The 144,179-nt window shown below is 39.6% G+C and overlaps 1 protein-coding gene across 10 annotated transcripts; it reads right to left on the bottom strand.

Moving 5' to 3' along the window:
- Window positions 1-65,733: 65,733 nt before the first annotated feature.
- Window positions 65,734-122,817, bottom strand: pbx3b (pre-B-cell leukemia homeobox 3b). 10 transcript variants are annotated; one of them, XM_063896310.1, is made up of 11 exons: window positions 121,419-122,817; window positions 120,746-120,825; window positions 78,521-78,762; window positions 77,286-77,476; window positions 75,928-76,063; window positions 75,105-75,134; window positions 71,029-71,194; window positions 70,356-70,433; window positions 69,819-69,931; window positions 68,945-69,034; window positions 65,734-67,368 (listed from the first exon to the last, which is right to left on the bottom strand). In XM_063896310.1, the coding sequence occupies exons 1-11, from the start codon at window positions 121,664-121,666 to the stop codon at window positions 67,276-67,278; spliced, it is 1,467 nt and encodes a 488-aa protein (XP_063752380.1). In that variant the 5' UTR covers window positions 121,667-122,817; the 3' UTR covers window positions 65,734-67,275. The 10 variants fall into 10 exon arrangements, with proteins under 10 accessions (XP_063752380.1, XP_063752381.1, XP_063752384.1 ...); XM_063896311.1 differs by having other exon boundaries at window positions 120,746-120,819; XM_063896314.1 differs by lacking the exon at window positions 69,819-69,931.
- Between the last annotated feature and the right edge of the window lie 21,362 nt (window positions 122,818-144,179).

Here is a 144,179-nt window from a genome sequence, read left to right as displayed (position 1 = left end):
AACAGTCCAGGATCATTTACTTCATCAACTCGCTGACTGCTATCCAAATAAGAAAGTTTCGCACTTCATTTGGACTCTGAGTTATCAAGTGCTGCTTTATTCTTCTCACACATTGTTCTGTACTTCAATAACACAGAGTCCAGAGTTTTCACGTCACCAAGACTCTTTCTGTTAAAGAGTAAAAGCACTGGCATGAAAACAATGCACTTCACAGTCAAGGCCTGGCGTAGAATCAAATGCTTCTCCTTTGTGCATTTTTCTCTTCCTTGGCTTTCTACCATGGCGAAAACCCCTTTCTATTATTTCAATAAGCTCTTGGTTTTAATACATTATTGATCTTAAGGTTGAACTACGGGCCACTGCATTACCAGGATTCCAAAGCCCATCATGGCATGACACTCATGTACTTGTGAAAAATTATACCAATTATGAAATCAACCAACAACTACCTCAAAAACCAATCAATTGTCACATTGGAAAGCATTTTGTCCCACAATGCTATTGGCTTTGTGGTTACACAGAAGGAGTGGGCGCTGGATGTTTAATGACTTCCAAATACTGATTCCTCTCTTTTTTTTCCAAACACTTATTACTATTCACTCTGAGATGGTTTTGCTCTACAGCAAGCTTTCGATTACGTTAGATGCTCTATGTTGAGCGACTGTGTGCCAATAAGACAATAGCATTTGCCATTGATTCGCCTTAATGAGCACCGAAGGCTCAACACCACCAAGTGCACTTAAAAGCCTGCATTAAGGCTATGAATTATGATAAGTATACTATATACCAGTGCATTAGAAAGTATATATTCATTCTAATTCTGCAAATGCCACAAAGCAAGCTGAGAAGAGAAAGCCATTTCTAGAGCCGCTAAAAGTGGGTGGGGGCCAGTAGCTGAGTGCTTGCGGGGTCAAGTGCAAGCCGTGTCTTTGACAGTGGCTGCCTGCCTGTGTTTCCATATCACAACGTTCAATCATGCAGTGCCCTCATGCAGAAACCTTTAACACAATGCTCATAAATGCAGGGGAGCAAAGCTTACTGTCAGCTCTAGCACCAGCAACCTATGTGGAAGCATTTGTTGTGGTCAGTGGGTATTTGTCATTGTTTTGTTTTTGTGCTTAACGCGATTAAAGTTGCAGATCGCAAAAAAAAACAAAAAACAGACAAGCAATGCTATCCACAGAGCTCTTCATGGAGTATGAGAAACTACAATTAAGGTCACCTTTATTGTTTCCAATCCGGAAATCGCCGGTGTGACATCTAAATGACATTTTAATGAAAATTTTAGACAGGTTATTTTGAATAGTTTCCTAAAAGATGCAGAAGGTTGAGCAGTGGTGAATTGCAAGTGTCTTCAGGGGGACGGGGTGGCTTGACGGGCGTACGAAATCTGAGGCAAATAAATGAAGTGGAGATGGTAACACAGTGTGTTATAGTGGAGAGTGACAAGCCCGTTCCTCCCATGAAGCAGCTGAGCTGGCATTAAACAGACAAGACATCCCGTTCAGTCAGTTATCAACCCAGGAATAATGAAGGAACAGGCCGGCAGACCAGGACGAGTCACCCTAGTCAGCCAAGTGGAGAATTTAATTTCGTGCAGGTTTCTCTGCAGCCAAGCATTTCCCCATCGGAGGTCCAATGGTGCTTGGGTGAGCGTGGACAACTCAGTGCACCCGACTCAGAGTCTCTCCGGCACTGACAGAGATGTGTGGTGATGGATTTTAGAGTTGCTGAGGGAAGAGGGTGGACTTGAGTTTTGGCTGTTAAAGAGGGGAGAGGGCAATGACACGCTCACTTCAGAGAAAAGTAAAACAGTGATAAGTCGTGTTCCTCATTTTCCAGAGTATGGGTGCATTATTAAATCAAAGACAGTGGAATGAGAAATGTGTCCTGTCTGACCCTTAGATATGTAGGAAGGAAATAATATTGACTGTGCTCAACCTCCCCCTGCTCTACCAACCGTGAGTCAGCCAATATGACCACTTGGCCACTAGATTTAAATATAATGACGGATCTCTTCCTTTAATATCTGAACATTACAGGGTTTTTTTTGTTGCTTAAAACGTGTTCTTTATTTACTTATTTTTTCATTAAGAAATATTCGTAGAAGTTTGCTTTGGAGGGGGTTGCACTATTCAAAAGCATTGCGCTAACCAACCCAATGACACATTACAATGAATTATATATGTGTTTTAACTTACACACATATACACATCCATCGTAAAAATTCTTAACAAAATTAATAGAATTAAACCATGGAATCACATGCAGTCCATTTCCTTACATATGCTAACAATCACAATGTTTTCCCTTACCTCCCTTAGTAATGTTTGTCTTTCAATAAAAATGTCCTTTGAAATCTAACTTTGTTGAATTGTTTAAATAAAATTACATTATTTAAGGCATTTATCCTTTACACTTAATTGTTTCACCGCGTTAACATCTTATTGAGCATTAATTCTTTCCAGTGAACGTAATGAATGGGTTTTGTTGACTTTATTTCTGAGTCTCTCTTGACATCATAACCCCCCAAGGTCTTATTCTTGCGCTGCTTGTGGTCACATGATCCCGTGTTGACTGTAAAGCAAATCAGATGAATGGTTTAAAAGCTGACAACTTATGCCCTATAGCCTCTGCCCACCACCCCTAGATTCCTGGGCCCTGCAGCCATGGCAATGTGTTTCATATTATTTGTGTTTTCTTGCAGATGTGTAATGTCCTGCAGGCATGTGGAAAACACTGGCAATATCCCAATAAAGATGTTTATAAGTTGTGATACATCAATTGCATCAATTTTGTTCTTAGAAAGGGATTCTACTGCTGAACAACAAAAGTGACATTATGATATAAGAAGTGTGTGACACATGTACATTGTAAATATGTTTTGCTTAGTTGTATACATGAAGTCAGTTAAAGGAAGTATTTATCTCTGTAGAGAGCATTGTTTTTTGCTAGGCAGATCTGTGGAATGTGAAGCCCATTCATTCTCCTTGTAGACCTGTGTTTCTCTTTTGTTTTAAACTGGCAACACTTGGTGGTTGTCTGGTGTAAACACTTTAAAAGAAAGTGAGATATGACCTCTTTGGCTGTGCTAAACATAACAGTTGGCATTTTTAAGTGTACAGGCTGTCTCCTGGCAAAACCTACATTAAATAAATTGTAATCTGTGAGACAGTCATTGTGTGTATATGAAGACTATTCAGTGAATGTCTCTTAACAGAGATGTTTGCCAAACAAACAGCCAGAGTCTGGTCCAAGACTGTGCAACCAAAGGCAGTAGTATAGCCCACAAATCAACCAGAAGGAAAAAAGGATTACTGTATCACTGCATTCAATAAAAAAGAAATGAATAAGACTTGAATCTTGAATTGAGTATCTTGACATCTAAGTGGAGCTTTATAAAAACTAAATGAAATTCAGTCTGTTGCAACATGGAATTAACATTATTGAACTAAGGAAACTTCATAGCTAAATATGTGCTGTACCAAACCAAGTGAAACTAAGGATTATAACCTGTTTTCACTCGCAATGATAATTAGTCTTACAACTGGGAGTAATGTTAAACTATGACTCATGCTATGCTATGTGTTCGATGCTGTGGAGTTCTATAAACTCATCATGACACATGAAGGATAAACATCATAAACACTTTGTTGTCTCCTTAGTTTCTTTAATGTTTTTAAGATACAAGGAAAAGTCAGTCTAAATATTTGATAATATTTCATTTTTAACGTTAATAATGGAAGTTGCCAATAATTGTATTCTTTGTTACCTGTGAAAATTCTAACGCTTTAATAAAACCACATGTTGCAATTATTTGTCAGGAATTTAATAATTATAGTGCAAATTAAATAGAGCCAACATTAAAACTTCAAAGCATGTAAGTTGCACGGGTAAGTTGATTTGAGTCACTTTGGTGTTCTGCTGTGCCTCTTTCTTTAAATGTGTTGTTTAACTAAAGTTGTCTTCCCAAAGTTGCCAGCCAAATGCAAAGACTTCTCACGGGACGTGAATTTCCCCTAAGAGTGGTTTGAAAAAGCAGAATTTGAGACCATTTTTTAATACGGCACTATTATAAACTTCCCTTATTTTGAAAAGCCCACTTTGATATGTGTTGAATTACACTTCTGACAGCTTGTTCTCAAGCCAAGCACTGGACACAAATCTTGTCATTCACTTCTGTCCAAGTTTTTTTTTGTTAGTTAGACCATTAGGGTATTGGCAGCCATTAATACCACAAATAAAAAGCTGTGAATAATCTTAACAATGTTGACCATTTATAGATGAAAGTCTGACATCCCTATCATTTATGACCTTTGCAAACAAACATAAAATCTGTCTCATTGTGTTGTACCTATGGAAACAGGATGTGAGCCATGTCGCCCTTACAATAAACTAGATTTAAAATGTGTTCACTTTCATTAGCTATCGATCAGGAGCTTGTGGAAAGATATGATTTTGCTCATTCTGCTGAACGAGGCTTTCTTTCTGTTTGATCATATGGGCTGTGCATCTCTCTGATGCCAGGGAATTATCACCTCAGACAACAGCAGAATCGTTCATAAATGATCCCATAATCTGGGATCGTGCTTGGCTTTAGAAAAGACTGTGGCTAATGATATCGCCTTTTTCATTCATTCAATATTTCATCATGCTGCGTAGATAAGGAGGACCTTTCTGGCAAATATTGATCCTATCAGGGGGAATATCACAGGATTAAGGAAGTTGCTCATATTTGTTCTATTAGTAGTTATCAGACTTCTTTTTTTATACTTGTAAAAAAGAGAAATAACACTTGAAAGCCTTCTGTGCTGTGAATCTGTTCAGTGGTGTTGTTGCCAGGCCCAAGTGACAGCCAAGCTTTTGTAGACAAACTGTGTTGTTAAAATGTGGTATGCAGTATACATAAATCTTTGTATAAATGAATGTACTTATTAGTCTGGTTGGCTTTTGCAGATTGAAAGGCTGACTTCACACCAACAGTGACCACTCATTTGGAAGCAAACCAAACGCCTGTGGCTGTAAAGACCTGCCCAGGGTTCAGCTTCTTAAAGCGGAAATAATTGCAGAGGTGCACGCTCCATTAAAAGCAACTATTTAATACAATAATCATTCAATTAAAAATCCCTTGTAGCAGCTGCCATAGTTGATTTGGATCAAATGAATGTTATTTGTGGTATGAGGCCAACTGTTTAACCAAGGGCCACAATATGGTCTTTCTGCAGAGAGAATTGTACCTGCAAACTGCATCATTTGACCCATGACTAAATCCTAAATAAGTTTCTGTACTTTTGTATTTAGGCCAACAATTGCTTTAAATACTTTGTAGAATGGAGTACTGTATATATCATAGAGCTTTTTTGGAGACAGAAAGTCTCTCAATTGTTGAAATAATGATATAATGATGTACTGAATCTACTGTAACATAGACTTAAACTGCACGTAGGTTGGTCATTATTAGCATTTTTTTTTTTGAAGGAAGACAAAATCCAGAATAGCCATATAATAGATATTTGTGTATGTGAACAATGCAGCAAAAAAAAAAAGTGAAATGTCCTTCAGTAACTTTTGCAAACCAAATACCCTTAATTCAGGCATCCAACCAAAACAATTTGAGATGGAATCAGAGGGGAAACAAATCTGACTTATTTCCGTGTTTAACGATTAATTCCTTCAGAACTTTATTGAATAGTAAGATGTTTCCAGAGTCCTTAGTGAGCTGGAATGTGTTCAACACAATGGGAAGAGAGAGCAATGTGTGAACAAAAGGAAAACCTGAAAGTGAAACTTATTTATTCTAAAACATCTCTATGATGTATGTTGGATTATTATCTATGCATGATGCAGTATTTTACATTTGGTTAAATTGTGGCAAAGGATATGAATTATTTTGAACAGGTAGACAAATACGAACTACAATTTCAGAACCAAAATAACGCTGTACCCATTTTACAGTATTAACCAACTGGCCTTTTAAATTGGAGACGTCAGACATTTAGCTGCTGGTTTGCATGCCAGCACATTCTTCATTACAGCGATGGCTTTGTGTTTTTATCTTGTTGGGTGCCTTTTGAGCAAAGGAGCACATTACATTGAGTCTTTGTTTTATTGTGTTCAGCAAATTAATAAATGGGAGGCACAGTGGGAAAAATAGATATGAAAATGTGTACTTTGCATTATTGAAAAGCCCATCCACTAAAGGTTACCAGCAGCTATTGTGGTACAATCTGTGAAATGTAATTAGAGTGTGTGTGAGAGAGCAGCACAGAAAAAACTGCATCTGCCATTATGGACTCCCTCATAACATTTTGCCTCCCCGTGAAACTTATTCTCTCTGAACTAATTTTGCATGACATATTGCATTTCTGCTTCAGCTATCATGAGGCTACCTGTGAATTAAACTGGGTTTGCAATACAGCACATTTCCAGATTACATTTTGGACATGCAGATATCTCATATTTACATCACGTACAACTGTTATTGCTGCTCTCTTCGTGTTGATATGTAAGATATGAGATGGATAGAGAAGTGGAAGTGTTGTAATGGAGATACAGAGATTGCTTCATATGGGAATTTAGAAACAATGAAAATAAATGTGATTTTCTTAAAAACGTATTGTTTGAACCTGAATCTTACATGTGTGTTAGATTGACAAGCCTATATAAGGTAAGTATGATACTCGAAATAATGTAGTTGAATACATTAATGTTAATGTACAAGTGAAGAGGCAAACATTCAAATGTGTACTAAATGTGATGTACTAAAAGAATATGAGGCAGTACTGTAGCATCAGTCTATCTTATACCAAGTAACTAATATTGGCTCCACATTGGCAAACTACAACAGTAGAAAGCTCTTACATGGGTTTGTGAGTGATAACATCTGAATAATGTTGTACACAGTATGGCACAGCACAACGTTAAGGATATGCACTCATAATAAGTATGTTTATTTTGATACTTTATCAAAGTACATATTAGTACATAATAATACTTCTGCACATTTACTTTATAACATTTTCAATCCCGGAATAGTCTAAGTAGAACATTTAGACGATGATATTACTAATTACATGATAAGTAATTCTGCCGATGCAAAGTATTAGTATATAAATATCGTTTTGAAAAGGGGTTGTCAGTGCTGCGTCCATGCAATGCATCTGCAGTTAAAATGGGTGTGCTTCATTGGAGATTTCTTAGTTTCCTTATCATGGTTGAAAAGCCTTAATAGGTCATTAATAGACATTTTGTTTGGCTAAAAACTGCTTCAAACTGGGTTTACGCCACATTTGACCCATGTTTGTTGAGTATTTAGTGGTCATTTATATTGTTATCTGTATTAATGTCCTTTAAGTGGATGGACATTTTCTAACCAGACCATATGTGAGGAGACAAAGACACATTAAGATTTGCAGCTGTTTGTTTAGAGGTAAAAACACACGTTATTGTTTTTGATTGAAAAATAACTGGTTTCTAGTTGAGAATTTAACAAATAATATTGAGAAGTCATTCACGTGTGTTTGTGATAGGTAGGTAACGGGAGGTCGTCTATCACATAACGACCCAATGAATTTATTTTCCATGCTTCCTGTTCTTAGATTAGTCAGCTCTTCCTATAATGGTGCCTCTCCATAGAAAGAGTGATAATAGAAGCCAACCAGGCCAAAAGTTGAGCAAAAAGGAGAAATGATTAAGGAACCTTATTAAAAGCAACCTTGTAGATTCAGACGCGTGATGGAGAGCACATTATGAGGCCTGATCCTTTTCAAATGACACCACGGTTTCCCGAACACGCCGAAAAACCTGATTAGGGTGACAAGCACTGAGTGATACTGCAAACCTGTTAATAACATGAAAATTAGAAGGGGCTCATGCAAAGAAAGGAGATTAATTTAGCTGGAGTCCATCTTGCGCAAATTGCGAAGTTGTGAATATGTTTTCAGATAATGAGCCTTCCTGCTTGTCAGCTCACTTGTCATTTTCTGTAATTAATGTTAAGGAAGACTCCTTCCTGATGGTTCATATTACTCATGTACCAGGAAAATTTCTCCCCAGAAATAATTTACATTTATTATCATCAGTCTGTTTGTGTGGTTTATTTCACAGTGGAGTAATTTATTGCAGCACCATTTCGCTCGCCTTGATTAGTCACTCGTCAGACTGAGATGTAATTTTTTTTCTTCATATGTGTGCTCCATGGAAATTGAAAGTGTTTTTGGCTCAGCGTGGTACCTTCACAGCGCACACCTTTTACTCATTTTTATTTGTGTGTGTATGTTTACCTCTTCAGTCTTTGGAAAGCCAGCTTTTGCTTTTTATATACACATATATCAATATTTTCCTCTATTACTGTAAACCTCAAATACCCAAGATACAAATACACCAGATGTAAAAGTTTATTAAACACTAACAACTGCAGTGGATGGATTTTGAAGGGAATTCTACATTTAATACTATACTTGGCCGAGCATATCAAGATATAGATGATGCCTAATCATATTTTTGTCAAACTCTGTGCATTTCCACAGAGTTACAGAAGCTATATCCAACAGAACATTTGCAAATAATATTTTAATTCATCATACAGCACTGAATGTATACACAGCTTTAGGAATAATGAAATTACACATTTGATTTCTTTACACAGGGAAATGTATTCCCCTGAGCCCCCACAGATAGCAACAAACAGATTTACCCCACTGTGATGTGACCGTAACTCAAAGAAATATTCATTTAAGACAGATATTTAAATCAGCCTTTCTTAGCTACTAAGCTTTTCTTTCTTTGTGCCAGTAAATTTATAAGCCCACTTCTTAAATGTATTATTCATCCAAGCATGTAAATAATGCATGCCTGCTTCCACAGTAAATTAACCCTTTACCTTACCAGGGATACAGGAGTCATTGTTTTGAAAGGCAATTATGTCATTTAATTAATGTTGTAATTAATACTGTAATTAGCTTAAACACCCTGCAACCGGGTGCCACTACTAAGCTGTCTTAATTAAATAGATTGAACGGTTTCATATCTTTTTGCACTGTCACGTTGCAGGGTGCAGGGAAATATGTCATTTTATTTATACGTTTCAGTACTACTTTTTGAAGACAAACAAGCAGAGAGAATTCATTCGCATATAGTGTGCGTGATAAAAGGTAAGGAAATGTTATATGCTTTCTGTCTTTAAAGCTTCTCCTCAAAAAGAAAAGCCCCTACTTTTGGCCAATAATTTCTAAACTACCATTGTAAATCCTCTCTGTGTCGGGGTAACCTGCTTGATCGCAACGTGATACTCTATCACTGTGGGAGTCATTGTCTGCTAAAATTATGAAACAAAATAAATCCAATTCCCAATTCAGCTTTCAAGCTAAAGGTAAGGGAGCTGTGCAAGCCTGTGCTTTATTGCTGGGGTGCAGCGGCGAGGGCAGGCAGACAGCTAATCCGCTAGTAGAGAGTTTTTATCCTTGCCCAACCTGACATTGATAGAAAGTGTTTTCCCCAAACTAGAAAAATAGTTGAGAGAGGATGAAAAAGCAAAGAGGTCAGTGAATACTGAAGGATTTCCACTCTACTCAACTCCACCGGCTGCAGGTCCGGCTTTGTATTCATGGGCTGTGAGCATCCGTACAGCTCATCTATTGTGCATGTGTGTGTCAGGATCATTTTTGAAGCCAGACGCCTCGGCACTACCAGGAAGCAATAAGGAGGAACTCCCTGCTTGTAAAATTAATTCCCCTTAGTATGTCAGAGTGTGGCTGCAGATCCTGGGAGCAAGTGGGGGGAATATAAGCTGCTTTTAATGCACAGTGTTCCTCTTTGTGGGGGATGCATTTCATCATCTCTCAAGACGTACATATTGTATCAAAAAATTTGGGAAGCATGAATAATTGTAAACATTTTAAGTGAATTTGCTCCCCGTATCATGCATGCATCAGTGGGTTACACTGGCTTTCTGTTTGGTTGCAAGTGATTTTATCAATGTCATTAGACCATTCATTGAACTAAGTGAGGAATCCATCAAAAGCTGACAGGAAGCTGTAGACTAATGGCTGTTAGGCTGTAATATTCTTTAATATGATTTTTATTTGCCTTAATTTCATCTTCTTTTACACAGGTCCCACATCGAGCTGATGAGCACCTGAGCATATTTCTACAGCTTACAGAGATACACAAAGCTTTTGACTCCATCTATTCTGGAACAAATCTACAGCTCTCAGTAAACCGCAGTGAAAAGCACATTGTGTGACAATTGTGTTTCACTGCGGGGACACATGAAACAAATTAGCACAAGTATATATTATGACTACGGTGGCAAGCGGGACAGCAATTTGTGCACACGTGGAGCCTCTGCACCATGTTTTTCATTTCTTCATACCCCTCTGCATTTGGAGCCACCTTCATCATACACTCCAACACTCCAAATTAAAAATAGCTCAGCGGGTTTCTATTTTGTGCTGACACAAACCTAATTTTATACCTCCTTTCAGTAGTTTCCCCTGTTCTTTCACTTCATATCCTCCAAAACAATCCACCGCGGCCATTAAATTGCCTGAAACATAACAAAACAAATGAAATGGAAATTAATTTTTTGCAACAGGATTATCTAACCGTGTGACTATTATCTTTCCCTGCTGTTTATCTGGAGCAAAAGGAGGAGATCATTTTACAATTAATGGCAGAGGATTCAGAACCCTACTGTAATCATTAGATGACACATCTTGAAGAAATAGCCCTTCATATTGCCTTACCCCGGGCTTCAATAATCTTGACCCTGGGTATTAATGGATGAGTTAATGGCCTGCAGAAATCCTTTAATTTATGCCAGGGTGAATTAAGAATAAGTAATGGATTCTGCTTTTCAAAATGTCCAGACAAGGCATTTCCGTTCAGCCTATCTGAGAAATCAAATTATCATATTATCTCTTTGAATGGGTCTTCTGAACCCATATTTCACCATATCTGATGGAAATAGTTTTGACATTCATTACATGACTCTTGCTTTATTGTGGCTTGCTAGTACATGCTGTGACAAAAGGGGATAATGATTTTCGTGCCAGTGATGAAGAGAATGGACATGGGAGGGAAAAAAAAGTGGATCACAAATGACAAATCAACTTTCCACGTCCTAATGTAAATACAAATGTAATTATGGAAGTGAAAATTGGTTTGACTCTCTGGAGAGAGGCCTCTAGCCTTTGCCCTGCTCTTAGCTAAAAGTGGCGCTTTTCTATTATCATTTTCTAAAATTAAATGTTTTGTTAAGTTTGTGATTAAAAATGTTCACATTCTTTAGCAACTTTTTCATTAAACCTTTAAGTTTGGATAATTATAGCATTTATAATTCCCAGTATTTTACTTCTTTTTAATGTTTCAGTGTCTCATTGTTGTTCCCTTTAGTTTTGATAGTGTATCGACAGTGAAAGAAATTCCTAATAATTAGTTTACCTTACACATATTTGAAACAAAACACGACTGATGTGTCTTAATTTCTACTGTTACTAAGGAGTAAAACTCTTTTCTGTTGACACTAAACTAATTGTTTTAATGCTAGATGTCTAAACACTGTATTAGTTTGTTTGCAAGTTTCCTTAGTATATAGTGTATAGTGATTCAAATGTTTTATGCCATCAAGTATGTGCAGCTCCACACATTTGTAAATGTCCTATGTATATTTAGTAAATAAAAAAATACATGAGCCATTTAAACTTTGGAGAACAAACGGTTTATTAACATTTCAAAACAAGTGTACAAACTAAAGGTGTTAAATACTCATATTCTGCTTCCTTATGTAAATGTTGCTGAACAAAGACCAGTGCCAGGCAGTCTAGAATATACAGTTGAATCACTGATGCAGTATCAACAAAAAACACCGTAATCCTCACAAAGGTACAGTAAGATTTATTTCATGTATAGCGTTTTATTGTACAGGTGGTCCTAATAAACTGATGTCTCCGTGAACATTAATATACTTTAACTTTTACAGACACAGAAGCCCTTCTCCTCCATTACCCCCTGCCTGCTGGGCCCTGTGGATTGAAGACACTCTGGGGGGCTTCATGCAGACTTTGCTTACGGCCAGGCCTGCCTTTTTATTGGATGATGTCATGTATGTGTCACAGCTAGAGGAGAAGTTTGATGCGTGCCGTAACACTGTCAGGGAGTTGTCTTGCGATGATGAAGTCGTCCATACACTTAAGTAAGACGCCCATTTTTTCCTTAACATGTCTCTTGGCTCTTCAGGTTGTACAACATCCTGTAAGTGAACCTTAGCCACCCCGACCCCCAAATCCTCCACCCACACACTTATGTTCCAAACTCACACATACTCTGCTGTCAAACAGCAACACAACACTGGCAGTTATTTGGGGTTTGTTTGTAATCTTTTCGGGCGCTTTGTCAGGCAGGCGCAGTGATATTAGTGTGAGTGCACAAAAGCCCCCGAGTGGTGTCACGCACAATTAATGTCCCCAGGTAGCAACTCCATTAGTCTTATGAACTCAAGTCGCAGTGGGGAATGCTAATGGTGGAGGTGCCGTAGGGCATTAGGAAGGAGTGCAGCCAAAGCTACCACTTTACCCTTCGATTTGACCAGTGTGCACCTCCATCTCACTTTAGAGCCCTACAACCAACACCCCCCAACCTCGACACTTTAGTGAGACACACTGTCAAGTAGCAAGCAGCCTCTGAAGAGTCCATTGGCAATGTGTGCCACTCACTCACACAGCTGTGCGCCGTTCCTTTTTAATGATCATTTATATGTCCCAGGCATCTTATCCAAATGTCTCCAATTACATAACAGCGCCATGTATTGTGTCACTCCAATGGACCCTTTGAAAGTCCATATTTTCACTTCTATAGTGACAATACCCCTGCATGGTTAATCATTGTCAGCTTTCATAAATGTTGACTTCCATCTCGGCAGCCTCAAATCCCACACGGTCACGTGACCTCCTCCACTACAGATCCCCAGCCTGACCTTGCTGGTGTAGAAGCATGGAGCGCTTCATTTGATCTAACAAGCCTACAGCTGAGCTTAGCCCAGCGGTGTCGGTCTGCCTGCCCGCTCCCCTGCTCCATGCCCGCTCTAGCATGGATGTATTTAGGAAGCCTGGTAGCTACCTTTACATCACAGCTCAATAGCATCATGTTGCCTCCGAACATACATGTCAATTTCATGTCACACAGGCCATGGAGCGAAAAAAGAGGTAGAGGTGGTCTGTGATAAAGAGCGGGCTGACAGAAAGGAGAGCAATAGAGAGAGAAGCGCTGGTAATTTTGGTAGAATGAACCCACATAGCCAAGCAACCCCCATCCAGGCATGAAAAACACAAAACCGCCATGACAGTGACTGGGAACGAGAAGTCACTCTGAGCCTATTCACAGCCTTTATTACATTATCAATTACAGATTATAAATGTACTCCACATGGTCTGGTTCTCTGTGCCTTACTCCATCATGTTGTGCCGTCATCACTCAAAGTGAGGCCCACACGGGAAGGCCGGCAGAGCGCTCAGGTTCCTAGGCGCCCTCTCACCGTTGCTATGGAATGCAGTGGCTGTTTTATTGCTTGTGGCAGTAATTGCACTTACATTTGACGGTCTTTTGTTGAGATAAACCCCACAGCTGGCTCTCTGTTAGTCCCTGCTACAAGCCAATATAGTCACAATGCTCTTTAAACATGTGTCAACATACTAACCTACTCCCAAACGCACATCTTTTAGCCAATGTGTGTATGTTGTAAAGATAATAGTTTGCTAACGTGTGTTCAGTCAATGATTCCTCTGCATCTGCTGCAGTCATTTACTGGAAGAATCAAAACGCAGCTGTTTGAAGTCCACATCTTTGATTTTACGGCCTTCCCATGAATGAGCCGAGCAAGTGTTCTTATTGATTTGCACATTAAATATATTAGTAATAAAACAACATCCTGCTCGAAACCAATTGTAAAATCAATAGTAATTGGAACCAAAATATTATGAGTTCTTGGTCTGCAGTCTTATTGTCTCAGTTACTGACCAGTGAAATCCTGTATGTTTGTGTGATAAATGCGATAAATATTGATAGCAATGTCAAATGAATGTATGGGTGTAATTCTGAGAGCCTAACTATAAATTGAATAAACTCGGGAAAGATGGTCTGTGATGGAAAACCAGTAGGTTAACCAGAGTTGAACTTGATGAACTTGTACAGCAAACTCCTATCGATCAAAAAGAAATTAGAAAAATTAGGGCAATGTACAGTTTGGAAATCATATCTATACTTTATACTCTTAGCACCTGAACATATCTTTGTGAAATTTGCCGTTATTGATTCACCAGCATAGGTCTAACTTGAGTCATTAGTTTGTATCGAAGAGCAAATTATATCAAAATACATGGGAAACACTTTCTAGGTGAGGAAAGGCGAAAAGAAATTGAACAAAATGAATCCTTAATGCTCAAAAATGTTTATGAGGTAGTCGCTAATCATGTCTGTCTTCCGACATACCACAAAAACGTTGCCTTTAAAAATTGTCGTTGCCATTTTGTGAGCTATACTGATTTAGTTTCTTCCTATGAATTAAAAGGAGAAGATTGAGCTCTTACATCTCAAGACAAAATACGTACAAGCCTGTGAATAGCATACTGTATGTGCAGTTTTAGCTAAGATTAGCTTAGCTTTGCAAAGCGGACACAAGAACTGATTTCAAAACATCAGAAAAACACAATATTAAAAAATAAAAAAAAGTTAATCCAACAAGTGATTAAATTAAATATTCGAATAACTTTTAAGCTGGGCCAAGCTTACTGTTTTACCCTGTTTCTGTTCTATCTTTATGCTATGCTAGGCTAACTGCTATTGAAGATAGCTTCCTATCTTACATTATATTGACTCAACAATGTTGAAGTCTTATTTTATAAAAAAAAAAAGAACACAAATTGTGTGATTCAAACTGCACTACCTGAGTTTGTTGGATCTGTCAAGACCAATCTAGAGAGCAGTCACCAGTAATTATATTCCATGTTTTAATACTAAATACTTAATTGCTAGTAAAATACTTTACTTTTAATATGTAATATTTACAAATCAAAAACAATACACGAAAATAAAAAACAAATATCTTTACCTGAGAGAATGTGTAATCTGAGGTATAGTTTAACAGAAAGAACAGACACACTGCTCCTTTTATTATCTGGCGCTCCTCTGGTAAGGGATCCCGTGGAGCAGGAAAACAAAGCATGAGGTGTGTCTTATTCTCCATAGAGTGCCCTGGGGCCAAGGAGTGAGCTTTCTGCCATCCTGGAGGCTTTGAGTGCTTTATAACAGTGTACACAAAGGACCAGCTTCACACAGCCCAGTCATTAACAAGTGGGCAGCAGTGAAGGCAAAGCCGGAGAGGGGCCTTCCACTGTCCTGCCACCACACCTGCTTCCACATTCACAGAGCCAGACTGGCCCAGCATGAAGGATGACTTGTAGTGCGCTGAACTCCAGGGAAGGCAAGCCGCCTCTCCTGTCTTGTTTGTTTGATAATTCAAGAGTTTCTGACAACAGTCTACAGCTCAGCAACACAAAGAGATGAATCCTGCAGCTTTGTCATCGTCAGTCCAATCAGTGTCACGTACATAGGACTTAGACTTGGAGGTTTTTTTCATCCAACAGTGATAACAATGTAGTTTACAGTTTACTGTAGCTTATATCACTGGTGGAAACTAATGATTCCAAGTGTGTTTTGGTTAACTCTGTTCGGGGTATTGTGATATACTGCACATCTTTAAATTATGCACAACACTTTCTAAAACAATTGTCAACTATTTCTATAATCGAACCTAAATGTACATAATGTCAACATTTAGCTTTCATTTTCTAAGCTAGAAAAACATTTCCCAATATGTATTATAGTCTAGAGAAAGTTAAAAGATGGTAACTGGTTTTGCCAGCCACTAAAATAAGTGAAAACTAATGGATAGGCGTTTTATTATATAGAGTGACGTTTGGGTATGGTCTTACATTTAAAAGCAATGCCACAAAAGATAAACCATGTAATTCTCTTTCTCCCCTTCTGTAGCCAGAATACATTATTTTTCAGAATGACAGAGGAGAATATCAGAGGCAATATTTACTTTTCAACCAGTTTGGATCAAATACCAAACCTGCTATTTACTCAATGAACGATGCCAGCGGACACAGACACATCACAGACTGGACCGGACTCAATTTTGATGGATGTCAGATGTCAGTTGGGACTGCTAGACTTCAAGTGAAGCCGATATGTGACATTTACTTACACAGACTGCTCGCCAGACAGTCACAGTGTTATGTAAATAGCACACCTGTCCACTTGCTGACGTGCCTGGCTTATGGAAAGTCTGTCTTTTATAGTCTGTCAAAATATTGTATAAATAGAGTATTTTGTACCATCTGTGATAATGTTTGGGAAAAGACTGTATAAATATTGATTGATTGTGACAGAGAGGAAGGCTTAACCTCCCCACAATATTTAAAGAAAGACATTATCATCACAATTCATTTGAAATGTAATCCTTAGAAGAAGGCAAAGTTGACTTAAAACCCTAATATGTAAATACGTTGATACATTTGCTTGAAATGCGTGAAACAAACAAAACAATGTAAAATATAGCCGTCAATTGAGTTTAAAACAAACAAGTTAAGATTGCTGACTGACCCTCCCCTGATCTCCCGATAAAGTTGTACAATACTTCCTTAAGCAAAAAATAAATTATTCAATATCAATAATAATATATTACCTAAATAAATATCGCTCCTTTAATTTTGCTCGTTTTCATATGGTCTCTAATTCATGTGATATAAAGGAGATTGTATAAATGTCTTTCTTTGGCAATAACTGCAGTGAAAAATAAGTATATTTCTTGATTTATTATCTTGCAGTTGACAGTATTTGCTCTATAACACACCATCAGTTAGTCACCCCTCAGACTACCTATGATAGCACTTGTGATTGACACGTAATGACCTACAACGTCTAGTGGCACGGCTCGATTTTTATCCGCGCTCTGTATAGCTGTAATAATATCTATTAGCATTCCAATATGGCGTTAACAAAGACAAATGCTGTCATTCTCCATCACAGTCAAGTTTTGATACTGAAGTACAATCACTCTCACTTCCATCTCCAGGTTCATGCTCTCTTTGAGGAACAGTGAAATATGAAAAAAGCTGACAAGATGGTGATAGATCACAAGACCATCAATTTCACGATGAATCCCATCACAAGCCAGACAGAAAGAGGAATTTACATTGTTAATATTGTGTAATAACCTACAGCACAGGCATGGGATAGAAGATAAACAAGAATGGACTTTATACTTTTCCAGCCAGTGAAGCTGTATTGGCTTTACTCCATAAACAATGAGCTCTCTCGCTGCTGTAATGACTGTTAGGTGCCCCACTTGTGTCTCTCTAATTACTTTGGTTTCATCAGCTCCTACAGAAATCTAGAGAAGAGGAAAATCCATACTCGATAACAATGAAAAATTCATATTGTTGTTTTTTTCCCATCCCTCTCTGTCTCTCTATCTCTCTCCCTCGCCTCCACTCACTCACTCACACCCCACTCTCTCTTATTCTGTGATATATTTAAATGTTAATAACCATTCATTCCTGACACCCTATCTACCAAGCCCCAAGTTTAACAGGAAATCTATTTAATCTGAAGAATCTCATTACACGATCATGGCAGCAGCTAAAGCCCTGACTATTGTCGATAGATGGGAGGTAGGAGGGGGGGAGGAGAGAGAGAAAGGAAGGGCTCGCAGAGAAAGAAGACGATGCGCAGAGGAAAAAAAATGAATTTGGGAATGGATATTTAATTTAATCATTGTGCATGAAGCAACATAAAGGAGGCATAAAGACTCTTGCTTCTTCCTTCATTTGAGAAGATAATGATTAAATGTTTTCTATTGTGCTGTACAGCTGAAAGGTTTAATCATTCCCAGAGCCATAGAGAAGAGGCAGAAAAAGAAAAGCATCACACCCTTTAGTGCATTTGACAGCATTCTAAATATGAACTTCTTTTTTAAAGCCATTAAAAGATTATCACTGATTTAACAAAATGCCTGTTCAGAGCATTAGCCACAGACGGTTCACCAAACCCCTCCGAACACCATTCTCTGAGCTTCTATTATCTCATCCACCCAGCACTATTTAATTTCATTTCCATGAATATGCAATGAATTTAATTTTGAACACTATTTTCATCTGCTCCTGTAATCACAAAAAATGCCAGTGTAATTAGTTTCTAATTACTTGGTGTAATTGTTGTAGTAATCATTTTAATTACCCAAATGCAGAGACATTAGATGCTAAAAGGAAAATAATCTGCTTGTACCTCCTACTGTGTCTCCCATTCTCCAGAGTTTGATATCTAGATTTTTGACATGGGCTGCTTCACAGTCATAGACAGAAGCAATAGAGGGCTGCTGTGTGTGGATGTTTTATAGTGCGTGATAGGGAAAGCATGTACTGTATAGGAGGGGGATGTGAGGGAGAGAGGGAGGGAGAGACAGAGGCAGACAGACGGGAACAGACTTACATTGTAGCATCTCTGCAATCTGCTCTGTGGAAATTTGCATGCCCCGAAAAGCCATTAAGTTAAAATATACAGTTATTGTACCTTTCTGGGACCGGCGCCATACAAATGCTTATTGCATGTGCTTATAGCTCAGTCTACCAGATGGTAAATCATGAAATTTTATGAAATTATTGCACCAGTGAGGTGTTTTGAAAAGGAGCAGCTGTGAGGGAGATGGGACATTATAAACACTCACAGGTGTTCTGTCTTTCCCCACCGCCAGCCACAACATAAAAAATTAAATTATAAACAAACCAGCAAATGTTGTAATCTCCTTCACGGAAACACTACTTACAGGAAGAATTGCTCAAACTAAGCAAAGAATTTAATTTTAATTTGCATAAAATATTTATTGTGGCTTTGGAAAATTTCATAGCAAGGCCCGTTCATCTGCCAAGTCTGGAAATTACGGAAATGTACATTCTACCAGCATCTCAGTGCCACGGATGAAGATCCATTAGGGAAGGCTCTAATGGGCACTTCACCCAAGCACATATGGGCAAGTACACCTAATAAGAGGGAGCTGGTCAGTGCCAAACACCAAAACAAGCTTGTGTTTCTCATTAAGATTTTATTCCTTCCTTAGTATTTAATTAGCTGGTCTTGCACAGGGACCAAGGAGAATAACTTCACATCTACTATGTTGCCACCTTCCAAGTCTCCAAGATGTAAACTGGAGGTCTCCTGCTCCCTGGTTTACAAGCAGTGTATCGTGTGAGTACTTGTTGCTTGGAATGGAGTGTCATTCTCTGCTGAAACGCTGTGACTCTGAGGTACAATGTGCAAACTTGGCTTCCCTCAAATCCATTCATTGCTAACATGCAAATGCCTCTACGCCTAGTGTTCAAGTGGGATTTGAGGCAATAGCCACAATAACATTTATTCGGGCATGGCTTCATGAACAAGAGATGATCGTAGCACAAAACATACAATGAGGGCCAAAATCTTGGCGGAGGGTGAATATTTTGTGATTATCTCTTATGTTTTAAGCACGAGAAAATGAATAACACCCATATGTTTATGAGGTAAAAATGTAGCTCAAAGCAAAGCTAGCTAAGTTTAGCTTAGCTAAGCATCATGACTGGAATCAGGGAAACAGCAAGCAAGCGGATGGTAACAAAAGCAGTCTCCAAGCTCCTCTCAATTATTAACGCATTAACTTGTTTGCTTAAGAGTGAAAACAAAAGTTTACCCTTCAAACAGCATTATGTGCCTGCAAAGAATTTGAAATCTTTTAAGAATTAGGTAAGGAAATATATTATTTTAATCTAAAAACTCAATTGTATTTTTTGGCAATCATCCATGTCTGTGCTTTAAAAATGTAGTGTCACTACTAATTGTTTTTCACCATTTACCCAATAAAACATTTTGATGGTCATGTATTTATTGCTGATGACAGGTTCTGTAACATATTCAAATGTGATGCATGTGTATTCTTTCCCTGAAAAGGCTGGTGCCTGGACTCAGAGCTGTGCTGCAAGGGTAGCTAGAATAGTCATGCATATTCAAATCCACTGCTGGACATGGCTGCCCTAAATAGGCAAAGAGCGTGCAGCACTCAAGGGTGGTTTATTTTCCATGTGTTTTTCTTCTTGTTCTTCTTGTTCTTCTATCTATCTATCTATCTATCTATCTATCTATCTATCTATCTATCTATCTATCTATCTATCTATCTATCTATCTATCTATCTATCTATCTATCTATCTATCTATCTATCTATCTATCTATCTATCTATCTATCTATCTATCTATCTATCTATCTATCTATCTATCTATCTATCTATCTATCTATCTATCTGTTCTGGGGGGTTTTCACCAAGATTTCTCTCATCCACAGTTGATTTGATGATTGAATTTGGGGATGAAAACCAAAACCAAAACACAAATTAAAACTGTCGTCTTGAGTTAAACCAGAAGTTTAACAAGGTCTAAAATCCAATGATTACTCTGTGCGTAATCCGAACCAACTCTAGAGTTATTGTTAATTTAATTGCAGCAGCATTATTTTACTCCTGAGAGGATAAACAAGGACACAATTATTCTCTGAATAAACAAGTTGAAGTGATGTATAGAATAAAAGAGTGTGCTGCTGATCCTTAAGGAAGAGAAAAGCACATTGTGGCATTTTGTTTACGAGGTTTTAAAACGGAGCTGCTTCTCACACCACCAAACAGAGCCTCTCCAGGAGAATCTCATTATGACTTGTAATGACAAATTCACCCTTTGCAATTATTTGCTGCCATTTCAAAGCTCTATCTTGTGGGGAGAGGGATCAGTGTGTGCTTGGTTGGCCATAAACCTGGTGAGGTAGTGCACAGGACAGTGATATACTTTCTATTGGCAACATTGCCGACAAATGAAATGGTGTACTCGGGACGTCAGTGCTGTCCTTGTTTCTTCTGTAGAAAACACACTCTAAAGTGCTTTTGAAGTAGCAGAACTTATTCAACTCATGTACCTTTCAAATATGTAGTAGAAGTTCTCTCACAAATAAAAATCTTAACAATACCCGTGGAACATGCTAATGGGAATGCAGAATATGGTAATCAAATGTACTTGCAAATTACCTCAAACTCATCATCAAGGGCTTTTAATGAAATAACATCCTTATATGAACACTGGGAGAGAGTGAAAAGTGAGCAATGGCTTTTCAGGCTAGTTTGAATTTTTAATTGCCTGTCGGGAGAATATTAGATGAAGCTTGATTAGAAATAAATTGAAAATCTCTCCTGAATGCATCTACTGATAGACATACTAAAGGAGACAGGCAAGGAAGGCTGGACATCCATAAAAAAAGCCTAGGAAGGGTTTGGAAGTTGATTGATTTACTACCTATTAGGGTTTTTTACTTTCTTAATATCTTAATAACCAGCTTCCACACATGCACACCACAATTACACAGTATATATATGGTCTATATGAAGTGAAGGCTCGGTAATCAGGTATCTATGTTTTTTATACAGTCAGATCCAAAGGCAATCTATCTCCATAGCATCTAAATGCTGTTGTAACCAGATACATGTAACCACACATTGATGGCAGCTTCACTCTTCTCTTTTCTTTCTGTACATATGTCTCTCTTATGCAGGTTTCTGACCTTTGACTTCCTTATCAGATTCACCCTGCACAACTGCACTCATCATTCGTTCCTTGGCACTAGTAATACTCAATTAAACCCAAAGGTCTACCTGATGAATGAGACCGGGGGGGAAATATTTGAACTCTAGTTGTGTAACTCCCATCTCTGCTTCCCATGAATCTAATGGCCTATATCAATACTTAAATAATGTATATATTAATATAACCTCTGATTAAGTCACACTTAATTCCTCACTATTGACTCCACTGAGGATAACAAGAATTTAGCATAATCCATAAAACTATTTGGTCTATTGATTGTTGTGCTCATTTGAAACTATAAACAATACAATTATTGTGACCTTTTGATTAAGTTCACATTTTTAGCAAATTAATGTGACAGTAACTTTTAAAATGCATTCATTTCAATAAAACCATGGAAGTCTTCAGGTAACCTTCATTTTAAAAATATAGATGAAAAAACTGTATTTCGAATTCCTAAAATAGTCTTATTTTAAACACCCATTTTAAGTGTATATTGCCTAACATAACTGAGACGTTTGTTGTATAGTCTTTAGTGTATGGATTACCTTTTTTTTTAATGTATCAGCTATCAAATTTGTAATTTGCTGATGACTATCTAGTATTTCTTTAAGATCCGAAGGAAAAAAAGGCAAATTAGCTTTGATATGTAAATGATGTCCTTAACCAGGATTTATTTTCTTCATTCAATACAATAAGGCAAATTAAGCATTACTCCTAAAGTATTTCACTAAATGCATTTTTGAAATTTTGAACAGGGGCAAATCGGAATAAGGATCTCTATGACCGGACATATTCTTGACTCACCTTCTGACTGTTAATAAATGAATAATGGTGCATAGACAATAAAAGTGTTCTATATTGAGTACAATATTGCTTTTAAGTCCATTGCTCAAACTGCTCCTGGGGTTATGTTTTCTAATTATTATTTTCAATAAAGAAGGAGCAGTGAGGGAGACCATCTATATGAAATAACTACTTCCAGATAGCAGAGGCCATCACAGTGACAGGCAGGTCAAGAGGTCGGCAGACTGCAGAGCATGTGCAGTGGGCTGTGTGAAATAAAGGACACAGGGGACACTGGGCCGGGCTCATCTGACCAGCCTCAGAATATATGCTGTTCTTTACTCACATCACAGAAAATGGTATAAACAATCCTGAGATGAAAAAATCGACACACTATTTTACTGGTTACAACACGGTGCATACACTGTTGTGTTTTAGGGCCATTAAACTATAAGCATATGCAATACTGAAACACTTATTTTACAACACAGGATTAGCTGACACAGTGCAGAAGAAGGCACCAGTGTCACTGTTAGAGGTAATTGTTTTCATGTATTTGGATTAATGTTGGTACACTGTTTTCTGCTTGTTATCTTTCCTCAGTCAGAGAAAAAGCCGGAAAAAATGTAAACGCCTTATTTAATCCTGAACATCACAGCAGATGCATGAACAGAAATCACAGCAAGCACTGGTATGAGTGGAGAGAAAAAAGATCTATTGTTGATATGTGTCTGCGTTGTTTCATATATCATTGATTAGACAAAATAAAAAAGCCATAACATTGGGTCAGGAGAACACAGGGCATGGGTGCTGACATTCTATCACGGCAGACACATATTGACTGGTGCTCTGAAAGTAGTCACTCACTCATCAGTGTGAGGCAGGCTGATTGAGTTGCCAGCAGCCACTAAATGAGGCCTCCATCCACTCCGGGTCGAAATGAACTGCAATCTTTTCAGACCTTGTTGCAGCCAAGAGACCAAGTGAGTGTGTGTGAGAGAAGGAGAGGGGGGAGGAAAGAGAGAGGTTTCAAACCCAGGGGGATTTCAAATAAGTTTGCGGGGGAAAAAAAGAAGAAACCCATGAAAAGAAAGCAGGCAGACTCCTGAGTCAAGATGCTCTGTGTGTATTATTTCCACCATTTTGTGCGTTCTTTATAGATTATTGTTGACCTGCATCATTTTTTCATTAAACCATGCAAAGACTGAAGAGGACAATTGGTCAGAATAAAAGGGGCATCTCAGTGCACTTGGCTTGTTCCAGTCCACATCCTTACCCTCAGTCTCAACTTGAACTCTCTTGGTATTGCAAAGACAGAAAGCATGCAGTTAATTATGGCTAATGAAAGCTTGTTTGAGCAGAAGAGGAGGGGTGTACATTAGGGGGGAGAGAGTCAAGCGGCTTGAACCAGAGGGTTCCACGCACAATTTGTTTGAACCTGGGTCCTCCTCACTCTCTGCATGCTAATTTACCTTGGGGCTGCACCGCCTGTTTTTAAATATCGTTAATTGACTTAAGAGCTCATCAACGTGCTTCGTCTTCATTAGGTTAATGAAAAGGCCCAGTGTTTATTTTTCGTAACAGATTGTGGCAATGACATAATCTAATCGGTTACTTCCACTTCCTGAAGGATTGAGTCCTTCTGATCTGAGCTGTTGGAGCCATTCAGATGTTCTGTGTTTGTGAGTGTCTGTCTCTGACAAAGCAGAGACGAGGGAGGAATTAGAATAAACACATTTAGCCCTTGGCATGAATCTATGTTGCCCCTCTCTAATCGACAGTGTGAACTAACAAGAACGTAATGGTAGTTTTGATGTGTGGGGTGTCGGGAAGGCCGGGTGAAAAACAGGGGACAGCCTCTGAAATGGGAGAATAGCAGATTTGTCTCTGTAATTCTAATGGGTTAAAATAAATCAGCCATGGTGGAATGCTCATGACCCATGTCATGAACCTAAGGGGCCTTGTAAGATTATGAGCAGAAAAAGATAATATTTCCTGCACTTCTAGGGGCAAATACACACTCTAGTACTGTAGGCTGCAATGAAATGAGAATGCAAAGTTGTAAATATTTGTTTTGATATTGTACACAACTTAGATGAAGGAACAAATACATCAAGTAGTTCCTGTTTTATTGAACTTGTGACTCCTTTTATCACTTTTTACCACATTTCCGACCAAATCTACTAGGACTGAAATGGAAGAAAACTTTTAACGTTTGGTTTTTAGGTAATCCCAAGAACAATTTAAGGTTAATGATCGGGATTAAACAACTAAAACGCCTCAGTAAAGGAAAAATTGGCTGTGGTGACCGATGACATAGTTTGACATAGATCAGTGACATTATTCAACCTCTGGTAAGCTGCATGAACAATAGATATGCTTCTAAAATGAAATGTTTCTTCCTTTGTTAGCCTTGTACATTAGCCTTGGACATGATGTAAATCATGAGTTGCGAAATCGTCCTAAATGAACCCAATTGTCCGATTATTTGCATTTATCTACATCTGCCAATCCTTTTTAATTAACAAAAGATTTCCAGATTCGGATGTGATGCTGTTCTTTAACATTTGACTCCCTTCATGCATCACAGTGATACACATTGTGTCAGCTGCCCTTGTTGAAGTGTGGTTGATGTGAACATACAAAGCCAGGAGGAGCACACATTAGGTGAGTAAGTCTGTCTGAGCTGCTGTAACACTTAGGCAAAGCACGCTGATCTTCCTCCTGAGGACAGTAACATTTGAGGCCATCTCTAGTGGTGTGGCCCATAAAGTGTGACATGGTGGTAAAATAAATCACTCCCTCGACCCCTACTCCCCCTACTCCCCCCCCCACCCCCCCCCACACACACACCCCCCCCACCCCCTGTGCTTCTTACTGTCTGGACCGTGTGGCCATCAGGGGGCTGCAAAAGCTCATCATTGAGAACTCCAGAATCCTCCCAGGAGCTGTTCTGGGGTCAGTCCGGACCTCTCCACACCATAAACAGCTCCCATCTCAGTCAGGTTCATCACTAACTGTTTCCACCCACACTTTTGCTCACTGTCCATCCTTGCACTCCCTTTCCATGGCACCCAAAAGCAGACGTTTCCAATAAATCATTTGACCCCTCCTCTTTCTTCTTGTCTAGAAGCCCCTGTCTGTCCCCGACTTGGCCCGAGATGATGCGTTCTGCTGAAGTCACTTAAATAAAAAGATCGCAGTGGGAGACATAATGTGTTAAAGTAATAAGATGGTCTCGGGCAGGTCACGGCCCCTTTCCCTGCTCCAGTGCTCCTGTGGAGGCTCTTTGAGTTAATGGGCTGTGGTCAGTGCACTGGTGGGCCATAAAGGCTGCCCTCAAAACTACAGCCCTATTCAGAACAGGGGATCCTCCAAAAGCCACTAACTGGCCCATCTAGATAAGAGCACACTCAGCAATATTTCCACAGTGTATCTGACACTCCCAGGAACTGTAAATCTCTTGTATTTATCATCTCCTCTTGTACCTCTCCCCCCTGACTGCCATCCTTACAAAACTGTCCTTCAGTGTCAGCCGTTAGCTGGATTTCACTGTTTGTCCGCTGAAATACAGAGTTCCTTTCACTGCACTTTTCCAACTTATCTGAATTTACTTGTTCTGATTTGACCTGGATCCAAGCCATGCATAAAACCCTTTTCGATTTAAATCTTACCATAATGAATAAAGTAACAGTGTGTACTAATTAATTAAAATTGAAATATTAAGATTGGAAAGCTATAACAAATTATCCTATTGCATTTCTTCAGCAGGTTATTTTTGTGATGGCTAGTGTGACTTCACTGGGGTGTGCAGGCTCGCCGAGCGGAGGGAGTGACCGTTAATGAATGTAGCTTAGGGGATTAATGAGAAGAAGCAGGGGACGTGTCATGGAGAAGTGTTCTGGCATCATGACGACGACACCGCAGCCCCCATCCCCGTCTCCACTTACAGTGATTACATGTGAGCCCCTGTCATGTGCTATAAGTGGTTTTACGAAATTGTATTAAATGCCATTGTTTATGCCTCACTTTCCACTTCCTCATTGGTCTTTCACTGTTTTCTTGTTGCATGGCCTTAACACGCTTCATTTGAGTCTCACTTTAGGTTTCATCATCAAGGCGTTAGCATGTTAAGTCAAATTAACCAATTTTTCCTCATGCCAGATTTGTAGGACCTTGCGTTTCTTTAGCCCAGTGAATCCTTTTGCTTAGGAATGATTAATTTCTGTGGTTCTCTATCTGTAACAACAGAAGAGAAAACTAGTTTCAGTAACCTATTTGCTGAAGCAGGTGGATTAACCAAAGCAAAAAGTTTTCTCTTCATTTAAGCCTGCAGAACAATCCAATTGTTGGCTCGCTGGTGACAAGCTTAAGAGCTGAGAAAAATGAGGACTTACTCCAATATATTTTTAATGCATGGCTCAATATGGCCTCACTGGTGAGCTGATTAAGTTAAGTCAAATGCATACAAGACCCAAATCAAACACACATTTATAGCTTCACTTCATCACAGTTCTGAGCAAATACTGTTTAGTTTTGAATCAGAAAATGCTTGATCAAAAATGCAGGTTTTATGTTTAATGTCTAAATGCAAGCTATGAATAGCTAAGTTCTGGAAAAATACTTTAGAAAATAAATCATCCATCTTTTACATCTTACAAAGATTTATAAAACTTGATGAAAGACATACATGTAATCTGACTAAACCCAAGGCTCACAAGAAATTGCAGAAAATGTGTAATAAACAAGGCTAATTATTGTCTAACCAATGCGGATTCCTTTAGCATCATTGAGCGTAATAGTGTCTTAAAGTTAATTAGTATGGTTTGCAGGCCTCAAACAATGCTTGTATTTTTTCACATCAACAAAAACTGACTTTATGTTTCCGGGCCAGCAGGATTGGCTAACAGCTTGAGTTAGCAACTAGCTGTTGACTGGAGCATTAAGCATCAACATGGTTGACGATTTTAATGTTGTCCTGCTAGGTAAAATTTGACTTACACTAGTATAAAAATATAATAACAAATTCAACATGACAATGAAAGAGTTGGTGGAGAACAAAACAGAGCTTACAGGAGAGTGAATATTGGACTTACTTTTTAAGAGGCCCTATTATGCTATGTCCTATAGTGTGTTATATACTGTAGGTTTTTGTGCATGTAAATCTGCAAAGGCTGATATCACAGTTCCCTCACGAGGGAGTTTATCTACCAGACACTCCCCCCATGCCTGAAACGGCTCGATTGGACTCCTTACACTCGTAACATAGTGACATCCCTACGTAACACTTGCGCTTCTATTGGCTAGCACCCCAACACATTGTACATTATAGGCTAAGGGCCAGGACATCACTCAGCGGTTAACTAATCACAACAAAGCCGGCCAGCTTACCAATCAGAGCAGATTGGACTCTGGTTTCAGACAGAGGGTTAAAACAGGTTCAGCAGCACAGGCAGTATGAGAAAAATAAAAATCTTTCTAAACATTAAAGCATGTTAACATGTCACAGTAGAGGCACACTACAAACATATGAACATGAAAATGAGCATAATAGGGCTCCTTTAAACAAATGTCTATGCTGGTTGAATCTGTCCAGAAGTGTTAACAGGATAGCTACATCATCGTAATTGGGGAAAGTAGTCATGTGTTTACAACTTTTCAGACAAAGACAAAAATCAGGTATTCTAGCTCTACCGAGGTCTTCAATATGTTTATCTGCAGCCACACATCAGAATGATTGTATGCAACAGCTAAAGAAATTATATCAGATTTTTATTTAACTCAATTATGTTCTTTCAACAGAAGTGCAGCAGTGTTTGCATTTTCACTCACTATCTCCTATGTGTAACAAATAGACACACTAGGAGAGAAAGAGAGCGAGAGCGAGAGAGAGAGAGAAAGAGAGAGAGAGAGAGAGAGAGAGAGAGAGAGAGAGAGACTTGCTCCCTCCCCCCAGCATGGCTATAATAACCTCCTGGTGTTGAAGCAGACTCTCTGAGAGATATCCTTGAGCCTCACCTCCATCTCTCTAACAGGTCACGCCGAGATCCAGGAGATAGTGAGCTATAGTTAAGGTCCAGATCTGCTATCTGGACTTGAATGATGGAGGAAACCATGTGGCGACATGTTTATTGTCACCCAGATGGTCCACAATGCAGTGGTTTGGCGAGCCACATCCGTCCCTAATATAATTCATGGGGTGGCACCATTGTGGGGTGACTGATAAGGCCTTCACTTTGCCCTGCACTGGTCACTTGTCTCAAGGAGACTCCAAAGAAACTTCACTCTGTACAAATGACGGCCAAAATATCTAATCCCACCAAGGCTTGTGCTTTAGTGCTAAAACTCGTGGTGAGGTTACAGGGCTGAGAAAGGCCATTTATAATAGGAGAATTCCTTCTTTACCATTTGGCTCCTTGGAAAAATTCTTATTCACAGATAAAAAGCTATTCCTTGTGAGAAAACAGTGCAGGAAATGTAGAGTGAGTGAGGAGCTCGGGACCTAAGATTTTCATTGCCATTAACTACACTGTAGCTATTGTGCGTCTGACATTAAAAACCCTTGAACCCTTGAACCTTGAGACTAGAATAAGTCAAGCCCACCCACAGTGGGACTCATAGGCAATCGTGACTGTCCACACAAAATTAGGCCTCCAGAGTCTTTTGCCTTGGCATGTCAAAACACTTTGGCACGGTCAACTTAAAGAATTTCACTCTACAGAAAAAGCTGAAATAATGTTTTTCTAACAAATTATAAAATTGTGGTGTTTTGACAGCGAAGGACACCTTCAAACACACATTTCAGCAGTGAAGGTTATATGGAACCAAATGCACAGGAGAGTACGATGTGGTCACTGATGGGTAAGATCAGAGGGGATCGCCTCGGTGCTGCGATGACTCTTTAAATCTGTTTCCCATCAAACCATGGCAGTTCAAATTCTCCAGAGAAATTTTCTCTGACAAGGAAAATGTGTATAAGTGCATAAAGATATTTAGAAATCTGGTTGCCATTAGCATAGTGTGATATCATTAGGTGACCTGACTCGCAAATGTGTTATTATCTGTTGTTGATGTAAGCTCATACAGTCTATGGCTCACACCTACACTAAAAACACAAGTATCAATTGTACCATTAATTCTTCTGCAAACAAATTGTGATCAAATTAACATGTCTTTTATGGAAAAACATTCAGTGCTAATTACATGCTATTAATAGAGTGTTATTGAACAATAAAACTCAAAAAATCTGAGACAGGAAATTTGACATTATATGCACCTGTAAAGCATCTTTTGTGTAATTTTCTGAAAATCAGCTTGAATTTTTTGAAAACCAGGTCAAAATATTTATTTATGTGACTGTTATGGTGTCATGTGTAGGTTGAGCTATCTTGAGCTTGTTATGCTGTGTGTATGGCTTAAGTAACAGTCATTGTGAGTCTGTATCCATGAAGCCCTTCATACCCGTCCCACATATTTTACCTGATAAATATTAATATTCTCCTCGTCTTCCGTTATCACCTTTTCTCCCCTTCAGCATCACCTTTTGATGGTTTTCAAGCTATTGCTGTGTTGACAAAACACACTAACACAACAGGACACACTGAGCGACCTGAAAAATAGAAACACCTCATGATGCAATGCAGTGCAATACTTAAAGCATGCTATGAATACTTTCCTACTTCAAATGTTTGTGTACGAAATTCACTCAATTAGTCAACTAAACTTTTATGTATCCAAGTATCTAAAGGATGTCTAAATGTTGTAACTAATTTAGGCATTTGAGGAACAAAATGATTTAGTACTAATGGGCCTTCAGAGGTCAACATAGGTCAACCTTGCCAATGTTACTGGTGTATAAATAGCAAACAATGAGAAATAACAGCAATGATTCACTTCTGAATCCATAGAAGTATACTTAACTATATATTAAGTAATTGAGTTGGTGAAATAATATGGTGTTAATAGGATCTTACACCCCCTTGTTTTCCTTTTTGTCTGAAGTGCAAAAGTGGTATTTAGAACTGAACCATTTTAATTACATTGTCAGATTGTATGCAGAGTATATAACAAACTATAACATATTTTGTTAAAGGTCACTGTCACCACAGGTGAAGGACACACACAACAAGAACTGCTTAAGATGCTATACACCTCTGTATGAAATACTAATGTTAATACCAAGAACCTTAGGATGATAAAAAATTAATTTACAAAAACAATACAGTGCCCATGAATAACATTTCAAAAGGCATTCATAAGTGGATGTCCAACTTCCATCATCAGCTGGGGTTTATTTTTCAGTAAGACCAATAGTTGGAGTTCTGCCTATCGAAGCAGCATCTTTATTCGGATGGAAAATGAATCCTCAAGGAACATGGCCAGGCGCTTTATTGTGTATGCAGTGTGTGGCCAGGTTCAAATTGGCAATCAATTATCCAATTAAGACTGACAGAAATGCACATCAGGAATTCCAGCCCATCAGTCCAAGCTTCTGATTGGAACACGATTAGAGGGACTTAATTAAACCCTAGGTGCTGGGTGTTTAAACATCATTTGTGCGGCGTCGGAGGGCTCGGAAAATATTCTGGATTCTCCACACTTATCCCAGACAGATAACGGAAAATACATGTCCCTTTGACTCAATCCTATATGTAACCATGTTCTTTATTCAAAGGGGTGCAAGAGCATGGGATTGTACAATTTAAATACATGCCCTTGGGAAGATCAGAAGAAAGAGGTAAATATTTCTGAAAATTGCACAGTGCGATGCAATAACAATAGCGACCATGATATTGTGCCACATTAGTCTTAAAACCATTCCCACGGTTTAGCGGGCTCTGAATAATTCAAAGACATACCATACCACGGAGAGCCGTATACGTGCGATGTGTAGAATGAAATGCAGCTTGCTTCTGAGACTCTCCGGGTGTTTTCTCACTTGCCCAACCTCTCCTTCTCCTGTGTGGTTGTTTAGTGCCTGTATTGATTTCGGAGCTGTTTCTTCCTCCTATGTCAGACATTGTGAAATGGAAGGCACTGCATTTTAGTATTGGGTTGTGAATTAATCATTTTTCCTGATAGCAAAGCTCAACTCTGTCCCTGTAGGAGAACACCTTATCACAGCAAATAGGATTCAAAGGGAGAGGAGCAGTATAATCCACAGCTAATTGGATGAAATGGCTGTGCTCGCTCCCTCCTTCCAGGGGCTAGCGTCCATGCAGCCCCCTCCACAGGGATCTTGGAGCCACCGAAGAGGTTATTACAGTTTGTCCTAAGGGAGCATTAATACCTTAGCCCTTGTTCAGACATGCAAATAATCTAATTCAAGGTCTAGCTAATTAACAACTTAGCTACAGTAAAGATAAAGAGGCTCAATAATAAGCCCACGCTTTTTTTGTAGGAGGGCATTATACCACCTACCTCTTATATACCAATGTCACAAAAACAAGAGGCGCATTTGGAAATTAGCAAACAACCTTGTATTGTAATGAAAAACAGGACTTTAAGCAAAATGGAGAACAATTACCATGAAAGGCTGATGTGAAACTGGTCCTTCAAGGGATATTTTTGCATTTTTTTCGGAAAGTGGGGGAGGCTTTGTAGTTATCTCTCCAGAGAGGACGTCATTTGTCATCATCTTTGATTATCTTTCACCTTTAATTAATTCTGTGTCTTTACACAAAGCAAAGTGAAATGTGTCGAAATGTAGATATGGATGATATAAAGCCTATAGTTTGTTTTCGTTGCCATCATTTTACCAATTGCTAGATTCATTTCTTTTGCATTTGTTTTCCTCCCATTGACATGCATACACTAATTATTAAGTACGCAATCAACTTCCATGCATTTTTTGAAATTCAATGGTAAAATAAATTAAAGCAATCAATAGTGTTTTAGAGCTAAGGGTATTGCTTTCTGAAAAGGAGAACATAATGGTTAACTCTTGACCCAATCATTTTGTGTAGTAACAACAATGAACATTTGCTTTCATTATAAGGTCTGAAAATTAAATATTGTTTACTTTTTGTACAAATTCATGTATAAGCTGTTTTATTATCATGGCTGTTAACCCCTGGGATCTATGTGCTCACAATATGTAAAGTGTGATGTTTTCAGTGACTGGTCAGATGGATATGTCAACATTTTTTTGACACTTAGCATGCTTAAGTCTAATAAGACTTTCTCCTTGAGTGCTCATGCAGCATCGTACGGGCACTTATTTGAATAGCCTCTGTAGGCTGTTGTCTCATAATAAGCAGCAGGAAAATGGAACATGTTTTAAGGCATCTCTGGCTTTTCCAGGGTAAAATGTTAATCCAGCTTTAGCAAGGTTACATGGTCAAGGTTGCCAAATTACCAACGAGCACTAATCACCCCTGCCTCGGAGCGAGTCTGGCTCAGAAGCAAACGCTGTGGAACGTTGCTCCCAGCCCCCGCTGAAATGCCTCACCACACTCACTGCCACACTGCCTTCCCTGTGTGTGAAATTGTGATTTACAACATCAATTTACATCTGCCAATACCAAATACCTTTTCCTTAAATACATGACGTTTCTGCTCCAAAGGGTCTGTGAGCTCCCTTTGAGGTTGTTCAAACCATACTGTAAGTGTATTCTATATATCAGACTTTAACCAACATAAAGATCGCTGACCTTTATAAATGACATGGCCATCAAGAGAGGATCAGCATCAATTAAGACTGAACGATTTCAGACTGGGAAATTTGCACATTTCCCTTTGTTTAGATTGTTTTAAATTGACCATGAAAACCAGAATAAAAGGATTGACATTTGAGAAAGGAAAAGTATTCCATCTGGTTTTTTTCCACATACATATGCATATGTGCATGTTTTATATACATTCATCTAGTGTATGTGGAAGTGTGATTGTGTGTGTTTGTGTAACATTAAGTTGTTCTCTTCTCATCCGTGGGACAACCATAGGGAGGTATTATAATGGCCACTTACGTTCACCCTCTAGCAATGTTCCTAACGACTGATGAGCTCTGTAATTTGTTCAATATGCTGTTAAGTAGCAAAAAAAAGGGCAAAACTTGACTTACCTACCTAACTCATCGTTTATGTCAACAAATCTCGTGAAAAACCAACAATGAATTTCTAATTCATTATGTAATCATCATAAAAAAGGCTTAGCATTGCCTGTGTAGACAAAGCTCACTAGTGTCTGTTTCCTTAGCCTAATTTAAGTCCAGAAAGTAAAGACACATCAACAAGTCAATGAAGGAACTATACAGTATATATTATATATATTATTTAGTAAATTCTGCTCTATTCCAAATATGTATTTATCTGCGGCTGAAAATATTCGACAACAAATGGATAATTTACTATCCATTTGTGCAATGGATGCAAAAAACTACAGTGCTTTGTGATCTATTAAGACATTAAAAAATACATTTCTAAAAAGAATCTAGATACAGAATTTGGGACCCGTCTTTAAAGATTTACGTCTTCATTATAGCAACCGATGGGCTTGGTGCTGAGCTGCTGACTGTGACATTATGGTATGGAAGGTAGGGAAGTTAAAAAGCATTGAGAGATGGACTCAGGAATTGTCGGTTTTGGTTTTTCCTTGAAGTTTGGTGACAACAAGAAAAATAAAAAAACAACTGAACATTCCACTTAAAGAACTCTCATTTAACACGAATAACTGGTCAGCTGGTACAGCTTTAATAATGCTTAATGTTGAGATGAAACACAGTGAGGTTATACATTTTAAAGTTAAAACTGTTCCCCGGACACAAGCAGTGGCCGACTTCAAAGATCTTATCTTAAAAGTTGTTATCATCCTTTAAAGACAAAGCAATACTCATAATCATAATATGCATACTAGGCCTTTTTTGTGCTTATAGTGTGTCTTTTAGTGCCTCCTATTAAGAAACTATTATTAGAAAGGGTTAATAAAAGTATAGCATAAAATATAGTATACCAAGTGTTAAGAGTCCAATCACTCTTTTTAATGGCTTTGTAGCGGCCACAAAATCAAGTATTCATGAAGATTGAGGAAGATGATCCAGTGAACTTCAATTTAATTGGTGCAAATTAAAACAATCCATCTTTTGCAGCTGTCTATCTATCTGCTATCACCACTTCATTGCTCGTCTTGCACCTTGATTACAATTATCTTTTAATAGCAAAACTTGTCAGCAATTTCTCTCCCTTCTGATTTACGTCCGGGCCCAACACAGCGTTGTTCCACTCATATTATTCATGTTTTAGTGTAATGCGGAGTAAGCCTCCACTGGGCAGACGCAAGATGTATTGACACCATCACCTCATATCTGCTGGGTGCTTTGACATATGGCAAACTGTCTCTCTGCAGTACAGGCTGCAATCGTTCCCCCATTCATAAGAAAAGAGCATGTTAGCATGTCTGGGGTTGGGTCCCTTTAGACTACACTCAGAGAGAAGTACATCAATGGATTACAAAATAAATGCATATGCAGACACTATTTTTTGCAGTGTCCAATAATGGTTCCAGGCAATTAGACAGAAAGATGACACTCTGACTTTTAATTTGGGACAAAGTGATCTCTCCCGCTCCTGTTTTATCGTCCCCTGCCTCTCACCTGATATGCTGAGCTAAGGTTATTCTAGAGATACATAGCTTAGTCTTATTTTATCATAAAATGGGATCTTGCCATTTCATCGCAATGACTGGAAGACGTCTTAAGTGACTTAAGATTTCATAGACGACACCGGTAGTGGTGCTTTGGCATTGGACGGCATCAATAGCTGTTGAGCTAAGCAGAACATAAGATATTTGCAAGACACAAGCAAAACATTAAAACATGATTAAATATTGTGAGTACAAAAGCTCTTTTGATTGTATACTCACTGAAGCCAAACTCTGTTCTACATTTTGGAAATCAAACTTAAGTATTCCTCTGCAATAGTTTGTAATTTCAGAGCGAGGCCAGAGCAGGTGTCAGAACAACTTTCATTAGAAAAATATATATATTTTGTCTAAATCATCCTGCCAGAGTATCAGCAGCAGACTCATTGTTTCAACAATAAAATGTATCCAAGTCAAGAGTTTTAGGATTTATAATTGCTGGGCATAACAGCAAATGAGCCATGCATGGGCAATAATCAGCAAGGAGATGCAAGAAAAAAACTGAGAAAATATTCATACATCATAAAACTTAATATCAAGTTATGTGATCATTGGGAGAAAAACATTTGCTCTCTATTATTTTATTGCTCATAATTATTCACTTACCCGGCATTATAAATCCATTACCTTCTCACAATTCATGTAAATCCTACAATAAAAAAGGTACTTTAGGAAGTTAAAATAGGGGATAAATTAGAATACAGACGTACAATTGAGCGGGAATTTCTTGGGAAATCTCTTTTGTTGAATGTTAGGTGTTCTCCTCGTGCAACAAAAAGGGACAGAAAAAAATCTGTTGGTGCTTAAAGGAATTGTTCAGCCATTTCCACTGTGCCCCAAATAAACTTGGATGTTCTCCATCCATCAGGTGACTACATGGAGAGCTGACCTGTCATAAATTCACTCTGTGGGGATGATGACAGGGCCGGAGCCAATCTTCATGAAAGAATAAAAAAAATGGCGCCAGGTTCCCATCCCCCACTCCCTGAGCCCCCCTTCCAACCCCAACTCACCCTTACCCTCAGTACTGGAGCACCCTGGCTCCCAATCTTCCTTCCTATCTCTCTCTCTCTCTGCACTTACCAGGCTTTCTCTCTCTACCTTCCTTTCTCTCTCTCACCCCCTTTTCTCTCCATGGGTAAGCAGGTAATCATGAGCTGTCACAGAAAGGTGACCCATTAATGTGATGGATACGGTGTGAAAAACAAATGGTGTGAAACGTGTGGATTGCTGTCCTTACTGCACCTTGGCCTTTTGTTCTGTCATATCAATATCCACACAGGGCCTCATTACACCGCTGCACTACACAATGAGTGGAGCGCCAGGGTCAAGACTGCGCCACGCTCCCTTTGACTGCCTCCGACCGGGCTTTTCAGCTCAACCTCACCCCAAAGGATTCGCAGGTAAACAGTAAGAGGGGCAGCCTTAGGAGCCACAGACAGCACACATCATCCCAGGCTAAATAAGCAACCACCCACCAGCCCTGAATCCATCAGGGGCTTTGACTCCACTGCCTCTATACTGTATGTCTGCAGACAATGCTGACTATAATTGTGTGTGAAAATCATTGAGATGAAAAAAAAATGTAACCCAATCAATCTAATTATCACAATATAAAGTAATGTAACCTGATTACTTTCATTTACTTTTGGATTACCTCAATTATAAATGCAATTGCAATAAATACAATCTAGCAGTACATCTGCCTGTACTTTATTGATCTCTATTGTAAAATCTGTTGTAACATTGTAATCCTGCTAGTAATCACCCTTTTAGGGGGAAAATGTAGCAGGTATCTGATCACATGTTCTGTTACCCTCTTTTGTAATCTGATGACGTGAATCCGCTACATGTCCATTACACCCAAAACCTAATTTAGACATAGATGAATCATGATGTTGTCTTTTTGGTTGGTCTAGGTTTACTCTGAATATCAGCTTTTGTCAAGACATAATATTATGTACGTCTAAAATGTTACTAGTTGTCTTTGCGTTATGTCTACGAGGGCAAAATATGTATTTATTGGTTGTGTCGGTGTTTCACACATTTTCTTTGATATTTTTTTCTTGCAAACGTTCAGGTTCGCTGGCTATAGATCACACTCTTTCCCCAGACAATGGCAGGTCACATAGTGATAATTGAAACTCTACATTGCCAGACTGTGTGTGAACAGCAGCAAAAGGATCAATAAGTTGGACTTATATGAATGTGTATGGACTCCTAAATTGCTTCAGGCATACTGTAAGATGGGCACTTAGGTTTTCAAAGAGCAATACTGCCAGTCAAGGTCAGGAGAGGAGCTACTGTATCACAGTCCTGGCCTCACCTTGCACTGTCCATTACACCTGACCACTGGATGGTCAAACACTTATTAAAGACCTAGGCTCATTCCACTGCCAGGACCTGTGATCCTCAAAGTTACATCTAATCACCAATTAAGAAACGTCATGGATTACAATCAATTGATTTTATGAGCAGGATATAGATTTATAGGCTTTAGATAATTGTTTCTGAAGCTCCAGAGTTTTTCTGTGGGTTGGAAATGTTCCCCACATATATCAGTTTTGATGATTGATAGTCCATGCAGTCTCAAAAAGAGGAAAATATATTTGACTTGTTTTGGTTCCTTGTCTTCCATTATACAGTAGAGGTGAAATACAGAGCAGCTGTCTCGGCATGTAAGGCAGTACAAGAGATGTCGATACAGCCTTGGTGTTCCCCCTGGGGTCTACAGTGGTGGTCTGGTGGACACCTCAGATGAAACGCTAGAGACTCTATTAAGGACAGTGGTTACGGGCCACAGACTAATCTACTATGACAAACTGGAAGTGTCCTGTTATTTCCAGACCCGGTGATGAATCGAGGCCTGTAGTCCCCCATGCTGTCATGTCAGAGCGGAGCTGAAACAGATTGAGAGGGAGCCGACATCAGATTGATGTTGCAGGCCTCTTCCCTCTCCTCTAAAACACACAGAATCAGTCCATTAGCCCTCCTCCCATTTGCCTATCATTTTACAAAGCCAGTTGCCCCCCCCCCAAATTCTGAGACTCTGGGGCCCAACCACAGACAGCAGTCCAGTGAGGACCTTATAATAAGTTGGTCAATACTGTTTGAGTCCTTTTACATTTAACAAATTATTCTTATTTGATATCTATAATATTGTAAATAAACACAAATCATATCTACTGTATTCAGTATCTTTTGTTAGCTAGGTTTTTTGGGAGATGCGTTCTTTAATTATTACATTTATTAAAATGAAACAAAAATAATTCAGTGGTTTTCCAGTAACCAAGATGTTGCCATGCGAGGTTAAAGAAGACCACATTTCAAAGAAATAGTTTGATTTTGATGAGACTTGGATGTCTTTAAAATATGAATCTACCAACATTGCAATGGACCTAGCCTGTAAATTGTGATGGTTTTACACAATTCCCTGTAAAACTATACCAATATTTCAAAAAAACAACCAGCTTTAACACAGGAGACAATTTGGTGTCCCATGTGAAACCAGAATTGAATTATTTGGTCTTAGCTATTTAAACTAAAATGTTGACTTATCGACTGTTGAAATCATGTAACTCTTAAACAACACCTCAAAAAGTTGCTCAGACACGCAGACAGACACATGTTGCTGGATAATCGTTGGAAAAATGAAGAAAAAAGTTGAAGTGTCCTACAAACCGTTTTATCAGGATACTTTGCACTTTCTTATCTAACTCTTAGCCAAGAAGCTAAATCAACACTTTTCCTTAAATGCCAATATTCCTTTAACAGAAAAAGACCAGACAGTGTCAGCCATAGCCTTATAATAAACGTTTCCTTGCCACTATAATGTTCCCCACAGTCAAACTAACCATCAAAGCCATACCATTCAATATTTCCTAAATGCTATTGCTTTACAATGTCATAAGATTTCAAATAATTCAATTTAAATGGTGCATGCATGCTAAATTCAGAATACGTTTCATGTAGCTAACTGTACAACCATTGAGCACCCAACTTCTAAATGTTAAGAGGCTATAATGCTGAACTATTAACAGTGGTAATAGGGAATCTCTAGACTGGAGTTAGCTGTGGTTATCGTTAATGGAGGAATGAAGACAATGACACTGCTCTATAGTGGGTGGTTGTATGTCTATCTTTACTCCTCTCCTTTTCACCCCCCTCTCCCCACGATGACCGCATCCCCACTGTAATGTACCTGTGTGTGTGAAGGACATCCCGACCGGCAGGGCTATCACAGACACAATCTCACAGCACTTTAATAACTTTGAGAGCGGTCAGCACCCTGCGCTTTAATAACACTCCCTGTCAGCTCACCCCACACTGCGCAAAATTGTCTCGTTGGAATTCTTTATGGTGGAGGCCAAAGAACTCTGGTGATGGGGAGGGAATATAGCCACGATCCAGCCGCTTCTACCTCTAAATGGCTTTCCGAGAGTATGTTTTTATCTTTGCCTCAAAACAAACAGGAGAAAAGACAGGCACTTGCTTTATGACGCAGCAATAAGCTTTTAAAATCAGCACTGTCATCTGTGAAAGAAAATAAAATAAGTGTTTTGGTTGAGCTCATCCAAAGTTCACTTACTCATATGATAAAAATGCCATAGCTGGCATAGCTGTTAAATGCATGCAGACTTACATTGAATTTTACGTACATAAAACTGAAATATCACTTATTGAAAGATAAACAACCTTCCATAAGACACTTTAACAGATGCTTCTTATCCAAACTATAATGTGGATGTTACCCTTCTGATCTGCAATATGTGCTCACCAAAAATCTACGTACATAAATTGACAGATATAAATGTATGAGCTAATCTTGTTGTTGTGTATTTGGCATAATTTCACATCAAGCGTCTCTGGTAAGCTGGATAGTTTGAGTTTAAGTCACATTACATGATTTCCAGATATCAAAGTTTCACATTTTCTATTTCCTCTCGCTGCCATTTGGAGCTGCCAACATGCAGAGTTGCCTGGTGTAGCTTCAGTGTTCTTATCATTATGCAAATATTTGATTATCTGTTAAGGGAGATCACAGCTAGTAGCTTCCAAAAATGCAGCATTTTTATCTCCAGTATACATATTAAAGCAAAATTCAAGCTGAGCATGTGAAGTGTAAATCACCCTGTGCTGCACACAGTGTGCAGTGTCTGTGTTTCAGAGCTAATGATGGGCTCGGGCTGTGTTTTTGGGATGCGTCTGAGATTATAGCTCCCTCCTGCAGCAGTGGTGCTGTGCTCCTGGTCATCACTGCCTGGTACTACTGATTAACATAATCAGCCAACATTAGTTATTCATGTGATGTGCAGAAGCGCTCGGGGGTCAAATCTTTGCCCTGTCTAATAACCTATGTTAAATATTAAAGAAGTACATGGGCTGCCTGATTTACATGCCTCTCATCCTGCCTTTAGATGCAGGAGAAGTAAGAAAGAAAATCACTCCAGGCCTGTGGTCCATTACTTGGACCAAGAATGAATATCTAGAGTGCTTAAAATGCATCGCTTTGAAGATCTGAGGATGTGCTGTTGTAATATTGCAATACACAACAACTGCATCTAATGCTATATCAAGAGCAGGAGCTCATGTTCATGTAAACTGAATATGTATGTGTGTGTGTGAGTGTGAGTGTGAGTGTGAGTGTGAGTGTGAGTGTGAGTGTGAGTGTGTGTGTGTGTGTGTAACATAAAAGGTTCTTTCCACTCGGCTTCATCTGACTGTCTGACAAAGAGGACCCCACTGGGCATGCATGAACTGACTTTCTGCATCTTTATGCCTCACATTTCTTGATTAAGAACAATGAGCAGAGAGGCTAGCCAAGCGTTGAGCTGCCCATGTTGGGTGAGCGGCGCCGGGTGGAGGGGGGAGACCCTATGGGCTGCAGAGAAGGAGGCCGGCTTTGAACCCCGAGGAAGTCATTAGGAGACCAGTGACCTCGCTGGTGCAGAGCACAAAAAAAGCTGCCCACTGGCATGATGTCATACTTCACATGTCAGCCTTCATCACAGCAACGCAGTGAAGAGTCCAAAAGTATAAGAACTACATCATGTACCCGGCAGCTTTACCTCCATTTGATATACAGCGGTGGCCTCACTTATGAATCAAGCAGAAGAGTACCACCTGTGGTACTGTCCCAACAACAATGGGCAACACTTCACTCATCCAGAATCAGTGGAATACAAAGTATATTCAAATCCTTTTTCAGGTACAAATACATTATTAATTTATCCGTAAATATGGGTTATAGAAATCCACGAGTTACACTTTGATAAACAACATTACCAAAAACAATTTCACACGGTTCATAAACTTTGCCAAAGCTAAATCATCCTGGTTTCAAAATACATTTAAGGGCTCTAACATACCTGGTGGTATTTATTTCAGCCCCTCTCTCTGGCAGTTATAAAAGCCCCCAGCCCTTCAAAATAAATACAAACCCACCACTGCAGCAGGTGGTTCTCAAAGGTGGCACTATATTCCAATTCCAGATTGGGCCTTTAATGACAACTTGGCTCTGTGGAAGTGTATGGATGCACAATTTATCACCCATATTCCCCTCACCCTGTAGGACCAACAGGACCAAGTGTGTAGACTAATGAACTGCAAACTCTCCTCTAGGCTTGCCTTTGTGATCATGGAACTACTCAGGATTTCCTTTTTTCTTTCTCTTTCTTTTTTTAATTTGGTCCTTAAGAAAATAACAATCCTCCTCTGCCCTGCTCATTACTGCTTGACTGTGGTGACCATTAGGAAATGAAAATAACTTTGTTCATTTTGTGCAAAGCAAAGGCCTGTAGGGCTGAGCGTCTGAGTAAAGAATTGGATTTCTAAATATAACTTCCGTGCTTCTAGGCTGATGTGCTCTCACATAGAGGAATGGTGTGATGGGCCAGTTTACAAGGCCACTAAATTGGAAATAGAATCATTGTTTGGTGCGGAGCAATGAATAAGAGATTTAAATCAAAGCATTAAAAAAATTCATTGTGCATTTTCTCATTACCCCTTTTGTGGGAACCCAAGCTGCTGTGTGTGTGACTATGCTAGTGAGATACGCTGGGTTGATTTCAGTTGTGTTCAGCCCATTGGATGTTACTTTTGTTTGTATGAATTTAACTTCATCCTGGTGCAGAGCAGTCAGTAAGTCATCCAGTTAAACATCAGCACAGAACCTACGGTCACTTTCTACAAAGAAAAGGTCTCGGTTAACTGAGCGGCATTAAATTACACTTTTCTAAGAATTACAATTCCAATATTTTAATTATTTCTTTAAATATATATTAAAAAGCTCTTTCTTTATTTACATCCAAACTGTCCTCTGAGGATCCACGGAAATTGGTCAAGCTGAGCTGTTTTATTCTAAACCCTGAAAAAATAAGTTTGAATGTTATACAACGCTGCCAACTAAACAATACTAACAAGTAAGACCTCCTTCATGTACCAAGCAAACACATAAATTGTCCATATCTTTACAACCCTGATCTATATTTTGTCATCATAAACAATACACAGCAGCCACCACACTTTTGATGATATTGAAGCAACCCCATTTGAAATAAAGACAGAATGTGAGTTATTGCTTCTTAATAGCCCTGCATAGTTGCAAAATAATAGTTAAGTAGCAGGTAGTCAGAGAAAATAAAATAAGGTTTCGGTTGATTGGATTTAAATCTGTGACACTGTACTGAATCTGCTCTTGTCAATACATGTGTTGACATGTGTTCCTGCAGTGTTAAGGGAATGTGGCACACAATCATGAAGTCTCACGGCGCTCGTACACCATCGATTCTCTCACTCCAAACACAAATGTGGTGGCAAACCCGACATACTTGGCAGAGACCAATGTCCAGTGGTTACTGGATGAATGGGCCACAATATTGCACTGAGTGAGCGCACTCCCACATCGAGGCTGGACTGCTGTTTAAATCAAGCGGGCGGTCACACTCGATGTGTACATCATCACTGAGGCATGGTGAGCAATGAGACGCCTGTACAAGGCCCCTGCTGGCCTATTGCAGGGCAGCACTGCTGAGGCCCCTGGGCTGCCTAATCAAATCTGAAAACATCACATTCACTAGGCTCTCAGGCAAGGATGCATGCAAAAAACAACAAAAAAAAGACTACATCACCAATCATCCCCCTCCCCCACTGCTCTTAAATACAGCCATTAGGAAGGCATTACAAAGGAATATGTAAGTAATGGAAGTATAGCATTTCATTTATTCTACTGGTTTCCCATCAGGAAGTAGCTTGGTGGTTTTAAGAAAAAATGACAGAAATTTGCTGGTCAATCCACTCCAAGCAAAAACAATTGGGATGCACAGTACAGGATCTGTATCATCAACCATATGCAGCCGATAACTACAACCACTAACTTTCCAGACCTATGAAATTGATGTGTTTATTTAGCGTGTCCATGCCAAAGCAGAGCAGTAATAGCCTTGTCTGGGGGGTGAAGATGGAATCCCGTCGCTTTACCATCGATGTAGGATAATGGCTTCCTTTGATGGAGATTTGGGCCAGCTCAACATAATTAGGCAAGCGTGAACAATGATCTCCATAAAGTGCAGAGTACTAATTAAAACAGTTCAGCTTTACAGCATTTCAAACATGACAATAAAAATAACAAGAGGACCCAAATGGATTGCACACTGTGCCAATAGTTCCAAGGAAAACATTGTATCAGATATCCAAAGGGCAATTCACTCTAATGGAAATATGGCTGAGCAGAAAACACTGATTATTATAGAAAAATATGTGTATTAAATTAATCACTTCTTAGTGTATTTCTTCATCTCTGTAAAATGGAAACAAATTGTAAGATTTAATCTTTGAATAAAAAGGACAAAAAGTGAATACGTTAATCGCTTGAAACGTAGGAGTTGTGGATAGATATTTTAAGTTATATAAGTCTGTTTTGTATAACAATTATTACTTACACAATATGAATGCAGAATTTATATTAGAGGTGGGGGAAGTACTCAGAGCTTGTACTTGAGTAAAAGCATTAGTACCAGAGTGTAGGAATACTCTGTTACAAGGAAACGTCCTGCTATCAAAATGTTACTCAAGTAAAAGTACAAAAGTATTAGCATCAAAATATACCTAAAGTACCAAAAGTAAAAGTACTCATTAAGCAGATTGGCCAATTTAAAAATAATATATTTGAAATGTTGATTATAGTTATTGATGCATGAATGTGTTTATCAAAGCTGGTAAAGGTCAACTTATTTAAAGTAATTGTGAATTAAATCCAGGTTTAACTTAAGTATTTTTTAAGTGTTGGTCATGTTGTTTATCATTAATCTATACCTGAAAAGTATAAAAGATCGCGGATACAAGCGGCCGAAATGGGATTTCTCCGCAGGGTGGCTGGCATCTCCCTCAGGGATAAGGTGAGAAATTCAGTCATCCGGGAGGGACTCGGAGTAGAACCGCTGCTCCTTCGCGTTGAAAGGAGCCAGTTGAGGTGGTTCGGGCACCTAGTGAGGATGCCACCTGGGCGCCTCCCTAGGGAGGTGTTCCAGGCACGTCCAGCTGGGAAGAGACCGAGGGGTAGACCTAGGACCAGGTGGAGGGATTATATCTCTTCACTGGACTGGGAGCGCCTTGGAATCCCCCAGTCAGAGCTGGTTGATGTGGCCAGGGAAAGGAAAGTTTCGGGCTCTCTGCTGGAGCTGTTACCTCCGCGACCCTGACGGAAAAGCGGGAGAAGACGGATGGATGGATATACCTGAAAAGTAACTAAAGGTAGTAGATAAATGAAGTGGAACAAAAGTACACGATTTACCTCTGAATTGTGGGATCGAAGTAGCCTGGCTATACCAGCCTACGTACTTCCGCCCAATTTCATTTGGCTCCTGTAAGTGAGACTGGGCAAGAACCATTGACTGTAAAAATAAGGCAAGAACTCATTACGTACGATTACTGGAACTCAAAATTCTATCGGTCCAATCAGGGAACAGGGGGAGGGGTTGAGAGCGAAAATGTCGAAGTTGGTGCCGAGTTTGAATTGCAGTCTAGTCTGTAGTTCAACAATGGCAACGGAGGAAGAGACGCTACTAGCTATCCGCTCGGTTGTTTCAACTCTTGAAGGAATTCGTCTTTTTTTTTCAAATAATTGTTTCGCGTGACGAATTGTCCCCTGAATCCTTAGGTTACATTGACAACATCGACACAATGTCGTTGACAGCCATTTTGACAGGCACGCTCGCAGAGAGCGATTTGTTTACTACTGTGAAGGCGGAAGTAGGAAGTGTCAGGTCAGAGCCTGCCCTTCGGCGCTTAACATACGTCATTACCAAACGTTAGTGATTGGTTAAGGGAACTCCAATGATTTTAAACTTCAGACAACTTTCCACCCATTACAGTAATCCAAATCCAATGACTCTGTTCCAGACTGTATGCCGGAGAGAATCGAAGTCAAACAGGCTGGTATTTGTCAGTGCCCGATCCGTTCCCCCCCCGGCTGCACATGCGCGTAATGACGTACGCGGAAACTCAACGTTTTCCTGCCCGATTTGTACCACGCATGTCTGCATTTTACGGTACTTGACGGCAGCCAGTTAGTTTACCTAACCGGAAACAGCTGGCAGTTCACATTATACTGTCTGTATATAGAGTTTATTGCTTGATATCGGCGATCGGAAACAGTTTGTTATTGTGCAGCCGGAGGGGAACGGATCGGGCACTGACAGTATTACCAGGCTAGGATCAAAGTACAGAGGAGCATAAAATGGAAATAGTAAAGTACCTCAAGTATAGGACTTAAGACAATGTACTTAGTTACTTTACACCACTGCTGTATTTATTATGTTTGAATAGTGTTTTCTTTACTGCTTTGACCTTATTTCCTCTCCCAGTTATATGTTTCATAAGTGTTAAGTTAAGCGCCATTACACGGTAGCCTCTTAGGTATCTGCAGTCCATTAATGCTTGCCGTCTGAAATCATTTAAAGCTCAGAAGATCAGAATAATAACAAAAAGGTTTCCAATTGTGTGTGTGTGTGTGTGTGTGTGTGTGTGTGTGTGTGTGTGTGTGTGTGTGTGTGTGTGTGTGTGTGTGTGTGTGTGTGTGTGTGTGAGATACAAAAAGTATATCTCTTGAGAGTCTCATTGATTCCTAAATGAATGCAAGGCTAAAGAAAAATGGATTTCTTCCTTAAGATGTGACTATATCTCTTCTTTAAATCCCTGCAGCACTGTGTGCATTTGATTACACACTGAGATGGAGGAAATCTTTGCATCTTTATAAAATATTCATTGGAGTGGATGGGTGAGGCAAGGCTCTGTAGATGGTTGCTTGGTGATGGAAAATCTTTAAGAAGTTTAAGTGGATAGAAACAGAATTTGGTGTCTGCTGTGTAAATCCCATAAGTAGGTCAGACATTTTAATGCCAAAACGGCAAAAAAAAAAAAAAAAGCTGTTAGAATTTTGTACTCCCATTAAAGTATTTAATGAAGTGCTCTTTTTTTAGGTCCTTTAATAAATGCTATGCATCTCGTAAATGAGCTGATCGAGTGATTTACTGTTGTGAGATTGCTTTTGTTAGAGCATCTTTCATCCATTTTACGCTGACAAAAGATTGATTTAAGATATGATCGTGATTAAATTACAGCTGGATCCTTTACCCACTTGGCAGTCTATGGGCTTTGTTACCAATGAAAATTTCTTTATATTCCCTGCAATAATCACACACATTAAAGTAACAACTACTATGTTATGTGTCTTACAACCACGTACCACTCTTTGCTTCTTTCACCAGCTTTCTTTGAGCTTCTGTCCATCCTGTCTTATGGGCAAAAATGAACCCAACTGGACTCAATACAGACGTTGATCAGATAATCGTCTGACAAAATGAGTGCTGAGTAATGAAGTCTTAAAGCACAAATGCAAAGGCAATTAGCTACTATCCTCTCAGGAGTGCATGCTGTTAATCTAAGGTATTATTGCATGGATATTTTGCAGTTTATAAAAGAAACTCAAAGATATATGCTAAAAGTTAAACTGAATATGTTCCTGACATGTCGGCCTTGCTTATAAACAAAAGCAAAGCAACGAGCATTTTTCAGATACATATTTATAAATTATGAAATATGTTCTTAGTCCCTACAATGTCTTCATGTGAATTTGTTCATATGTTTCACATTTTGGAGATAAGTTATTAAAATGTGACTGATTTAATCACCTACACACACAGGCCAACTTCCCCTGTCTCTAAGTACTTAGATTAAGTAATTAATCATGAATGTGTTGCTATTTTTCTAAGTTGTCCTTAGTTGAACTTAAGGAAGTGCTTTCACATGCAACAATCAAATACTGCATAAAGAAAAACTGAAATATGTAAATAGCTGGTTGGATTGTGTCCCTCAGAAGATACAACATTTTGTGCTAATTGGTACTTTGTAGTGCTAATGCAAATTCTGCCTGTGTGATTACTGTCTGTTTCCAAGGTGAAACGGGCAGTGAGGGACATTTTAAATCCATTCATTTTTTGGCCCTTTTCAGAATGCCAGAAGGTGTCACTGTTCATGCAACACATCCACACTTAATCCTGGAAAGTTACAAGCCCCCTCCCGATGCAGTTTGTGAAAATGTTTCATGATTGACATTTGAAACTATTGTTTAGGAGATAATATGATGTGCTATTTATGATAACATTCATCAATGCCTTCTCTAAAGTGTTTAATCACAATTATAGTTGGATATTGTCATTTTCAAAATGAATAATATTTGTGTTAATCAAGCCATGTACTTATTGGCTATATTGTTAAAGGTACTCATAAGATTTTTAGTATACATATTTCTATTTCTCAATCACTTTAAGAAATGAAGTATCATTAAAGGAACAAACAAAGAGCTCATGCGAAAGAGTCGCTTCAAGTAAAAAGCCAAGGAAAGAGTAGATTGAGCAGAAAAGACAGCATCACACACACACACACACACGCACACACACACACACACACACACAGATTGAGTGGAGGGACTTGTCAAAGGACTAATACCCCTTGCTTGGTATCTTCAAAACTGACTGGATGACAAACATGTCTGTCAGCGCTGTGCCAATATAGTTTAGGGCCTCTCGTGATGGGGCACACACCCAATGACAGAAGCAGGTCATTTCCACTCGCTGGCATCATAAATCCACCGTCTGGCCCCTGTCCGGCTGCTGATGCTGCAGAACACCACACACGGTGGACCTGTCGGAGTACCATGAGCTACTGCGCTGTCCCCATGGCACACACACACACACACACACACAAACACACACACACTGCAAACACTCTTTACGTAGGGCTTGTTGTGGCCATTACATGTCCAATCTACTCGTATGGCATCTCAGGTGAGTGAAAAAAGAATCATCTATCCATCTATCTATCCATCTATCTATCTATCTATCTATCTATCTATCTATCTATCTATCTATCTATCTATCTATCTATCTATCTATCTATCTATCTATCTATCTATCTATCTATCTATCTATCTATCTATCTATCTATCTATCTATCTATCTATCTATCTATCTATCTATTTATCTATCTATCTATCTATCTATCTAGCAAACAGAACATCTTTTAGGATTTACTCTTCTCTTGTCAAGAACAAAAGCAAAGATGCCATATTGTGGTTCACATGTCCTTTGTGCAGAACCTGACACCTCATATTCCTTTTTGCAGTAAAAACTGCACTTAATATACAGTAGCATAGCAAAATTACAGTGTGAGCATGTCAGCTGGGGGATGAGGGATACTACACATAATATATTCATGTTTGCTTAAATCAGGCTCAAGGTTAAAACAACACCTATTTCTCTTGGCGTCACATCTCTTTGGCAGAATGCAGAGTCTCGATGTGCCAAACATGACACCTCCACTCACTAATACAAGAGAAATAAAGGTTGAATGATAAATAAATCTGCATTTTCACAATCTTCCACTACACTTATAACTCACCCTGGTGTTCTCTGTTCTCTCCTAGACAGAAATGCAAATAGGTCATTGAGCTTCATCCCCCTATGCCCTAACATGCAATGACAGTCTTTAAATTCCAGTTTGAAGCTGCTCCCCTAAGAAAAAAAGAAAAAACACCTATTTAGCATGAAAAGGTATTAATGTTCCTCTACGCAAGGCTAGGGATCAAAATATGTGCTTTAGGGAAGCCGTGACCGCTCTCAGGAAGCCATGGTCGGGGTTGAGCGGAATGCTAAATGCCATACATCCTCAAGGTTATCTCTGAAGACAGAGCCCTTTTGGAATCTGCCTCTGCTTTATTTTCTTGAATGCATGCATCAAGCCAGCAGAATGGAAAAGATGAAGGTGACTCCTGGACCGAGTGAAAACGCTTTCTCTGTGTGCACGCTGCCTGGTGGTTGTAGAGTGTACACCTTGCTGTGTCCGCAATGAATGGTTGTAATTTTGGCGGGTCCACACCAGCCAGAACACTCTCTCTGTGCAGCGTTTTGTTCTGCCTGTGAAGTGGGACTAGGCCGAGGTACAGTAAGCCAGGGGCTAATACAGAGCACTTAAATGTGAAAAGTGTCATTTCCATCCCCAAGTCCCTGAATATTGAAATTAGGTCATCAGTGCAGTAGAGGCCAATTTTCACCCTCATATATCATGGCTGCCCCTGCACCCAAGGTCTCATTACACCATACATGGTCAATAAGCCATTAACATGTAGCAGACAATGTGTAGTGTTCACACAAAGACAATGTGTCTTCTGTACAGTAACTGGAGTGAGTCAGTGTTTGGGCCATACAATAATCCAAGGTAGAATTTAAAAACTAAATGCAACATGGAGAAAGAGAAGAAACGGCTGTCACTTGGAGTATTTTGGATTGTTTTGATGCTAGCAGTAGTTTGGAAAGGGAGGGAGATGCTTTTGTATGCAGACTCCTTTTTTCCAACATCAGTTTGCCAGTGTGATATTCATTTGTTGGAAGCTGTGCTGCATAAACAAACAACGCCCAAGGCTACCACTGGCTGGTTAAACAACCACAGGCTGTTTTCTCTTTTCTCCACCATAGCGCATTGTGAATTCCTTGTTGGACCACAACGGGCTCTGCTATGTTTATTTATTTATGTACATGTACATGTACGGACAATTTCACATTATAATATTTACACCTTGCACCTTTGAAGGATATTGTCTATGTTCTATGTTAAGGTTTTGATTAATTGATACTGAAATTGTGAAAATAATCTATGTATGATAGGATTTCTTCAGTTATGATTAAATGCTTAACATCCGCTCTGTAAGTTGTAATGATATAGACATCCCCTTTGTTTGTCGGTATCCTACATTTCCTCTAGCCATTACCCTGCAATAAACTGAAGGCATCAACATTCTTCTAACAAACCAAAGGCAGATTGAGGCCCCTGCCACTTCTGTAACAAATGGGGCAAATCATTGTCACAACCCATGTTTCTTTCTGCTTTAACGTGGTTACACGACTGCGCGGGGACATTTATGGACTGCCTGATCCAGTGCTGGCAGATTAAAACAAAATCAAGCCAAACCGGTTTAAACCTCTTCTGTGACAAGTCTCACAGCATATTGTGCACCAGAAAAACAAACATTTTATTAACAATAAAACATTGTTTTATTTTATTTTCGGGCTCTGATTCAATCTATTTTCCTCAACATTTTTTTCCCCGAGTACCTTCTTCCTGCTTGTGAAAATGGGGTTTGTATTGATGAGCTGGGCCTAATATTGATTTCCCATCATTCCTGGTGTGGACATTTTCTGGTCTATTATACTACAGTCGCAGCATATTCCCCTAGCAGCCGTAAAGTGGATATATGGACAACCTGACCTTGGCAATATGGAGATAATGAAATATCCTTAATGACCCTTCCTGAAAGATTTTACAGGCTGGACTATAGACTGCCAACCCATGTACAATAATAGTTAGTGGAGGAGGGTTTTAGAGGCCAAACTAAATCTACAGCTCACTACACGTATAGGGAGGACTGTTAACTGTCTATTTTACTAGGTTAATGTAACCATTAGGGGCAAACAGTTATATGATGGCAGCTTATATCAAAGACTGGTTTATATTTAAGGGCAGTGACAGCCATTGCTCTTTGACTCATACCATTATCAAACAGCAGAGACAATCATGGGAAAAATACAGAGGCACTGTATCTGCAAGTGACATGATTTAAAAGTGGCTGCAAATATGTAATGGGGATATTCATTGATAATAGATATGTTTGTATAGTATTATAAAAGTAATCATTTTATTCCAATAAAGTATACTTTTTTGGAACATATGCAATTTAACAGCTATAGGCAAGTAAACCCTTAAGACATGACAGAATGTTGTATTTGCATATATGACTCTTTGTGGCCATCATTAACATCGATTATTCAATTACATATACTGTAGGTTCATTTAAGCAAATTTGAGCATTTTCTAATATATAAATGGTTGACAATTGTGCTAATACCTCATTAATAATATAAAAGACTGTAATGTAATTCACATTTTCACAGCATGTTTTATTACAAATAAAGCATATCGCATGTAAACGACCAGCGCCCGTTTTATGGGTACAAAGTTTACAATTATTTTAATGCCACATCACCAAATCAAGAGTACAGTTTATTGATTTGGATATCTAAGTCACTTGTTTTACTCACCATATTCTGATCATTTACAACAATCTTAATACTGCCATACAACAGTATATGAGCATTTATTAGGTGATTTTGCATAAGGGGCTGCATATTAACTTATACCACAACTTTACAGTATATTGATTAAAATGCTTAAAACTCCTGTAAATCTATGATTATATATAACTACTAGTTATGCTGAAATCAAGCAAACATTGCATTTTATGCAGCAGTTATAAATGCTTTATAAGCATTATAGTTATGATTATAGGCTTAAAAATACACTCTAAAATGTCCTTACTAAATATCCTACAACAGCATTTGTATCAGTTTAATTGTGTTAGTAAACCATGTATTAATTGTTATTAATAAAGTGCTTATAAGTGCAAAATTGAAAATAAAATGTTGCCGTAATTTCTATCATTTCTATGAATTGTCTAAATCTGCAGCCAAGGAGAGACAGAAGGAAGCAATGTCTGAACTGGAGTAGTTCTGTAGGTATTTAGGTGTCAGCGTCGGTTAGGCGTCAGCATGTGAAAAAGGGAGATCATTATTCACATGTCATGCTGACAGTTGTTTCAGAGATTCGCGCCGATAGCAGCTGATAATCATCCCCAGAGCGAAGCAACAATGAACTTGCCCTACCACTTCACTGTCTTCAGAACACTTCAAACATGCTACACTTCAAACACAAAAGCAGCCATCTCCTTTGATGTCATTGTCAGAAAATGAGTTTTGTTCCATCGCATTTAAACTCCACCCCCTCTGCTGAAACCTAGCCGGAGACGTGCGAGAAACAGATTTTTAACATGAAAAGAGTAGCTGGGGAGAAGTGTGTGCTGCTATACTTCTCCCCTTGCCTCACCAGAATAGTGAACACATACAGAGTTGAGCATTTCTATAGCACATAATGGATTTTAAACATGGTGCCACTTCATTTAAATAATGTTTAGGGAATACATACAAATACATACTTATAAGTAATTCAAGTGTGTTTGCAAAAAAATCCTCTCCAGCTCTTTCAGTCCTTTACTAAAGAGGTCCTGGTTGCAGAGGCAGCTGGCTGAGCATGTCTGCCCCTGATGAAATCTCACTGCAGACACGGCTGCTTCATAATGACTATAATCACAGCAGATAAGCAACTAGTGCATGGGAAGGAGGGTGGAGATCAGAGGGTGAAAGAAATAGAAGGAGAGAAAAAGTAATTGAATCTTTTGGAGCCACATTCAGATGAAAGCCATTGGCTGTGTGGGAGATGCTTTTCAGTGAATGACATTTAGATTACAGAGGTGCCCTGTTCACCATCACAGTCAATACCTCCTTCTCCACAATAGCACTCGTAAGTCTCACAAACGCTGCACTCAAAATAAAGAAGGTGTTTCAGCAGTGATGTGGATTTTGCTGTCTATTATCATTTGAACTGTATGTTATCTGTGTTGATTGCAATCTATTATGTGAGATTATTGCTATCATCACTGTCCACACGTAAGGATTTTCAGTTCCAGCTGTGTATGGTCATTTTCAAATATTCATTGAACCGCCTTATCAAAATGTAACCCAAGGCAACTTTTTCCCCAGCACCCCCACCCGCTTTATCCTTTCTATCTCCTGTATTGACACAGACCAGCATATTCTTAATATTAGAGGGATCACATATTGCCCCGGTGACACACTTCAAATGTATCTCAGATTAATGATATATCACGGCGAGGGATCTACAAAAACCATTAGTGAGCCTGACACTTTGACATCAGATTTTAAAAAATTTCCAAGTAATCTTTTTGATTTATGAAAGTGTGTCCAGGTTCATCGGGAGTGATTCCAGATTTATCACATCCTGGTTAGAATTATTAATGATTTTCAATTTGTAAATCTGATGCTGCCATGTTCGGAGGAGCTCCGTGGAATCACCAAAGGCTGATATCAGAGTCCAAGCTTTGCTCCTGAAGCATGATTACTTTATCAAAATATTGCTGCCTATGACTTACATTTCACTTATTTTCCACTCCTGCAGAGCCTTTCCCGTTGCCTTCATTTCTCTCTCCTCACGTACGACTGCCACACACATTTTTCAAAAACGGCTTCTAAACACCAGAGCAGCCACAGCTTATGCCGCTGCTTGGCTAATCTTCTGAAGTTAGACATTGCACTATTAGTTCCGAGTTCCTGACACATGCACTTTTAAGGACCTACTGTGTCAACATGTCAAATGGATGTGGCACGCAGACAGCTGTACATGGCAATCTTTCTCACTGTTGATGAGAAGCACAGCTAGGATCATCATCACTTTCCAAAGATAGCCAGATATGTGTTGATGTCGAGGTTTACTGTGATGTCATGTCAATGCATCAGTCCAACTTTACTTCTACTTATGCTGAGACTACAATCAATTCTGTGTGAGGTGCCCTTTGTGTGGCATATGCCCACTCGGACATGAATAGGACTGGCACTTTGCAAGTAAGCACTATGACCACATAACAAGATGTATTGGTGTGACAACTTTTGCTGAAATGAGCTTTTTCCATTTATAGCCATTCAGAACAAACCAGTTGACGTAGACAATAAAAATAAAAGGACTTCAAAGCCTGGCTTGTTTTGTTGCAACACCTCAGTAATTACTTTAAATGCTTTACTCCATAAACAATTACAGGATCATGACTTTCTTCATTCGCCTACATGGCGAGGCTCAGTTTTTACCCTGTTCTCAGATAAATACAGCTCCTATTTATATGCCGCATACACCGACAATATCAATACAAACTACATAGCCTAAAATAAATGTAAAGGTTAAAAGATATATGTTGTAAATATGCTCATTCCTTGTTATCATATGTCAGCCTAACATACATAAGGTTACAGTTAGCTTAACTTATTTTAGCGTAGCAAAAAGAGTAAAGGGGGAATCAGCTAGTGTCACTCCATCCAGTCCAAGTCCATCTCCCCTTAAAAAACCCATATATACATTTTTGTTTTTGTATGGGTAGGCTTTTGTTAACTTTTGACAGGGTAAAGCTAACTATATTCATGCTAGTCTTTGCACTATGCTAACTGACTGCTAGCTCCAATTTGATGTCTTATCAAATTGGTATTATCCAGGATTGCGTTTAATAGGCTAGTAAAATGTTTCCAGATTTTGAACAGTTTTGTAGTCAGGTTCCTTCTGAAAAAAATGACATTGAAACCTTCAACATCTCAGGGAGTTTAAACACGAGTTCATTTTCTAAGCGATGCAATGTCATTTGATGAGATTTTCCTTAAATTTGCCAAAAAAACAAAAAATGAAAACAAAACCCTAAAATAACCTTCAATGTGACAAGTTCATGGTAGCGCTCACTCTTAAAATCAAACAATCAACATTTCAGCAAACCTTTTAAGATTTATTTTGTTATTAGTGTTTAAGAAATGATTCATAATGTAATTTAAAATAACTTTCGCTCTTATTTTCTCACAAACTGATTTAATATCTTTGTTATTGGACATTTTCATAAACAGGTTTATTCTAAAGACTACTGAACAGAGTACAATGAGTAGCACGTTGAAATGACCAAATTCATACCAAAGTAAACAATATTCTCTGTATTAGTCCTGCTGGTTGGTTTTTGAAAAGAAAGAAAACAATGAAGAAAATCTGCCACTTACTCAATGCGTTTGTGCTCTCAGTTAACATAGCTGCTTTCCAGACATAATCTTGTCAAGATTAAATAAACCATGCATTTTTGCAGGTGTTGTAAACAATTAGAAAATGAGAAACTATTTTCTAATAACATAAAACAATATTTCACTAAATGAAGGCAGATTCATGCAACACTGAATTTGTTTTATTGCTCCAGAAGCAATTTTCCCCATAATGTAATAAATGCTCCGTGAGATTTTGCACATTGCAGTAGAGTCAGAGTGCCAACATGTGTAGTGCTCTGTAAAATATGAATCTCATGTTTTCTGTATTAAATTACCTCAATTTAAGACGAAACAGCGACCATGAAATGTGAAGAAAACTAAAACTATTGAAGGAAAACATGAAAATTGACACTTACCGAGTTTAGATTTGGTTACATGCATAATAAGTTCTTCAGATTGCTAATATGTTGCAAAAGAAACAAAACAGCAATCATCACAAGGAGAGAAAAAGCTGTCTACCCATAATAATAAAGTCAATACAGCCAATAGGGTTTTCACACTGCCAGTATCACACATACAAAATACATATGTTGTGTACATATTAAGAAGAAGCTGCTAGAACATGGCATTATCTGTAGGTAAAACTTTGAATAAGCCCTTTTATTGCGCTCAATTGTGTGTTATGAGCTGTTAGAAATGCAACAACAGGACATTACAATCATGTAACAATCAAAAGTAAACAGGTATTGAGTTTAAAAGCTGTAGTGCAGATCACTTTTTACTTATTGTATTATGTGAAAAGCTATTTTAATTGCCATTGGACTTGTATGATAACATTATCATATGTTTAATGTTGACAGTGTTAGTTCTTTGATCAGAATGCAGGGGGTGATTTTGTCAACCCTCTCATCCCATTTCCATTATGTGTGCTTGACTGAGGACATATGGCTGTTAACCCTCAAGAGCTTCCCACAAAGGAGGCCATAATATGTGTTTGTCTGTTTCACTGTGTTAAAGCTAAAGATAGTCTAGACCCAGTTAACACAATTTAGATGCAGCTCATTATGACCCAGGCAAAAGGGAAATCATAAGTCACCTACATTTTTGCAACTAAAACCTTTGCAAATTACAATTTCTACAGCATCATCAGGCATTTTCACCCCATATTCATTTTTACTCTGTAACCATCAAAGTTGTATTTAATTTTAATTTGCGTTGTAAAAGCCAGATGCTCAGAGAAGAAACAGAGACAGGTTGATCCCTCCCGAGGGGGTGAAGAATAGAGACAGGAAACATGTTCTCCCCATCAATAAAATCCTGTTTTGAAACAGGGTTTTGAAGCAAAACAGCATCATCTTACATATTTTGTACGGTGTAAAATTTCGTCTTTAGAGGTATCATATATAGGATTCCCCCTATGACTTCATACTTCCTGAAACATGGATACAATAGAAAAGGGAAACAGTACAACACACATTTGCATGGACTATATTTTACATTGTGGTTAAGAGGAAAAAAGGGATTTTGTGGGCACTGTAGGTGGAATCAGAGTGTGAAAATCATCTCTCTTTCCCCGCCAGTCTGTGCAGTCCTGACAGGCTTTGACAAAGAGAGCTGCAAGCTAACAGACTTGACAACAAGTGCCTGCGACAACCATACAAATTAAGGATGACTTATGATGAAGTATTGTGGTCGGGGAGGCAAGACAGAAAGTACCAGGACTTAATTTGTGTCAGACTAGCAATGATGGTAATGAATTCCTGCGGTTGGCTTAGACTCTGTGCCAAGTTCCTGAAATTCATGCAGTGAAGATCCTGCATGTAGATGCCAAACACAAAGAGCAAGCATTTATTGCATTAAATAAATTCCTCTTGATCTTTTATGTGAATCATTTCTTCGATTTTATGTCCTTTTCAATTTTTAAAATATCGTACAATATTTGGTCAAAGCTCTGACCCTGATTTTCAAGTTCATTTTACGCTACAAGGTTCTCAGGCTTATAGAGGCTGATCATTTTATCCATAAAGTAAATGACCTTTTATTGAGAATGTCAATAGGAGGATCTGGTTACCTATGTTGAGGGAGAGGGAGTAACCTAATTGCTCCCAGTGAGTGCAGTCTGAGGACTTGATTAGACCTTCAACCACTTCTCATGTTTTTCATTTGTGTGGTGACGACCTTCCTCCTGACTGAAATCAGCCCAGGCTCATTCCATGTCCACTGCTCTCTGGAGATTCATGCCCCAGTGAGTCCAACTGGCTGCTGAATTCAGTCTGGTAAAAAAAATCTGTTAACTCTTTTAAAAGCACAGAGTTTATTATAACCATTCTGGAAAAAAAAGTACATTTTATTATTTATCTCAAGGACAGTATTTGGTTTTGTGTTGCATCTACACAATGTTAGTGCTTAAATTACCCTAAATCCTACCTTCATTTGACACACCTTGACATTTTCTAATTCAGTTTAGTATAGAAGTCTTTATCCAAACAACAAGCAAAACCCAATATGTATGGCATTTGAATATACGTAACTTTGAATCTTGACGATTTGTCGTTTATTTGCTTTTAACTAAAAAAACAATTGAATTTTCATATCTTCCTAATGATATGGCAAAACATGTTGATGGCAGATAGGGCTGTCTGCCTTTAAAGTTTGTGCTGGCTTTTTTTCCTGCTATTTTTTTGATCAAGGAAGTACAGCCACAAAAAGAGAGAGACAGAAAGAGAGGGGGAAAAAAAGCGGAAATCACAATTATAGCGCTCAACTGACCCACCTGCCATTAGCAAGATGAATTAGCTGGGTCCATGCTAGTGACAACAGCTACAGAGGGAAAATGATCCTGGTGCCTCAAAGACCTGGGCTCCCAGACACCACCAGGAAGCAGACAGGGGCAGCTCGGACCCCAGAGACCCAAAGAGGGAGAGAAGGTGGGGGGAATAAACAAGATAAACACATTTACTAAGGCTGCGATTGTGGGGAAGAGTGATAGGGGTTTACTTCTTGTGCAATGAAATAAATTATGCAGCACAGTGGTGCAGATGGTAGCACAGATCAACAAAGTAGCCAGACTGGTTACGTTGCTTTCTGAGGTGATTCTTGAAGCACAATGAAGCTTAATACAGAGAAATGTGAAAAGTCCCAAGGGATTTTTTATGAATGCAAATGAACACAGTGTTGTTTGAATGGCACTACCTTTTTTATCAGTTAACCTACAGTTTTTCTTTATCTAGTTTTATAATGATATCATGATGTCAGTGTGTAAAAGGGCTGCATTGTTGCTATATTCTGCTGTTTACAACATACAGTGCAGTTGTGTTCTGTTGTTATGAATGATGTTTAATCTGAGATGTTTACTGACCCATGCCCTTGCTTTGCTCTAAGGGCTAATGCACAGGGAATTGCTATTTTAATCATAATAAAATAAAATAAAAATAGAATTGATAATAAATGTGTATTTATTCATGTTTATGATATGATATACAAAACATGTCCAAGAGTTAAGTCTCTTCATAGTTGCTAAAACTTACATTTCCCATGGTTTCTCCGGTAAATGCCAGGCAGGGATTGTGTTGTGTTGGGAAATGTAGGGACATTCAGATATATACTGTGTACAAGGTAATGTTTAAATCATACACTTTGTATTCCCAAAGCAAACTCATGGACCCGGTCAAAGGTCACGTAAAGGGAGTTTGTCTCAGGAAATTTAACATCTCAAATTGATAGGATATTGCCCAAATGTCAATTTTTGAACATCACTGGATGAAAGTGACAAAAAGGCCAAATGTCAGAAATCTGTTGATACACACACAATATGTCCACATAAATGCAAGCTCATTTTATGTCATTTCATCTTCACAATCTCAAATGGTCAATATCTTTGTGCTCATCAGGTTTGATGGCCAGGGGTGATAGAATGACTGATGGCATGTTAAATATGACATCATGCCAGTGGGCATCTTCTTTGAGCGCTGCACCAGTGAGGTCACTGGTCTCCTAATGACTTCCTCAGGGTTAAGAGCCGCCTCCATCCCTCTTCTCCTTATCCACTCAATGCATGGCGCTCAACACCACTGCACATTATTCTTCATCAATAGTTGAGAATAAACAAAGAAGACCGATTTATGAAGTTATAAAATATTACATTTCACAATTCACACCAGATTCACTGAATTTGACTATGCTTGCTTTTTTATGATAAATTTCAATCACCATTTAATGGTGATTTGTAAAGAATTACAGCACATGTCCCATTCAAAGGACTGTGAAAGACAACTACATGATGGTGTTTGCTAGCCAAAACTGTGGTTGCTGGACAAATATGTCCTCAGTATAACCGCCTCACATCTGTATTTGTTCTGCTCTGAATCATAGGTGGCCCAAAGCTGTCTTGATAAATAGCTACTCCAGGCAAGTATGGTGTATGCTCTCTGACACTATAGGTCACATAACCTTGTTGTCGGGACTAAGACTAATGCAATGTGAAGTGTCAAGTTATTATACTGAAACTAGACTGTGGAGCGGAACCTGAGCCACTGTGGTGATAGCAAGTAGGTGAAACAAGGCAAGGTGAATGTAAAAAGGTCATAAAAGGAGGAGATACTGAGCAAATGAGGGGGTATGGAGGGGGAAATATTCGACACTAAGTGGGTCTTGCTGGTAGTGAAGAGGGGCACTGAGGTTCTTGGTAGTCAACGTAAATCATAATTGGCTGCTCCGAGCCGGAGCGATGCAAAACACAATGCTGACTAGCTACTCGCACATGATGCCAGGAAGGGAATATGTTTGTTTATTTCAGGAGAACTAAATAATGCAGTAATAATCCTCCTCTCCATGTCTCCCGAGCAAATGCCTCAGCACCTGTCAAGAATTTGCAGTATGTTGTCTATTGAGAGAGTTGCAAGAAGAAAACATGTTATTATTACAAAGCCAAGTAAACTAAAGTAATTGTCTGCAGATGGCAAAAACAAGCCACAGCTGTTAATACAGTGTGAAACATAAAATATGAAATATAAATGTAGCGGCGAGGGACTGAGAACAAACTGCATCAGACCAAAAGCTAATGACTTCCCATTACACAATGTAGCCTATAGCCAAACTGCACTAGATAGGGCATGGAGGAGTGAACATTTGTTGTAAAAATGTGTTTTTATTTCAAGTAATTACCCGGATCAAAGCAGCTGGGTGGTGGATTTCAGGTTTGGATTGATTTCTGTAAAATGATAATTTGGTTACCACTTTCATCTCTGTCCTCTAAACAACCAGCAGCAGGCTAGTTAAGCTAAGCATAAATACTTCAAACATGGGGAAACTTCTAGCCCGGCTCTGTCCAACGGTGAATAATACCCTACTATAAAGCTCATTCATTGCCATGTAATAGTATGTTTGTTTACAATATACAGACTGGGTACAAGCAGTCATTTGCTAGTTTAGTGGGATTTAGTGCAGGAGCAGTAACTTACTGTGTACGCTGGTTTCTTGTCAACATAAACACAACATTTGTTAGTCCCTGCACCTAGCAAAAGACTCAGTGCTAGCTTTGGCCTCATGTTAAGCTAACTAACTTGTATCAATCATCACACGGCAGTACATTGAACAGTACACACAGTGCATTGCCTACACAGACAAAGATACACAAGAGAAAAGATACAGAAGCATACTGCATTGCAATGATCTCTGCTGCTGGAAATAATCAATGAGAGGATAGGTTCAACACAACTACATCTCATTTCAGAATCCAGATGCACTAAAAAGAAATGACTGCTCCCTGCAGACTCTGCAAGTTGCTGGAACATCTAATGTGTTGCTGCAGTTAACAATGATGAGGGTGAACAATAAGGTTCACACTGGTTATAATATTCAAATATAAGTATGTCTGTACAGGAGCTCAAAACTACGCTGAATAAACGTAGAAGCTTTTGATAATCTTTCTCAACGTGTTGTCATCCTTCTTTGAATTATGCCACCTCAAGTACGAGGAAATGTAGCAAGGATATTAAACTGTCCATTTTATGTTTTGGATAAAAAGAACATCAGAAGCATCCAGTCACAAACATGTTGTCACATTCCGTAGAGTTGTCACAAGCTTTTACATGAATTTAGTCTATTGTCTGGTATGCTTATGCAATGACCTACTTGCTACATCTCAGATAACAAACAGGTTCAGCTGCTTCATCTGTTTTCCAGAAGTTGACAACAGGATCATTTGTGTTTGGATGTCAGGATGTATGTACATGCAAAGACAGGGAGACAGAGAAAGGACACACTGGGAGAGAGGGAAGGGAAACATGAGACAAAATCCAGGGGAGTACAGGATATTCATTGAACTTATTATACTTAGACTTAAGATAGATTTAAATTCAAACCACAGATTGCTGTCTGTCCCATTCTTTTGATGTCACCTGATCATGCTTCAAACAACAGGATTATTTTTCCATGCCTCAGCCACTGCCCAGGCAAAAATGTAGGATGCACTCTTGACTCTGCAGCCACTACACCTTCTGCCAACCTAATTAATTTAACAAATTGTTTTGTACAATTAATATGCCTCACAACTTGTTTTTTTCTTCACGTCACTGTGCAAGTGTAACAGGCACATTAAGGAATGTTTTCGGGCTGCTAGGCGCTTTGTTAGCATAGTGACAGAAGACATAGGATATCCCTGTTTAACACATTTTCTATTTGTTAAATTACTTACACTTCTTTAAACATGAGACATTTGTTTCTTAAATAACATTTAATATAAAATGATGAATGAAAGATTTTAATTAAAACCTGTTTCATCTAAATTAATTTTAGAGCTGTCAGCCCAATTAGGTTAAATGTATTACTTGCTTCAGTGGCTTTATATGAACTATATGTGCTCCACACTGTAAGTTACATCTATCATCTGACACGTTGACGTAATGTAGTCCTTATGAAGACAACTTACAGCAGAACTTTGAATAAATGCAGCCATTGATTTAACATAGTAACATGATATAATTATCTAATTTTGATTGAATTCTATTGTAATTTGTTTGAGAGGGATAGACACGAAGAAAGAGAGAAAGACAGATCCATGCTTTTTTTTTTTTGTGACTTGGTGTCAGTGTATTTGAGCAGCACAAAGGCAGCCCTTGCTTGCTGACACGCGTCTGCTAAGAGGTAAGGCAAACATCTGTCTCCTGTCACAAGCCTTCACATGCTTGCTTTTGCCCAACAAGCTATGATAAGCCACCATCGGTTCAGAGATGAGGCTGCGTGTGATCGTAAAGCAATCTTCGAACGAGAAAATGGGCGAATGGGCTGAAATGAAATTGAAAATGAACTTCTTAAGATGTAAGAAGAGGTGGGATCAAATGTTAATTAACTCTACTGTTTTAAGCTCAAAGGCCACTCAGGACTCATCTAGTAATAGAAGTCGGTGCTGCTGAAGAGATCAGTGCAGGTCCATTATACCCCTGCTAAGTAAATCAAATGTACACTACTCTCAAGCTCATGGCTTTATGAGCATCTCATGAAGCAAGCTCTAAAAAAAGCTAAAATCATTATGTAAAGGGCTCTCCAGAAGACATGAAGTGCGATGTTAACCATATCTGTTAAATTAAGGGGAAACATGGATTTTTTAATATATACAGTATATCTCTCAAAGAAAGTGAACAAATGTATCCATTTAAGTCTTGAAAAAGTTCATAAATGCATACGTTTTTGATTCACAGTAATCAGCATCCCTATTTGATAGTAGCATACTCTGCCTTACTCTTGTTTGGATGCAATATTGTCTGACAAATAAATGCCAAATCCAATCTGTGGGTTTATTTCACACCAAGGCATTTTATTCAATTTTGTGTTCATTATACAGCTCCGGAAAAACATGAAGAGACCATCCCAAATGTTTCTTAAATCTTTATCTCTACATGTGTGGCAAGAATTCTAGTGTCTGTTTAATTCCAACACAGAGAAAAATTGTAAGTAATTTAGAGAATAAAATAAAACAAAATAATTTAACTCAAAGACATACCTATAAATAATAAAACAAAAGAACATGGTAATGCTGAATTGGTCTCTTAAGTTTTTCCGCGGCTGTATATGCTTCCCTGTGACTGTCTCTTTAAACAAAGCCTTATTCTTTGGGAATTGGTGTGATTTGTGATGGGAATGTCAGCCATATCTCAGATAAAACTCTTCAGTATGTGTGTTAACATCAGGCACAATTATTAAATTAGCATGATGATGTTAGCTATTTTGTTTAAGAAACTAGAACAAATGTATCAGCTGTCATACAAAACAATTCACAATAATCTGCTATTTGGAATATTATGTATAATGAGCTTTGATCTGTGTCTGTGTTTCTTATTCTTTAAATTTTCCAATCTCTGATCAGGATCAAAGCTAAAACACATTGTATATCGTAATTTCCAAATGTTTTTTGAGTTTTTCAGAAAGCAGTAATACGTCCAGCATAGTTGCATAAACTAACCATGTTTTTAGGGTTTGTGTGTGTATAAAGAGTCCTATTTAAAAGATGAATAATAGATATGTGCCAGCTTATGAATTTCAGTTTGAACCTCGTAGCAATTCAATTAAGCGATCGTGATGCAATTACAGCTTTTTACATTTTAATATAAACAATCTCTCCTTAAAAATACAGAATAACATGGGTCTGTGAACAACGCAGTTCAAGCTATAAATCAAACCACGAAAGAATTACATGTTATATGTAATCTAATAGGAACTGTACCTTAATAATATAAATGATATCTTTCTCTAATTTAATTGGCAGCAGCTATGTGCATATTGCTAATATAATTCTAGATTACCATATTTAATGATGCATGCTCTTCATGGTGAATTTTACTTAGAAAATGTCATCTTTAATGAACCTTACAAAAATCTTTAATAGGCATAATCTCAGAAAATGTAACTTCTTTATTTAAAAGGTTCTGGGGCCAATTTAGCTGAGTGCTGTACTTACAATTCAATAGTTGAAGTCTTTGGGAAGCAAATGTATTTATTTAAAAGAAGAATGAGCAAATAGATTGTAATTCAAATTGCAGGATACAGCAGTATGGACTTCAAATGGTTTCATAATTCCTGTGAGGGGAAATATGCATGCATTTAAACAGCATAACAATGTAGTAAACCAGCTTGTACTGAGGCACTAAATGTTAAATAAAAAACTGCTGCAAAACCTCCCTCAAGCAGAATGCAATCATTTTTAATAACCGTGACAAAAAAACGGTGGTATGCAAAGCAGTTTCCATAAAGTTGATTTTTGTTGATTTACCTCAAAGGCACTACTCCTTTATTGTAGATCGCTATGATGCATTTGAACATGTGTGGCATGGGTGTGTGATATCAGGATAAAGATATGATTTCAAGAGAAAGGTGTTCATTGAAGTTCTGCACTGGTTGAGTGGACAAATGTGCTCTCCTGGGAAACCGTCTGTGCTCTGCGCTTGAATTAAACTCATGTGAGGCTGTTACATCTCTTTCTCCTTTTCCTGTGTATCTACACTCGTATGTTGAGCTCAAAACAAACAATAAATGTGCACACACACACATACGTTATAAATTAGCTGCACATTGTGAGCAGGAATGTTCTATTTTTGCAGTAGTGTACAAAAACACTTGTTTACACAATTCAAAGTTTTAGGAGTGTTAATGGCTGATATATATTAAACACTGGACAACAAGCACAAAAGGAAGACAGGAATGAAGAACTCTGCCTCGAGAAAATGAGAATAAATGGATGTCAATCTCCATGTGGAATGGTTAACCAATGTTCCATTTAAGGCTGTCTTTGCACAACAGACAAAATAGCCTGAATTAGAAGTGCCTGACATTTCAGTTAATTGCGCTAACCATATCAGCTCCACAGTAGCTGCAAAGCAGGTTGAGTCCTACTCTTCACTATAATAAACAGGAGTAAAGGCCTTGTGCTGCGTTTATGTTTGCAGGAACAATTGCATGCAAAGGATGAATAAATTACTAGAAAGTTTAGAGCAGATTTATATTTGATAAATGGGGATGTGGCTCAGTGAGTTAGTGTGCAGATCTTCGGATCAGCATGTTGTTGTGTCCCTGGGCAAGACACTTCGCCCCAAGTTGCTCCCTGGGGGATTGGCCACAGTATTGAGTATGTAAATCGCTTTGGATTAAAGTGTTTAACAAGCGAAGTGTAATGTAATGTAATGAATGAGTAAAGCACATGTAAATAAGCATTATAATATTGTTTGAAAACAAACGTTTATCAAAGGAACTAGCAAAAGCAGAGGCTTTGTTTTCAATTGAAAATGTTGAAGAGAAGTGTAAGGCTTCTCTCACTCTAACAAAAGGGAGCACCACTTGCTGTCATGAAAGCAAAAGGTTTATTCATGTTTGAAATTACACAACTACCACAAGGAAGACTTTTCAGTCCAGGGTGTAGTCTGGTTAGAAAGTAACACTAAACATCTTTAATACATTAGAATCACTGCCACAAATCATTTGTCATGACTTTTTCAGTTTCAGAATCACATACAATAGAAAAAAGAGAGAAAAGAAGTTTTGCACCCTGTTGAACAGAGCTGGAAATGTACAGTTCTGAATACTGAAACCTCTATGCATTACATTTTTATAGTGATTTTTTTTCCTCTTTTTTTCCGCATGATTTAGTAACAAGATGAGCAACATTCAAAATGTTTTTTTTCCTTCAATATTTACAACAGTTTCACTGTTCGGTGTTAATTTATCAACAATGTTCATCGCACTCCCTCGTAAAAGCCACAGAGCAACATCTTCTCCCCCCCCCCTCCCCAACTCTTTTTCAACGTATTAATATGTTATCATTTTCATTTTTTATTTTTGTCATTTTAGGTTGCGGTACAGCAACGGCATTTTATTAAAAGATTAAAATATACATTAGATTACATAGAGGATGAAGAGTTTACAGTGTTACAGGATGTCATCAAAGTAACTAAAAAAAACATTAAATAAGGGTGAAAAAATAATATATGGTGGTGATATTGTTTAGAGGTAGTAAGTGAGCACTCTAAGCTACAGAAATGTTGGAAATTATTGTCTTATTATGAATTTCAATGAGGTAATAAAGCTGTGTATTGATTGGTGGGATGTATAATTACTCTTATACTATATTATGTACAACTATTCCTGTGTAAGGGGGGCCTGCGTCTGTGTGTCAGGAAGGAATGATATACTGTTGGGGATATGTTGATAAGGAGTACAAAAAAAATGTTTACATATGTACATACTAAACATCAAATTATAAAATATGGAACGATGTCATGTTATAGTCAAGCAATCAATTATACTTCTTTATGTTCCCGAGTTTGAATAACCATTTCCTTCTACTAATGTATACGGCTGTAAGGCAAAAATAAATCTTGAAAGTAACAACAAAGCTGCCATTGAGCTGTCAACAGAAGCATTGTTGAGTTGCTGGACAAGATTGCGAGCACATTACAGTCAAAGAAACAGCTGCTTTAATCTATGTATTGTAAGAACTGAATGAGAACCCAATTATCAAAATGGGAGTGGTAATTAAATCAAGAAACAAACACATGGCTGTTTAAAATGTCACATGAAATGCACAACTGTCATCCGGTAGTTTAAGTTGAGCGGAGCTAATTATCCTAAAGGTTTACAGAGTGTAATCTGAGTGTTGTTTTCTGTTTGTTTATGTGTGTGCTTACCCCTACCACAAACAAATAAGAGCATGGTGATGACATCTGATTCATGGAGACATAAAGAAAACGCTGAACGATCAGGAAACACTTGTTGTTAATGATGGACGATGTCATTTTAAGGTACAGGAAAAACTGAACTGTTGTGAAAAGTGTTTTTTGTATAATCCTCTGCAGTTGGTCTAGCCAGTGAAAAGAGTCCATGCCCAGCTTGAGGCGAAGATGCAATAAAAGTGGATCAATTCGAGGTATCAGAGTGCACACTTCCGGGTCCTTCTGTGGGAGATATTACAGAAGACGGAGTCGTTGCATCTTGCCACCCCCCATTAGCCTAGGACACAAATGGGAAATCTTGAGATTAAAATCACGTTCTCTGCAATATGAGCTTGGTACATTTTCATCCCCAAAATGTAACACAACACGGGGAAAATGAGACTTCTGAGAGTGTGGTTGCACTGACATGTTAGCTGATATCAAAATGTTCACTTCACAACGATGTGGTGTGATTAGTCTGTGCATCAGCATCTTGGAAACAAATTTGTCTCGTGTTCCGACCAATGGGAGTAGTCCCTGAAATCAGTGTCTAAGCAGATTTCAGCAGCGGCCGACAGCTTGTCGCTACATATTCTCCTGTCAGTCAAGAAGAGGGAGGGCTCGGGCCGGTTTGAGGTGGGGGGAGCTGAGTGAAAGTGACAGGGCTGGGCCTCTCCAAGAGAGCCAGTCTTAGCCAGCCTGACTTTGCTTTGCTCCAGGCATGACCTAGCCTTTACTGGATCCTTCTACGTCACCACCAAGAAACCTAAAGGTTAGTCTATGCTAATAAATCTATGTGGAACTTCAGGGTTTGCTGCAAAAAAAGAAGCTTTTTCAACCATTTCACTTATTTAAAATATTACATTACTTTATGTTTTGTCATTCACTCCCTTCATGGTTTCTTAGTGCTGTCATGTTGCTGTTTTAGTAGGGATCATGCTGAGCTCTTATGAGCCAGTAGGCAGAGGTCTACACTGCGCATGGAAGTGAGAAACCTTGTGAGAAAGTGAAAAACGCTTGATCCTGGTAGGAGTTGACATATCTAAAGAGCTTATAGCAATAAAGCTTCAGCAAAGCCGAAATGACACCAAAAGCATTGAATCCTGGCAACAGCCCCTACCATTTGTTTACATAAAATGAGTTGATTCTTTTTCACATAAATATATATATTTTTATTTCAAGCGACATTGCTGTTCATGCAATACCTGATTTTTGATCCCTACAATTTAAATAATATTAGATTGTGAATATGCGTGCATTTCACCCAACAGGCATGACAATATAAAGAGAGCAAATACAGATCTGATATAGTGCAGAGAGAGAGAGAGAGAGAGAGAGAGAGAGAGAGAGAGAGAGAGAGAGAGAGAGAGAGAGAGAGAGCTGTCTGATACTATTTCTCTCTCTCTCTTCATCCTCCCTCATCAACAAAATTAATCTTTACTCTGATAGCTTCAGATTGTGCACTGCTTTACAAAAAGGAGCCATATCAAACCTCATCAAGGAAGATGGAATCCGTGGGAATCCGTGTCTGGAAGGGCTGCGGGCGATCGCATGTTCATATTTTATCAGGAAGATAAGGCTATGGAAATTTCTGCAAAGCATTTCCAAACAGCTAAATGCAACAGTGTCGCAAAAAGCCTTTTTTATTTTCCCAATCTAATTTTTGGTTTTATTAAAACTAAATATTAAAATATATTTATTAAATGATGTATTCCACTGCTGTGTAATTTGTTTTATTGAATTCATGGAGTCATGAAATTTGACAAACGTTTTGTCTCTCTGTATCTGAGTGTAATACATAATGTACCATAGTGAAATATGGTTAATATAAAACCTGTGCAACCTGCAATGAAACCAATGAAAGCTCTACTTACATGTAAGCCATGTGAACTATACATGGTGTTCCTCCCGAGAGCATCATTGTATCCTGCCGTCTGACTGATAACATGGCGCAGGGTATCCACCTGAGGGGACAGACAAGGTGGACAATCTGGTCAACGCAGTGTCTCAAAGCAGGTCATCACTTACTGTAAACATGCTCAGTGAAGCAACAGATACTGACTAGTGTGAAATCACAGAGGGAGTCCTGAGACAGCACATTTGTAACACTGCTAATTTCCTAATGAAAAGCACACTGACATGACTAGCATGCTGAAATCCATTACGTGGTCTATTGAGGCTATGCAAAAGATAAATAAAATATGTGATTTGAATTAGCTTTTATTTTTACTTAAATCATGAATAATCATATATGTGTGTGCATGGTGATTGTGTGTCAGTTGTGCTTAAAATTTACAAAATGGAAGACATCAACAACAAACAATAACACGATGAGACAGGAGGATAGCAATATAGGAGACAGAAAAAGGAGAATACCAAAAACCCAATACCAACCCAAGAGTTCAAGTCAAAGCCAAATACATTCACAAAATGCTTTTCTTGTGAGATTGGAAAAGTAACCAGGACATTGATTTGCAGCATGATAGCAGTGGGGTGGGATTATATTTTGGCTGCCAAAATATTCCATCCAAAGCGAAATTAGTCAGTAACACTTAAATCAATTGGATTTTTATAGTAGTCCTCGCTGTGGTAATTTGAACTGCCCGTCACATGTGCAGCATTTTTTCTCATTTTCAATTTTGGTTTCAATGTGCTTCAGACTGCACTGTGGATGGCTCAGTACACAGGCAAGACAAGGACAGCTCTCTGCACTGGTAGTCAGGAACTGTCCCTGATTGTAGATCCTACCTGTGACTGTACATTGGCTCCGACTTGTGCCCCTTGGTAAGAATCCCCATTCAGACTCTGCATGCTCAAGAACATGTCCCCAGAGTTTGGGAGGTTAAAAGAACCTGAAGAACCTGGAAAGGGAGGATGTAAGTAGCTGAATACATGAGAAGGCTATAAAGGGAAGGCACAAACAACGCACACACGCACCACGCACGTGTCTGCATACACAGACCCAAATCAAGCAGACAAATACACTGAAGAAAGACTCCCATAAAGCAGGCAACTACAAGAATGAAGAAGGGAAAGGAAGGGCTGCAAAGAAACAAACAGAAGAGGACAATATGCAGAGGGACTGAGGAAGATCTTTTTACAAATGCAGTAGACACAAATGAAATGAAAATCACACGACAAAGAGGGGAGGGGGCAATTTCTATATGTGGTTGGTTGCCTAAGCTTCCAATTGTTCCACATCACCTACTTCCAATCTAATGTTGGCAGGGAGGTATCACATGGTAAATGACAAGGACAATAAGAAGCTTATGAAAAGACCAGTACCAGTAAACATGTTGGTTAAAAGAGTGTTTTTGCTCTCTGCAGAATCCAGCTGAAACTCTTCATCTTTCATCTGGAATCCTGGGTGCAAGAAAAAGGGACCACTTCATAAGCTTACCACATCCGGACGCAGCTCAACCTTGTCCAAACTCAGATTTACATTTCTCATTAAACCGGACTACACATACCCTACTCTTAGGCTTTGTGTTTCTATATGTCTCTAATTCAATATGAACTGTGTATAATGCCATGTTGATATAACAGTATTACTGTAGGTGAAATGCTCCCAGCAATTATGTGTCATTGTATTTAGCATAAAAAGTACTGCCAGTGACTGGAACTACATACCATTACATCACAAATGACAGGAAGTTGACAGAAAGTCAAGGGAAAACAAATCCCACTGGCATTATTCTGAATTTCTCATTTTCTATTTTTTGCCAAAAATACATGTGTTCTCGGTTCACAAGTCAGGAACGCTCTCTTTATGCATGAGTTTGCTTGGCATCAACTGTCTTATAGACAGGAGACACTGTGATCCCCAAGCTGGGAGCAGAGCCTGTCACTCTTGTCTGTGTGAATGGTGCATGAGAGAGTGAGGCAGGTATGCAGCAGGTTAAGGGCTGAGGTGGAGGGCAGATCTTTTTATTGTTTGTCTATATGCAGGAATGCCTACCGGAGTTAGGTGTGGTAGGGGAGTTGGCCTGGCTGTTCTGAACTGCAGCGGCTGCAGCGTGTGCTGCATTTACAGCAGTCTTGGCAGCATACAGGTTGGCTTCTTCCTGAAACTTGCCGATATTTTTCTTGTACCGGATCCTTTTGTTGCCAAACCAGTTGGATACCTGTGTGGTAGAGCAGAAGGAGGAGGAGCAGAGGAGTCAGACGTCAAGCAGCCACAGCACCGTGCACTGAGCAGTGTGATTGTTTCAAGATGTCACGTTTGGGTCCATCAAGTACCCAATTCCCAGCCCCTGCAGTAATGTCCGCCGGGTACACAAGCTAATTAAGCCATAATCAGGAGCCACTTGTGTCTTCTCATGGATGGGAGCCTGACATGCTCTCGGTTCTGTCTCCTGACAAAACTAAAACACAAGGGGCTCCTTTTGCACAGACACTTAAGTCGATATATTATATACATTTATCATACGAGTGCTTATATGACACAAATCTTAGCAATTCCCTTGGTGAAATATGAAATGTTAATATTTCACCCTCTTAAGGATGCTCACTGATTCAAGGTCAGTGTCTGGCTGATTGACACATTATGTAAATACAATTAAATATAGTTAATTTATTTGATCTCACTACATTTCAAACTTCACATAAACAGAAAAATTGAACACATTTAAGTCTGTGTTAAATATTTTACGAGAACTATTATTAAAACATACCTACCACCATCAAATCTCATAGAAAGTCAGCCATTATTAATGACTGGCCTTGGTAACTGTATGAGTGCTTTAATGCAGGAATGAAACACTTTTGTGTCTGTTTTTTTGTGTGCGTGTGTGTTTTTTGTGTGCGTGTGTGTTTTTTGTGTGTGTGTGTGTGTGTCTGCATGCTAAATGACATTTGTTTGTGATTATCAAAAACAAGAGTTGGAGGGTAAACACCTGCAGACGTGTGAAGCAGAAAATACCAACTATCAGTTTTAAAACTGATAGTTGGTAAAAAAAAAAGAAAGAAAAGGAAATCATTATTTTACCAAAGTGAAATGAAACTCATAAGGAGCATCAATTAATTCAGTATTGAGTTATATTGAGATTTAGAGAAGTTGGGAATTTTGATGACTCCCAAAATCAGACAGACGCTGAAAAGTTGTCTGAACCTTATGTGTGAAGGCCGGCTCTGCAATAACAGTGGAATAATAATGAGATGATGCTTGTTTTTAATGGTTCTATAAATTAGAGTGTCTTGTCGCTGCGCTGCTGCCCCCTCTCAGGGCCTGCAGCCCACGGCTGGACCAGCCAAAGAGCAGCTGCCCCTAATGACGCTTTATTTAATTTCCACCCATGCGCTTAAATTTTAATATCCCCAGCAGCCCGCCAATGCTGTGGCGTTAAAACTGACTGGATTTGCAGGACATCAGATCATTTCTATCCTGCACGTCTCTGTGCTCTAAATCTTTAATATCTAGGCAATTAAAATTAATGACCATTCAGGCGAGGCCGACTGTTGGCAGGGTTTCCTTGACATCAATTGTTTGATGGGTTTACCTAGAGGTTAAACTAACAAGCAAGGTTTAATTGGAAGCAATGAAAGCCCTGGCCATCATCCTTTTTACTTAACCTGCTTATAGTGGATTGTAGAGCCAAAGACGATGCAATACTCTCGCTCTTTTAGACAGCTCACAAAGTGCCCACAAACCCCTCGAAATCATAGAAAATGTTTTCCAAAGCTCATCAGTCTATTTAATTTCACTAAATGTTCATGCAAACAGTGTATTACACAGAACTACATTTATTAAAATGTCATTTGGGGTGTTTGCACAAGAAGACATATTTGTGTCATTAAGTCTGAACATTGAAAGTGGTGGATAGACTTTGGATTGCTTTTTTTTTTTTAAATCAAATACAGCAGTGATGCATGCTAATTCTACCCTTTTATATTAAACTGTGATCATTTCATAAGGTAGGAAACGTTGAAACATAAACTCTGATTACTTCAATCTGTCTTTTATGATATAGTGTGTTATGACTGTGTTCCACGCTATATGGTGTTACAAGCCCGGACAGGCTCGGCAGTGTTGGAATAAAATCCTGTGGACATTACACCACCTTTCTCCGCTCTACACGCAGATTTCTCTCCTGCCCACTGAACTCTGGCTTTAGTGATTCTCGGGTTCAGCTAAATATTGAACAAATGCACGACACTGTAAGGTGTGGAGCACAACCCAATCTACAGAACTAATTCCCTTTTATCTTGTGGCAGGCCATGCATTCAATTGACTCCTATGTGTGGTGAGAGCCAGGTTGTGAGATTGAATAACCTGACATCAGCAGCCTCAAAGGCAGCGATTGTATAATGACCATGCAGACTCCTTGCAAGAACACGATACCGTTGCCTTCACTGCTGCCCACTGGAGAGGCCGTGGAGCTGTGGTTAATAATTCAAAGTATTTCCCCCTATTTCAGGTCAATACTGCCTGCTAGTGAATGTAAGGCAACACATGATGTGTCCATGATCTCAATATATATCTGAGATTACAATGCCCTAAGCCTTACATACAAATACAAAGGTGGTCTCACTAGCTGTGATACCATCAATTATACAGTCCACATTAATAATAAATAGGAGCTCAAGTCTTGGCTTCTTTAAATTCACTGTGATTTGAAATATTGAAAAGTGTCACTCAGAAGAAAAATGTGAGCAATGAGTCTCTGCACAGGAAACTGCCTTAAATGTTGAACCATTCGCGCACATTATATCAAATATGACCTCAATAAACCCTGACACGAACCCGAAACATCCAATCAGATGCCTTTACGCAGGAGCCCAGCACAGTGCACGCAGAGTGACAGAGGGAATAAGACTGCATCCTGCATTTAAAGAGCCACTTGAGTAATATTGATAATGTCAATAACTCATTGTACATCAGTGTTCAGGATTAATCAAATCAGACACATTGAAATGTTTTTTTTTAAGCTCAAAGTTATTACCTCAGCATTTTGATATAACTTGAACACTGGATTTGAACTGCAGGGATCTCCTGAGGTAAAGAGGCTTTGCTCCTTAAGGAAAGATGCAACACTTTCATTTTAAATGATCCCTTCTGAAATGAGGCAGGGTGTTTCGTAAGCAATGATGTATCGAGCATAGCTGCGGACTAATATTGGCATACCATTAAGGATGCATAATGAACTGCTTGTGCAATCAACAAAGCCTACAAAAAAAAAAGAAAAGGTTTTTGTGGGTGTTTGAAAAATTACTTAGCAGTGCCCTCAAGAGTGGCCACAGCGAGCGGTTTGCTCCTCTGAAAGACCGGGGCACGGTGAGGGATAACACACTTACGGCGTACTCGGCATCATGTCGAGCCTCCGACTTTGTTACTCACTTAAAATGAGCCAAAGCACTAAGAATAAGTCAATAAGAATGTCTGCCGTGGCCTCCACCGGTCGAGGAGTATGCTGCTAATGGGGCCTGAGATGAGTTCAAGTGAATTTTTAAAAGCCCTCTAATTTCTGCATAGACTGATTTGTTCTCATGGGAACTGGAACGGTGGCATGTTTTTCGCGAGGCACTCAGGAAACAGAGTGGAGCTCCATTTGTGAGGGTCGGTGGCCATTTCTTTAACTGCTATAAAGCACACAGCGATCACGGAGCAGGCTGGGGGTTAATAACCTCAGAGCGCAGTTTGAAGATGCAAACGACCACACAATTAATCGACTCTCTACAACAAACAAAGTAAATAAATCATGTGGTAAACAATAGCCAAAAAGTAAGATTTCATGTGAGACATTTGTACACATATAATATGGTGATAACATGGGTGTAGCTTAAAAAATATGACTCAGTCAAAAATAGTCTGTGTTCTTGTGTGACTTAAAAGGTGGGATGTAAATGCTGAACATCCACTCTTTTAAAGAAATGTATATTTACACTTGGATTACTGTAATTCATGATAGCATTAGCATGATCCAGTAGTGTGAGGGAGGGAGGTTCTGTGCAGTGGAAAACTGTGAGGCTATTACATACAGAAACAAAGGAAGTACAAAAAATGAAAACAGTGGATCAGGAGAAGTTATGACATACCTGTGATACTGTGATGGTGCTTCCCACCCCCTGAAGGCAAAAAAGAATGGGCTTTTACAGTATCTGACTCTTCATGACTACACTCAATAAACACCCCCTCCCAACACAGAAAAAACACTGCAGATTATTTTATAGATTCATGTTTCTGTGATATGTCTCATGAGGACGACATAGAACAATAGAGTATAAAAAAATCTAGATAATATTCACAATCATAGCAGAAAAAGAGAGCACAGGATAATAATACTCTAGATGTTGGGGGGGGGGGGGGGGGTGGGTGTGAGAGATATTGCCTTCAGGTTTACCCTATAGGTGGCTCTGTTATATATATATATATAAAGAGAAAGTGGGAAAGTCTTCAATATAACTGTGAATTAGCAGAGTCCTGCAAGGTCACAAACATACACATAAAAAGCCAGGATCATCTAGTGTTTTGAAGCACCAGACTTTAACTGCTTTTCCTAAAGTAATGGATGGTGCCATTTTTTCTTCCTGGCTTATGACCTGAGTGACTGACCAGGCAACAGAGAGCGAGCACACATGGTGGATGGGAATGAGAGGGAAAAATGGCAGGGGACCCAGCGTAAGGAAGGACAGCATAGTGCTTTGATTGAGGCCAAGATGATATAGGCCTCCCCTCCCTGTGGCCCTGCTCTGACTGACTGGGACCAGCCTTGACTGAAGCATCATTAGGCAGCCACAATGTCAAGGTTAGCTAAGGACATTGTGTCTTGGTGGTGTGACCTACGGTAACTATCCCTCTAGGCTCTAGCCTTTCCCACCGTGATTACCCAGCAGCTACTGTTAGATGAGAACTACCCACCTGGGAAACTGTGATGCTGCACTTCTTGGCCAGCTCTTCTTTAGCCTCCTCGCTCGGGTATGGGTTGCTGAGGTGCGAGTAGAAATATTCATTCAAAATTTCCGTTGCTTGCTTGCTGAAGTTTCGCCTTTTCCGCCTGAGTGGGGAGCAGAACAGAGAAAGGCCGAGGATGCCTATTAGCGGGACCAGCATTAACTCATCCATTTGGATCGCACAAATTGCACAATCAATCTCACACATAAATGGTGAAAATAATGAGGAATCGGCTCCAAGGGCCCTCAGGAGCAGAATATCGTGTCCTGCTCCAAGAGTCTCGTCAACACACAGAAGACCCAACTCTAACCAATAAAGTGACAAGTACACACACACACACACACACACACACACACACACACACACACACACACACACACACACACACACACACACACACACACACACACACACACACACACACACACACACACACACACACACACACACACACACACACACACACACACACACACACACACACATATACACAGACACAGACACAGACACACGCAGTCACAAAACACATACAATGTTTAATTTGGTCTGTTGGTCTCCAATCTCCAGTCCAAGCGTGTAATGTGTAGAGTTTAGTGCAGCGGATGGGTGGGCTTTGTGATGGAGCGCAAAGCCCAGTCGGAGTGCATCTCGGTACATTATATAAATCACGGCATGCACAGTTGAGCATTGTTCCTGAAGTGCCACAGCCCCGGGGATCTCCAGTAGAAACAAGCAAACTCTAACTAGATCTGGGTCCCCTTCCCTCCCAAGGGCACTACTTATCATGTTGTTGAGCATTTGCTTATTTTGCCTTGTTTACTGCGCTTCTCACAGGCAGTGGGCAAGCGAAATGTGCTTCCACTTGGCTTGTTTGGCCAGGACTTGTGCTGCTCCTCGCAGAGCGCCCACAATGCACCACACTGTTAGTGATTAGAGTAATCCTCAACACCTGCTGATGACCTCCCCTCCATCCATTACACATGACTCGGCCCCCATTTCATTTGGGCTTAACTGTTCTCAGGTGCTGGGCCATGATTTTCTTGAAAATGGATAATGCATGGACCATGGACATAATTAAAATCATGCATCTTTGTAGGGCTCCTACTGTGTGCTGTGCCAGAAAAGTGGGAAGAAAAACAAACTTCTGTGTTTGCCAAAAAGTGACCTCCTCCACTTGATTTGCCTATTTGGGTCATACGGACACAATAAAAGTTTCTAGATATAAATACTCACTCAGACACACACACACACACACATACACACACACACACACACACACACACACACACATATAGATGTATTTAAACACTACACAATCTACTGACCTGGCATCAAGGAATCTGGAGCGCAGGATCATGACAGCCTCACAGGTGCTCTGCTTCAGCTGCATCTGGATGGAGCTGAATTTACGGTGGATGATTCCCACCATGCGCTCAATCTCTTTGGGAGAGATGGGCCGCGTGCGAGACTGTTCCCTCAGCAGGTTCATCACATGGGTAGTAAATTCGTTACACGCCTGCCAGGTGACAGAGACACAAAGTGCAGCCAACATGAGTTCTGTAAACGTCCCAGAAGTTAACCTATAAGAGCTCTTTGACTGATTTTGTAAAATCGTGTACATTTTTCATAGACGAATATATTTCACACAAGCTTTTGTTCAAAGCTTCAACATGGTGTGTCTGCTTCACTTTGATGACATAGGTGAAGTCATCTTTGAATATAAACGCAGATTTGCAATTTGGCTTGGCCCTTATGCTAGGCGAATTTAAACAGCTTTTCGTTAAACCGGTAGTTCATACATGATTAATTAGAATAACTCATTTACGTAGTGCACACTTTAGCTCATTACTCTGAGTAAAATTCGTTAAGTATTTACATTTAGATAATTAAAACCTGGAAACACCCTTAAGAAAGATGCATTTACTCCAGGCGGAGTGTTGTGTGCCCCCACGTACCCACCTCCTCTCTCAGAGAGCACGGAGTAAATTAGCCTAATTTACCTCACTGGCTTGCTGAGGCATCACTGTTACACCTTCTCTCTCTCTCTCTCTCTCTCTCTCTCTCTCTCTCTCCCCTCCCCCCCCCCCTCTCTTCCCCCCCACACCCATAATGCTTGTGTTTAATAGTATGCTCAAAGTGCTAGGTGAAGGAGCTGATCATACTTTCTTTTAACACAGATGACTCAGGCTCTCCTTTGGATCTCTATAAGCAGCTACAACACAGTGAATAATACTGCAATTTGTTTCTATACAGATAACATTGAACCCCATCAAGCATATTCTCTGCAGTGTTCCAGCTAATGCCAGGGATAGGCTTTTCTGAAGTGATGTGAAGTATAAAGTACAACTCAATACTGTAGGTCCACTTGAACGAAAAACAACATTTCTAATAACTTGGCACATAGTTATTTTACCTATTATTGATGAAAAAGGAACAAATGTGCTATTCTCCCTATTCTTTGAAGCAGTACATGAAGCAGTGCGGTATTTCAAGGAAGAAAACTAAATCCTGAAAAGGCTATGGGTAACATTTTAACCTTAGAATTGCATATCCTCCTCACCTGTTCGTATTTCTCCAGCTCCGTGTGGTATATCTGTCTGATCTGGGTGAGTTTGGCTCTGTAGTCGGAATGTTCGATGGAGTTGTCGGCCGCCCCACCGGAGGCTGCGGCTGCTGCTGCGGCGGCAGCGGATCCGCCGCCTTTCTCTGGTCCCGCCACGCCCTCAGCCAGCAGCATGTTGTCTAAACGCATGAGCTGGGGGTCTGGGGGGTCTTCCTCCTGGGCACCACGGATGCTTAGACCTGTAGCAACACACAAAACAGAGACAGAAGGTCAACCAGTGCAATTCAGGGACAATGAGATGTGCAAAAATGAAACAAATATTGTAAATGACACAATTAAATGGGGTCAAAATGTTTAAAGCAATTAGGAGCGTAGTAGTCGCGCAGTCTGTTATAGTGTGATGGTTCCCCTGCAGGTATGAACTGGTGCCTCCTGTGTATGTGCTGTATTCCTGTCGCCCATGTCTTTGCCTGTTCTCTTTTATTTACACACTGCGCTGCACACTGTGTGTACGGGAAGGCTGACATGACAGCAACATCCATAAACTGACAAATGCTCAATGGTGAAGTGGCACTTCTACTCTGCGAAAGGATGCTAAACAGAAACTATACCTCTAGTGAGTGTCTCTGTCTTTGACACAGGGAATGCTGGGATCTCAAAAAAAGAACCTCATTTCTATTTGCTTATAAGGTTTGAATTGGTATTATTTTACCATCCAGATTTCGACATATTCTAACGAGTAATACAAATGTGAGGTTGAAGTAAAAATCTTACAGCAACATGAGTGGGTATTCAATTTTGTGTTAACTGCTCATTCATAAATGCTGCTCCCTCTCTCAGACCCTGCTGTATATTTCCTCTGGTTTTCTGTATGCCGGTCTGTCAGCAAGTCGTAATCACCCAGCAGATAGCATACATGCACACTTTGAATCACTGGCAATGCAACCGCAAAGACACGCTTTACAGAGAATAAACAAACAAAAGAGCACTGCGGGTCAGAATTACAACAAAAACAAGCTCGAGCAATCCACTCTAATAAGTGGATATAAATGTGGCTCAATGGGCAGTAAATACTGAGTGGCTACTCGAAACGTTATGATTACCAGAGTTGTTTCAATTCAATAATCCCTCCCGCAATTCAGGGATTTTCAACAGCTCATTACAGCTTCATTAAGATATGGCCAGCCATTGGATTCTAAATAAGAAGATTAGTGGCTCTATTGTGTCAGCCAGTAGGCATGCAATCAGAGAAGCCCTCTTACCACGCTTTGACCGACTGACCCTGCAAACCATCCACAGGAGGAAATACTAGAGAGAGAAAAAATCCTTTTCTTGTTTTCTGTCATTCTTATAAACACATTCCTGAATAAAAACTTAATTAGGAAACACATCATATTGTAGCCACTCTTCAGATGTGTTGGTGTTCATTCGACTGCAGTGCCTCAAAAAAACAAATTTGCCTCTATTTATGGATCGGCTTGCTTTGAGTCTTTTCGGTGTAATGGTGTGAGAGGAGTGGATGAATGTGGCTATTTGTGTTGGAGACATTGAGAGGCTGGACAAGGCTCCATCAGGCTTGCAGAGCCAAGCCATCCATGTGGACAATATGCCGCTGCTCCACTAACCCTCATCCACATCACACTGCATCTGCGCTACTCCACCCAAAGCTCTCGTTCTGGACAGGCTTGACTGTTTCTATTCCAGTTTGTGCAGAAGGAAAACCAAATGGCACATGACTCAAATGTTGACTGACCAGATGCCTGGCTACATATCTCAAGTCGGCTCTAATAACTGGTGGTTTGTCTGCCACAATAGTTCATATTTTCCTAATTCAGTATTTACTCCCACTCTCTGATTCAACTCAAGCACAGCGGGCTGCACTTTCTTTTGTGCTGAGGGTGGTGGTAAGTAGGTAGGCATGTTTTTCATGTCAGGTATATTAAATATAACTCTGGGAAGCGGCGTACATATCCACACCAAACCCAGTTGTCACTTTCACTCCACTCACTCTATATCCAGGGGAAATGCAGCTGAGGGAATTTACAGGGCTTTTCAGCTAAATGGGCATAAATCACCGGTTTCATTCAAACTAAATAATCACAGGCCATAAAGAGCTACTAGTCTCTTACCATATATTACCTCAAAGTTCCTGTGTGCAATAATGTGGCCATTCACGGCAAAGGAAAACAGAGCGAGACATTAGAAAGTGACATGTAATCCTGTTAGTCCGCTGACATGCGGAGTGGCCGTGACATTTTTATCATACATGTCCATTTCTATTTGGGAAATCAGCAGGATAAAAATGATTACTGTGCTGCCCTGAGAAGCAGACGGCCCTGCAGGAGTCCACTAGGGTGTATTTGTTCCACAGCGGCTAAGGCTGGCCATTCATAACACAGGGATGGCACGTCTGTCTCAAGCACACAAAAACTTAAAATTAGAAAAATAAAAACATATAGCCTCCAGAAAAAAAACCTATTTTAAAAACAGGTGCAATGCATCTGACTGTGAGCCTTTGTTGTTGCAGCTGAAGATTGGGGATTCAATGTCTAAGCTTGGCATCATCACACGACTTCCACAAAATAGGCTTGAGCGAGATAATATCTTTAATTTGCTGTGTGGTTGACAAATCTGTATAGTAACTTGCAAAGCCACAGTCACATCCTAGCACTGCCATGCCGCTTGCCTGCTCAAATCTTTATCCTGTTTTTGTCTGATGATATGGGTATTAAAACAAGTTTGGGCACCGAGTTTAGCTTTAATCCACCTCCACAGTCAAAGTGGGATTAATCTCAGTGCAAAGGGAAAGTGCGAGAGTCGTGTCACCTTGGTAAAGCCTGCGAGCAATTGGAACTTAAGAATGAAAAATCTATATATGGTCTGGTTATTTCACATAACTCTAATGATGCCGGCTCACTTAATTACCAGAACGAATTTAATGATGTAAAAGAAAGGGAAAAAATCCTGAAATTGTTATAATAATGTAACATGTCCTTAATCTGCCTCATTTGTCATTCAACAATACAGGTGGAGTAGCTGGGGAAAAAGCACTTGCCTATATGATTGTTCCTCATTTCTCCTCTGTGGCTGAGACAAAAGAAGACACTGTGATTAATCCATCCCTATCAGTCAGGGGTGGCTCTTTTCATCTTTTACAGGTTTCACGATCCGTATCAGATCCGAGGAAGTAAGAAATTTGACAGATAAAGACAATGCAGCCCTTTTCTCTCATATACTCTCCCCTGTTCTCTGTTTATAATATAATAATCATTTCCGGTTCTGGGCTGTTGTCTCGTACATCATTCCCTGCTTGAAGACCTGACAGTGATCTGAGCACTGCCTCGGGCCGCTCTCCTTTCCTCCCACCTCTTTTCCCCACTGTGCCCTCTTTTATTCTGTGGGCTTAGCTGACCTTTGGCCCGCTGCTTGTTTACTCTCATCACTGAAGTGTGAGCAGGAGAGCCATAAAGGCAGAGCCCTGCTGGGTTAATGTGGCCTGCTGAAGAGGGAAGGGCTGGCTCTGGGCTTCTGCACCTCATTCTGCTGCACTGAATGCACTGTCAGATGCCAGACAATGCACTGGAAGAGCAGTTCTTTTCTGCAGCTAAATCCAGAGATTTCTTTTTTTTGTTGCAATTTCTCAATGCTTTTGTGAGGTGCTAAAAGGTTCCTTCTTGCACAATGTGCATTGCGGTAAATTGTGTGTTTAACAGCGTTTGACAAACACACACTATGTCTCTGTTACTTCCACTATTGTTTCCAAAACATCCTGTTTATTACAAGTAACCCTGTCCTCCTGCAGGGCGGCCCCTATCCGGTGCCTCCTTTGCACAGCTCCGGCCACATATCGACACTCTGTTCATCTAATTGCATTGATCTGCAAAAGTCTCCCAAAGCTAACTAATCGAAACAGAATTTATTTTCTGTCAATATTTGCAAAGGTCATCTCTCTTAAAGCTATGAAGACGACAGTGTGAATAGAAAGGCATCACAGAGGAGGAGGAGGAGGAGGAGGAGGAGGAGGAGGAGGAGGAGGAGGAGGAGGACCGTGGCATCTAGCCTGTAACTGAGGATCGTCCAAGGTGAGCTTTAACTCTGGCTTGGCACTCAGGATCCAAGGCTTCTAATCCACCGTGTTATTAAAACCCGCTGCCAAAGCAACACACTAGAGACTACAGAGGGCTTAGAGTATCCATTTCACAAAGAGGCCAGTGTCACTACTGCCGCGCTCCACGTCTCCTTTGACTTCATATCATCTCCTTTGTCGTGGCGCCTGGATCAGTGACTTTCAGCTCTAGAAGCAGGGAGCTGGATCAAATTACCATTGAAAATCTTTTGTTCTGACAAATGAAACATAAGGATCCTCTTTCATCGACGTTCTTAAAGGCTTTTTTAAGCTTGGCCTACATCCACATGGCACAAAGAATCTGAGAGAATGCCTGCGGGCTCGCTCTAACATGTACAGTAATTAACATGCCATTAACACATTAATACACATTAACTATTCCCAATGTTAATGGCAGAGTAATTACCATACCTGATACCGCACTGTGGGGAAGCCAAAGCACATTTGCCACTTTGTGCTCCACTTTCTTTGTTGAGTGAGCTGAAAAGAATCATTTTGGAAGATGGCTCATTTTTCATTTCTTGCACCCAGAAAACATCAGTATTCCTGCAGGAAAGAGCCTCAAGCCTATCCTATTTTAGCGAAAAAGCGCTTTTACAAACATAATGTAGCTGTTCTGATTTTTAGTTTAAACCTGAAAGGAAGAAAGTTCTCTGAAAGCCACTAAGGTGAGGCTGAAATACTGGAGGGGACAGAGCGTCTGGTGATTAAATGCAGAGTAAAAGGAGGCAGGGAATGGGCCCTAAACTGGGGAATCCCTGTCTAGAATGATGATGTATTTCCTCCCAGTGCGGTGAGTGATAAGCTAATCAGCCGCGTTGACAGTGAAGTGTTACAGCCCCTCAGTGCTAGGTCAAGACTTCTCCCATCATACACCACCAGCACACACTAAACAGACAGCAGCATGGAGGTGGTGGAGGGGAGTGGCTCTGGTCAGAAAAGAAGATCTCTGTCACTTCAGGTAGCCTTTGTCTCTGGATGATGATGGACCCCCCCTCCATAAAAGGCGGCTGTGACAGTGAGGGCGAGGGGGGAAGGTGGAGGTGGGGTTGCCACTCTCGACCCACGACTCCAAGACAAGCGGGGGTGTGCGAAGGGGGTGGGAAAAGACAACCCAAACAAACATCTTGAAGACATTTTGCCAAGCACACCAAAATTAATCACTGTCCCAGGGTGGCAGTGACATTTGTGGGAAGTGACACACAACATGACAGACTAGAGGGGAGAGGATGAAAGGAGAGTGAGGGAGGGTAAGAGGGCTGGGTAAACAAGAGCCACTGTCACTCGCTGTGATCATGCGTGCATGGGTGTGCAATGTGTGTTTATATGTGGATTGCCCGCTTTGTTTCCTGCCCTTTAAGACTCAATGGGCAAACGGCCAAGTGGTGTAGTGATGGCTGACCAGGCCTGGCGGTAGCGGCCGCACGCAGCGGTTGGGGAGACTGGCCAAATGAGTGGACAGGACCTCCGCTACAGATCAGCACACTGACTGACCCTACAGGACATATACAGCATGGGGCTCCAACATGGGGCTCACATGGTTCACATGGTCTACTAGTCACAGAATGAGCCGCAATAACTGAGACGCTTGTGTGTTATACAGCCAGGCCTCCCAAATCTAAGATGAACATATAGGAAAACTCAATAGAGGAATCAGAGCATATATTAATACCCGTACTGTAGGTAAACTTGGACCGTTAGAGACAGTTATTGTGTCTGAATATTTCATTTTACCCCCTGTATTGTGTTAGCATGTTTTGATTATTTATTTTCTTCACTTTCATTTTATATTTCATGTACTGATGGTCTTTAGCTGCTAGCCTCAATTTGCTGCAAAGGTAGGCTGATTTGTTATTCAGACCCCAAGCAAATAATGCAAATGTGGCACTGAAAGCCACTTATGAAATACCCAAAGGCAACTAATCACTCCTCCTCTCGTTCCAGCCTTTCTGCAGCCGCCTAATTAGAAGATGGAGATTGCATGAAACCAGGTCACACAGCAGGTCTTGTACACACCGATAACCAGGCAAATACACAGGCAAAACTTCATCCAGACAGCAAGCCAAGCATGCATTATTTTAAAGGCTAGAGGTGAAAAAATAATGCTATTCACGTTATTAATCCCATATATTTTGCTGTATGCTCCCAAAGAAAGGATTCAGGCTTGAAGCAGTTTGTGTATGTGTTCTGTATTCGTGTGTTTCTCTCAGCCTGCGTGATATGTGGGCATGAGTATACGCTCACGTCTACATGTGTGCGTGTGAAGGCTTCATGCACGCATAAACAAAGAAACGGCATTGGTAGCATACCGCCAACCATGATCCACTGCCAGAGAGATTATTCTTTGCAGTGGCATTTCTGCAAGAGAGTTGACAGTCCATCATTTAGATTTTGCAGTGTATCTACGAAAAGGCTGCATTGCCTGAAGCCGAAGGAGCTGCTCTTTCCTTCAGTGTCTTTTATAGAAGAGAATTCAGCTCCAAACTGTAAAGCCACAATCCTTTGCTAGCTGTGCTAGCGTATAAGGACTGAGGTTATACGGGAGTAAGACTGCGCTTGACGTGCTGATTCTCCGAGCATCTCACGGTGAGGACGGCTTAAGCCTACAAAAACACTCCAGCGTCTAAGGTTGCAAGCGCCTGAACAAGAGCACTGTTTCTGCAAGCATCCTGAACCTGATGTTGCAAGTTATGCTAGGTCTACACAGTGCAGTGCAAGGAGTGGCTGTGCAGATCAGGTCCGGGCCCAACAACAGCTTGTGACAGAAGCAGGCCAAAGAGGATGTTGAGACACGCAGTGACTTAACAGGCAGCCGGCCTGCCATCCACTCTTTTTCAGCTCTCCTTATACTCAACACATCACTTCGGATCCATCGCAAGTGTCTCTCAAAGAAACATGGCCAGAATATAGTCTTGCATTACCATAAGAATGGGAGGAAATAACCGTGGCGTTTTCAAAGCAAGTGAATGATCACAGGGAGAATATCGTCTCCCTCATTTCATTTGACCGGCTCAATCATTACATTGTACACCTGCCGATGATACTCCACCTTTTTTTGTTGCTGTGTGATACCCCAAGAACAATGTAGCAAAAAAAGGTTATTTGGTGCTAATTATTCCCAGCATGTACTTTACACACCATTTAATGAGTTAGACTGGAGGCGTGGCCAACGGCTGTGACTTGCTCACCCAGTTATCCAAGATGAACCATGCAATCTCCCTCACGTCACCCCTGTCATGTGTACCGAGTCCCCCTCCGCATCCAATTCCCTGCCAGGGCTTCACTGGAGCAGAGACAAGGCGCTACTGAAGCAACACAACAGCTCCCGTAGCGTCTCCGCACACCGACAAGGGAGGGGTTGGTAGAGGTGGGGGGCTGGGGTGGTAAAGCTCGGAGCTCACTCTCATAATTACAATAATTAACAGTTGCAGATTTAATTGGAAGGGAAAGCATTAACAGGAGGAACATTGTGGCGGCGCGTGCAGAGGGAACCTTTGCTGCAAGAAGCTTCTGTCTTCTCTGTACCTAATGGTGCCTTGGCTGCGGTTGGCAAGTGCTGACACAACACAACACAACACAACTGAGCGGAGGGTTCAGATGGTGGGGCTTGTCAGGACTCAGACTGGAGGCAGATAATTAGGTGCCAGGTTAATGAGAGCACAGGCTCTTGATGGCATTTGGTTACTGTATGTGGGCAATTAATGACTTTGTTTTTGTGTTTTTATTGCCCACTTGAGTGGAAAACATAATACATTCACCTCAGGCCAGCGTGTGTGGCATTTGATGGAGTAGCAGTGACTTTGGCTCAAGAATCAGGGATCATTCAGAGTGGCCATTCAAAACAATGCAGTGTAGAATATGGAGTACGTAAAATGAAATCTCAGTTTCTGTCATGGCTGCTGCACTGTATGACCTTTTCAGAGTGCATTGCCTCATGTCAAGCAAACATTGAAGTTGCAGGTCAGGCATGGGACAATGCAGCCACAAAACATGGCAGAACAAAGAAACCAAACCCTGTGGCCATAAGTGTTCAGTTAATTCAGCGTATCACATTTCATAATGTATTTGCGAAATTCCATACCCCCCAGAAAAGCCCTGCTTTCATTCCAGGGGATTTATTGGCAATGAATCCACTGAGAGGTCTTTAGACATCCTCTTCTTTAGCCCGACCACTCGACGCATCCTATTTTGGAGTTAGTTGTTCTCTTGCCTGTGGTGGCCAATTAGAGTGCTATAAGATAAATGGGCACCCACAACTTTGATGTCCATCTTTTTAATAAGCTTTGGTTAAGATGACATCTGTGTGAACGAGTTCAATATCTTCACAGTGGGAGAGAAAAGAGGTTTATTCTAAAATGAAATATCATCTAAATACTGCTGGAGGTTTAGGCTGTGTGGGGGTTGGGGGGGTATCATAGTGTTGGCTGTGACTCTTGTGCTGGCATTCATTATCTTCCGCTGCAGTTGTGCAGATTAGTCAGCGAAAGATGATTTTTAGAGCCTCCTGAAATATATGCTTTAATACAACTGGATCAGCTTTGGCATATACGGGAAAATATGTTTTTTTAATGCAGTATTCAAACATTTTTTGATGTGAAATACAGAAAGCCATTTAAGTAACATGAATACAAACACTTACACAACCAAGAAATATTCCATGTTGGGAATATGAAGCTGTAATAGAAGTAAAGTAGAGTGTAACAATATCTAAAATGGAGGGGTAATAAAATGGTGCATGAGTGTGTATGAATGTAAGAGAGAAAGAGAGGTGGAAAAGGGAGCATATATCTAACCTAGCCTGCGGACGTGCGCCTTTATACGTGTGTGTAACTCAGTCAGGAATAATGTAAATGTCTGGAGAGTCTTAAGACTGAGCAGGCCCGTATAAAAGCACCCTGTTTCAGGCTAGTAAAACAAGTCAATAAATACAGCAGAGAAGCCGGTGCTGTCTGCTGCACTCTCCTGAATGAAAACAGAGGTGAACTGCTTATTTTCAGTCTGGCACCAGAGGTTGACAGCGGCATAATGGGCGCTCATACATTCTGACTATCACTCGTCACAAGCTATATCTGTCAACATTACACTCAAGTGCATTTTTGATGTAAAACAAGCGTTCCCCGGGAGGAGTATTTATGACTTGATGTGGTCAGCTGCTAAACGAACCCAACGTTTCCTGCAGCAGTGACTGACCACGTTATGATGTTTTTAAAAAGACTCCTTTCTCTCAATCGCTTCATCTGTTTGTCTCTTTGTTGATTCCCAACGACAGAACAAACACTAAGCCTCGCAGGGCCGGCACTTACTTTATGAGAAGGCAGATCCTTTCTTGCCTGAGCTCCAAATGGGAAGCCGATGACACAGACTAACACAAAATGGAAACACCATTAGGTAGGCAAACACTTCGCTGCGATAACTGCTGCCTGATTACAGCGGGAAAGCACAGCCGTGGTTCTCCTTTTTTCATACTGTGTCAACACTTTGGGAAAGCAAATATTTCAGTGACTACTCTCCCTGCGCTTTAATCCATATGGTGCATTCTGTTTGTCACAGCTAATGTTACATTCGGGGGATGGGTTTTTCAGGATAGGAAGAACTACTAATATGCAAGCGGTGGCTCACCTGCTCCGTGCTACACAATGAATACACAGAGGTCACACACCATATCACACCGGGGCCAGCGTCAATCCTTTATTAAATTACCTAGCTATCTTTTTTTCTGTCACCCCACTGATATGAGGGTTATCTTTTTCATTTATGTAGCGGATTTTCAAGGGATTATGCATTAAAGATTAAGGGTGTGTACACCTAACACCTCAGCACAATAAAATGCAATACCTCAGCCAGAGCATGGCTGATGTGTGTTAGGCAAAAGGAGGTGCTATAAAACAAATCTTCAGCAGCCAGAAGCAGACAGGGTTTATTCTCCTCAGACAATACAAGCTGTGACTATACAGAGTGTTTCTACCCTAAAATACTGTGGTAAGCAATACAAATCCCTTGGACAAAATGAAATGTATTAAACATGTGGATTTCATAAATCTCCCTTTCCTCAGTCTGGGTCAGAGGTATATTCACTGTAGAGCTCAGCAGGCACTTTTCCCTCAGCATTGTTACTCTGAGTCGCAAGTGCTGCGAGTGGTTTCAAAATGAATGTCAGCAGAAGCTGCACGTGAACGGCAAACAGCAGATCCTCACAGTAAAACGGTTCAAATCACTTACCCTTGCTACTTTACGAGAGCATTACAGCAGTGTGGGGATTTAAAGGTCCGCTGTCGAAATATTACAGCTGGAATAGTGAACTAGGATCTACTTGGTGGATGTAAAAATGCTTCAAAGATTTTGAATAGTATTTCAGGTTGACTTTCCACAGAGCAGATAGTGTCAAAAAAAGCTATTCGGATCGGAGCACAACACAGTTAAACACCCAACTGGGATGCCTTTAACCTTGAGCAGCATACCAAAGGTAGAGGCAGCCTGGGGGTATGGGGGGGACTGGCCACCACAACTCCCAGTGCCATGCTGTTCCACAGTGGGGGCCCAACATGGCCAGATTGCCAGAGAGCCTTGTAGAGGTGGTGCTACACAGTTAGCACAAGCCGATCATTCATCTGCTGCAACACTCATTTATGTCGCTCCATTATCTATTTGTTTTGTTTTCCACAACAATTCTTTTCTGGTCACCTCGCTGAGGAGAGAGGTCGCCGGCGTTCACCTTGTGGGTGTTGGAGCATCTGTCGGTGGCTCGTTCATGAGACATTCCCGCTAATTATTTAGCTGCTGTGATGGATAATCTGTGATCATTAAAGATCAGAAGAGCTAAGAAAAGATTGGGAGTAATTATCATTGCTCTGTGGTTCCCTTTAATAAGTGAAGGGCTTTGGAAAAGCAGCAAGTAGCACGGATACACAATTAAATGATGTGTCTTTTAAATACTCCACCAACACGCTGTGGTTTTTTGATCTGCTTCAAACTAAAAGCTAGTAAACAAAGTATGAATGATGCATGAATGTTATACATAGCTCTGCCTTGTGTGGGGGGCCTGGGAGGAAAGATGAATAAAGATGGAAGATAAATTAGTGTGTGAAAGGATATTCTTTCCCTCAAGCTCACGTTAGAGCAGAGGCAAAACAAATAATGAATCCTACAACCTATGAGTCACTTCTATACCATTGAATAATTCAATCATTTCGGTGACAGCTGACTATTACTTCATCATCGCACAAAGACGGATTAAAAAGTTGTCAAATTAAATATTAAAGAGGGACTGCAGGCAGCGGTGAATTTTTAAAGGAATAACACAGATTGGAGATGAAATGAGGCACCTATATGCATATTTTATGCCATAGGGAACGAATGCATATATTTTCCTCTGGGCCACCTACTTTGTAATAAAGAATAGCGAGTGTATAGATGTGGTAATGCAGCACAGCGGAAATGATATGAAAGAGAAATTGGTTTTACATAATGATGTCAAAAGGAATATGGCTCTGCATGGTCATGCGGAATAAAGATAAGATTCTCTTTCTCCGTGAGTGAATATTTCGTTAATGGTTTCTTCATTTCCTTAAAGAATAAAGAAGTCAGGCTTTGAATGAACCTTGAATGAGGTTTCTATTGAATGAAGTTAACATTTATCTTTCAATAGCATAAGAGATCTGTTGAAAATACCCATGTGTGGAGCTGAATACTGAATGTAAAAGCTTTGTCATCTGTTGAAATAAAGAGAAAGTGACAAGTGACAGTAATGCTATCACATTTTCAGCTGAAGGGAGGTTTGAAGGGGAGAACAAAGCAGTGAAATGCGACGCGAAGAGGGTTAAATCTCTATGAAGAACAGAGAGGAGGGTGCATTTCACAAAGTCGGCATCGATTGGAGTAAACAATGACTGATCAATACACACATAAAAGCATCCTTCTAACAAAGACTTGCATGTAGATTTCATATATCATATCTCACAAACAGATCCTGCACTCAGAGTGTTTTCTCAAGCCTGTTGGATTAGCCGCAGTGACCCCTTTTTATTAACACTGTTTTTCTTTTCTCTTCTATTCAGCACAGATACACTCCTGTGTCCATACACACTTACTCATGCAATAAGCATCATTGTCACAGAGGCTTCCTTTCCAAATGGTTCAGCCTCCACCATCTGCAGGCGTTCCCAGACACACCGCTTTGAGTCTGCCATAATGATGCATGACTAAGTACAGTTAAAGTGTTGCAGTCTGTTGGCAAAAAGCAGTCAAGCACTTTGCTATAGTGTCACTACGGATAAACCATACAGCTGAAGGTTGACGACGGATAAAAGGCAGTGACAGGCCTGGTGATGTGACTCTGTGTGTGTGTTGAGGTGTGTGTGTGTGTGTGTGTGAGTGTGAGAGTGTGTGTGAGTGTGTGTGTGTGTGTGTGTGTGTGTGTGTGTGTGTGTGTGTGTGTGTGTGTGTGCTAGTGTGGATACACATGGGTATGAGAGGGTAGAAACCATGGCACAGCAGATTTGTAAGTGTACTTAACTAGGATGTGAAATAGGGTTGGACACAGTGAAATAAAATGTTGGAGTCTGTTGGAAACTGGGACACAGTTTAAAAGTTTTTCCCTCTGCCAATACGCAGACATCTCCCTCTGCTACTGTGCATTTAATGGAATAATAAACGCATGGATTTGCTAATATTTTTTGTCACGCACGTTTCTGGAAATTATTGTTAGTCGGCATGATATCTTCAAATGTTTTTTGCTGCATTTGGATTTTGCTGACAAAAAACATCCTATGTTGTATTTTTAATTTAGAGAACATAATAATACAGAGTGTGTTCTCTGTCAGTCCAGCTTGCAGAGCAGTGTTTATTTGGGTTTGCACACCCACTTTCTTTAGTTTAATTTAGTAATAAGATACTCAAGCCTCTTCTCAACTCTATACCGGTCCCTCTCCTTATTTCACTGTCTCCTCCACTGCTCTTCAGGGTAGATATTCAGCATACAGTGAATACAGAGGAGACAAAGAGCTCTCCATTATACTGTACTCTGTTTGCCGAAGTCTTTAGTTTCAAAAGGCTCAGCAGACTTTGTTGCAGCTTTGTCGCGTTCACCGCTGCAGCCTCTTTCATGTAAATGATCTTGAATGTTATTTTCTAAAGAATGCATTTAAAAGAGAAATTCTCATTTCTGCCTCTGCATCTTGTCACAAGCCTTTTCTCTCCTATCTCCTCCCCTCTTTCTCCCGCTCCCTCCTGCCGCAGCCATAGACTGCATAATTGATGCAAATACTGTCACATGTGTCAGGAGTGGAGGCTCTTCTAGTTTACGTCTGTGCTACACTTTATCGGAGAACATTAAGTGGAGAAAGCAGCCTCATGCCAGGGGTGGAAAATCAGCTTGTCAGTGGTCTCATTCACGAAGCCATTGCTTCGGGATTGTTTCATCAAGGTGATTGAGAACAAAAATTGCGGCGGAAAATTACAGCTTACGTTTAAGAGGCCCGCCACATACATTATTTATATTTGTTGCCCACCCATAGTCTGTCCAACCATCTGAATACATCATTGCCTAATTCTCAAATATTTCTTCAGATTTCCTCGTATTTGCGCTACATCCTTTCCACATCAACCACGCCAGACCATTAGGGCTTGTAGAGCCCGCTTTTTGTGTGACACAGACCTGAAATTATAGATAGCTGCTTTCAAGGAGTGCTAGGGTCTGATGGGAAAGCTGTAATGGCAGTAGAGTGAGTGGAGTGCAGTCAGAGACAGAAACAGGATTTCATTTACAACAACGATACAGGAGGAATTATGTAAAATGGTAACATTCCATGCCATTTAATGAGCCATATTCACTAATGTCTAAGTCTATGGTCTCGTGGTAATAAAACGCACCGCCTGCCAGGGCTTGCTGCTACACTGTTTCTGTCTATTTCGAGCTCTGTATGAAACAATGGTGCATAACAGAACAGGCAGACATTTGCAGTTCTTTACCCTGCACGCTGAATGCTCTGCCCTCAGACAGAGTGAGTCGCTTGTCTGCTAACCCCCCCTCCCTTCTTCCTTCTCCCATGCTCCCCCTGTGCTCTTTTTTCTGGCCCTAGTCTGTGCTACAGATTAAGTGACTTGATCCTGCAAACATCTGAAGAATTCAGCTCCACAAAGGGGTCAGACAAAGGCCAGGGGATAGCCTTACAGGTCCTCCTCCATTAGCAGATCCACAGAGGTGTCATCAGGAGGGCTCTGCAGGCAACAAAGACGCCTCGAAGAGAGCACATTACCAATTGATGTTTATCTCTGGCCGTATTATTAAAACACTCACAGCCTGCGTCTACTTGGACATCACATCTCTGAAATTATTGGGGAAATTGATTAGCTTCGCACCGTGCACATGTCTCGTGATGAGTTGCATTTGAAAAAAGCTGATTCTTGGACCGGTAAATGGAGTCCTGCTTCTTTGCTCTACGTCGAATCTTCACAGTTTTTTCTTTTTGCAAAAACATTTTTTTTCACACAAACAAGTTCGCGCTTGTGAACTGCAATACTCACGCCAAGTAAAGCTGCAAATGCTGACTGTCTCTTTGTTCGCATGTCTCTTGATATAGACAAACAAAAAGTACTCCATATTTTCCAGCATTCACAAAGAATATCTGGGGCTCCTAGAAAAACATTTCAACTGTAATAAGCTTTCTCCATGAGAGTCTGAAACATTTCAGAGTGCTCCTTTGAAGCTCTCACTGTGTTGACTGTTCATATATAGACAGTGCTTGGAAAGCCTGAGCGCCATATCACTGTAACCTCTCAGTGATTCTGCATTAATAATTAATTGCCAATGTGAGTAAACACCACTGTAGATACAAGAATGCCCCTAACAACACAAACCCTGCTGCTCCCACTTCAAGTTGTACGCTCAACAAATCCGGACGAGCCTCCAGATACAGTACATGCTAATGTTGCAAACAAACTGCATTCTGTCACATTTATCATGGAATCAAAACAGCAAGTTCTGCTTATATGTATAAATATACTTGGATATGGTTTCTTGAATTTTGCAAAACTTTCATACAAGATATAGCTCTATCTTTCAGTCTGCAGAAAAGTCAGAACCTGCCCCAGAGGATTTGGAGACGTTGCTGTTACCCTTTAGCTTACAGGCAACATGCTGTGAGTTTGCATCGAACGCATCCTCATTTATATTACTTATATTGAGGAATGTATGTGCGGGGCCGGTAGAACATGCTGACCTTGTCACCGTAAACGACATCTCTGTCGTGCTAGTGTGGAGCCTCACTGGTGTGCAGGTACTGTTACCAAAGCACTCAGTGGCTTCCTGCTCGTGTTATACATAAAGGAGAAGCTAAGGGCCTCTGAGGGTGACAGCAGAGTGGTTGCTTATTGAATGGCTGAGCAACATAACATGCCCATTGAGCTCTGATTAAAAGATTTTATTACATATACAGTGTGAGGGCATATCATAGCAGAAGGCGATTTCTTGAGTACAAGAGGAATGAAAAGCAATGCAATACATAATATAATGCAAACACTAATCATTATACCGTGGTTGTGTATGCATCACAAATGAGCCTCATTTAGATTTTGGTGGTAGAATATGAACGGCTATTCAGAATTCAGGAGCAATGAGAGCGTCTTTTATCTTACTATAAATCCTCATTATTTCTAATAGCACTTGTGAAGGCTAAAGAGTAGAGCAGAGCATGTTCTCTTTATTCTGTAGTCACTGACAGACATGGCCAAGCACTATGGGTTAATGTAATATCACAGTTGGATGCCTCCTCAACTCACTTACATTCCCTGTTAGCTTAAAAGTCCTTCCCTGAAAAAAAGAAAGAAAAAGTATGCAATGCTTGGAAGGAGGCGCCGATTGTGCGAGCCTAAACCGGCAGATGGCCCACAAACAGTCCAAAATAATTACAAAAAGAGGGCCCCATGAGAGAATAAACGTGGTAGATTAAAAGCATTTCAAATTTGAATGTTTTCAATCAAGCAACACATAATTCTAATGTTGTAAAATCACGTCGGAAGAAAACAAAAGGCCAAAAAATTCACATCTGTGATATCCAGAGTCCCATTTTGTCATGGGGAAACGTTAGTCTAAGAATAGAAAAATGGACTGTAAAAAGTCCATGGTTCATCTACTGAGACTGGCATATCAATTAGGATTGTGAATAAGAGTGTAATTGAAAGCAACAGGAGCAGAAAGAAGCGGAAATTCATCAAGGCAAGCATGGAAAAGCACAAATGAGTTCCGAGCGACACACGGAGAGCCTCGTCCCTATTCTTCTATGCCGTCTTTGCCCAGAACCGATCCACCTAATCTCCCCTTCCATTACCAAACAATGAAATCAGCAACCAAACAACTCTGCCGGCTGTAGTTTCCTTTAATAATTCTAAGCAGGCTAATTGTTTTATTAGAGGTACAAATAGATATATCTTGGAGTGTCTCTCCTTCCAGCCGCAGAGCAGATTCATAAACTTGGTGTTAACAGCACATTGGGTGCTAAAGCGTGCAGCCTCAGGGGCCCCAATAAGTGGTAAATCTAGCTTTATAAAAGTGGAGAAAAAGGAGCTGGATGTGTAGCATTAACCAATTACTGTTAGCTCATCAGTCACAAGCTGTTGAAGTGGTTCACTACCTCTTAGCATGTAATTTTGAGCAAACTAGGAAATTTAAGCGGTGTTGAGGTCAGGGGTCACCTTGCTGGGACATTTATTGTTGGGTTTTATTGGGTGTGTTGGCGCTCTGAGCCTGTGATTGCTTTCTCAGTCTGGCTTACCATTGAAAGGTTCACTGGCCAGCAGCATCTGTGTCTTCCTATACTCTTATCTCTGCTGGCAAGCGAGCACACCGGTGCTGGCCTGCCACACAATCACTGCACGGCGGCTCCTCTGTCACTAAATGGCACGTTCTCTCAGCCTCAGTCCTCCCTTTCCTAGGCACGGGCTTCTCCAGCTGCAGCCTAATTTCCTGTGACTTGCCTAATTACTGTAATTAAGGATTAATTGCCATTAATTATTCACACATAAGCTCATCGCAAATCATGGGGTAAATGTCTTATGAAAGCTGCCATACAAGCCATGTATAAACACACTAGGATGCTCCAGGCTGCTGAATCGATCACTCAGCCCTCCAGCAAATCTCCACGCCACACTTAGGAAAACAGCGATAACTCTCCCCAAAATCAACAGCCTATCCAGGTGATGGAGGAATCAATTCACATACTTTATTCGTCTCAGCTACGTTCGGTTGCTTCCAATAGTTCTTCCAGGACATGAAGCAGACAGAGAAAAATGGCTAGAAATTATGCTCTGAACTTTTGATAAAACAGGGAAACACGAGATCAAGAAACGGCTTATTCTAATCTACCCCTGTCATTTTATCCCCGCTGTTAGCATCATAAAGATCCATTCAATCTGCTTTCACAGCTCAGAGGTGAGTAACATGAAGCTCTGGTAGAATTTGCCACGATTAAGGTCATTCCCTAACAACTGGAAGGAAATCTATTCATGTGGCACTTTATTTTTCATTGTTTCCCTAAATTCTGGGAAATCCACTTAAACCAGAGAAATTGATTTTCGGTTCAAGGAGAAACATGTCATTAACCCCCACTGGGAGAAGCTTTTATCTCTTTGAAAAAGTGACCGGTGATGTCTGAGCCCGGGACCTTCCGGCTTTTGGTGGGAGAAAAGCTCAGACATAGCATAGGCAAATATTTACACTTGCAGATACTCTGATGATTCCCAAGCATTTTTAGGGAAATAGTTTTTAAAGCTTCAGCATCATAAAATCATAATAATGGCCATAATGTAAATCTGCTGAGTATGAAATGTCTTCCAGGGGCCCGCATGCAAACAGTATTTAAAAATGAGACATTTTTACAAGGCTTTAAATCAGCACTGGAGCCATGTGTTGATAGAGGGAGAAAAAAGAAGAAGTAAACTGTCTGGTGCTTCACCCCAGGTCTGCAAGACCTCACAGTGCCGACACAAACTCCATTATGATATAAATACGGACAATTGCTTTCTAAAAACCATGATGGTGTCTCTGTGAGCGGCTTCCTCAACACTGGTCACTGAATGAAATGTTGGATGGGGACTAATTGTTGGACCAAAGGCAGATGTGGCAGATTAATGCAGGAAACATCTTCATTTTGGGCGCATAAGTTTGTGTGTCTGATTTAAACATTTATGTTAATGGGCCTTCTGGCAGCTCTTTAATGCTCCACGCTCTCTTGTAAACAGCCTCTTTGCAAATCCATCATTGGGCCATCCTGCAAGAGAAATTCCATGCTGCACAAGGAGAGGGGAACAGATAACACTATTCCACATCAAGACAAGGGGATAACAAGACTTCAGACATACAGAGGCGGCTTGAGCCAATGCTGGCACAATTTCCCTTGATCAGCATTATTGCAGCCAGAGTTTAATTTATAGAGCTGAGCCAGTCCTGTTTTATGCGTTTGTTGGATTAATGTGCAGAGCCATACTTTTTTTTTACTGCTATAGTCTTTGATCAACTTCAATTTATTGGGATTAACCTGAGGTTCAAGCATGGTCTCTGATCCATTTCAAGTCATTATAGGAAGGCTCTATTTTCTCCAACTGTGATTGAGTTTCTCGTCCTTATAATTAAACACAAATTTAAACTGTCAAATCTGTCCTCCAATCCCGACGATTCTTTAATGACTCTGCTGTAACGTATTCATTTCTTCTTATTTTGAAATAACTTTTTATACCTTCTGACTATGCGACGTGCCCTTAAATTAGCATGTGTTAATTGTTACCTTAGACGCAGCGCAGTGCTGTGATAAATACTACATTTCACTGAGACACAAAAGAAGTGCCTGATTGTTCCATGGTGTTAATGTGGAAATGTGTTTCACAGTCAAGGTGTCACCGTGCTGTGTGAGTTACAAGACCCCACAGCCTGTTCAACTTTCTGTGGACCCTGCTGCCCCCACACATTTCACACTCCCACCTCCCTCTGTGTGACACCTCCCAGTACGCACATGCATCATCGCGTCATTGATGCCTAATTGATACTTCCCTATTTATTGTCACCTTCCCTCTCTGTCAGCTGACTTGGTTCTCCGTGTCGCTTTGCATTTATGGACTCCCGGCTGCCTTGATCTCGGTAATTAGAGTTTATGTGCTAATTGGTGTAAATACAAAGATGGGAGTTGCAGGCGAACACTTCACACCGCAGCTATAAATTGTGGCTCTGATAAGTGTGGGTTGTAGTGCTGAGGGGATCGAGGTGTCTCTAGTAAACTGATATTTCTGTTACCTGCTGTCGTACTTTCTAACACATTCAAACTGCAGGATGGCTTTAAAAATATTTTGACAGCTTTAGACATCTTTGCATGGTCTTGATTTGAAAGTCTAAAATTTGTTGTTTCAATTGCTAGATCCATATGCTTTAGGTTGTATATTATATTGGTATATTTCTGCAATTTTATCAGATTTGCAGCTACTTACAACGAGTAATAGCTTGTGTGCCAATGTCAGTTTAGCACAGTGCATGATCTAAAATACTGTACTCATATACTCATATATTGACTTATACCACCAAGCCATTTTGGGCAAGAAGGCAAAAGACACAAATGTTGTTAATGTAGTTTGCCCCAATAATAATGGTGGTTACAATACCAGATTACATACTACTTGTTAGATTTTTCTCGTCTTTCAAAATGCAAACTGTAATTATAACAAAAATATTAAGTCAAAAGGATTAAATTATTCGATTATATAGAAAGAACTATTACTGAAATGTAATGTTTTGTGATTGGGACCTTTGACAGCTAAAGTACCATGATTTCAAAGCCAAGACACACAAACTGTGTGAGTCTTCCCATTACTATATAATGTGTTTCTCAAGCCATCTGCTTCAAAACACTCCATTTCACTGAAATATAAGACACAATTATGCAGATATCAAAATCAAACTTTTGCACTGATTAAAATCGCGGTGTAACCATGTGCCTTTCACATGCAAACACACAGATGTATGTTTCCTTGCCCCCTTTTCATTTTCAACTTGGTTCCTTTTAAACTCTGTGTTGTCAGCAGATGTCCTTCTAACGGAGACAAAGAAAATGAGAGGGGGCTGGATATCATCAGCATAGAAATGAGCCTCCTCTCGATGCCCCTTCTAAGGCACAGCCACAGCGCCGCTCCAGCCACTGCACTACCTTTTCAACTTGCAAATGACAGTGTCACCAAATGCTATCCTTCCATCAATCAAGTCGAGGGGGTCATGAATATACAAAAGGCAAAGCGGAGACTGGCTGCCTCCCGCAGCTCTACTTGGCCCAATTATACAGGCTCAGCTTTCTCCTGTGAGCTTCCACTTTTTGTTTCAGTCTAAAGGGTACAGTCCTAGCAGCCTCAGGCTTAATCAAGGTAGGTCACGCATACTGGACCTCTCAAGTGGACTGCAAATGCAAGTTAAATGTGGACACCAAATGTCATCTTTCTTTTACATCATTACTGCTGGGGGGCAAAGACAGCAGGGGTCAGTTCTGCACCCCTTTTCCATGCACACACTGCCACATCCCATGTACTGAAGTCTTTCTCTTTTACCAAACACAAGACCAGACCACTAGGCCGCTGCCGCCCCCTCCCCTCCCCTCCTCTCTCTGCGGTAGCCTGCTTGCCCCTTTCTTTACCCCAGCTGTCAGATCATAGTAGTGAATTAGCATTCTAACGGATACGCCTCAACCCCGGATGAATTAGCACACAGGAGTAACTAATGACCTCCCTGCTGAAAGTGGACCTTATAGTCCATGGCACAGCTGATCAATACCGCCAATACATCTCAGCTTACTCTCTCTTTCCTCCCTTCAGTCTTAACTGAAATACTTCCAAAGTCTTAGAAAACATTTATAAGAATTAAACCAAACGTGTAGTACATGTTTAAATGCTTAATATAGTAAAATGAAAAAGAAAAACTGACTTGAAACACATCAATGCACCTGGATGGAGACTGTTTAATACGAAGCGCATCAGTCAATAAAGTCTCATTGTAACATATTCATTGTGATGGAGAATGTAAACAAGGCAAATCCATGTGTTAATGTAAGTAATGTTACCTGATAGCATCAATCACTGAATACAGCGATTGTTTTCTCGCTCTGTGTTGACAAAGTGTTGCAAGAGCTGACAAATCAATCATGTCATTATAAAACTGATGATTCTAATTGTTTTTGATGAGTGTGGCAGTGATGCAAAGGTTAAGACCATTTTGTTCCATTGAAAGCCGGCTTGTTGAATGAATGCATTATAAATTTGTCACATAAAAGTGTGACACTGATGAAGCAGGACTGGACTTTCCCTCCACAACAATAAAGAATGACTTATTTCTGAATAAACTAAATATATAATAGACATTTTCTGCCTACGACAGAGAGACTGACTGAATATACTGTAAAAACATGAAAGGGACTTGCTGTCAGTTTTGTTTATCACAATTTAAGACCTTCTGAAAACAAACTTGAAGATAAAATATGTTCAAGCTCGAAATAGATGGGACAAGCAGTTTTGTACAAGCTTTGTTCAGCTTTTTTGATGTGTTAATGTGTCAGCTGAGGCGCAGCAATCAAGCCACAATAAGTCTCAGAGGAGTGTGAGAAAGCATAGGGTTAATGTGGGCCTACGGCTGAGAAAATAAATTACTCTAAATATGTAAGTGGACGTTGGAATGGGCTCTGTAAGAGCAGAGTGGGTTTGGGTAAACCAACAGTCTGTCTGCAGTAATTTATAGACAGCTATGATAAATACTATTTGTCCATGACAGTCACATGAAATAATAAACCATGGATGGCGATAAACATTACTAAATCCTGACACTATTGATTTATAATGTCTAACAGTGACATCAAACCAAACAACTGACAGAAACAATGCCAGGGCTTTAGGAGCAGTTTGTCAACTATTAATTCTGTCAAAGGGGGTTTCGCTCTAAGCATAGAGAGCTTGTCTTGCAGTTGTCAATCCCTTAGCTGGAAACGACTGCAGCACGTCCGCGGGTAAGGGCCCTAGGCACTGCTCCGTTAGCCCTAATTACCCCCATCCTTGCTTTGGCAACGACAAGACCAGCCTCTATTTAAAATGCATGTTAATTATGCAAATTATTAATTGGGCTGGTGCTTGAGGATTTGTGTTTATGCCCGGATTAGAGTTAATAACTGTATCAAGCTACGTTTTAAGCCTGACCTATGACAAGTAATGCTGAGGTGCTGAAAGGGATATTTTCCAATACATTACCCTCTTTTCTCTTCCAAGTCCATTCCCCATTACATCAGGATGAATTAATGACACACAGATTCTCCAACCTCGCAACAAGAACAAGACAGTTTGGATCTACACCGTGCGCTGTATAACATCATACAACACTGAGAGCGCCACAGTGCTTTGTTAAACGCTCTTGTGGAAGAACAGCTGTTTATATGTGCTGGTTACTATGCACACACTTATGCACAAAAGGCAGACCCCGGAACACACAGACACAGACACACACAGACACAGACACACACACACACACACACACACACACACACACACACACACACACACACACACACACACACACACACACACACACACACACACACACACACACACACACACACACACACACACACACACACACACACACAGGCGCCTAAACAGTTGAGGGTCTTATTTCACGGCAATCCAGGGTTAGCTGTCAGGCTAATTGCACACACCTGTGATGGGGACCACACATGCTCTGTCACCACCTGCCATGGAAAAGAGTCAACAGCAGTCTGCACTCTGGTCATCCAGTTATCGGCAAGTTCAAGTAGATTTCATAGGAGAGCCAAATGTGTAGTACTCGGTTCAGATCATAAAACCCTTTAAACAACATGCACAATGGTCATACCTACTCATACCTCCAATTCTCTCCTTATACTACATCCTATGTAATTGTGCCTGTATGTTCATTATGGATTTGCCTCAGCTCCACACAGTCCTCCGCATCCTGTCTGAGCTTGCCAAAACCTATGGGAGCTCTGGGAGAGCTCGCTCGATAGGGTTAAGCTTGAGTTTGTGTGCCGAAAGTCATGCATGAATGAGGAGCTGCTACACAATACCCAAGAGGTATGAAAGCAGTATCAACTGCCAAAACCTTGGCATTAGAAGACAAGATAAACACTCATTCATCATTGTGTTCTCTCTTTCTCCCTTTTTTAGGTTGTTTCATTCTTTCAGGTCAAGACACAATGTAATGACATTTAACCCTGATTTTATGGTGGGTGAACAAAATGCTAGCCTTGTGTGGTTGACAGTTTTAACATTAGCAGCACTGCTTGATATGATGATAGGCTACCGTTGATACTTTGCAGGATGTTTCACATTGTCTTAAATAATGTTAGCGAACGTTTTCCTTTCAGTTTAGGCTAGCTAAATGTTTTAATGCCTCAAAAAAGACCCCAATGTTTTGTCAACATAACTGTCTGGGCAGCAAAGTATGTTTTCTAAAGCTAAAACAGCTAGCTTGTTGTTGGCTCAACAGCCAGCTCATTAAAGCAATTAGCTAACTAAAACACATCACTTGCTAAAAACAGTTTACCGTTTCTTACTTATATAAATATAAAAATAAACTGTTGTTTGATTTTAATTGACTACTGTTATTTTGGTAAAATGTTCAGAAAATCTGACACACTTTATTAAACAATAAACAGACAGCAAAGGGTGTCCTAATGTCAGCGAGTCAGCAGTCTTTCCATTTCCTACCAAGACTGAAATGGTTAAGGGCGCATTAAGCTGTTTTGCTCAATGGCCCTTGACCAATATAAAGAAGTACTGAGATAGCATGTTCTGATTTATGCTCTGTGAAGTCATTATGGATGCATGCAAGCACATGCATGAACACCAGCAAACACAGCCGCTCAAAAATAAGTAAATGTAGATAGATAGATAGATAGATAGATAGATAGATAGATAGATAGATAGATAGATAGATAGATAGATAGATAGATAGATAGATAGATAGATAGATAGATAGATAGATAGATAGATAGATAGATAGATAGATAGATAGATAGATAGATAGATAGATAGATAGATAGATAGATAGATAGATAGATAGATGGATAGGTTTTGTTTGTCTGACCTAAATTATAGCTTGATTAAGGTCTAACAGAGGGCTACAGTAAATCCTGTGTGAATGTTTGCTGTTGTTCCTCTAAAATGGGAAATATTGATCAGCGTGATTTCCCTGGGTACTAGGGAGCTGTAGAGGAAGAGTGAGAGACATTATTTAAGGGACATGGAGCCTAAGTTGAAAAAAAGGAAAAGGGGGAAAAAAACTTGACATTATGGTGTATGCCTTGAAACATGCCTTAGTCTGAGTGGCCTTTGATGGTAAGGCATGAAGGTAGTTCATCATTGTCTACATGGGAACCAGGGGGGTGGTTGTCTTGTGTTGATTTTATATTATTAATTTGAGGCACACAAGGTCATTGGGGCCGCTATAGTCATGAGAACCAGTTGTTATCTTAACACAGCTGTCAGGCTGAATCTGCATTGACTGATTATAGCATTGATTGGTAACACTATGTGAAGGGATAGTGTAGGATAGGGCGCCAGGATTGCATTTTGGTAGAAAAAACATCCCCTCCAAACAGGCCTTATTATTTGAATTGTACAGTCTCTACTGTGTTAACTAGCACTGTAGCTCATAGAGTATTGTATAACCATGTCTCAGACATTTTCAATCGGCTGTAAGCAAATCAAATGTGAATGTCAAATTGTTACAAACATATGCTAATGCAGGAATAACATCATGTGTGAGGGTGAGGGGGGTATAAACTAAATGGAAAATAAACATTACAAAAACTGTGAAATCTTAAACAAAGGGGGTTGAATCCTGAGCAGCTGGCATGGAATGAACTCTTCTGGAGAGGGAATGCCAGTTTCAGAGCGCCCCAAGCATCGATTTGGAGCCAAGGCAGTAAACAGCTTTTATCAGCAATAATGATGGCATAATCCCAGCTAAAGAGGAAAGTAGCATATGGTGCAAAGCTTACAACTGCAATCCCAACAAAGTAGGGGGGATTTCCATCACTTTGTCCACTTGAAAGACACACTGCCAATTCATTTTTTTTTCTCCTTCCAAGGATCATAATCTACACAGTAATATTAATATCATGTGTGTAAAATACACACATTGTGTATGATTTATGGATCTCCACAATGTGAAATTGTACTGCAAACACTATAATGATATGTACACATTTTATATAGCAAATAGAGGAACAATGCCCTACAAGCTACAGTACAGGCAGTCACTGTGATTCTGAATTACATCTTGCATATGCGTAATAACTAAAGCTCCAGAAAATCATCCCACAGCAAATTAAAATGAATTTCAAACAGTGCATATAGCTGCCACCTATGTAGAAGTCAAACAATCTTTGCTGCAATATCTATATTTCCATTGTCAGTTTTATCCTCCTTCATTAAACCTATCAAGTGTTCTTTTGATCAGACAACCAAGGCAAGAAGACAGCTCTTTTCCAGGAACAGTGCAAAGCTGCCAAGTAGCACTCTAGACTGGCTTCAACCTCTGTCATTGATTTTCCTCCAAGCTGTGACCATTCATTGTTTGTGACATTCTCCTGTCGGCTCTTTAACACCCTTCAACCAAATCAATTTCATATTTTTGTCAATGCCTTGCAACTGGATGAGCCAGATGGGAAGGGACGTCACATGATTTAGGATGTCGATTTTCTAGCAACAGTTTTATCTGCAGTTTTTGTAAGACGTAGAAAGCTGGCAAGATGTGTTTATTTAAAGACATATAAGACAAATAGGCTAGAGTGCGCTGCTGAAACAGTGTGTCATGAAATTGCTAGTTGATTGACAGAATTAAAATAAAAGTATTTCACTAGTTGATTCATCTTGTAAGAAACTTTTAAGCATTGATGCCAAAAAGGAAACCTGTAAACACTATTGTCTCCCCTTCTTTGTCCTATATTATTTATAATTATTATGATACTATGGAGTTTTTTTCTGATTATATGTGTTAACCATGTAGTAAGCAATTCAAATATGTTCATTCTTTTCTTTTGACTCAAGCGCAATATGTACTGTTTGACATTGAAACCTTAGAATTACATATAATAGGCAAAATTAAAGAAATAGCCGTTTATTTGTCAGAAAATATTATTATTGATTATTATGGTGTCTATTGTTGTTGCTTTCTATGACACCACAGCTATTTATGACAAGCAGTAATAGTACATGTCACAAATAAACCATGGAGCAAAACAACTTCTTTCATACCAAATGAATAAATGTATTATTTGAGTCTTCACGAGCCTTGCAGACCATATGAGTTTGCCCTCTATTATACTCCTAATATCACACACTAACAATGACAACAATAATGGCACCAGTGACCTTGACTTCCCGTCTGGACTCTAAGAATAATATTTGATAGCAATATTAAGTGCAATAATAATGAGATGAATATTCCCCATTTAGTGTAGACAGCTTTAGGACACATCCTGAAGGGAGAGCTGCCTGCTGCAGCTACATGCTGGTCACTCTTAGTTGTCAGGGCTGATTTATTGCCTCCTAGCTGTTCAATTTCACATTTTGTCCTCGTCATATCCCGACTCATGATCATTCTGCACTGACCCTTGTAGGGCAGGCAGGGAATATTGATAAAACAATTATCTGCTTGCCGTTCATTTGATTTTCCATTTCAATTACGGATTGGAGGAGGCAAAAAGAAAAGATTGCGCCATTGATTTTTTTCCCTACCTTACAACAGGAAAGAGGCAGGCTTTGATGGGATGCTTTAGTGACATGGAATAGAGGCAGGGGAAGTGTGCAGTTGCTTTAGGTGCTATGCCTCTCTTTTGCTGTTGTTTTGCTTTATGGACCGTTTGTGAATTAAGTATGATTTAGCATGGCCTTCTATGAGTGTTTTAAAATGTACAAACTTAGAATACCCTTTTTTATGTTATTCCAGACACATGCATCCAATTTAAGTGAAGGTTATCTGAGTGATTATTGATTTTGCCCAATCAAATGTGATAAGTGCAAAAGGCTGGGCTTCTCTCCATGTGAGACCACTATGTTCACACTGCTGCTGACCTGAGGTAAACACTGCATGTGCCTTGCACTCTGGAGGCCAAAGGACCCAAAGGTCATTGCAGTTTGTCAGCGACACCATTCCACTCTCTACCCCTTTTTGATGGTCTGCCACTGTCTATTTGTCACTCTTAAATGACAACAGAGTTGCATCATACTTGTTTTTCCTGCAGCCCTGACACAATACCCCTACCACCTCTTCATTGTGCAATATTGCCCAGTGATGGAAAGCATAGCGTGGGGACAATTTGAAGGCATATACGAGACAATCGCTGCAGTAACAGATTCAAATAAACCAAATGTCGAAAATACAGTGAGAGATTCAACTGGAAAGAGGGAAAGTGCATGTTAAATGCTGAGTTTCTTCAGAGCAAGCCATGTCAAATGAATCCATTACCACATAAAGTAAATAGATTCTTCTGTAAATGATTTGGAACATTGGTAATGGGTAAGAACCTAATGGGAATCCTGGTAAAATACCCTTTGGGGAGCCTGGGAAAATCTGCCTCAGTGAAGTGGCCGGCTCTTGGCCAAAACCCTGTGTAGAGGGGAAGGGGGGAGGCGTAGACTTCACAGAGATGACAGAATTTGAGAGGGAGAGGAAGACAGACAGAGAAGGATAAGAGAGAGAGAGAGAGAGAGAGAGAGAGAGAGAGAGAGAGAGAGAGAGAGAGAGAGAGAGAGAGAGAGAGAGAAAACACTGAAGGAATCTCCACCCATGGATGATGTTAAGTTCCACTGTTGAACATAATCACAAAAAAATGCTGAAGACTTGAAAGGGCTGATGATAATACTATTGCTGTCCAGTGATCCAGCACGGTCACAGGCAGCAGCAGCAAGGCACAGTGCTGTACTACTTCCTATACTGCAGTCCGCTTCGGCAAACACGGCGGCTCCCAGGGGATTTCACATGGCTGACCTTAAGTAAGTTTAGCTTTGATCAAAGTTTAGCACGATCGGCCTGCTTGCTATAAAGATCAGGGGATCAGGGAGAAGAGTCCTGGAGTAGGAGGTCTTGGCAAAGACTCCTTCCCAAAGCTCTAGTGCACCCTTCCAACACCGGATTATGTTGGGCAATTAAGGTAATGAACTGGCTAACGTAACAGCGCATAATGATCCTTTTTATCCTCGTTCTCTAAGGTGCCTCTCTGACACATCTACCTCTGTATCACTTAAAATCACTTAGTATCATGATTTGTCCTGCTTGTTGATGTTCTTAAAACAGGAAATGATAAAACAGCTTATTCAAGACAAAAGAAAACAGGTATGTCTTAAAGTAAAACAGACAGTCAGAGTACTACATGTAGAAGAAGTGGAGCTCTTGCTTGGTTGCAAATGTAGAATGCACCTGTGAGGACATGCTCATATGCATTTGCCTGCACCGGTGTACCACCAGGCCTCGCATCTTTCTGTGTGGCAATGAAAACCTGCATCCCAGTTACCCCAATCAACCTCCCATCCCATCAGTGCACAACTTGTCTGCCTGCTCCCTTTTCATTTGAACACATTTTCTAGCCAAAAATTTCACTTCAATCTCACCTCATCTCTCCATACTACATTAACCCCTGGCAATTGCCTTCCAAATGACCCCATTAAGCTGTAATTGCCTCAGCAGGCCTGCTCCCTCGCTTGTAATTCTGTGCAGCGAACCCACCAGACGTTCCCCCGGCATTGTTTCATGTTCTGGCTCCCATCAGCCAGTTCAGACGCTGACCCTCCCCCCTTTACTCCCCACCTCTTCTCTGTCGTGGCCGGAGCTGTTGGTGCTCACCACTAGCACTGCCACTGGCAGACTCTCTTCGACTCCATAGTGAGCTCACACAGGAGGCGCCGTGCCCTCACTTCCTCCTCACAAGCTACACTAACTGTCAATTACGCAAGCACATACATTCACTATAAGAGGCCCTAAACAAAATAACCTCATCATGGCCTTTTATTAGGTCATGCTAGTGCCTTATTTTCATAAATACAGCACAGACACATTGCACTAAGCCTTGTAACTCGTGATAAATACTGGCAACAAAACAAGATCTCATCATGTGTCGATTACAGAATGAATTGTGGCAGGGTATTTGTATTTTTAACCGTCATTTCTCTCTTCTGTTGTCATTAGGATGCTGTTGTGTACAGACAGTAGATGACACCCGCCGTGGCACCTCCCAACACAATTTCACCTTTCCTTTTCCCACATGGGAGCTGGTGTCAAGACTGCGCAACTTTTTGACGAAGGCCTCCGCGGATAACTAACGTACAAATTCGGATAGGTGGAGAAAGCGATTCTGACAGTGATGTATTGCAACTAGTTGCAGGTGTCAAAAAGAAGATGCTCTGCCAGCCATTGCCGTGCATGCACTGTATATATGCATGCATGGACACATCTGTGCCCCTGCATGTTTTTTTCTGAACGTGCGTCCCTCTGCACATCGTGTATGTGTACATGAGTATGTGCTGTTAAAGACATCTGATGTGTGTGCATATGTGGCTATTTATGACGCCTTTAAGCCTTTACATGTGACCTGCTATGAGGGGACTCGGACTAATAATCCATTCAACACTCCCTCCATCTCAAGCAGCACATCCTCCCTGCCGCCCATAACAGATTGGTTAGCTCATAAAGGCTCTCCGCTGCCACAGATTCACACACTGCCTCTTTCTGCTCTTCACCCAATAGAATAATCACACCATCTTATAAAATATATTTTTCTAGATTTAAAAAAGCTCTTTAGGATTGTGGAACAACATCTCAACAAAATACAGTTACTTCGATATTCCCTTTTAACACTCCAATGATTTAGTGTGATTTGAAATGTGGTTTCTAAATTAATTCTAAGCCGGAGATACACAAGCTTTCTCTGAATACACAAACCTTCAGAAATGCTTTAGACCATTTCGTTCTATAATTTCCCGTTTATTTAAATTCATGCTTTTTCCTAAGCAAATGTTCCCAGGAATATCAAGGTGTTTTTGTTGCAAAGCTCTAACTGATCCAGGGGGATTTGCTTCCAACAGCCTGTCTCTCCCTCGCCTTTCAACACAAAACTCTGCGCTCCAATCAAAATGAACCACCAGGGACCCCCCTTCCCTCCCCCCTGAGCTACGCCTGCTCCGACTGCTGTGATAGCAGCCTCTCTGCCATTGATCGCGGAGTTTAGCACAGAACATGCATGCCACCGTTAGCAGAAAAACAAAGACCTCTCTCCCTTTAATAGTGCCGCAAGCCGTTAATGCAGCTAACATCTCCTGTTTTCCTCTCCCCTGAAGAATGAATGAAAGAAAGCAGATAGCAATTAAAAAGGTTAACTAGGGTCCACGTCGAGTCACAACTCATCTTTTTCACACAAATCTTTTTACCTCATAAACAGATTGATATCTTTTGGGGGGGCGCATATTCACTTGCCACAAGTGATAAAAACACGCATTCATGTCTTACTTGTAATTGTGTTCCACGTTGCAAATCTAATTGTAGACACTGAATTCAAAAAGGAAACACAGCTTTATTGATCCACCTAACACAGACCAGGAGGATCTCATGAATTAGGAATGAGATAAATCACCATTAACCCCAGAGAACCCAGCTTGTGGTCGACCACTGACATACCGCACTGATCTTTCTTTTTTTTATTTTTATAATCGGGGTCATTCTTCTTGGCAAAGTATAAATACAACTCTTCAATGAATACAGCATGTGTCTGTTTATTTAATCAAGGGCTGATTTACTTGTGACAGAGAATAAATTCTTGTATTTTCTGTAAGCCTCTATAAAATTGCCATCATTTTTAATTAATTCTTAATTAAAATATATTACACCACAGCTTCTACCCATCTCTCTTGATATTCTAACATAATCAATTCAGAACCATTTACATATCATTAATTAAAAGCTTTCCTCTCTCATCCTTAAAATCATAATGAGGGCCGATTCCTCATTAGTAACCTATAAGGGAGAAAATAACAATACAGTGGAGAATGGATGGCGCGTTCCACAGTGAGTCCTTTGTCTCAGAGTTTCTGAAAAACGTTTTTTTTTATGCTTCTCAATTGGATTTAAGAATTACTAAGTCAATTTTGTAGACTCAATGAAAATAAGTGAAGCAAAACAGGCTCCCTTAGTATTTATTTGTGTCTCCCTGCTGCTTTAAAAAGTAAAACAAAGTCAATCAGTGTCAACAGTCGTATTGAATTACGAATAAATTCTATTTTAAATGCAAAGAACAAAGTAGAATTTCTCATTACATGTTCAGGCTTTTTAAAAAGTGCAATAAATAGGAAGAAATTATAAATTAAAGGGGTTGTCATTAGAAAAACAAATCCTACTGTTATTGCACACATGAATTTAAATGTTCTCAAAATATTATGCTGGGTAAGAATAAATAAATGGCCTGACACTGGACTTTTCTTTAAATACATGCTATTTTGAGTATTAAATAGTTCTACATAAATATTAAAGCTATTGCAGTAAGTGTGCCATCAGACTGCAAAATTACATTTCAGCGTACATTTGAAGTCCACCTATGCAAATGATGGCCTAAGATCGTTTATTATCCAGCCTTTAGCCAACACATGCATACATATCTTTCTATCTTGAGCTCTCTCTTAAAGAAGAGTAATAATATCAAGTAATGATAGGTATTGTTATGCCGAGGATCAGGCATATCCTGATTTTTATCGCCTGTCTCTCACAGGTGCTGCAGCGTTACTTGTCAGGACTGCATGTCTGGGTCTTCCACATGTCAGATAAAAATCGCTGCACTTGGTGTTTCGGCAGCCTGACAGCAATTTATTTGAATGTTTTGTCACACTGGTGTTGGTGCATTTTGTGTGGGCTGCTCACCGATATGGCAACAGCTCGTAGCATCCTGACACTTGCGCAAACACACACACACACACACACACACACACACACACACACACACACACACATACACATACACATACACATACACATACACACACACACACACACACACACACACACACACACACACACACACACACACACACACACACACACACACACACACACACACACACACACACACACCACAGATGCATACTGAAGGTGCTGCACTTCGATAATTAAAAGCTGTATATGTTAAAAAATGAAATGCCTGTAAATTGAAAGTGTTCATGGTTATTTAACACCCAATACAGCAAGTGACACTTCATAATTAAAACTATTTTAAATATATACATTTTCATTTATACCTCCATCGACACACACACTACCCTTTATAAACCCAAAAATAAAATCTGTCACAGCAACAACCAAAAAGATTATACTAATACAAAAATGAAGTGTACATTTAATTTTAAAACTTCGCTTTCCTCCCTACTTTTCCACCAAGTTTATATAACATCAAAATAAATAACACACTTGACTCAAAGCATGTTAAACACACACCTCGCTGCAATCTTGTGACTCTGAGCTGACATGGAATATTGAGTAAGTTAATGAAATCCTCTCAAAGACAGGAACTCTATTTTTACACCCTGATAATTAAAGTACGACACAGTTATAATTTACAGCCCTCGCTTAATTGCATAGGAAAAGTAAAATGGAAGAGGTCTATGAGAGGAGATTAAATGTGTGTGTGTGTGTGTGTGTGTGTGTGTGTGTGTGTGTGTGTGTGTGTGTGTGTGTGTGTGTGTGTGTGTGTGTGTGTGTGTGTGTGTGTGCAAAAATGTGCGTGTGTGTGGCTCTCTTCACTCAGGAAGAGTGAACGTAAAATAGCTTCCTGTGCATCTAAACAACGGGGTTGTATCTTTTAGCATCATGGAATTTATCAAAGATTAGGTAATGAAATATGCACTGTCCTATTTTTCTGCTACCAGGCCCTTTGACAAATCGAGTACAATCCAAAATCTCCATAAATCACTATTAAAGACAAGTATATCATCACCAGCGCATATATCTTCCCCAGCCTGACCTGTAGACTAATGAGAAAAGGCCCAGACTATCTTGTCTGATTAATTAATTCAAAATGTCGGCTGTTATTCAAATGTGAGGCTGGTGTTATTTGAATAACACTTGACAGCGACGCCTGAAGAAATAATTTCTAGTTTGTGAGGCTGCCGCGGCATTACTGATGATGGCTCATGGAAATGTTAGAAGCCGAGGAGTATTTTTTCCCTTTTCGCCCGTCCTCTCGCTTTCCCTCCCTTACCTTCTCAGTCATGATAGCTCCAAGAAGTATTTCATTACTTCAGCCACCCCCCCTCTTCACAATTATGGCTCTTACCGGTTTTTTCCACTGTCTGTCCTTTCTCTTGTTTTTGTATTCCCTCCCACAGCCAGCCCAGATCTACAGGGCAGCGCTTGGCTCTGCGAGGGACATGCTGGCAAAGAGGAAGGTCATGGTTTTTACAACTGCAGCTCCCCAATGCTGACAACCCGTGCTGCCAAAGTGACACACTCTGTTTGGCTTTCCCACGTTCATAGAGCTCCACAGCACTTCGTCTTTATCACGGAGCATGCCACACACACACAAACACATTTAATCAGCTTCAGAGTTGCATTTCCTGTCAATGTTCAACTAAATTATCGCACGTACCGACATGATTGTAAAATATCGCAACAGACAAAAGTGGAAATCGTCTTACTGAGTTGTGAATTTTTCCTCTTTTTTTTTAAATTATTTTAAAACCCAGTGGATTGGGGGTAGGGAAAAAGGCACTGGAGAAAGAAAACCATGAGCGTACGTGCTAGGGCCTAGGGGCAGTGCACACCCCTCTATCGCTTCCCTCATCAAGCATGGATTCTAATCAGGGCTGGGGAGATATAAGACGCTCAGTCATTAAATAAATTAACTCTGCCACTCCATGCTCTCCTTCAGCACCCGCGAGAGGCCCGCCGTGCTCTGCATACTTACAGAGGCTCCGAGCATCACGCACCTCACCTTCACACCACAACCTCACAGGCTTGCCACCACACACACACACACACACACACACACACACACACACACACACACACACACACACACACACACACACACACACACACACACACACACACACACACACACACACACACACACACACACACACACACACACACACACACACACACACACACACACACACACACACACACAGGTTAACAACTCATCTTGAATATTTAGAGAAGGAGAGAAACCACACCTGTCTCTCAACAACTGATGTTCACATTCACATGGGAAGCTTTTACATAATTACATTAAAAGACTAAAAACAACCTTTGGGACATTTCCTGCAAAGAATGCAGGTATGTCCCGCAATTTTGCATGTAGAAATCTAAGCGTTCACAAGCGATAAATAATATCCGAAGACCAATGCTGATTCACAGGGTCGGCGAGACAGTGTCGACATGAGTTTCTTGAGGATCTGTGCAGTGTGCTGCCATTCTTCAAGAGGAAGCAAGTGCAGTGACGAACAGTAAGAGAGCTCAGTGTCGGCTCGGATCACTGACACAAACAATCAAAGCTGACACAGTCTCCGTATAGCACCTGCCACTCCGGCAACACAAATAGATCAATATGAGGGGAAGTCAACCACTGTTTGAAACTCATATCGTAGCACCTACATCATATTCCAGATGTAAAAAAGTGCATGCCTAATACATATCAATCACTCTGACGGAGGAAATGCTTACTTGAAGAGCCAACGTGAGGCAAATAAGCCGTGTCAGCAGAATGTCCGTTGTCAAAACTTGTCATTTGAATTTTCACCCGCATTGTGCGTAGACAAATGTCCTTAGAAATCCCTCACATTGCAATTTATATCATTTAATGCATGCTTTAATTCTCCATTACTAAGAGAGGACGTACCTGGAAGGGTGGAAACGCATTAGAGAAAGTAAGAAATGAACAGAAGGGTCTGGGGATCTCTCGAGCAGACACAATTAAATATTCATGTGTCTCCTCCTAGGACACAACAGATACAGATCATTATCATGGCAACAGCACTCCACCATTTTGTTCACACGTTTTTGCACCAAATCAATGTGTGTGTATAATATTCAGCATAAAAAAAAGACAGCGTCAGCTACATCAGTAATTTACTATGTTATTAAAATTAGATCTGCCTCTTTTTGAGTAGAAATGATGGCTTCAAAATCACCCTGCATTAAAAAATATATCTGTGACCAGCCTATTAATTGCTACAGTTGAAATGATGAGTAGTGTGTGAATGATACACAGGTATGTCTGTGAGCCACATGCCATGGGACAGTACACCAGATCCTAATGTTAGTGAATTATTCCAAAATTCATTACAAGCACTTCCTGCCTCCTGCTAAAGGAAAAGGCAAGAGAAGAATAGCAGTAATGTACTCTGGGTGACCTCCACTTTCTAAACCTTTTTTTTTTTTTTTTCCCACTTTTCAATCCCCATCAAAGAGGAGCAAAAAGGAGGGACAGCATTCCCCTGCACGGCGTCATTAATCATAGCTTTCTGGGAGCAAGCGCATATTAATTTCTGTCATCCCAAACATCATTTGGTATTGTTATGCCACGGCTTAGTCCTCATTCACCAGCAGACGCCGGCCGTTCCTCCTGGTTTGAGGGAAGACAGGGCCTGTGTGGCTGTGTTTCAGAGCAAGAGGCCTTTATCCCTGGGGCTCTGACACCAATTAAGCCATTTCACCGAGAGACGAAAACAGGGCCCGCCGTTTCACTGTAACATGAGCCAGCACCAAACTGCTGGCCCCTCGCCATCTTTCCATTACTTCAGACACAGGAATATACTTCAAGGACTTAAGAAAATAAAAAGATGTTTGCGAATGGTCATACTTTACTGACCTCTGGCAAAGTTGAAAAATGTGGAATTTTAAGGTGTTTTTCACTAAACAGCAGCAGTATCAATCCAGCTTCTCTATCATGTAATCCAGTAACATTTTTATTTCACAATATTCCAAATACATGTTTAAATTCACTAACAATATAAAAAACAATGAGGTAGTATTTTGCAACGAGTGATAAGAAAAATGCTCAGTGTGCAGTTCCTTTTATATCTTTCTTTTCCCCACAGTTGCCTTTTGGCAGGCAGCAGAGTGGAGCTTGTCTTAGGGCTAAAGCAGAATAATGCAAGGTTTGTTATGAATTAAATATTAGAAATCTTAACACAGCAGCCAATAAGAATTATTTGCCTTATTAAAGCAGCAGAAGACGCTGATTAAAATTTCATTGCATTGCAGTCTTTTTCCCATTTCTGCCTTCAATATATCATTGTAATGTATGAAACATGTGGAACAATGGCATATGGAACAATGGGAAGAGGGCTTTCATTTTTAGGCTTGCAAATGAGGAAAAAAATCCTCTTTTCTTCCCGTTTTTGGAAAACAATCTTCTGTAAAGAAAAGAAAAGGTGACAACAATGTATCATTCTGTTGTCACGAAACAAGCTGCAGACTGCTGCTGTGTCAGAATATTACAAATGAGATTTAAGAAGTGTACATTTAATGACAGCTGCCTTCCTTTATCACTCCATCTACAAAAAATCTATCACCTGTAGGAGTAACAGCCCCACAACCACACAGCAAAACTATCTCAAATACAGAAATTTTACTACCTATAAAAAATTTAAGAAACAGTATATCTGTCAAAAAGAGTAAATAGAGGAAAGCCAAGCAAAAGAGAGCAATAGTGACACAAACAGGGTTGTTTTCTGTGTTCTTGCACTCACAAATGATAGGTCATTTAGTTGTCCACATGTAATGTGTACAGAGTAAATGAACATCATGGTGTCCACTGTCCCATGAGGAAAACTCTTCCCTGAAACACTAGAGCTAATGAAATAGGGACCTATAAATAGCAGAGTCATTACTGAGAGAGGACTTGCTTTGCACCAGTCTTTCACTCTAACCCTTTTTACACTAATAACTGGCTCTATGGCATTACATAGTCTCGGCCATCGGCTGACACAGTAATGAACATCAAGACACAAGAGACTTTATGTTAAAAGAAAACCGAGCGGTTTCCTTTTTTTCTTTATAGCTGTAAATAAACACAGCTGAAAATATATGCACCCTAATATTAACCCTATCAAACAAAGTACATAATTATACCTTTGTTTGTCATAATCATAAAAGCAATAAAAGTTAATTTTATCTTGTGTTTCATTAACACAAGTTGATGGCTTTTTAATTTTCTCACCGCCAAAAATGATAAAGGGACCACTTTTTTTCCCATTCTTTTTTAAGTAATTCTTTCTCCTAGATCAAAAGTGTTAAATATTAAACGTGTGTGTTGTTGGCATTAACGTTCTTTAATGCAGGGGCATTTGCATATTGCAAAAAGGAAACATTTGGTTTAACTATGTCTGTCAGGTCAAAGGTCTTTTACTGTTTTGACAAGAGTGCAGCCCCAGTGATGCATGAAAAAAATCTGTCCTAACTCGTGCCGACAGGACAACAAGTTGTATCGTTCACGTTTAATCTATTTCTACAGGGGGTCATAGTTTGAAGTAGCTTCTCCCTGTCTGCTTCAGGTTTATATTTCGACGTTCAGCGACAGCTTCAAAAAGAAAAGAGGCATGCAAAGAGTCTCCACACCAGCCACGCTCCTACTGCTGTAAACTCATTTCAATCAATCCTTCCTTTTTGCATCCCAAGCAGCCTCTGCTGGCTGCCATCGCCTGAAGATAACTATTTCACCACCTCTGTCATGCCTAATTAACAACTCAGATGTACAATTCAGAAATTTCGCAATTAACCTACTAAAATATTGTTGGAGGATGCTAATTGTTATGCCAGTTGCCATAAAGACTCATTTGCATAACGTATGTGCAAAAAACAATTATGAGCTGTTGATCGCGCCGGAGCCCGCAGAAATCGCTTGGAGGGATAGAGGGGGAGCGAGGGAGACGTTTGCAAGATGGGTGCTTGTGTGTGCAGATGGAGGGACAGCACTGGATCATCGTACAAAAAAAAAACAGCTTTGAGGAACCGTGCGCGCAGACACCAGGCAGCACCGGTGCAGAGGCATCTATCTCCACAGCACAAAAGCATTTACCCCTCCAAATGAAACTGATGTGTACACTCTTGCTTTTTTCTCCCCTTTTTTTCTTTGTCTGGCTCTCCTTCTTTTCATCTTTGCTGATGGGGAAATGGAGGGTATTTGGGAGCTACTTAGATAATAGCCACATCTTCCCCGGTCCCCCTCGTGCTTTAGAGGAGGAAGCAATAGTGGCCCTGCCATTGAGACAGTCAGGAACCCAGCTGTGCGCGAGCCATTCGGCACAACACTATCTAGTCACTGCAGCCGCATCACTGGGGCTCTCTGAGACAAAAAGCAGCCAAAGTCAATTGTCTCTCCTGCTGAATAGCTTTCTGTTCTCACACATGCATTTGCTGGAGCTTTTTCTGCACCAAGAAAACACACAAGGTAGAAAGAAAATCATAGTTGTTTTTTTTAATATAGATATATATATTCCCTGCTCATAAAATGTGTTCTTTTATTTTAACTGCAGCAGCTATAAGAATAAAAATAATACAAATAATAATAATAATAATACGTATTATTAATCACAACTGGAATGAGAGGGATCATTAACATTGTCAGGCAACATTGAAATTAATGTTTCCTGTAGATCTTAGAAATGCTTACCTCCTCGGTCCTAACTCTATTTACTCCAGGTAATGCTTTTAGTCGGCCTTGCATGTGGTTAATTACAGGCTCATCCTGAACTGTATTTAATTAACACAGTCTTTCCGAGTCAAACATTACATATAATGCAGACAAACTGATAAACATATATGAAATTGTTTATCAGAAGCCCAATCAAACGAGTGCAACAAAACCCAGACAGTGGTTCCAAATGTGAGTGCAATCCCTCCTTAATCCAATGCTTTAAACAGTGTATAGGAGCATTTATCAGGCTAAATCTGCCACACTCTCTCCCTCCCCTACCTCTCCAGACCCCCTGTTTCCGAACCTGACGAGTCAAAGGTCAGGAAAACAACAAGTCAATACGCAGCCAAAGAAGCGCCATGCAGCTGAGAGAGCTGTGGAGAGGGCTAAGCCTCTCTGTGGCACTCCGTGATTTAGCCTGTAATAGTTTTCTGTAATCTCTTTCTATTGATTAAACCTCACATCAAAGAGGAGTCTTGCAACAGAACCTCTCTTTCCCTGGTCAGAAATACCATATGGAGGTAATCTTTCACCTATGTTATTCTTGCCGCTCCTGCTGCTGCTGCTGTGAGTCTCTCTTCCAAGCACGAGAGCAAGACAAGGGAGTAGCCAGCAGGATAAAACAAACCCAGCACAGAGGAATAACTGCAAAACTCATCTGAATCGCAGGCAATTTTCACTCAATGCCTTCATTGTCTCCTCACGCAGCCTACAGGGAAAAAGGTACATGAATGCAACCTTTGTCCTGGAACAGTTAGAAAATCGAGAATAAAACATTTTAATTGACATTTTTTAAGTACATTCCAAAAGAAAAACATGAAACACTAAAAGACAAAGAACTCCACTCGCCGACCAAATCTCATATTTAGCTTATCTAAATGCAAAACCAAGAACATTTTGGGGGGGAAAAAACCCTCCTGCTAAAAACACTCAATTTAGTGACAGGCAAATGACTTCATGCTGCCACTTAATCTCATTTCTTGCATAATGCTCTCTAATTAGCATATCAAAGTGAATTAATACTTCCAGGGCATTAGCAATGCAGAAAAATGTTGTAGCTCTACAATAACAAGTTAGGAAAGTGCCGGAAACTTCTAAACACCATTAGAAAGGATTCACTATGTCTTGCTTTTACTGTAAAAATCGTCTTTGCTTCCACAAGAAAATAAAGAGACCATTCTTTGGTTTTAACTCCGCTCATAAAATAATACTTTAAACATAAACACAAAATCCTTTGAAGCTGAACCCTGACCTCGCTATTCATCTGCACACTCGACAATACGTCTGGATAACATGATACATGCGCGCAGTAATTACAGCTATGATTCTTGGACCGCTTTCAAATGTATTATTAAAAGCCACTTTCAGCCAACGGTGGATCCCATGGTTAAAAGACAGCGGCCCCTGTGCCATCTGAACGGACATGAAAGGGCCAAGGAAGCCCTGAGAACGATGCTACAGGAGCCAGTGAAAGGCTCACTGTGTGCTGCAAAAACTGGCCGGTCAACAAGGCCACCAGACCAGCTGAGCTCTGTCAATGGCTAAGAGGGGGAGGCTGTGACTCTAAACCACAGGTTAACCATGCACATACACACACACACACACACACACACACACACACACACACACACACACACACACACATACACACATACACACACACTATCTCTATCTCTCTCTCTCTCTCTCTCACACACACACCGACACATACCCTGTTCTCCCTCTTGTCCGTCTCATCTCTTGCTCACACACAATCATTCCATGGCAAATAAACTCTACTGCAGACATACATGTAAGTATATTGATAAAAATGTTCATTTACTTTATTATGTTACCTTAAGAGGCTATTTTAAACGTAAGCCTACAGCAGGAACATTTAAATACATCATGCAAGTTTGGAAAAACAAAGTAAAACATTAAACTAAAGTAACTTGCAGAGTAATAATACTATTTATAAATGACTTCTGTGATTTTTTTATCCAGTGACGGTTACGTTTTACATATGTAGCAATGCTTCTGCACTGGAAAACACGTTCATATCCAATCAATGGATGCGCAGAGAATACAAGCTGGCATTTTGTGTGATGTGCATGTGTAGCCTCTGTTTTTTCTCGCTGTCTCTCTCATTGTCTATACTCAACAGGCACACACACACAGAAGAGCACCTCGGCTAGACTGTGGACCCTCTGTTTGTCCCTGTGGACGCCACCTGTGTCGGGGAAGTTCATAAACTTTTATGATCTCTCCCAAGCCAATTTCCTCATAAACTGCACAAAGGTCACAAATATGACAAGGTATCAGATTTGCTAAATTACACCAAACCGACCGCATCATTTTCTTCATATTCTCATATTTTCTTTGACTAAGAAATATACATTATTCTCTAAAAATAAATAGGGATGCCCAGTGGTTTGAATAATTGAATCATATTTTTAAAAGCGCTTTGTTCCTAGTTTCAAGAACAAGAAAACCACATAACTGTAAGGCATAATAAAACTTGCGTGTGAAAACTGTTATCACTATATACAAATATGTGTTTAAGAATTTTAAGGGACATGATATGTCCCATAAACATGGTGGGAAATTTGTAGAAAAATATGTCCCTACAAAGATACATTTTCTAATAAAATATATAGCAACCTTTATATATCCTTCATTTAACCAGGTAAAAGTAAACTTTGAGCTGTAAGAAAAGTTTTCAGACATGAAAGTATTATCTATAATTCCAGCTGTTTATTTTTGTTTGCAAACACACTAGAATTGTTCAACTCTGGTCATATAATTCGGCAGACTAGATACCTATTCTCAAGAGTGTAATATGAAATATAATTAAAATATCTTTCCTTTTATTTTCTAAAGGATGATTCAATTATTTGCATTGTTTCCCAAAATGAATTGCCCTAGTTTACAGGACAGGAGTCTGCATGTAATTGCACTACACTTATTGATTGAGAACGTTGTCTTTCTATGTTGAAAATGTGACAATTGTCTTCAGGTTATAAAGCATGAATTCATTGTGATCTCAGCTATGTAGAGCATATGCTATGGGATTTCCCCCATCCTCTTCGCTGCCAGAGTAGAGAGGGTAAAAGCTGGAGCGCATTTTCTGTTTAAATACAATCAAACACTGCTCGAAAAAAGATGTTCCTGCAAAAATATTGAAACAAACTTAACATCGTGCTATGACAAAAAGTGTTTTTTTCCCCGGGTGGCACAATCACTTTTTTTTAATGATTGATTAATATGGGCAGAGGTCCCCTATAACCTGGATGCAGGCTGGCATCAGATCACTGGGTGGTAAGTGTCAGTGTGCTATTGTATTGAGACACAACTATATTAAATTCATAATAAGATATATGTACATAAAGATCTTACCTGTCTTTTCTTTGATTTCACAGAGAACGCTGAAGAGTGCTGGTTTCATTCTGTGACAGTTCAGCCCATGTTTCCTGTTTCAGTATAAGACAAGATAAAATACTGAAATAAATTCACTGAAACATCACATGTTAAAAATTAGTAGGTAAATGGAGTATTTAAGATTTTAAGTTTAGTTGTCACTTTTTTCTTAGCATTGCAATGTTACAACCATCACATGTCTCTCATAAGTTATCATTTTCTACAATAGAGTCAAAATTGTTAAACAAAATGATCTGTTATTTAGGTTACAAAACTTAAATCCTCCATTTTAAATATAATGGCAATATAATCAACCTACTCACAGGAATATTTTTTTTTAAGCATAGTAGTTTTGCAGATATATGAAAACGTTCTATGTGTGCACAAACTTTTTGAACAACACAAGCTTGTTCAGGATGACTTTGGCACACAAGCACTTTAACTAAAAATGCTGTTGTTCCCTAAGTGACAACTTTCTCATGTGTTAAATCTTTGCGAGGCAGTAAATACACCTCAGTGTAAGATTATCATTAAAGCCACTCTAGTCTATTGTTATGCATGGGGGAGTTAAGTTAAGCGGGTCACATCTCAATAATGATGCGTTCAGCATTTTGGGGAGGGCGAAGTTAATAAAACATATAAATCAACCAACTTTGCTTGCGCCTCGTCCAGGCTTTGATCAGTTATGGTCATTATTTGATGGAGAATGTCACCAATGTCTTGTTTTCTTCCGTCTCCGTCTGTCCCATCGTGTCCATGTGGAGGCGGCAGTGCCATGCCTCCTTGTACCGAGTGGCCAGCTAGACTGACACCGCCGATGGACTGCATGATCCGGGCTTGATCGTCCATAGTAGCCGCTAAAGAGTCTGTGCACTGAGCCACACAAATTGAAAAACTCATATACGAAATCGGTTATAGCAAGTGCCGCAGACAAGAAGGGGTTGCACGGCTGTGTTTCTTCAGCGAAAAAGAGCGCACACGTTTAAAAACAACCTAGCAGAGATATTTTAGCGTAAATCTTGTGTCCAAGTTTTCGCTTTCCTTCGCTTTTTTACGCGCGGTCCAAAGTGCCAAAACGCGTGACTATGTTTGTAGAAAAATGCATTAATTGTTTCTTCTTTTTAACACTTCTTTGTCAAAATTGACGGTCCATCGTGTCCCACACGAATCCTCATGCCAATCTGTCTTCTCTCTAGGATTTGACGGGTGGTATGGACAGAAACGCTCCTTAGTGATCTCTCATTTATCAGCGCTCTTCATGTGATTCCCGGCGCATTCCGTCTCCAAAATGTCCAAATCGTCCTGCACCGGCAACAAAAATATCCAACGTGGAAACGTGTAAACAAATAAAAAATCTTGCAGGTGTTGCCAACTATAAATGTGCAGAAATGTTTCCTGTGAAACTGGCAATGTTAAACAAAAAAATAAACAATCTGCGGCTTAAGGTGTCCAAATGTGACTATAAAAAATATGAAATATACAAAAAAGTTGGGATATTTCTGGTTGCAAAAAAAAAAAAAAACAACCACGAGAAGAAATTAATTAGGATACAACGCTGTATAAAGGCGATGCGCAAAAAATATCTTGCCCTGCTGAAATTTATGAGCTCCAGCCTCTGCCTGTGTGTGTTTTATGTTGTTTGATGGCAGCGGTAGTGAGCGATTGACAGTGTGCCAATGCCACTCACTCAGTGCAGACGTGTCAGAGCAGGGAACAGGGTTAGGAAAAAAAAATAGAAAAATACAAAATACGAAATGAAAATGCACGCTCCGCCCTGCAGAGGAGGGGTCTATATTCTTGTCACTTCTCGCCTGAACACCGAAAAACAAAATGTTAAGAGCTAGTACTTAGGATGGTGATTATATTGATGAAAGCACGGCAGAGTCCCCTCTCTCTTTCTTGCAGCGGCGACAGTTGGGTATCCTCGTTTCCTCACGCGTGCACGTGCAGCTATGTGCATATTCTCTTGCAATAATAAAGATTTAGTCCTGCAACAACACAGGCAAATGCATAATGAGAGTTTTAATACAGTTTGATGTAGAACTGCATAGTCCCTTGTAAGCCTTGGTTCAAGTCAGGCAAGCAGTAGACATGTTTATATTATTGGAAAGTAAAGCTCGTCGACCAATCGCAGGACAGAATGACGAAGACTGACGACCCTTGTGTCCTATTACTGGCAGATGCATGATGCTGAGAGCCCACCCACTCCATCCCTCCATCTTCACACCCCTCGCACAAAAGGATAGGAACTTCTGATTGGTCGTTGCTACGAGTGACATCCATTGCACGAGCAGGCGGCGCTGCTCAGTGCTCCTCCGCAGTTGCTATGGCAGCAGACACGTTGTTGAGCTGGATGCAAGGCTGCAAATATAATGTGCACCTCTACAATGGACAGATAGTGGATTTAAAAAGACTAATAAACAATTGAATGTGTAACTTTATATAGGAGGGCCATTCATGTTAAATTTAGGGGAATACATAATATGGAGTTATTGAGAGGTTTGATATTCTGGAGTTTTACAGAAAGACAGTAAAAAGGCTTGTAATATGAACGCTTGAAGTATCACTTGTTTTGATACAATTACTAAAAAGACAACACAAACAGTATTCAAGGGGAATTCTTCAGCTTCCTGTGCAGTAGGTTTACTTATTGCCAAGAAACGATAACTGATTATATCCTCCAACATCCAAAATAACCTTTGTTGGTGACATTTCTCCCAAAAGTAGGCATCAGGGAATCAATAAATGTGTTAAGCCGCCAAAAATCCCCCTTGAAGAAACGCATAAAAGGTCAGTATTATCCCTGGAAAGTGTAGTTAGTACTGTCTGCAACACTTTTTAGTTTCAGTCTCAATCCTCTCTTTTTGAAGTCACACTCTGATGAGCCAAACAGAAGTCCTGACAAATGTCATCCTCGAGGAACCTGATCTGCTGGGGAAAAAATAACTTTTTTCGCAGTCAATGTCAGTAAGTTTAAAAACAGAAAATGAATCAGAGGTCTTATTCAGAGCTATGCCTGTTCATTAGGTTGTGCTTACACATGTTTTTTCAACAAGCAAATGTAATGCTTTCACTTTTAAAGAGACACATTTTTGTCATTATCAAAAATCCAGTCAACAGAAAGACAGTCATTAGATATCAATCTCTAACTGCTGTGCTGTTTTTCTTTTACATTGGCTGTCTCTGGGTCAGATCTGTCATGGTTGCTTGATGCTTGAGAAAAGCAAAATGGAGACAAACCTAAATCAATAGTCATAGGACACATTGTGAAATTAGTCAAAAATAACCTCTTCGACATAACTAAGCAAGGAAAACGTGCAGGGAGATGCTGAGATGAAGAGCCAGCAAAGCAGAGCATTATCTTTGTGACAGAAAGCTGCTGGTTTTAACGAAAATGTGGGAGATGAACAAAAACAATATCTCTGATATGGAATCGTGTGTTTCTTTAATTACTCTAAACTGTTTTGACAGGGAGGTTTAACCTATTGTGTATGAGACTTTAACTCATTTTTCTCAGAAAACATCAGAAAAGCATATCATCTCAAATTGTGATTGATGATGCAAAACAATTGCTGACTAATTGTTTTATATTTATACTTTGCAATCATTTAAATTCTCAAGAGTACAGAGTAAAAGTTAGCCCGTATTTAATTGTTCTGGTATAAGTCAGTCATTCTCTGAAAAACATATATTATGTTTGGTAAGGTCAAAATAAAGATAAATCATGGACCACTTGCTCTCTGGAAATGATTTATCTTAATGAGATAAAAATAAGTACATAAAAAAAAAGATACAGCGAGCGATTAATTAAAAGCACTTTTTAAGATGTTGATGATTCGGAAAAGGAAGAAAACATCACTCCACGTCTCAATTTGAAGTTCAGGAACTACAGTAGGACGAGTCCAAAAATGAACAAGGAATAGCACACAGTAATTTCACCACTCCTAATTATTCATATAAATGAATACATATTAAGATAAAAATGGTCAATTTCACATTAAAAGTGAACTAGAGCACATCGACGGATAGTTTTGTATGACAACATATGCTACCTATTTAAGTGAGAAGTGTTAATATTACAAGATTTGAATATGTGAAAGAACTATATTGAGATTGTTTTGAGCAGTCTGTGTGGTTGCCCAGTTGCACTCACCTCCATCATCATGAAGTGCTTTGAGCGGTTAGTCAAAACTTTTATCACCTCCTCCCTCCCTGACTCACTGGACCCCCTGCAGTTTGCCTACAGAGCAAACAGGTCCACGGATGATGCCATCTCCCTCACCCTCCACACTGCCCTCTCCCACCTGGACCAGAGGAACACTTATGTGAGAATGCTGTTCATTGACTACAGTTCAGCATTCAACACCATTGTGCCCTCCAAGCTCATCATTAAGCTCAGGGACCTTGGGCTCAACAGCGCCCTCTGTGACTGGATCATGAGCTTCCTGACGGGCAGATCCCAGGCAGTGCGGATGGGGAACATCACATCCTCCACCTTGACCCTCAACACCGGAGCCCCTCAGGGTTGTGTGCTCAGCCCTCTCCTCTACTCCCTGTTCACGCACGACTGCGTGGCCACACACAGCTCCAACACCATCATCAAGTTTGCTGACGACACGACCGTCATCGGCCTGATCACAGACGGCGACGAGACGGCGTACAGAGAGGAGGTCAGAGCCCTGACATCTTGGTGCCAGGACAACAACCTCCATCTCAACGTCAGCAAAACAAAGGAGCTGATTGTGGACTACAGGAAGAGGCAGAGAGAGGCACACACACCCATCACCATCGACGGGAATCCTGTGGAGAGAGTCAGCAGCTTCAGGTTCCTCGGGGTAAACATCAGTGAGGACCTGACATGGACACATCACACCAGGGTCATATCCAAGACGGCTCGACAGCGGCTCTTCTTCCTCCGCAGGCTGCGGAAGTTCAACATGGACTCCAGGATACTCTGCAACTTCTACAGGTGCACCATCGAGAGTATCCTGACTGGCTGCATCACCGCCTGGTATGGCAGTTGCACCGCCCTCAACCGTAAGACTCTACAGAGGGTGGTGAAAACTGCTCAGCACATCACCAGGACGGAGCTGCCATCCATGGAGGACCTCTACACCCAGCGGTGTAGGAAGAAGGCCGGTAGGATATTAAAGGACCCCCATCACCCCAGCAACAATCTGTTCTGTCTGCTGCCGTCTGGCAGACGGTACCGCAGCATCCGGACCAAGACCACCAGACTCAGAGACAGTTTTATACCACAGGCTATAAGACTACTGAACTCCTGAGCTGTGTGAATGTCTACTCACATCTTTTTATAGTACACACATACATATATATATATATTATACACATCTGCCATACATATCTGTTTATAGTACACATATCTATATATTATACATATCTGCCATATACATCTGTTATACATAATATATGCATCTGTCCATACCTCCTCATTCAACAGTGTAAAGTGTTTAAATACTTTCAATGTATTCCACATATGTATATATTTCACATCCTCAAATCTTTATTGTTGTTACTGTAAATATTCTTCTCTCTTTTTGCACTATTTTATTTATGTTATTTGCACCATGTATGTTGAGTTGTTGGAGGAGCACGCGACATAAGATTTTCATTGCCAACATATACGCTGTATCTGCTGTGCATATGACAAATAAAGCCTTGAACCTTGAACCTTGGTTGTGTTCATCGATTTGACCTTGAAGTTTCAGAGCAACACACTCCTGAGTTTAGTGAATGGTAGTCCCAGGACTACTGCATTTATCATTGAAATACTGAGCTGTCAAGTCACACTCCACACCTGTCAAGAGGGGCTCAAAGGTACAGCTCCAGCTCCTCTCCTCTGTTGCAGTGCATGATTCTTCATTGCATTGCATAGCAGGCCTATTCACCGTTGTTTTCAGCCATATGTCAACATAATTCATTTCCGTATGTGACAGCTCCCTACAGTAAGACACTGTGGCACTACTACTTCACAAAACCTTGTTTACATAACCAAGAGGTAGTGCTTTCCACTGTTTTTTGTAGACTTGATTTTGAATAGTCTTATTTCTGTAAAAAGTAATTGTCCTGAAAAATACTGCAGGTCAGTTTCTTTAAATAACACGTCATTTGACAAGTAGCATTCACATTTACTGCGCATTAGCGTAAATAAAATGATAATATTTTTACAGATGAGCTATGCGAGGCATAAGAATTAGCACCTACGAGTGTAGACACAACACTTTGTCATCATGCTTCTCATTGTGACATGTGAAAAGACCCACAGGTGCTGTAGAAAGTGACTGTGTTGTCATATTTCATTTAGGCATCCTTCTGCAAAGCTGTAATTGCCTAATTAGCTTGTTAATTAGGAGATTAGCATTTACTGATAGAGTGGCTTGCTCTGTTGTGATGAGAGTAATACAGATTAAGTGAGAAGTTATGGGTGCATGATTTCACGATTTTGCTGTCCACAAAAGGGGTCACAAATCATTCAAAGATTTGTTGAGTCGCTGCGTGTTTTACATCTGAAGATGATGTTCGTGTTTTTTCTGAGCTTCCTGGTTGCTGCTGGAGACGGTGAAAGAATGCTGGAGCCCGGTGATGGCAGCCTGTCACGCGGTAGAGAGATACCTCCTGGTTTGAGTGTCGCCTGTTTGATCCTCTGTTGCTCGAGAAGATTGGAGGAAATGACCAAGCAGACGGTGCCAAAGATATTACTAACCCAATTATGAACAGTCTTTCATTTGGTCTGGATACTTTATTCTTATTTAGTTCCTGGTATTTGTCGATGGTGTGGATGCACTTTGTCTTCATTAAAGTTGCAGATGTGAAAGGAGAGAGAGAGAGAGCATGGATATTTGTAGATTTTATTCCATGGTTTAGAGTAGTAAACTTATATCTAAGGAAATATATATATATATCATGTGTTTGGTGTTGCAGACATTCAGGTCTTTAACTTAAGAAATAATATTGCAATACCACAGTCTAAAAGAATATTAAATGCAAAGTCTAGAGTGAAGTTTTATAGGTAAATGTATGTAAATTCTTAAACGTACTCAGTATTATTATGATAAAACTGCTATGGGGGTCGAGAAGAAACTCATGTTTAATAGTTTATATACTGGCAAGTACTTAAATATAATGTAACGTGTCATATTTTATGAGCTGATAATATTTTGAATGTGTGACATATTAGCTATCGCATACTATCAATGGAGTAAATGGACTATCTTGTTATGGAATTTAAAGTATAAAGTAAGAAAGAAAGTACCAGTACCAATAAATTGCACTTAACTACAGTATGAGATATATGCACCCATGAACGGATTGCATGTACAGTCGTGTGCAAGAAAGGTAGATAACTATGTAGGAAATATTGCATCTGATAATGAGTGTTAACTCCCTCTGTGGTCATTAAATAATTCCAAGTGTTAGTGTGGGAGGTAAACTAATAAACTGTTAAGAATGTTAAATGCACAATTAGAGAGTTGATACATCTTCAACATGTTTGTTGGACAGAAGTAAATTTAGCCGGGGACATTTGAGTTATGTGGTGTGGACATGCTTGAAAAAAATAAGGGGGTGATAAACATCCTAATAGAGAAGCCTCCTCTCCCCTCACCACTAACATCTAGATGCCCTTAATCGATACACTACACCTACTGTAACTCTAGTGTCCATGAATCCAAGGATGTTCCTTCAAAAAATAAATAAATAAAATCGACCTTTTGACAAAGTTGAAATCCCAAGAGTGAAAAGTATCATATCTGAGGAATCTGTTTCTTTAGGAAGTCAAGACAGATGTGAGAGATCAGGAGCAGGCAGTAATCAGGGGGGGAGGTGAGAGGTACACAGCTACACTGCTCACCACGATCAATCATACTATACTTGTCCTCCCTCGACTCGCTCGCTGTTACTGTCTCCACTGAATGCACTTCTCTCTTTGCTTAAAATTATTACACAGGCCATAAACCCAGAGAGGTGAGTGTCCTGCTAATGTGGGTACATGTAGTGGTCGCAGTAACCTTTAAGATTGGCCAGCCAGTGGTGGTGGCTTGGACACGGGCCATATATCGTGGTCAATACCAGAGACACGGATTGACTTGGGGAGGCATTTTAAGGCCTTACATTTTAATTGTCTACCAGGCAGCAGCCCAGATTGATTCTCTAGGGTGGAATAAAATCAGACCTTGATTGCATGGTTTTGTAATGAAAATTCACATTTGTTCACTTGATTTCTTAGATATTATAATTAAGTCACAATAACCTTAAGGAATCTACAGTGGAAAGGGATGTCTGTCTGGGAAATTGACTGATACATGATACTACAAACACATTTGAAATTGTTCATTTAGACCAAACATATCTCAATTTCTCTTTATTTTTTAGCATAATCTGTTTTATAATTGATTCCTAAACTAAACTGGGTGCCCCATTTTATGAATCATAATTGTTCATCAAACTGCGGCACTTACTCTATGTCCTTCTTATATTTAATAGTAAAGATTTAAACATTAAATTGTACAACTTTTTTCTCCCTTCAACCTCTTTTTGTCTGGTAATGAAGAGAAAATCTCAGAAGAGGTCAGGGTGTAGTGTGTCTAAATCACTGTGGCCAGACTGCCCTCAACTCAGCTTGAGTATTGACATTATGCCAGCTATGACACCATAACTCAGCCCACTGCGATGGTCATTTGATAAATGGTATCATAAATTGTTGACAAAACAATTTGTGATGTATTATGTTACCGATGGGTTGTACTGCTTATCAAATCAAGTAATCTGGCAGGGCTCTCAATTCATCAACAAAATGTAAGCACTCACTGTAGATAGTGATGACTTTGTTCCTTTGTCGACATGCGGTTCAAATGTAGTGTTGCTGGAAGTAGGCAGAGCAGTTAGCATCAGAGTTGCGTTGTTTATGAGGCTCCTGTGGAGGTGCAGTGTTACTCTCTTTATTTCTACACTGAAGAAAATAGTTATGTATCAGCAGTATATTGTGCAATGTTCAGAAATAGATTGTCTTACTCTTATCCAAAACTGTCAGTGTATTGACATTTGTTGGTTCATGAAATGGGGTCCAAACAAACATTACAGTCTGTATAAAAATATTATAAAAGAGACAGGATTTTGTACACAAACCACATGCGCATTTTCAATCCACAAATAAAGAACTGGATTAAAAAATACCTGATCGGAGGTGTTAGATGCGTCATACATTTCACCGATTTTATTTTTATTTGTGGAATTTGTTTGACTATCCTTTTTTTATATATGCAAACAAACATTCTTGTGAGTTTACAAATGTTTTTGGGGGGGAATTGTTGAAGGTGTTTTATATTTATGGATTACACAATTGCACACCGTTTATTGATCTGTTCACACACAAAAAAATATGAAGACCAATCTACATCCATACTTCTCTCATTAACATCTGTTAACTTTTACATAAGTCATTTAAACGCTTTAAACATATTAGATATCAAGATAACAGAATACACAATAAAAGCTTTAAATGTGGTTTAACAGCTAGGTGAGTTGACAGTGTGTAGGGCTAACAAGCAGGGACCTAGTTTACACAAACACTTCAAAAACTCTACCAAAACGACTACAACCATATTAACTCTGTTTCAACACCAACAACATACCTGATAAATGAAGGGTTTTTACTCAGGAGAACTTAAGGTATAGAAAGAGATGCTGCTTTACGGTAAACAATCAAAAATACCACGACTTCCGCGAAAAGTGGGCGCAGACAGAAGCAATCGATCTCAAGATCCTGGATTAAGACTTTCTTGTAGATCACAACATTTTTACATACTAACATAAACAACTGAAAATGAAATAGCATTTAAACCATTTTAAACATGTTGCCAATTCAACCGCATAACATCATTTAGTAGTTGTACTCAATCCTTGTATTCATAATGTTATCTGATCCTTTTAACCGTATGACATATTTTAAAGACATTACAGACCATGACTTCACTACGCCTTGCAACTAGTTTTAGAGCCATAGCCTGTCATCTTTTAACTTGTGACACACGTCAAAAGTGTGTTTTAAAAATCAGAGAAATATTTCTTTGAATTTTACTCCAACTCCACACATTTCTGCCTCATCAAAAGTCGCAAACATAAAATAAATAGTTTTTTACAATGTGTTATAGATTCTTAAGAAGGAACTCTTGTTTTGAATATCCTTTTAAAGTAATGAGGTTTACTTCCTAATTTTGACATACTGACACACATGTCAGGCAATAGTGAAGACAGTTGTTTTGCTCCTTTCCAAACATTTGTCATCCTTTATTTCCTATTAAATGAGGCAGTTAAAAAAAAAAAAATCCTATTGTACCCTAACAACTCAACGGTGAGTTCATTAATGTTGGACTGCTGACAAGCAGTAGTGTGAATGTGACCGTACTCACCAATAGCTGTCTTTTTTTTCTCTTAAGTGTCCTGGATGGAGAGCTCAAAGACAAGAAAAATAAAGACAAAAAGAAATCAAGAGAAAGATCAGGTGCATCTCAGCAGTCAGTCTGGTTTGTGTAATCAGGAGCCTTTTAATAAATGCTGAAAGCATTCTTTATTTTTAGCTCCTATGAAGTCACATGATAACACTTTTTATTGTCAGCTTTCTTCAAACACCTCAAGGTGAACATGTCTGTATGTGTCCCATTCGTCTTGTTAGCCAGGCATTCATGTGAAACATACAGTACAATATTTATGAAGCACACCACCATGCAGCCTGTGCTGCAGCCAATTTTCAGTTGAAATATTTGATCTTAAAAGCCAATGCTCAATAGAAGCCTCAAGCTCTTGATCAAGGAACAATGTTGTGTCTTTTCATCATGCCGTTCTTTGCTGCAAGTAGCTTGTCCATCCTTTCTCTGACAGTGCCATTTCTGTTTGGATGGCAGTGAGCGACCCCTGGGCTTCAAAGATACATTGAAGTTCTGCAAATAATCTGTCAAGCATTGAAACCAATGACTAAAACAACATCTGTCCAGCACATCTCAACAAACCTATTCATGAATGTGCCGCTTGTTGTTGACATGATGGAAAATGCTTGTTGTTATCAGAGTATCTTAACACGGTGAAGCCCTCCAACACAATCGCTGCTTATTCCTTATCATTGTTTTAATTCAGTTTGTTGAGGAAAGGGGATTAGATGACCCACTGGATTGTGACATTTAGTATCCACTATTTCACTGAGGAGGCGATGGGATTTATGAAACGGGTCATACACATGCACATGAGTCTTACTTAAGACTCCCGTTAAAGCCACATGACCTTAAGAGAGAGGAAAACGTATCACTGGAAAATGCTAATGTGATGCATTTGGTACACATTAATTCTCAGCATGAATACGATACATATTTCACTTCAGAAAAAAATAAAAGATGGAGCTTAAGAGTGATGCGTTTCTCTTCTCTATCTTTAGGGAATCCGCTTTTTAGCAATTAGGACTACAAGTCATTTGTTAACTGGTGATATCATCGTACTTGTAATTATTTTTCTTGTGAGAATATGCGAATCAGATTTTCTTTTTTGCTGATTTGAGAGATTTTCAGTGTGTCAGCAAGAGCATCTTGAAATTAATAAAAGCAATTTTGTATGTCAGTCGCCATGAAGGTATGTGGAAAGTGTGAGTGTTCTACAGAAAAAGGCTTTCATGTTTTGTTTTACAGCACTGTTTGATATGTTGTGGATTTACACCAGCAGCACCTGACGTAATCTGTTTGGAGAAATGTCTTCCCCACTTTATCTCAATTTTATCTCCGAGTAGCAGTGCTGATTTCTCTGTAAAAATGTTCGGCACTAAGATCCCAAGGTTAATGCTTCTCAGGAGCCTTTACCACTGGCCTTCTGTTCAGTTCACTGCAATTAGGCCTTTCACTTGTGAATTAAAACTCTTTGAAACAAAGAGGTCAGCTTTCATCATCTGACTGACTGCCCTCAAAGCGGAAGATAACACAGAGTTCAACAGTGTCATATTAAAGAGCGAGGTGTATAGTGAATTCTGAAAGGTGAATAATTTGATGTATATCCTACGGGTTTTGACTGTTTTTGTTGCAAATATACACACATATTTGGTGTGCTTAACAGGCCTTTCATTCTGCACTAATTAGTTGCCTTGAATGCAACCTCGTCCCCCTAGATATTACGTATATGTATATATTACTAAATTGGTTCCCAGTAACATTTGAAGGAAAAATAATTGCTGCCAGTATTTAATTCAGAGGGGAGATTTTTTGTTCTGTGAGCAAAATATATTATTGTATGGAGGTCAGGGGGAGGTGGGGGATGTCAGGCTTAAAAAGCTGGACAAAAACACTTTGGTTCACATTAGGAAAAAAAAATATGTTAACAGAATATATAACCTAAACCACTACATTTTCATCACAATAAAACGACAATTACTGCTTTGTTTGGCCAAAGTTCGTATTGTACAGGAACTTTTAAATAAACAGTATACTTCGAGCAGAGGCTGAGAAAAATAAGGTTTATTCATTAAGAAAAACAACATCTTGTAACTCGATACATTTATTAAAAACCTTTCCTTATAATGTCAAATCAAAAGTTATTTAAGCAGCATTATGTTTATGTTTAAAACATGCATTTGCTGTGTCAAATGTTTAATATATAAATGTCATAATAAAATAGATACACACTGGATTGTTAGCCCTGGCGAAAAAAACGTTTGGGATGGTATAAAAACAGAAAGTAACTCACATTGTGCCTTTGAACACAACATTTGCCACATTAGATTTATTTTTAGATGATTAATATAAACCTATTTGCCTAAAGATAGAAGGAAATAGAGGTTAGTAGTAGTAAGGAAAAGGATTGATGAAGACAGCATTGATAAGACTTCAGTTTCATTTAACCATGTTTACCATGTGTCAATGGATGTTCAGAAAAATAGTGCACGTCGAAGGTCAATATTGGGAAGCATGCAACGATCTGAAAATGGAGCAGTATTGGTTGTGTGTGTGTGTGTGTGTGTGTGTGTGTGTGTGTGTGTGTGTGTGTGTGTGTGTGTGTGTGTGTGTGTGTGTGTGTGTGTGTGTGTGTGTGTGTGTGTGTGTGTGTCTGTGTGTGTGTGTGTGTGTGTGTGTGTGTGTGTCTGTGTGTCTGTGTGTCTGTGTGTCTGTGTGAGAGGTGAGATAGCACAAACACTTCTGTTGATCGGGAACAATTTTTTGCCATTTCATTGTGCTGTGACATATCTTTCATTAAGGTTTAACCATTAGATTAAACTAGATCCAGGATCCAATAGTAATTAACTTGAGTATATCGGGAGGCCATTATTCACATTAAAGTAACCTTTTAATAGCTGAGCCTTTAACTCCACTGCAGGTAATGACTTTAAAGAGTGCTTATTAAAAGAGAAATGGTAATGAGCTTTAATAAAGCAGAACAACTTTGAAATGAGGAGCGCTTTTCAATAGTAAAGGATAGAGGGATTGGACCTGTGATTCCATTAACGAGACTAATGATTCTTTATCAGCCCTCTTATGTGTACATGGAGTTAACATTAACAGTGATTGAGGACGGGTTTCACTGAAAAGATGGGCCTTTTCATTGCCCTTTAAAAGATCAGATAAGGGAAAAAAAACTTTACTAATTTAAATCATTGAGAATTGATAACACAAGTCCTACGACCTCAAACTCAGCGAGCGCAGCCGAAATCTCCTTCAGCACTTATGGACTGTAACAATACAGTACACCGTAATTATAAAATGAATCTGTCTCATTATGTGTGAAAATGAAGCGAATGAAAAGAAGTAGATTAAGTGTTACGAGAGTCAAAATGTGGCCTCAAAAATGGGAGTTATCAAGTGTTTTTTAATTTAAAATGTTCTGTGTGATGCTTTGAAATGTGAAGAACAACAGAGTGAGGGAAGCTTTACATTTGCATGAAATCAGATGCACAGATTTGAATATATATAATGCATTGTTTTGACAACAATGGACCTTTAAGTATTCATGTTATCATGGAGTCAAGACTGAAAGAGGAGCCAAAAGGCAACAAGGTAGAGAAGACAAAGAATTAAAGAAATGCAGGGACAGAGGGAATGGAAATAATTAAATCAATCTTTGGCGAGCAGCTGGAGCAAGACTCCAGCTGACAACAGCACCTGGGTGTGCAGCACTGGCAGCCGGGGGCGACGTGGGCCCCCCCCAACCCAGCACAGCTACCCAATACCCCCCCTCCAAAGTCCCCTAACGGCCCCCAGCCCCTGCTGGAGCTCTGGCTGGTACCTCGAGCCCTGTCTCTGTGTTTTCAGACGGAGGCAGCGTTGTCACTCTGGCGCTCGCAGACTAATTAAAGGGATGATTTGTGAAAACCCATCTTTTTATCCAATTAATCTCCAACACAAAGACACAAACCGCCAGCATCTGAAAATATTCTTGTTGGTTTGCTGTGTTCCTAATAGATTAAGGTGCATTAAAGAGGTGATGGGATGATCTATTTCAAAACATGGCGCCTAAAAAAGGTTGGCCAACCTCCAAATATTTTTAAGGCCTGTCAATCCTTTTGGGGTTTCGTCATCACCGCAACAATACAAACGAGTCCCTCTCGCTATTAGTGACAACAACTTGCTATGTGTTCGTACATCACTTTGCTTTCTTTAAACTGAAGCCAAACATACGTGTCTAAATGAGTGACTGTGCAGTTCTCAAACAAATGCTTTCCTTCCTCCATGTTCCTCCTCATCTCAACATGTTTTAATTAGTAGTGAAAAATGGGTTCATTTGGAAGATAAATAACGGGAGCCATGCTTGTCTGTTTTTGGTTGGCAGGGCTAAAGATGGCTGTTTTTCACCACAGTCTTGCAGAGAGGAGAGAGACACAATTTGCACAGCTTACAAAACTAATTAAAGAGGAGCGATGTTGGTTTATAATCCTTTAAAATTATATAAAATTTGTTTGTAGGAGTAGCCTGCAAATATAAGGGTTGTGTTTGTAGAAGCGTTTTATTGGAAATATTCTCAAGATTTGCCATGTGCAGATGTTTGAAGATGTTAGTTAGTGGCTCTATGCAGAGACAAACAGTCATCATTTTGTTGATTTGTTTCTGTTATTGGGTTAATTCACGAGCGGTCAGAACAAACACATTTGTTTTTCTTTTACCACAATGCAGCATTAAATGCTAGAGATAAAAGACATAAAAGACTCTCTTAAGATCCCAGTTCATATTTAAATAATTCACAAGCTCAACTTCCAGTATGGTCAAAGCACAGTGCAGAGTTTGAGTTTTTAATTGTTCCAGTTTAACTTGCCTTCAGTATAGTCTTTGAAGTTGTCCACCTTGAGGAATTGCCCTTGGCTCTTTTTTGCATTTTTCCTTGGAGCGTCTTCTTCACAAGCAAAAATATTCTGCATTTTGCTTCTTATTTCATCTTTATTTTCTAAAACAACTTCACATGCAGAAGAAATTACACATATCATCAATAAATATTTATTCAGCAGTTGTGGTGAGCAATGGGTGTGAACTCAGGTGTAATTTGGTTTCAGTCTATCAAGATTAATTTTGTCACGAACATGATGAATGCAGTGCGGGGCGACGCTCCGATGCATCAGTGTCATTCCAGATGAGATTTTTCACAGGACTTGAGAGTTTCTAAGATTAAGTGCAGTATTAGTCAATGTTTTTGGGATAAGACTTCACACTAATTTAGTGAAGAGCAACAACCTGCAGAGGAGGCTCCATTAGCAATGACAATGAACTACAGCTCTGGTGGGAAAATCTGATTAACACTGCTTGCTGGAATTGTGAAGTCGTTTCGCTTGTTGGGCGATAATTCCACATTTGCAGGAATACCAGCTCATAAAGTGCCTTTGTCCATGCCAACATCTCTTTTTACTGGAGAATTGTGATATTTCATGAGTCCCCACTGTAGTTACTTTTGACACTAAATTTATAGATATGTCAAGGGACTTTTGTACAGCAACATATCTTTAAAAAACTCATCAGAAGAAAGGTATTTCTTCATGAATTCAGGAATATGCTAAATCTCATTTGTGGAGCCGTGTAATGTGCCAGATTTCAAACAAAAACATGTAGCAACCTGGATGAAAAGTGTGTGAAAAGCTTGCTTGAAGATCAGTGGGTTTTGTTGAAATATTTATCATCATCTGTAGAATACTTACAGCTCCTGCTCTGTGTTTTAACTGTATTCACAATGGAGGATTGACCTTTCACTACGGAAATATCTCTTCGTTATTCACCCTTTTTCTCAAAGAAGTTTCTCTATTGAGATCAGATGTTCTGAATATATAACACTGACAAGCTGCTGTCAGCATTGATTTCCATTTTTCCCAGAAATATGGTGTTGAAGTCCTCTCCAGGCAGATAAGTATCTTTACACATGACTGCCAGATTTGATTGCCTTCTGTAAAAGGGGACTGTATTGGAGTCACTCTCAATGCATGCCACAGTGTATCGTATTCTTCTTCTGTTATGCCATACTATGCCCCTTGCAGAGCCCTCGTCTAAATAGGAATATTTCTTCCATGCTTGGTTGTTCTCAGAAGGATTGGTGTGTAGCAGGGCTGAGTCGTTGAGTGTATGGTTTGTGTGTGTGTGTGTGTGTGTGTGTGTGTGTGTGTGTGTGTGTGTGTGTGTGTGTGTGTGTGTGTGTGTGTGTGTGTGTGTGTGTGTGTGTGTGTGTGTGTGTGTGTGTGTGTGTGTGTGTGTATCGAGGGGAATCGACTCTCTGCTCACTGTAACGGAAGATGTGACCTTACCAAACAGGAGATGTCGGCTTGTATTGCCATAAGAACTGTTTTTTTTTTTAATGTACTGTGCACTTAGGATGTCTGTTTTATCCTAACATATGAGAAGCCGTCCTGTATGAGAACCAAACCACAGATCAACCTTTTACATGAGTTGCAATGACTACTTTGAAGAGAGGTTTATTTTATTTTTAGTTAGTAAAGGTAAGTGAAGGTAAAATCACGCCTTGATGTTCCCATATTGACCAACCACAAAAGGAAAGAATGCTTATTAAAGAAACGCTTAAAATAATAACAAAAAAGCACTAAAATGCCCTGCACTCACAATTTAATAGATCTAAGTTGCCCCACTACATTTATTTTCGAGCGAGTAACTTTGCTGATTAACATAGGAAACATATTTAAATTATGATTTAATCATTATAGATTAAACTACCCAAGATTAAATAAATGAGTATGCATGTGGTAAAGCCTGATAACTGCCTCTTTACAATGTAACTTAAATGTGACAGCATCAATTCTTAAATCATTCACAGAGTGATCTTTCAACATTATGAATACTTTTGATACTTTTTGAATTACATATATCTAATAATACTTGTTTTTACTTTCGGACATTTTTAATATGACACTGCATGGTTCATGAATGAAGGCTACATCGTAATGATTGAAAAAAAATAGGATTGAGGAAGAGATGCTCTATAAAAGACCGCTATTTGGCATTTAAAAGTAATTACACCTCATGATTATTCATCTTGAATCCAATTTATATTATGAATCTCACTACAATGTAATCTTTCTTGTGAAAAATGTGTGCAGTTAAGAAAAGAAAAGTCTCAATAGCAATTATTTAGACACTGTATGGACATTAATAAGCATGCAGTTAGCCATTAGACAGAGAAAGTGTTGCATTGTGCATCATGCATTATATATAATTAGGTTTGTAAATACATTGCATGTTTGGGTCAAAACTGACTAAAGATAATAAAATATTGGGATTCTGCAGGTATATTATGACACAAATTCTGACATTTTTACATAGTATAATATGCACAGATCAACTGTTGCTGTTGTTTCAATGTGTAATATATATGTGAATAGTTTGTGTAAACATCCTACTCTTATCTGACGGAGGGAAATGAGAATTAAGTGTGATCATAATGTCTGACATTTGGATATGTGCTCAGAGCTGATGTGTATTTAACAGTTTGAGAGCAGTGGTGAGGGTGGTATATTGGGATGAGGGGCACTAGGTTTGATGGCTCCTGCTTCACACAGTGCAATAATAAATTTGGGGCTATGGGGGTCTGACATTGTCTGCGCTCAGTATAATTAAGCGGTGCATTAGAAAGATGGTTGGAATAAAACATGAGTATGTAAATGCAGCCTGGAGCTGATGTTCTAGTGATTATTACAATGCAGATAAAGCATTCTTCACAACTGCCTGTGTCTACTGAAGCCTCCGAAAACATCTGGACCTTTTAATTGAAAAATGGCTTGGTGTTTCGCAGTGCTGCTTTGTGCTAAGTGAAGTCAACAATTAAGATGAAAATGTAATTGATAAGAATTGCATTGCTTCATTATTTGGTGTTGTAGTCAAGAAAATTGATTTATCAATTATTTACAGGTCACAGAGCAGAGGCCATGCATTTCTGTTTTCGTTGCATCATCACCTTCAAAACATACAGCACAGAGCTGAGAGCATCTCTGCTGCTCCTCTACATGAAATCAATCATAACATGCATAATATGTTCAAAACTAATGAATTTTTTGGTGTTGTTATTAGTACACATGTTGAAGTGGGATGCATGATTTGTTTCTTTACGATGTAACTGTAATTGTGAATGAGATAAGAAAAAAGAAGCAATCAAAGATAAACACAATTAATAAATGTGAAATACAGAATATGCAATGTGGGAATAATGTTTATGTGTGAGACCTTAGAAAACAATGGTGTAACCAACCATTTATGCACCACTGTTTTGATTAAATATATTTTAAAATGTAGTGTGAAAAACTTGAAATAATTGCATCAAAAGTTGCATGATAAACATATTAATGGGTTGTTCTTATGAACGTGTTTGCATTGGTGTGAGGGTTCATCATCATTTAAGTGTGTCATAAACTCAGTCTTGTCAAAAGCACTCAGGTGTTCTACTTCAGTAAAAGTAGTAAAACCACAATCCAAGCATACTCCGTCACAAGTACAAGTGCTGAGTTCAAAATGCTACTTAACACTTACATGGTTTCTTTATCCTGGGGCATACAGTCATTTGACAGGCTCTGTCCATGTGTAAAATGGGTTTAAGAACAGTGTAAGAACAGTGTAATAACAGAGTAGCGTGTGTGTCATAACAGTACAATAAGGGTGAATTACAGTTGTAATAATAGTGTAACATGGGTGTTAATACTAATAATGTCCAGCAGTGGCTCAGTCAGTAGGGCCTTGGATTGGGAATCGTAGGGTCGCCGGTTCAAGTCCCCAAACAGACTTGAAAAATATGGAAAGTGGACTGCTACTTGGAGAGGTCCCAGTTCACCTCCTAGGCCCTGCTGTGGTACCCTTGAGCAAGGCACCGGACACCTCCAATCCCCCCTCCCCATTGCTCCCCGGGCGCTGCACAATAGCTGCCCACTGCTCCTAGCAGCTAGGATGGGTTAAATGCAGAGGACAAATTTCACTGTGTGTGCTCTGCTGTGTGCATGTATGTGACTAATAAAGAGGGTTTCCTCCTCCGATTCTATCTTCTATCTATCTATCTAATACAGTGTAATAAAATTATTAATAGACAATATTATATTATTCAGATTTATCTTTGGAAAATAAATCTACAAGTGTTTTATTTGTCACTTACAGTAGGAGCAAATGTTGAATAGTGCTGAGAACATTGATAATAAACATATATTTAAAAACAAATGTTATTTATTTGACAAATAGCTGTATTGGAGTGAAAGTACAATATTTCCCTCTGTAATGTAGACGAGTAGAAGTAAAAGTAGCAGAAAAATACTTCAAACATATTCAATCAATCTTGGCTGAATTGTACCACCCCATGAAAGAAGACAATTTGTTTAAAAATCAACAGTTTTCAAAAGTAATCAAGCTGCTTACTTTGCTTTTCTTTACGTTTCTGCCGTATTGATGTTGAAATTGAATGATTAGATTAGGAGAGTAGGTATTAAATCTTTTTGAAAGTGTGTTACTCAAACTAATGCAGACCTAAGAGATAAATAGAAAAGTTGTTAAGATTGATTCAAACCATTCGAAAAGCATTTTATTCCACAACATTCAACATCAATACATATGAATTTCCTCACTGAAGCTGTATGATGTTTACCCTGAGTGAAAACAGACTTCATGTGTTTAATGGTTGCACCATCTCATCCATTGGAAATATTATCAGAGGTCTGAATATTTTTTTTAAGATTTGAAATATTTGGTGTCTGTGGACACTTTTGCATCTCTGCTAGAATCAAAAAAACATGAATCATAAAGTTCCAGCTGTCAGTGAAATTTAATGACTGGAAAGATGCCATCCCTCACCTATGGTGGACGACCGTAGGTTAGGCCTGAAAATGCTTAACATTTGGTCCAAAACAACTAGGACTTATAGGAGAAACGCGCTGCACATTAAAAAACTTAAATATAAAAACAAATGCAAATGAAGAATCATCTTCACCAACTTATAGAGACATGCACAACGTTTACCAAAAGTGCTGCATTTAGTTTTTGATGTTGCCTCATTAACATGTGTTTTGGCTCATTGGTGTTTTTAAATTCAGATGTGAGTATTTAAATGTTGTGCTTCAACTCCACTATAATATATTCCAATATTGTCCTTTTTTCTGCACTGCATTTATTTGAGCGTTTTGTTTGCTGGTTACTTTATATATTATTATCTAATAAACAAAATGTAAATAAACATTGTCATATATTATAGACTACAATCTCCAGCAGCTGTTTATAAAGTAATTCAAATCTGCTCCACCTTACCCAATGTGATAAACACGTAAATGCATCAATAGTCCCAATCAGCAACTTGATATACATTATTCTGATATGAGCTGTTACACAAACAGAGTACATTTACTTTTGGATGTCAATACTTTTGTACTTTCACTAAAATAAGGTTTTGAATATAGACCTTTTGTAAGATTTGGTATTTTTTAATTAAGAGTACTTCCATCACAAGACACCAGTATGGAGGCAGCCACACCATCAGAAATCCCAGAAAATATTTTTTTTGAAGCACAAAAAATAACATAAAACCACATGAAACACAAACGATAAAGACAATAATTATGTGATCGTTATTTGGACTGTTAATATTACACATGTATTTTATCCCCACTGATGCTGAGAGGCCCACATTTGATATGATGGTCCAGTCTTTTTGATGCTCTGCAGACATTCCTTCATCCTCCCTGTCTGAAGTCTGCAGATTAGAGGGCCTGGGGCAGAGGCTGTTCATCTGCCAATATGGCACTAGCCTGAGTGATGGGCATGTGGCGATGTCACTAATGATCAGACCATAATGATTCGCTGACAGGGAAGGAGAGCAATAGATTGTCACTGGGGGTTGAGTTAAAGAGGGGCCCTAATGATCTGCCTGCAAACACTGCCGGGGCGCCTCCTATATCACTCCATCTCTTTACTATATACCACTCATCAGGTTCCTCTCCAATGGAGGGTGCCACTGTGTTGTGTCTCAATGCCATCTCGCGACGCACTGTAAACATCTGTCACCTCCGTATCTATATTTCATGCTATTACCTTTTAGGCCTTGGGCTGCGAGCTGTAAGCCTCGGGGTACTTGATTTCCGCCAGCGTGAGCTTTCAGCGGAGGAAGGATCAAGTCGTAATCATGGTGCTGCATGCCGGTGTTTTAGCAGCGGGTGTCCTATATACCAACATCCCAAGTGGTTCCAATTCTGTAGCACTCAGCGAAATGAAGAATACCTTATGACCTCTATTTTTATCTGATGCTCTGTTAGCTCCTTTTTCTGTATATGTAGTTCTTAGCCTGCCATGAGAATAAATCTGACAGGTTAGAATTTATGTTACGCATTTTTTTAGTACATTTACAATTGCAAAACTTAGAAGGATCGTATTTTTTACAAGGTGTTATATTACATTTGGAGCAGATCACTCTATTTGCTGACTCAAAACGCAGCAATGTGTTGTCCTTTAATATAAAAGATCATTTGAAAGAGTTTATTTTCCAAAATCTGCGTAATGCTTTTGGGATTTTTTTTTTATTCTGTACTGTTTGTGTGATACATCTATTGCTATGCCATTGTTGTGTTTTAAGATATTACAGCAATATGTCTGAAATGAAAAAATAGTCAGAAATCAGGGAAATTCAGGGTCACATTCATGATAATTTCTGGTGCTGTTCTATCGCTCTTTGCATCCAGGTACTACAGGTACTGGTACTAAAAGGAAAAAGAATCATAATGCTTATTTGTGTGGTATTATTTTATGTCCTATCACAGTTTGGTTCTGTTCTAGTTAGCAGGGCAGGATGCTAAAGACTGCACCATGAGCTACATGGTTAAACTACTTAGGAGTTGAACCATGAAATCAGAATTGTCAATAACATGTTTGAGTAAAAGCTACTTTGAAAGTGACTTTGATGATTCTCTTTATTTATCTAATTTGAGTGTTTTTAGTTTTTTTTTTGTCAGTTTTACCATGTCATAGATATCACTGATACGTTGAACAATGTTATGTAATCTTATAATCCATCACATTTGATTCCAAAGGAATTCTGATAAAATGCAATTTGTGACACTTTTTTAGTAAACATCCACTATTCACAAATACAATAAACATCTTTAATGCAACTGTTCATATCAAGTACATCTTCATGTTCAGTTTAAGCAATATTTAGGCAAATGAGAGACTTTAATTGGAGCTTGATGATTAGAAGAAGCACAGAATGTGTTTTGTTGTTGCTTAGGAAAACTTCAGACCTATTATAAAGTTTCAAATAAAATAAAACTAAGAAAAACAAAAACAGTAGGTGTGTTGAAGGGGTTAACGACGTATCGGAGCGTTAACCATATTTCTTTTCAAACTCAGTCTGCACTTATCCATCAGCCTCCCACAGACAGCAGTGTGGATTGAAGTGCCTCGCATGATCTTTACTCACAGCAACATTTTCCAACAGCAGCAGCACTAGAGAACACTTTAACCCCATCAGTGTATTTAATTATGGTTGGACTTGATTCAACGCTGTTCCTCTCAATATTATTTTATCTCATTTAGGGGAAAATGAAAGGTGGGGAGAGGAAAAAATAGCGGCAAGTACTTTCGTAATTTAAGAGAGTGTTAATGAGTTGGTGCTAACCTTTCTCAGTTATCCATCATCTGGTAATGGAGGCAAGGATCCCTTTTCCAATCTGCTTCATTAAAAACTTTCTATTAAATCTAAATATGACGCCACGATCTGCTGAAATTAATAGAGTTTCTGAATGTCTAATTCATCCTTATGGTGCTAAAATCCTCCTTGAACATTTTAACCGCATTGATTTTTTATGAATATTATTAAGGAAGACAGAGGTCCTTAAAAGCGTGTCTGAACAATAAAATGCTCAACCAGAATTACTTGAGGCTGAAGTTGCATCATTAGCATTACATTCATCATAGCCGCCGTATATTAG

Source organism: Eleginops maclovinus, chromosome 12 (genome assembly GCF_036324505.1).
Source record: "Eleginops maclovinus isolate JMC-PN-2008 ecotype Puerto Natales chromosome 12, JC_Emac_rtc_rv5, whole genome shotgun sequence".
NCBI classification, from domain to species: Eukaryota; Metazoa; Chordata; class Actinopteri; order Perciformes; family Eleginopidae; genus Eleginops; species Eleginops maclovinus.
The sequence above is the reverse complement of the archived record's forward strand: the minus strand, read 5'-3'. Positions and strand labels throughout refer to the sequence as shown.

What these genes read in the sequence shown, in the direction of transcription:
- pbx3b (XM_063896310.1), bottom strand. Translation starts at nt 121,666, where the DNA reads ATGAGTTTTTCAATTTGTGTGGCTCAGTGCACAGACTCTTTAGCGGCT. An exon ending in CTGGACGAGGCGCAAGCAAA is followed by an intron (nt 120,826 to 121,418) that starts GTTGGTTGATTT and finishes TGTCTTATACTG; the next exon opens with AAACAGGAAACATGGGCTGA. An exon ending in CCCTACCACACCTAACTCCG is followed by an intron (nt 70,434 to 71,028) that starts GTAGGCATTCCT and finishes TCTTGCACCCAG; the next exon opens with GATTCCAGATGAAAGATGAA.